Below are 141,981 nucleotides of genomic sequence, written 5' to 3'. Positions count from 1 at the left end.
ACAATATTAATGTCATGGCTCTCTTGCGTCAAAAGTTATTACCGAAAAACATGCTTCGTAAAAATGTCTTTTTTTAGTTTCGCCCTCTGGAGGCTAAACCGTTGACCTGAGGTCAAATCTGAAAACAATAACCAGAAAGGTCTGTAAAAGTGCTATCGAATGCGCTTTTCCGCGGCGCTGTAGCTCTATTGGTTCCCGAGGTAGCTCTTGGCAGTTTCCAAAATTACTGAAATGGACTAACTTTGAACTTTGATGACCTCTGGCGAGCTGACCTTTGACCTGATCTAAAAACTTCCAAGTGTTTCCGTCATTATTTTTGACGCTCTTTCGATTGCTGCTTACCGCGTGTCGCTACTTAGACGGGGGGAGCGTTTTCACGCCCCCCCCCCCCCCCCAGCACGACACAAAAAACGCAGGGCATCAGCACGGCGCGGATTAACCCTCGCCCGTAAACGGCGATCTGCCACCTTCGCCCATGCAGGGGGGGGGGGTTGGTGCGACCCCCCCCCTTGGCGTTTGAAAACGGAGCGTCGTAGAGCTTAGCGGAAAAAACCAACGGATTGCTCTCAACGAGATCTCGCGATTGGTGGTATATTTTTTGGTCCTAGGTCAACATTTGACCTACTTTTGACCGGTCAAAGGTCAAATTTTCGGAAAAATAGACTTTTTTCAACTTTCCGCGGCGATTGCGGCAAAAACGGTGGGAGATATCGACTTGAAATCTTCACTATCGTGTTCCTTGATCAATTCTCTATCGTTTGGTATGTATTTCGTTTCCCTAGCTCTAAAAATGGCGCGTTGGGAGCGCCGGAAGTCGGCAAGGTCACAGTCGGCGGCAGAAATTCGAAAAATCAAAAATTAAATTTTTGAAATCTGATTGTATTTTTGGATTTGGGAGGTCCATTTGCTCCCTATAGAAGCTAATATTGCTGCATATTCTCATTGAGGTGACAAGAATTAGCAAAATAGTGGTTCGGGCGCTTTTCAAAAATAGTACCGGACGCTGTTCCTCTTGTGACGTCATAGCTCCGTGACCTGACCTGACCCGGTCAAGTTTCTTATACCATATGATAGCCAATACTTGCCCCAACATGCATGGGAAGTTTCATCACGATCCATCAACCGATATCCGTACCACCGGCAGGAAACCTCGGGCGTTGGCACTCAGTTTGTGAAAATCCGGCCGGAGACTGTTCCCTTTGTGACGTCATAACTCCGTGACCTGACATGACCCGGTCAATTTTTTTTTATCAAAAGATGCGCAAGGTTTGCCCCATAAGGTACCCAAAATTTGGCGGCGCTGCGCGCCGCCGTTTTTGCACTATTTCCGAAAAACCTCAGGGGGGGTTGCACCAACCCCCCCCCCCCTACATGGGCGAGGGTTAACGTCTTTTGTATACGCAATGGCATAACGTAGTAGCGGGTGCTTGGAAACAGGGGTGCGGAGCCGGAGCCGTCAAAGAGGGGGGCGATTCCGGCTCTTTTTTAAGAGGAAAAAATGATTGACATAATTAATTGCAATTAATAACATAGGAACCTAATAATTAATTGACCTAGTTAGTAGTTCGGTTTGACAGTACAAGGCAGTAAGGAAAACATGTGGTACGTCATGGGCCATCACGTGAATGAAAAAAGCTGAATACGTGTCCCCAGTGTCCCACAGTACGCAATCAAACTCCTGTCTGCTCCTCCCTCCCCACGTCTACTGTATCCCCAGAACCTGAGGACCGGTCATCAGGTGACGGTAATTGTTTTGAAGCCAGTGCAGTGGACTGCGAGCATTTCTTTCCCAGAAAGATACCTATACATAACATTCCGCCACGTGCTTATATACCCTGTTCGCTGATTATATGTGCTGTTGAGAAAATAGCCTTGTTATGCAAATACAGAAGCAGTGGCGTATTTAGGGGGGGCCATGGGGGCCATGCCCCCCCCCTTCCGCCCAGCCGCCCAGATGGCGCCCCAATTAGCGCCGACCAGGCTGATGCCGTTTTACAGAGGGAACATGAATTAAAGAGTGACGTGAAGGCACGGATCGAACTTAAATATCTCTTTGGGGGTGCCTGGACACCCGAATGTTCTCCAGGACACCCCAACTAGGACCTGAGCCCCCAATTATGAAGGGCGCCCCTCCGGAAACCAGAATATTCCGAACCCCCAGGGTCGATGGCGCCCCTGAAGAGCCGCTGGCACCCAGCTGACCGGAACAGTCGCCCCTTTAAAGGTTGATGGCGCCCCTCTAGAGAACCCGGCGCCCCTCTGAAGTTCACAGCTGCCCCAATCGGCCCCATTCAAGATCGATGGCGCCCCTGAAACCACTGGCTCCCCTCTAAGGCACCCGCGTTCTTCTCAAGATCACAATCGCCCTATCCAAGATCAATAGCGCCCTCAAGAGCCACTAGCGCCCCCCCCCCCTTGAGGCTGAAGTTATTCCGATTGAGACTAAAGTCGCCATTAAAGCCCAACGGCGCCCCTCCAGAGCGTCCGGCACGCTTCTGAAGATCACAGTCGTCCTCATCCGAGGTCGCTGGCGCCCCTCGAAAGTCATTGGCGCCCATCTAAACGGAGATTACAGCTGCCTCATCTTAAGATCGATGGCAACCCTCTGAAACCAATGGCACCCTTCTTAGAGTACCCGGCGCCCCTCTGAAAATCATATTCGCCTCATCCGAGACAACGCCCCTTGACACTGCAGTCGCCCCACCCAAGCTCAAAGCGCCCCTCCAGAGCGTGCGGCGCCCTGCTGAAGGCAACAGTGGCCCCATCCATGCCCAATGATGCATTCAACACAGTCTAAAGATCACAGTCGCCCCATCAATCAGAAATCGCTGGCGCCCCTCAAGAGCCACTGGCGCCCACCTGAACCGGGACTTCAGTCGGCCCATCCTAGATCAATGGCGACCCTATGAAACCACTGGCGCCCCTCTGAAAATCCCAGTCGGACCATCCGAGATCAATGGCGCCCCGCCCCATTCAAGATCGAGAGCGCCCCCCCCCCTCTCCTGAAACCACTGACGCTAGGTAATTATTTGACAATGGGGCTTTTTCATCGACACCAAGGGCCTTTTTCAAGATGCAGCAGCCAGGCGGCGCCAAGCTGGGCTAGGATGTGTCAAGCGTTTCTTATAAGGCAGCCTCGTTAGTGCCACCCCTCGTTGCGATACCGCCCCTCAATTTGCGACGCCGCCCCTTCACCGTACAATGCCACTCCTCAATGCAAGTGGTACCCCTGAGGCGCAGTGCCGCCCATTATTGCGATGCCGCCCCCGCCTAGCAGTGCGGTACCGCCCCCAGCGTATGCGTTTTTTTTTTAATTGAACCTGCTGGGGGTGTTTGAACACCCACTTCTAACTCAGCTTGTGGGCCACGTCGAAACACGCAGTAGGCGGCGTTCGAAAGAGCGTCAAAAACTATAATAAAACTACTTAGGTCATTGTTAAGGTTAGGTCGAACTGGTCGAAGGTCAGGTCACCAGAGACAACCAAAAATCAAATTTCGCCGATTTTGGCATTTTTCGGCAAAGCGGCGCATAAGTCAGGATTCAGAAAGAGATTGAGCTACAGCGCCGCAGCAAAGTGCAATCGATACCTCTTTGTATGCTCTCTCTTATTAATTATCTCAGATTTGACGTAAGGTAGGTAAACGTTTTAGCCGTAAAATATATGTATTCGCGGGGGACGTTTACCTGTAATACTTTTTGGTTCAGACCTGCACGAGATTAGTTTAACCGACATCGTGTTCCATTTTTTCGAGACTAGTCAAATGAACTAGAATTTGACATTAAAGGGCATTTTGAGAATTTGACCTAAGGTGAAGGTCATCACCTAGCCGGGAAAGGTCATATTACATATTAGTCGATCCGTATTGTCGAGAAGGAAAATAATTATATAAGGCGTTTCATTGCTCTACCATATCTCTATCAAAAGTTATTGTCCAAAACCTACTGGAGACCTTTCATGACCTGAGATGACCTCAGTAACATAAAAGTGGTCACATCACGAGTTAAATTTTCCGATTAAATGTGTCATACATACCTGTATCCCGATATCTGAGGGTGTTTTCGTTCAGAAAAGGAGAGCATTTCAATTTTCTTAACCCTCGCCCGCACATGCCATTTTCCCATCCTAGAACGCACATGGGGGGGGGGGCAGGCATCGGTAAAATCCTTTTTGAAAGGATTGCATTCCCAATCCACATTCCCAGTGCCGAAGTGGATTGCATTCCTACCCGCAATCCCCTTTTTTTCACTCCGATTGTGATCAAATCCGCAATCCTTTTTTTGCAATCCTGTTGTATTATTATGTGCACTAGTGGATCTGGGGGAGGGAGGGGGGCATAGGGCCGTGCCTCCATCCCCAAATCACCCATTTCTAGTACCTAGTCTTGCGAGTAATTCCTATCTAAGGCACAGGTATTTTATGGGAAATATTTTTTGCCTCAAACACCCCCACATTTAAACCTCTACCCAACCCCCAACCAGTGTTTTATATTTTTAAAACTCGCCCTCAAATACGTAATTTTGCCCTTCCTATGTAGTTCATCAGCGTATATTATTTTGAGCGTTTAAATTAAAAGCGTTTAAATTATTTCAAGTTTCGATGTAAAGCCCTTCATAGCAAAGTACATTAAGCCGATGAAGCCGATCTCATAATTTTCAATCGCAACAAACCATTTCAAAGCACTAATCAAACACAATCCGGATTGGATTGCAAAAATTGGAAGTATGATGCAATCCAATCCGCAATCAAATCCTGTTTTTTGGAATGGATTTCAAATCCAGGTGCAATCCACCACAAAGGAATGCAATTAGGATTTTGCAATCCTGCAATCACAATCCTACCGATGCCTGGGGGGGGGGGCGTGGTTGCCACCCCCGCGCCATTTAGTTCCTGTTGAAGATAGAGCTTAGCAGTAAGACCAAAAAGATTCTTTGGGAAGAGACGAATCCAATGAAACCCAGTTTTACCTTCTCAGGTCAGTCATTGACCTTCCAGGTCAGGTCAAACTAAAAAATGTTGCTGTTTTGGGTCACCGTTGGATATCAAGTGCGCTGCTTATGAAATACCGATGACGATGCTGTTTTCTGGTGCCAAGCCAGCTAGAACCTCTTTGTCACACCATCCGACCAGAATTTTGCTGCTGAGGTCATTTCAGGTCAAGTTAGGTCAAGGTCAATTATATGTGTTTGTATGTCTGTGTGTCTGTGTGTATACTGATGTGTGCACCGACTGTTTTTGGGTCCATATCACATGAAACCATGATCTGAGAAGCTTTTACCAAAAATGCAGTCAAAAAACTTCACAAAAAGTAAATTCAGCTGGCCTAAAACGCAATTATCTTAGATGACCTAGGTTGACCTTGACCCTGACCTTGACCCCTGTACATCGTCGAACAACATGTTCCATGATAGGTGGGAGGTAAGACTGGCAAAAAAGGCCGAAATCAGGGTGTCAAAAGCTCATTAGGCCCATGGCAAACGCAAGATGTTGAGAATTGGCCATTTGGGTCATGACATGACCTGAAAAACAAGGTCATATCTCTGAAACCTAAAATCACAGAAACTTGAAATTTTCAGTGGACATCAAGAAAGGATAGACGAGCAGCTATACGAAAAATCAGCCTTCTAGCTCTAAAAATGTTAAGTGCAGAGCAGAAAGACTGCCTGGGGGGGTGGCAATCCTCCCCCCCATGTGCGGGCGAGGGTTAAGCTGCGCCGTGCTGGGGGGGGGGGGGGGGTGCGTTTTTACGCCCCTTCCCTTAGGTTTTTCGCAAATATTTCAAAAACGGCGTCGTCAAACGCCATCGTTTTTGGTACACATGTTTATACATCTTTTCCACACAAGTTGAGAAAATTTCAGACCCGGCTCGTTCAAGACCAGGTCACCAGGTCACGTCAAGTGACCTTACCTCAGAAAAAGTTTAAAGACTCGCGATAGCTACACCGACTGAACGATCACTTTTGAAACTTTCAGAGATTGATGAGGATAACAATATGTAGGTATAACATGTTTATCTTGGACTTTTGATATCTGTGACCTAAGGTCAGGTCCAGGGTTGTGCTTGACTCATAAGTCGAGTCAGAAATTTGACTCAACTCTGACTCAAATGAGTCAGATTTGAGTCGAGTCGGATAAAATGCTGAGCTGTTGAGTTGAGTCAGAGTTGAGTCGGACAAAAATATTAAGGTGTTGAGTTGAGTCAGAGTTGAGTCAGTAAAATAACTTTTGACATTTGTATTGTATTGTATTGACAAAGGCAGACAACTCCACATGGGCGTGGCTATTCTGTGTCTCTAGTCACAGAGAGTTAAAAAGAAAACATACATCAGGGTAAAATGGGAATAAAATTTACCGTCAGAAATCACACATCCACGCACACACCAGGCACTCAATGCACACGTCATACGCAATCAGATCACCGACAATAACAGCCTCACGGAACCCCATCAGAAGTGCGCCTTTACTGCTTTCTTAAAACTGTCCGGGTCGAGATCTAAAAGGGCAGCGGGCAGCTGGTTTAAGAGCGCGGTCGCTTGGTGTGAAAAGGCCCGCTGCCCAGCCGCAGTGCGCGAAACCGGTGGCCGTAGGCGACGGTCATTCCGGGTGGTGCGGTCACCACTGGCCCGCGACCCCGCGTTCGTGGCGAACAGTGAGGCGAGGACGGTCGGTTCACCGCGCACAATCGCACCGCGCGCGACAGTCACCGCTGCGACCCGGTACATGTCACTGGCCGATTTGAGGCGCAGGTCATCCCGCGCGCGAGATACGTGGTCGTGCTTTTTGAGGCCGGTAATAACTCTTGTAGCGAAGTTGATAATTTTGAGAAGTCTGGCACAGTTATCGGCAGAACAGTTTCCGTAAACAGATATGCAGTATCTCACGCGCGAGATGACCAACCCCTCAACAATAGTTTTCAGTACGTGCTGCGGGAGGAAATGTCTCAGGTGGCGGAGACCAATCAGGAGGCCGGTACAGTGGCGAACCACGTCACTGACGTGTGCGTCCCAACTCAAGTGACGGTCAAACAGCACGCCAAGGTTTTTGACTGTCCGGCTCTCCCGAACAGTCCCACCACCGACCCGTACGCTGACAGGGGGGAGGTTACGGGTGTTCTGACGGGTGCCGAGGAGAAGGATTTCAGTTTTGGACGCGTTGAGTTTTAAGCCATGGGCATGGAACCAAGCAGACAAGGTGGAAAGGGTAGATTCCATGCGTTGGATGAGGTCAGGAAGATTGGCTTTGACATCGGACAACAGGATTTGGGTGTCGTCAGCGTACTGAGTCACATGGGCGTCCGGTGCGTGCAGGCTGAGGTCGTTGGAGAAGATGGTGAATAGGAGAGGACCAAGGACGGATCCCTGGAACACTCCCGTGGTGATAGGAAGGGGATTTGAGACCACTCTGTTGCCGGAAGGAGAGCAGATGGAGACTGACTGGGAATGACCATGGAGATACGAAGAAAACCAGGATGTGTCGATGTTATATTGCTGAAGTTTGCTAAGGAGCAGAGAGTGTGGAATAGCGTCAAAACATTTGCTCAGATCCAAGAGGCACAGGAGGGAAAGGTGGCTACGGTCCATGTTGGAGAAAATACTGTTAGTAACAGAGAGCAGAGCGGTCTCGGTTGAATGGTGGGGACGGAAACCGTGTTGGGATGAGGATAGGAGATGATTGTCGGACATATAGGCATACAGCTGTCGCTGCACCACACGTTCGACAATCTTGGCTATGACGGGAACTATGGATATAGGACGGTAATTGGAGGGCAAGGAAGGGTCGCCGGACTTGAAAATAGGATGCACCAGGGAGTGTTTCCATGAATCAGGGATTTCACATCTGGTAAGGCACGAGTTAATGATGTGGAGAAGGACAGGGCCGATGGCGTCAAAACATAGGATTAGGATACGGATACAAATTCCGTCAGGCCCACAAACACCGGAACGCTTCATGGAGAACATTACCTCCCGCAGGCCGGCCAGCGTGGTGCCGCGCACGCGGAAGCCGCAGGCGCCCACACGCGGCAGGCGACACGGGACAGCGGGCGGGGGCCCCAGGCTGGCCAGCTCATCAGCAATCCGAGCACCGACACCAACAAAGTACGCATTAACCTCGTCGGGAGTAGCGGCAGGAAGACTAGGGGCACTGCTACGCTTTCCGGCGATTATAGGGCGGATCACACGGTACAGTGAGCTGCTGCCATGCTCACGGAGCCTAGCTTCAATGTCCGCTCTACAATCTTGCCGGATCGCCGACCTGACCCTCCTATCAAGTTCGCGAAAGGTCGGCGATCTCCCCTCGCGGCGCAGTACACCCCTCCGCTGGGACATGAGATCGAGAGTCGCCGCGGTGACAGCCGGCGCTTCAGGGTTCCGGATGGTAGCGATTTTAGTCGGGGCATGTCTATCTAAAACGGATAGCAAACGATCAGTAAAGAAGGACCACATGAAAGAAACTGGATAGCTGCTAAAAACGCACGACCAGTCCACACTGTACAAATCGCTAAGCAATGCATCTCGCTGGATACGTTTGAGCGGCCTAAAACGCAGACGGGATGGTTTTTTAACACGTTTCGGTAAAGATAAAAGCAAGCGAACGACATAATGAGGGCTAAAAGAGCATTTTGACACCGCTAGACGACGGATGATGTGTTCAGAGTTGCAAATAACTACATCTAAAAGTGAACCGGTGTAAAAGGTGGGCTGCATCACATGCTGATATAAATCAAAAGACTGCAACATTTCACGGAGTCGGTCCCGGCCAGGGTTTGTACCTGTGTCTAACAGGTTGCAGTTTAGGTCACCCATGATAAGAATCGGCCCGGAGTGTTGGAGCACTACACGCTGGTACTGCAGCTCCAGCTCGCCAATGTCCGCCTGGAGTGCCGCGGCCGTTCTCCGCGGCGGCCGGTAGACGGCGGCGAGCGTGAAGGGCGGGCCGGCCGACGGCTTCACTCGCAGCCACAGGGACTCCAGCAGACAGCTGGTGCAGTCAGCTGGCGGCTGGGGGATGACAGCGGCCTGGTAGCTGTCGCGGGCCAGGATGGCCACTCCACCGTAGCCGGCGTCCCCGGGCCGGTCGGCGCGGTGCAGCGTGTATCCCGGGAAGGTGACGAGTCGGGTCGCAGTGGCGGATCTAAGCCAGGTCTCGGTGAGTAAAAAGAAGTCATGGTCGAAACGATTCAGCTGGTCATGTTGGAGTGATGCGATCTTCGGTAAAAGGGACTGGATGTTGAGCATCCCAATCATCAAGGTCCGTTTGCGGCCGTCGGCTGAGGAGCGTCGCCACGCCTGTCCTCCCCTACACCCCCGGCGCCGGGCGCTGGCACCGCGCCTGCCACGATGTGTAGGGCGCGCGGTCGGCGGCCGCGCAGGGTCAGGGTCAGGTCTTCCATGGCCCCTCGGGGCCGCCGGAGCAGGGGTGTGGTCGGACCGATCGGCGTGTCGACAGCATCGACGGCCAGCGAAACGGCGGCTCTCATCAGGCGACGGAGGTGCGTGGCTTCCGTCGTTCCCGGCGGGTGTCGCGGCGGTCACCAGGAGAAAGGTTAGTGCTAGGAACACTAAACACCTTGCAAGGTCACGGTGCATCTTGCCAGATCACGATCGTAGTGATCACACTGATATTCAGTTCGCACAGCGTCACTCGTTCACGACTCGCAATTTAGTTGAGTCAAAAACATTTAGGAACATGAGTAATCTGACTCAACTTTCTAGAAACATTATATAGTATAAGTTTTTCATTCTCCCCCCGCTTAACAACTTAGGCCTGGCCCTGCTGCCGGATTTTTTCACCCCCCCCCCGCTCAACAACTTTTTTATCTGAGTCAATTTTGAGTCAACACACTTCACTCAACAAAAAATTTGAGTCAAGTTTGAGTCAACTCATATTTTCATTGAGCCGCTTGAGTCATGAGTCGAGTCAAGGGAAAAAATCAGCTCCTTGTTTGAGTCAGAGTTGAGTCAGGGCATTCTGAAGTTGAATGATGAGTCGAGTCGGCAAATTTTTTTGAGTCGAGCACAACCCTGGCTCAGGTCAATTTTGCGACCTCTCCATTACAAGTCAATGGGAGAAACTATGAAATGCGCCTTTTTTGGACGAATGCTGTTCAATGCCCTCTCAAACATCGGTTCATAGGTAAACAAAACACAATGAATAGGAAAAATGCACCTGTGAGTTCTGACTCTTCTGTATGCTCCTGAGGTCATCTCAGGCCATGAACGGTCACCAGTAGTTTTTTGGCTATAACTTTTGATAAAAATATGCTAGAGCGGTGAAACTACGTCAGATGTGTTCAGCTCGACGATACGGATCGACTGATATGCAGCATGACCCTTTCCGGTCAGGTCATGGCCTTGACCTGAGGTCAAATTTTTAAAATGACATTTCAATGTCAACGTATAGTTCTTTCGACGCGTCTCGACGAGAGGAACACGATGCTGGCAAAACAAATCTCGTCACTGTCTTGAGGCAAAAGGTATCGCAGAAAACGTTTTTCTTAAAAACAGATATTTTTGGAGTTTTGCCATCTGGAGGCTAAACCGTGGACCCGAGGTCAATTCTGAGGGCAATTATCAGGAAGGTCTGTAAAATGGCTATCAAATGTGCTTTTCCTCGGCGCTGTAGCTCTATTGATTCCCGATTTATCCGTTGGCAGTTTCCAAAATTGTTTAAATGGACTAAATTTGACCTTTGATGACCTCTGGCGACCTGACCTTTGACCTGACCTGAAAACTAAACAAAGTGTTTCCGTCATTATTTTGACGGTCTTTCGATTGCCGCTTACTGCGTGTCGCTACGTGGCCCAGGAGCCAGGTTAGAGTGGGTCGCGTGAAAACGCCCGCCACAGGTCATTTTGGATCAGTTAGTGAACCTGTATAATTTTTTGCAAAGAATAAAAAGTGTGTTCATCGATCAATGTAGGTATGTTTTACCGTTTCGAATTCGCATGGATGCGTTTTTTTTTTTTAGAAAAAAATGTCCGTAGCCTGAGCTCGTTTCCTATATCGTGCTAAATATTCATCAAGATCAAGGTTTTTTTGAAAAAACAACACTGGGCTGCAAATTGCATTAATTGGATTTTATGACAAATCAGCGAAACCTAGTTTGTATACTCGTATTTTACAGCACCTAGTAAATCATGCATGAACATGACGTTACATTTTAGACTGACGCCCCTGTCGCGAGCTGACAATGGCGCCCCTCTCAAGGGAAAAAGTCGCCCCCTCGAGCACCATGCCCCCCCCCCTTTCGCTGATTTCTGGCTACGCCGCTGTACAGAAGCAGCATGTACCAATCAAATTGCTTTTTTCTTCCACCCGTATTTAATTGATCGCATAGGGAATGTACTGAGTCGGAGCCGGAGCCGGAGCCGGAGCCGCCAGGACATTTCAACCGGAGCCGTAGCTGATTTTTTCTCCGGAGCCGGAGCTGGAGCCGGAGCCGTCTGCAATTTCTACGGCTCCGCATCCATGCATGGAAAGCCTAAGAGCCCTAAGACTTTGGTATCAACACGGCGCAGATTAACGTCTTTTGTACTATATGCAATGGCATAACGTAAGTACCGAAAGCGAGTGCTTGGAATTGGGGAGCATTCATTCTGGCCAGGGTTCATAATGTCCAGGGTACGTTATGCCCAGTGTCGAAATGGCCAATGTCTTAAATGGGCCAGAGTTCACAATGTCCAGGGATTGCATGGTTCAAATGCGGCCAACTGGCTGCAGATAGGGTATATTCAAAGAGGCCAGGGTTCATAATGTCCAGGGCACGATGTGTCCAGTGTTCGAAATGGCCAGGGTTCATAATGTCCAGGGCACGATGTGTCCAGTGTTCAAAATGGCCAGAGTTCATAATGTCCAGGGCACGATGTGTCCAGTGTTCAAAATGGCCAGTGCCTTGAATAGGCCAGAGTTCATAGTGTCCAGGGATTACATAGTCACTGAAAGTGACGTCATTATGTAAAAAAAAACACGGAACCAGCTCAATGCAAAGCAGTGCAGTGCCGAAGGCAATGCCTTAGGAGAGATTACAGGCAATAGTAAATCAAATATTTTTAGGTTAAGTGGTTATGTATCTGGCTTCAGGCCGAAGGCCTGAAGCCTGATGCATAACCACTTAACCTAAAAATATTTGATTTACTATTGCTTGCAATCTATTCATGCGAGAAACTTTTTCCTTATCCCCGGTAGGCAAACATCATTACCTTAGGTTAGGTTAGGTTAGGTTAGGTTAGGTTAGGTTAGGATAGGTTAGGTTTGGTTGGGTTGGGTGGACTATGTAATCCCTGGACAGTGGACACTATGAACTCTGGCCCATTCAAGGCACTGGCCATTTTGAACACTGGACATATCGTGCCCTGGACATTATGAACCCTGGCCATTTCGAACACTGGACACATCGTGCCCTGGACATTATGAACCCTAGCCATTTCGAGCACTGGACACATCGTGCCCTGGACATTATGAACCCTGGTCTCTTTGAATTTACCCTATCTGCAGCCAGTTGGCCACATTTGGACCATGTAATCCCTGGACAATATGAACACTGGCCAATTCAAGGCACTGGCCATTTCGAGCACTGGACACATCATGCCCTGGACATTATGAACCCTGGCCTAAATAATACGCACCCTTGGAAAGCCTCAAGACATTGGTATTACGCTGCTTTTAGCTCCCGTTTGATTTTACCTGTCCGCTATTTCTGGGGTCAATTGGGACGGACATATCTATTGTTGACAATGGCATACGTCCCTGTTCATAATGTCGGTGACTTTGAAGACACTTGTAAGTTATAAGTGATCTAAATTCGATAAGCATGGGATGTCACTGATTGACCCACGGGTAACAGAATCAACAAACGCATATGTCCTGTCAAATGAGCCCTCTCCCTCACGGTATACCGTGGCGTATAGTGTATACGATCGCCGGCCTGGGGGCCGCCAGTCACAGTGGGCTCAATCAAAGGACGACGCCGGCCCGCGGCCGTGCCCGGCTCGGCTCAGCGGTATGGTGTTAGTGCCGACCGTCCGACCGCCCGACCGCCGACCGTCCGACCCCCCGACCGCCCGACCGCCCGACCGCAGCGGCGGCGGCGGCACTGCGCAGGCGCACATCGACCGCCGAGTGGATGACACGCCCGGCCGGCCCTGTGGCGCGCCAGTTGCCGAGAGTTGTTCAATGGGTGGGTCTCGCCGCGCTCGATAGCCACCGCACCTTTGTGACATTTTGCGGAGGACTGGTGGCATTTGTGCGTCGCTTCTAGCACCGTCCAGCACAACTTGACCAAGATGGGTCGCCTGACAGGCTGCTGCGGCTGTTTCGACCTGCGCGACGGGTCGCGGGCTATCGGCATCACGCTGCTCGTGCTGGGCAGCCTGGGCCTGGTCAGCGAGGTGGCCGGCACCATACAGCTCTCCCAGCAGGAGAACGCGCAGATGAACTCGTCGGTCATTGTGCAGATCGTGTTCCAGTTCGTGTTCTGCATCCTGCACCTGGTGATGAATGCGCTGCTGGTTCACGGCGTCAACAACAGCCGGCGCGGAATGCTGCTGGCCTGGCTCATCTACACGGGCATCGTCACCGGTCTGCAGAGCATCGGCGTGGCCATCGGCTTCATCGCGGCGTGTGTGACGGGCGTCTGGTGGCTGATCCTGCTCGTGGTCGCCGTGGCCGGCCTGATCGCCGTCTTCTGGTACTGGTTCGTCGTGGTGCTGCACTACTACCAGGAGATGCAGGAGAAGAACGGCTTCGTCTACGGCAAGCAGGCCAACGACGCGCTGTGAGGTGGAGTTGATCTGTGAAGGTGTTGATCTGTGACGCGCTGATGATTTGTGTGTAAAATGTGCACCGCGGCCTGTCTGTGTAAAATGTGTATGCGCGACGCTGTGACTGCTGGGAAGAGACTTTTAAGGATGACCTCAACTGGGTGTGTTCGGAAGTGTCCTTGCTGACCTGCTGTCGACATCACTAAGGCACTTCGCGTCATGTGTCCCCGTAACAGGTCGTGCAGGAAGTGTCAACTCACAACGCGGAAGGGAAGAAGACAATGAGAACGTTGTGCCTTGGCACTTAAAAGCTTCATTCTTTTGTAACCTTCTTCTTCGATCTTCGATTCTTCGAGCTTCTTCGATCAGCCATGCTGGATCTATTACTCCACCATGGGTCGACGTGTATTAAATAGAGGCGTGGGTAATGACTGGGATATTGGCCTGGGGTCATGAGTTGACTCTTGCCGAGGACGTCAGAACATTTGTGGCCTACCGCGGGATGTAAGATCTGCTATTTTGTAATAAATGCTCTGATGTAACGATTCGAATGTGAAACTCTGATACCAAGGTACGTACTGACAGATCTGCGTGATCATGGATATAATCTAAAAACCACGCCGACCGAATGAACGACCCTGGAAATTAATTAGCACCAGATATAGATGACCAGTAAACCATACCTTTTTCCGAGTCTGCGCTTGCTCAACTGATCGCTGTTAGCTTTTAGGTCGTTATGTCCGGTGAAAAGCCCTTTGAAATGTTCCAACTGGCTTTCCAAAAAAACGACATTTCATGCAAATTAATACCATCGCCATTACCTAACACTAATCACTTGAAACGCGCAAGATCGCTGCGAGCACGCTCATTCGGTGGATCAACAGACAACTGGCGCATGCATGCGGCACACGCACCTCTGCGCGGAGCGTTTAGGAATGTGTCGCCCTCCCCCATTCCACAGCCCACAAAACACGGCCTGGTCCACCACGCCTGGGAATTCCAGCCGCCAGCTCAGTCCACCACGGCTCGGCCCGGTGAGGCCGACTTCCCCCCGCCCCGCCGGACTGCAACTGCGCAGTGGCCCCTCCCCACTGCCGGCGCCGCCTGCTTGGCACGCCGCGCCCGGCCGGACCGGCACCGTCAAAATAAACCCCTCCTCACCGCCATGCCGTGCCTAGGTGTATATACATATGTATACGGAGCGACAGTAGCGGCCTCGGCTGAGCCATCGGCTCTATGCAGCGAGGGACAGTAGAGGCAGGCGACGCCGCGGGCCGGGGGGGGGGAGGTAAAACACCTCAAAACATGCGGTTTTATTGGGACGATAGCATACGTAATAGTAATTTTTTCCATATTATCCGTTTATACCCCGAACTTGCGGTAGTTCACGAGCCATAGGTAAGCCATAGAGCTCTATATGGTCGCGGCTTTACAGCCCCAGAATGTCCACCGCGCCGTTCAGCACGCCATCATCGATCAGGCCCCGCCCGCGTGACGTGACCGAATCCTCAGCACCAAAACAAAGGTTTCGTTCTTTGTTAAAAGAAACAAAACGGTCTGCGGCCCATCGGTGTTATTTGTTGGACAAACAGACCAACACCATCACACTTGCAATCGCATACACACGCGAACATCAGTACCAATTTATAAGTTATAACCAGATATGCCTCCGGAGTCCGGACCATGGGTTTCGTGGTGCGACAATGCAGCACCTCTAGTCGAGGTCTGGTAAGAGCGCGGTGCACTGGGCCGTTTGGGTCCGGGCCGGGGGCCAGGGGCGGCGGCGGCGGCGGCGGCGGCGGCGGCCCAGCCGCGGCGCCGCGCCGGGCCGGGACGGGGGGAGGGGGAGGGGGGATGGCGCGTTTCGGACGTGACGTCACCGGTCCGGGGCCCGGCGCAGCTGCAGCTGGCACGGAGCCGGGCCGTGCCGACCGGAGCGGCGTGCTGGAACAGGCCGGCCCAGCGCCCGGCTGCAGGCTGGCCGTTCCAAGTAGGTACCGGCGGCGGCTGAGATACAGCGGCCGATACAGATGGGAGGTGTTTGCAGGGTTTTAGGTAGAAATCACCCCCCCCCCCTCTGCGCACAGGCGTTTTAGCTTACGTATTCGAAACAGATCGTTCAGTACTAGTACACGTGTACCTATACACATAAATCAAAATTAGCTACGCAAGACGTAGGACGATAAGGGTTCACCTGAAAAAATCTTCCTATCTGCAATCCCTCAGAAATCTCAGAATGCGTCTTTATGTCATTCAGGCGCTGCTGCAGTTTCGCAGGGATGATGGGGACAAGCAAATTCCGAAGAATGTGTGACGTCACATGTTTTGTCGCTCTCCCTCGTGGTCTGTCTCACAGGGGAGCCCCCGGGAGCACGCTGCAGGGCCGCTCCTCTCCAGGCGGTCGGTGCCGCGTGGTGACGTGCGAGTTGCGACAGCCACGCGAACAACTGACAAGCCGCCAGACGACGGCGAGTCTGTTTGTATAATTATATACACCGCGGGTGAATCCAAGATTCTCACAGATAGATCAACGCATTCACCGCCGCGCCGCCGCCAGGACGATGGAGAAACCCACCACGGCGTAACGCGATACATGTCAGGTGTGCTGTTGAGATTGTCGTGCACACAATATGCATTGTGCATGCAGTGGCAGTGGGATGGGGTGACCGGGCTGGTTGTTATTGGGTAGAGTGGCCCCTGTCCTGGGAACAGCGCCTGGTGAACGGGCTGGGGAGGGGAGGAGGGGATTCCCGGTAAAGGACCGGACGGGACGCCGGACACAAAGGGTGGCTCGCTGCGGCCCTCCTGGCGTCCCCTGTCCCCATTTACGGCTCCGGGCCGCCCCTCTGTGACAGGACTAGTGGTGTCAGTTTCAGAAAATGTATGTCCAATGTCCGTCCAATTTCCAATGCTTACGTCGATTGTCCGTCCAAAAATGTCCAAGCCAGCCATTTGTCCAAAGGTGTCCGAAACCTACGCAATAGTTTACACTCAACACTGTTATTAATTTGTTTTAAATGTACTATTACCAGCTTTAATGTGTTAGTCATCTCAAAAGCTGAGCTTTCTATTCGCCAATCAGTATTAAACACGATTGCTTTATAAAAATGCTGAGGTGTAGCAAGTGATTGTCCAAAGTTGTCCAACGCCTGCCGTCATTGTCCAACCGAATTCCGAATTGGACATTGGACAAAATCGGAATTCCGAAGATACAAGTTCCGATTGACACCACTAGACAGGACCCATCTCGGATGTAGGATATGCAGGTACCTGAGGCGCGGGGGAGACCCCAGACGCGCTCACAAACAGGGGTCTGAATTCTGAAATATCACTAAAGCCTCCCAGGTATCCCGGGAAAACCCAGAAAGTGGCATACCAGAGGTGGAATTGTCAAGGCAGTGAGGATCCTCTGTTCCCCTGCTATAGGCCTATGAAGAAATGTTGAGCTACCATGCATTTTGTACCTTTTGTACAGCCTAAATGCGACACCCCCCCCCCTCCCAAACCTTATGCGAGAGGAAGAACACTGGCTCCATTCTGATCCAATTCTGAGCCAGCGCTGCTGCAGCTTCTCCAAAGTCCAATAATGCTGCCTTATCCAACTGCAAAAAGCTAGTGGTAAGGCAACCGAGATCAAATTTAAAACATGACGATGTTTTGCAAGCTATGTGAAAAGATGTTTAGTTGGCATTGCTGGACGTAAGCTTCTAAAAGAACAGTTGCTGCAGTGAAAATAAAACTTCTCGGGGCCGTCTGCCACATGAATATGGTACCTTTTAATTCACGATCACAAAGCCGTGCTTCTCTTTATCGTCTTGTTACCTTCTCATCAGTGACTCGTGTAAAGTTACCTTCGACCAAGACCGAATGCATCGACAAGCACAGCCCGACAGGAGCTCGATAAGACCGAATGCTAATAGCTATAAAAAAATTAAAAATTTCTTTCTGAATCAGGGTTACTTTTACAGGAAAAGTCGAGAGGGGGAATAAAGTTCGGGGCAAGGGCGGATCCAGGGGCATCTGAAAGGGGGGCCCAATGCCATTAGGTTTTTGTTAGGATGGCGCCTGCAGAACCTTACCTTCCCCCAAATCCTACTCTCTCCCCGGATTCTGGCCACTTTACATATATTGTTAGGTTGCCAAAAAAAAAAAATAGCTAAAAAATATACGTAGGTACCTACCTTGGCGGTAAGGGGCCGGGGAGGTCCCAACTTGACTGCGCCCTTGTAAATGTCAATCAGTAGTATCAACCTATTACCCTGGTCAAACATCAAGTAACGCCTTTCTAAATAGAGAGAGGTTAAAGGAAATAGTTCACTTTCACGAAATTATTTTTTTTTGCAATGGATTTGTGATTTTTTATGTTCAAAATGATCAGCAAAGAAAATAAAACCTTTTTACAACAAAAGATTACTTTCTATATTTTTGATATAGGAAGAACTTTTCAGTTTCTGTACAGTGGCGGCGGAATAGGGGGTGCAGGGGGTGCAGCTGCACCCCCATCGAAAACCAAGGGGGTGCAAACATATCTTTTTGCACCTCCAAAATCCGTACAAGGGGCCCGTCGCACCATCCAGTACATTTTCTCCTGAAAACCAGTGATCGGGATTCGGGAAACGAACACTGATGTGGAATCATCCGGGATGTCCAATTATGGTCAGGAGCGCCCCATGCTAGTCTTTGGGGCCCCACACCGGGTAGAAGTGTCCCGAGCGGCGCGTTTGGTGTCCCCATGCGGCATCTGAGGGCCCCACGACGGCCTCAGAGGGCCCTTTTATGACGATCTCTGAGGGCTTCCACGACGACCTCTGTCCCCTGGGGCCCTCATGGCGACCGCTGAGGGTCCCACAGAGACTCCAGAGCCCCAAGGAGACTCCAGGGGCCACGCTGGCCTCTGAGGGCCCCTATGGTGGCCTCTGAAGGCCATTACGATGATCTCTGAGGGCTCTCACGACGACCTCTATCCCCTGGGGCCCTATAACGGCCACTAAGGGCGCTCATGAGTCATGACGACCGCTGAGGGTCCCACAGGACTCCAGGGACCCGCTGGCCTCTGAGGGCCTCTATGACGGTCTCTGAGGGCCCTCGTGACGGCCCTAGACCCAATTCAAGTCTGAGGGCCCATTTGGCTTCAGACGGCCCAGCGACGGCCTCTGAGGACCCCAACACAACCAGGCTGCAGGGGCTATGCCGGCATCTGAGGGCCCTGCAACGGTCTATTGAGGGCCCTAACGATGGCCTCTAGCTGTCTTACCAAGGCCTTTGAGAGCCCTGCTAAGGTATCTGAGGGCCCACGAAGACCCTCACTATGGCCAAGGACCCTCATGACGACCTCTGATGATCCTCCCGAAGGCTTCTAAGGGCCCTCACAAGGACCCCAGGACGGTTCTGAGGACCCCAGGACGGTCCCTGAGGGGCTGAGGGCCCTGGCGACGACCTCTCGGGGCCCTCACGATGGTCTCTAAGACCCAACGCAAGCTCCAAAGTCCCACGCTGGCGTCTGAGGGCCCCACGACGGCCTCTGAGGGCCTCGACGCAGGCAGGCTCCAGGGGCCATGCTGACCTCTGAGGGCCCTCTTGACGGCTTCTAGGGCCTAACGAAGGCTTCAAGGGCCAACGCTGGCCTCTGAAGAACCCTACGACAGGCTCAGAGGGTCTCAACTCAACGCAGGCAGGTGCCAGGAGACATGCTGGCCTCTGAGGGCCCCGCAGAGTTCAGATTCAGAGGACCCAACGACCTTTGTGGACCTTACGAAATACGAAGGTCTCCGAGAGCTCACGCAGGCTCTTGGAATTCCACACTGATTCTCAGGCCCCATCACATGTCGGGTTGTTGAGGCACTTTATGTGCTCTTGGTGCCCCGTCGCCGGCCTCTGAGAGTCTCAATGTCGGTGTAGGGCCATGGACCCTACACGGCTTTTATGTCCCTACATCGACTCTTGGGACTCGTGACCAATGAAATGTGGATCTAAGCGGCTTCTAAGAATCCCCATGCTGGTTCTGGTAGCCGCCAGCCGAATATTTGGGCTTACACGCGAGCTCCTGGGACTCCGTGCATACCCCAGGGGTCTACCTGCCTCTAAGACCCCACACATGCTTTTTGGGCTCAAACGCTTGCCCCTGAAGGCCCCACGGAGACCCCTTTCCTCTATTCAGTCCTCCATACCGGCTCTTCAGGATTAACATCGGCTCCTGTGGCCTCCATCCCTGCTTTGGAGGGCCTCCATACAGGCTTTTTTGGGGTCCGATGCCGGTTTCTGAGAGCCCTCAAAAGACTTTCGAGCCTATACTGCCTTCTGAAACCTTTCAGCAACTTTCAAGGGACCGACCCTGATCGGAGGGCTCATTCAGTCTGGGGAGTCATGTAGGTCTCTGGAGGAGTCTCTATGTGGTCGGTTTCCAAGGGGCTTCTAAACACGGTCTTCTTAGAACGGTCTCGTAGGGCCCTCAATGGTCCACTGCGGATCCAGCAAAGTGGTTTGAGACGCTGCAGGTGGTGGCTAGACTAACAGATTGGCCGATAAAAAACTAGCTGCATTTGCTTCTTTATGCTTTCATTATTTGAGATAGGTATGTACACTGCAAATTGCAATTTCAAACCTTTTACAGAACTTGTGTGTATGGGGATAGTTTTCCAAAATCTTTGTTTTTCATAAATCAATAATTATCACTCAAAAAAAAAAAATGAGGGGGGCCCAAAACTTCCAGAGGGGCCCCTTGAGAAAACTTTGCACCCCCATCCAAAATTACCTTCCGCCGCCACTGTTTCTGTAAGGCACACGCGATCCAGTATGAAAAGAGCATGGGTCCCGAAAATTCTTCAGAAACTAAAAAGTTATCGCGGCCACCGGCATTTGGGCGATCTGCTCGTGCTTTTGTTACTGGAGCGCCTCACTGGAGCGAATTTCTCTAGAGTTCTCGTAGATAATTTATCTAGTTTCTGAAGAATTTTCGGGACCCATGCTCGTTTCATACTGGATGCGAATATATGCAAGGCACACATCCTCAACGCAAGACACATTTTTCGGGACGAGAAATAGAATATCTTTGCCTAGGGTGATCGTTGGGCTGTAAAAGCTCCTGATTTATGCTCGTCTCAGCCCAAGCTACGGAACTGCTATTCCAGTTCAAAACCCATGTTAACCCTCGCATGTGTAGGGGGGGGGGGTCGGATGGACCCCCCCCCCCATGGTTTTTCGCGAATAACTCGCGTAAAAAGCGGCCGATTGCGACGAAACTTTCAGTACCCTCACATTGATCAATTTTACACCTACCCTGAAAATTTCATGACCCTGACCCAAATGACCTTTGACCTGTGACCTCTTTTCCGAGACCATGTTTGGCCGGAATCGCGATTCTGCGTATGTCGGCTCGCATTAGCCGCGCGTTTGCAAGCTTTTCGTGGTTTCAAACGTTCAAACATGTAATTTGATGTTACTCCCGTGGGTGTCAAGGTCACCTGAAGGTCAGGTCAGGTCATTGACCTTTGGTGACCTCGGGTGACCTCGGTTCACTTTTTCGAGTTTTACATGTTTCTAGGCTAGTTTTTGGAGCTGAATGCGAATTTAGCAACCATTTGAACATTTACAAAGTAGTTTTGGTGACTTCGTAACATGTTACGAAGCTGTCAGAGGCGGTTGACACGTACTACGAATACCCGTCACGACGCCTACTGGTTGACCTGACCTGACCTGACCCGACCTGGTCTAAATGCTTCAAGACATCATCTGTGATCAAAACTAACACGATATTCGTGATCAGCACCCCGAAAAACCCCTTAGCAGCCACTCTTTACGACTTTCTAACAGGTCCCGATTTTCCCGACTTTGGGGTCATTGACCTGACCTGGAAGGTCAACCAATGACCTAGGACCTTAAAATTGGGTATCATCGGCTTCCTCTCGTCACGGGCAACACGCTCGTTTTTTCCGCGAAGCTCTAGCTCGATCAGGGGCCAAACGGCAAGGGGGGGGTCCAACCGACCCCCCCCCCCTACACATTAGAAGCTGGCAAACGCCGCACACATGCGAGGGTTAAAATGTGAACTATTTCCTTTAACACGTGACTATTTTTGCTAGGTCAAGACCGATTGAAGGACCCTGGTTCGAAGGAAGGCCCTTGGTTCGGAGAGGTCATGACCCCCGTCCCCCGCCGGTTTCTACGCCGACGCCTGTAGCGATATGTCAGTGATTGCGAAGAGACGGAAGAGACAAGACAAGAGACGGTCCCACCGATCATCCGATCGGTATCGGGTCAAATCTGGAGTTCCCGCTGCACTGAACGTAAAATGGTTGGATGGAACCTCAAATTGAAAATTATCTAAGCGCCAGCAACGTTGCTTGATGACTAGAGTCTGATCAACGATGATTACGGAGCGAGCGAAGCGAGCGGAGTCTCATTACGGAGCGAGCGAAGCGAGCGTAGTCTTTCCTTAGATTAACGGAAATTTCTGAGTATGAGCGGCCGGCCGGCCGTGGTCACGCTTTTGCGAGGCTTATATCTCAGCAACCACTTGACCGATTTACACGCGGAAATTTTTGTAGGGTAGCTTCATTCCTTCTACCAAGTATTGGACTATTCCCGATGCATGTGGGTGACCCCTTATGCACGTGCCACGTGCAAAACGAAGAGGTGTCACTTTTGTAATTGTTGCAATATCTCGGTAACTACTTGGCCGATTGCGCTGAAATTTGGCATAAAGGTAGGCACCCACTAGGCACTGCATATCCATGTGCCAGAATTGGGGCGCTGCTGCACGTGCGCACGTGCAGGGGTCGTTTCCAGATCTCGAGAACGGCTCGACCGATTGCGCTCAAATTTGGTACACAGTTAGGGACCGGTTAGTAGGGTGCCGTGCACAAGTCAGTTGGGACCTACTCTGCACGTGCGCACGTGCAGGGTGCCGCTTCCAGATCTCGAGAACGGCTGGGCCGATTGTGCCCAAATTTGGCACATCGCTAGAGCCCGGTTAGTAGGGTGCCGTGCACAAGTCAGTTGGAGGTACCCCTCGCAATTTCGCACGTGCAAGGCCCACCCTGTCGCTCGCTCCGTTAGTCGCCCCAAAAGGCGTTATACTGGTACTGAATTAAGGGAAAATCCTGAGTATGAGCGGCCGGCCGGCCGGCCGGCCGGCCGTGGGGACGCTCTTCAAAAGCTAATATCTTAGGAACGGGACATCCGATTGACAAGCGGTCTTCTTTACTGAATGTCACTTGGACGTAAAAGTTCTGTGGTGTGATGGCCACCATGCGTTCTTGCCAACCACCGCACGTGGCGCGTGGTAAAGTTGGACATTTTTTAAGAACCCCCAAAATTGCAACCTCAATAACGGCACAACGGTTGGGCCGATTGCATTGAAACTCGGTACACAGTTAGGTCTCCATCAGATAATTCATCTGCATGTGTTAAGGTTGGGGTGCTACAGCACGTGCGCACGTGCAGGGGGCGCTCCCAGATCTCGAGAACGGCTGGGCCGATTGCGCTCAAATTTGGTACACGGTTGGGGACCAGTTAGTAGGGTGTCGTGCAAAAGTCAGTTTGGACCCCGCTTGCACGTGCGCACGTGCAGTGTGCCGCTTCCAGATCTCGAGAACGGCTAGGCAGATTGCGCTGAAATTTGGCACATCGCTAAAGACCGGTTAGTAGGGTGCAGTGCACAAGTTCGTTGGAGGTACCCCCTCGCAATTTCGCACGTGCAAGGCCCATCCTCTCGCTCGCTCCGTTGGTCGCCCAAAAGGCGTTTTACTGGTTATAGAATCGGAGTAGCGAATTGATTGAAAATGGGCTCAAAAATAAATTTAAAGGGGGAAATTCCCCCTTCCCTCCCTAGCCGTTCACGCACAATTTGAAAGGGGGAGCGGAATTTTCGAAGGGGGGAAATTCACCTTTTCCCCCCTTTCAAAGTTATCCTGTTCTGAGTCCATAGTAACTGGCGTAAGTAGCTTGTTATGTTGGCATTTATTTTAACGTTCAAAAATATGCGTTACAAGCAAGCTGCCATTAGTGCCGACTGTGTGAAAGGTCACGATGTCGACATGCGGGCGAATGCCCTGTCAGTCTGTGCGACGCAGGTCCGCAGGTCCTTGAGGTCACGCGGGTAGTGTGCGGGCCTGTTTAGACTCGGCGTCACATGGCAGTGCAGATTTGTTTGACCTCTGGGTGCAGAGTAGGGTGTGTCACTAATCGCAATGCAAGGTGCTCCATCGATTTTATTGTGCCCCACTCATGTGGAAAGGGCGTGGCATTGTTAATTTCCCGCAAATTTTAACCCCCAGGCGGCGCCGAGCGAGAGAAGTTTACCCTATCTCACAACATAGGCGACCCTAGCGCCCCTGGCGGCTGTTTGCGAAACTAACAGGCCGCTGACTGTATGGGCTTATCCCTGCTCTCTGTAAGCGCGTCTAGGGACAAATAATAGTATGGGCAGATTGCAGAGAGTGCAAGCTAATGACGAATACCTATAATGAATACAATATATTGTCACAGGGGCCCAGGAACATTCTTCAAGTTGGGGTGCAAGCCCAAAATACCTGACATGACGCATATGAAATAGTAGCGTAGTCAGGGGGTCCCAGGAGGCACGTGCCCTCTATCCCCCCCCTATCGCATTCAGAGGACCCCTCGGGTCGGAGGGGCTCTGTGACACCAGTTTACCGCTCAGGGTCTATGCTGGCCATATTTCGATTCAGAAAGAATAGGGCTCGTAACAGCACCTCGTGAGTCCAAAGAAGCCTCACTAAATTGTCCATGAGGGTTACACGCCGGCTTCTGAAGGCTACTGGCGGCCTCTGAGGGCCCTTTACCGGCCTCTTATGGCCGCTAGCGTGCCTCTGGGAGTCCTTGCCGGCCCAAGAGGGGCCATATCTGGGGCCTTACGCCAACCTGTAATCAGTAATGGCCTCACACCAATGTCTCTGACGGCCCCATTACGACGACTGTGAGACTGAGGGCCCTCACTGGTGCTTCTGAGAGCCCACCCGGCCATAAAGGGCCCTGCGGCACCAACTGACCTCTGAGGGTCCACGCTGACTATATTTCAACTGAGAAACACCTCACAGGTCTCGTAAGAGCACCTCATGAATCCCTAAGTAGCCACACTAAGACCTCCGTCAGGGTCTACGCCGGCTTCTGAGGATCCCATAACGGAGACCGTGAGGGCCCTCAGCAGGGCCTCTGAGGGTTCACAACCAGCACCTCTGAGAGCCCCACACCAGTGGTTCTAAGGGCCCATAAGGACACCACTGAGGGTCCCCCAAGCCAGTGCCACACCATTTATGCAACCCTATATTGGTGGCTCTGAGGTACCCACACCTGCGCCTGTGAGGGTTCGGCAAAAGCATATCTGACGGCCACCTACCTGCAACTCTGAGGGCCCTACACCGGAGACTGAGGGCCGCACTGGCGTCTCAGAGTACCTTGTCGGTATCTAAGGACCCCACAGGGCTTCTGAAAATGCTGCCGGCCTCTGTGGGCCCCTTGCCGGTCTGAGGTCCCCCTCCCCGGTCGTTGAGGGCCCCCTGCCGACTTTTAAAGGGTTCGCACTAGCAGCTCTAAGGGCCACACACCCACATGTAACGGACCCACACCAGTGTCTCTGAGGGTCCACAACGGCGTCTGTATTCTGTGAGGACCCTCACCGGCGCTTATGAGGGATTCACACTAGCACCTCTGAGGGGCCACACGGGCGTCTGTGAGGACCCCACACCAGTGCCTCTAAAGGCCCCTAATTGGAGGCTCTGAAGGCCCTGCATCGGTGATACTGAGGGTCCTACCAAAGGCACAACACAAGCCATTAGTCTCCTTCTGAGTCCCACACGCCGCCCTCCCACCATAGGCGGCGGAACGGGGAGGGCACCGGGGCACCGTGCCCCCTCTGATTTGGCCATTTTAACATTAGCCCTATGGGCGTTGCATGGAAAGAATGGGACCAAAAGTCGGCAGTGTCCCCCCCCCCTCCACTTAATTGAAGGTGTTCCGCCGCTACTGCCTCCCACCGGAGCGAGTAAACCTGTATCAATCAACGAATTTACCACCGTTGTACGTCATAATGTTCTCATCACGCCAAATCAAATACCATCCGGAACCAAAATGGTCCAGTATAAAATCTGACCTACCAAAGTTATGATCAAGTTCAGATAAAATCAAAGTGGAATGACAATAGCAGGTGTTCTTAAATCGATGCCGAATCAGCAGAAACCATTCACATGCAAGAGAAATACCTTGTGCTGATGTTTATATAAAAACAGACATGTAGGTCCATAAAAGGGAGCAGAGATCCTTCATCGTTGCATCAATGTTGAGGGGGCGGCGCCCACTCGGCTCTCAAGTTGGAGGGGGGGGGGGGGGGGGTAAGCGCCCCCACTGCCCCCCCCTGTTCCCCGGGGTCTATGCAGTGAACGACGCTACCACCCCCCAAAAAAAACATGTGACACCTAATAGCAGGCCCTATAAACATGCGCTCGTACGTATCCCGTCAGACCAGGACGGGGATCGGGGGTGCAATATGCAATATATGCAATATACATTAACACAGAACTATTTCGTGCTTTAAGATGCATAACATCACATTTTCACCAACATTCTGAGTGCCAGACAAGCCAACAGCAAGGCGTAATTTCGGTAAAATGCATTTAATGATGATCGTAAGCTCACAAAGCATAGCGAGCGTGTTAGTTCAAAACATTGCCGCTAGGGGCGCTGAGGTCGCTAATGCTGAGAGATAGGCCAAAGTGTCGGCGGTCGGCGCCGCATGGGTGTTAATATTTGGGGGAAATAAAAAATGTCACACGGTTTCTACGTGTCTGGGGCACGATAAAATCAGTGGAGCACCATGTTTTGCGAAAAAAGTGCCCAAAATGACACACCCTAGTGCAGAGCCGCGGGCCATATTTAGCCCTGCAGCCCTGTGGGACGCTCGTCGCTGATGAGCTGACGCGGGACGGCTAACCGCTGATGTGCTCCGCCATCCGGGCAGTTGGGCGGTCGGCGGGTGGCGCCGAGCTGAGGTCACCAGCCACCCGATGAACCCGCGGCCATTCGCGACCAATGGTCCTGATCTGTGATCACGCTACATCAAAGAATGGTGCAGCCTTGGCCGTAATAGAACCACAGTAGGTGTGTTGCGCATATAGGAAAGTCCATTCATTGACGCCAAGTACGCAACTTAAGTTCAAGTATCAGTTTACGGGTAGGAATGAGCACAGAAATTTAGACTACCTTACTTGCAAGAAATGCACTTTGCAAGACACTAGAAAAGTCACTTGATAGAATCACCGAATCACCGATCGGTTCGCCACTCGGTCCTTCTAGCGGAGCTGCAGGCGTTCCAGCATTTCGGCCGCTGCATTGCATGCATGCATCGTCACACTTTCGCGACCAGTGAGATCCTGCTACAGACAATCAAGAGTCATGGCTCACAGACGAAACCTGTTGCATTCGCTGCAGCCCAGTCACAGATAAGAGCGACACTTTAGAAATTAACTCTAGTGACGATGAAAGCTAAGATCAAACGATGCCACGATAGCCGCGGGCTATCTGAGAATCACAACATGCCTGGTGACGTCACCTCCACGAATTATGACGTCAACCACAAGCTGCCCTTCCGCGGCGTTCCTGGAGCCGCAACAGCCGCCCCCTGGCGGAGGGTACGGCAAGGTGGTGCAACTGCAACCCGAGCGGCGAGAGAGCAGCGCCTCCGGGACCGGTTATGACGTCAGAGGTGGTCTGCGGGGTCGGGGAGTCCCCGCAGTGCGAGACTCTCCATAAACAGGCTGCGTGCCGTGCAGGTGAATCAGGTGAATAGCCGGTCAGCAGTTCTACGCAGTTATAGCGGAAGGTCGTATCTGCGACGTCGGAACATATGCCCGAACATTAGAGAAGTACCTACCTAAGTACCTACCTTACTGCGCCACGCACATACCTGATTCCAACATAACTTTACTGATATTCCTGATAAGTAGCCTGATTCCTAGAATGAGCAGAAGTAGCAAAATTCGACGCATATGTGCTCCTCCTTTCCGTCGTTTCCATCCATCCTCGGGATTGTCAAATCCTTCTCCTCCACACCTCAACACCTCATCCGCGCTGGGCGGTCAGGGTCACCTTCATCCCACAAGGGTAGCTCCATGGCCCACTCCATATGCCCACTATGCCCACATTAGCGTCGTAATGCCCAGTGCCCACTTGTTTGTGGTTGTCGGGTGAAACGAAAAAAAAAAAATATAATGAGCACCGAGCACTGAGCGTGAGCACGCGCCACGCCGTGGTCGGAAAACGATTTGAGAACATTCCTCGGAGCTTCTCTGTGAAGCCCGGTGCTCGTTCTCAAAGGTTTCGGAAACAGCAATGTTCGATCTCATGCTAAACCTTGTTTTAGACAAACTCTCTTGAAGCCGGACAAACTGCTAGCGGGGCTGGGTGGCCTGTCCATGTGATGGACTTAGTCCTGGCCGAGCACCGACCAAACCAATGTCTCCCTCTAATTCCTATCATGGCTTTGCAATGGTCTCGTCAGACCGAAAGGGTTTAACCCGAGTCCCGAGGAAACAAATAATTTAAGAACATGTGATCCCTTGTTCGGTACTGAACACTCAACACACACACTACGCACTTACATACGCCTCTTCCTACATTCTTCCACAATTTTTTGATTTACACAATTAACACAATTTCAGTTGAGCATGGATAATCCTTTTTCAGCATACTTATACTGATAGGTACCTTTGATTGTTTCTGGCTGTGCCTTGCACAACCCTAGTCATATGTCGTCTACTGCAGACTGCTGCAGGCTCCAGATCGGACGCATTGTGGGTTTTGGTATAGATGGTCTCTCCCAGTGAAGATATCGAGTGAATCAGAGACCGTCAGGGGCGCCGAGCTTCCTAAGCTCGTACAGTTGGTGGGGCGACTACCCCACCAACTTGGTCTTCCCCCCCCCCCCCCCCCCCAATAAGCATTTTGCCCCACTAACTTAAGCTGATTTCTAAGACTTTGTTGCTTTGCAAATTAATCTTTTTCGCATTGAAGAGTTTTGGAATGTCTGTTTAATGCAAAATATTATATCTTTAATGATAGGAATTAATTCAGTGTGGCGTTGTATTCAACTTCATAATCGGACGTTGTGGGTTTGACGACTTTTTTGCCCCACCAACCTCCCTGGAAAAGCTCAACCCATGGACCGTTCAAACAGTCAGCCAGCCCGGAGAAGCATGCTCCTGTTGACCCGGCCCTCTCCCCGATTACCTATGGGTGGGGTGACGGTGACCTGAGGCAGCTGACCGTCAGCTCGGAGCAGGGAGGTGTTAGAACGATGGGTGGTGCCCCGCCCCGGGTATTGAGAGCATAGGAAGGACAGATGGCGTTTGAGAGAGAAGACGAGTCCCCGATAATGACTTCCGAAGGCTCCCATGCCAGGTAAGACCCCGCACGATGGGCCTGAGTACCACCTCACCTGAGCGACCTCTATTCGACGCTGGCACACCTGTACCTGCTGATCGCAGCGTGTTAGACTGTAGATGGCAGTACAGTCGTGTACAGGTTGATGGTCCCCTACTCTTTATCCACCGGGTTCCTATGGCTCAGCATTGACAGCAGCCGCCTGGTACCGGTAGGCTGTGCCGCATGACCCGAGAGTGAAGCGGCACAGTCTACCCACGCCGTTTGACATCGGCTCGGGTCGCCGGGTGGAGCATTTTGTAGACCAGCTGTCGCGTCAGACCAGCGCGGGGGGGAGGGGCTAGTCTCGGTGGTTGGCGTGGGCTGGCGAGTGGTGTGGGGCGTGTTGGTGGACCATGGGGGCTGGGCGTGTGTGTGTGGTCACTTGCTGCATTGCACATTTTGCGTCGCTTAACAATTGCATTCCTGTTTTTGCGAAGCACAATGCACGGAAGACCCAGCGAATATAATTTACTTGTGCATTGTGCAAAACGTGATTTGGCACGGCATCGAGGCAACCATAGGTCTTGTGCCACATATATGCATGATATTTAGGCAATACGCTTATGAAAATGGTAGATTGATCGGATTGATCCTGGATGTCAATTCGTATGCTAAATGTCGACATGTATTAAATGAACGGATGAATGAATCAATCAATCAATCGCCAATCGACATAAAGATATAAAACCGTATAAATGGCTCGCAACCACTAAAATCAAACCAGATCCTAACTCGCAAAAGTAGCCGGAGCCCCGATGAGGCTCGAACCGGGACTCCACGTTGAAAGTTTTGCCAATGATCCATCACCATTCCACCAAGCTAGAGCGACCGGCACCCGAAACCACAAAAACATTCATTAACTTTGCTGCCGACCTCCCGGCCCCGCCGCCCGCCCGGCCAGACTTTGCCCCGGCCGTGGCCACCATCCGGTGTAGCTCAGCGTAGGAATGCTAGACTGTCAAACTGACCGGTAGTGAGAGGCCCGGTTCGAGACGCTTCGCGTACTGGATGTTTAATTCTGTGTCCGAGGCAATGCGATTAGTCCACTTTTCAGAAAGATTATTTGGTGACAGGTCTGTTTTCTTTCTTTGCTACAGTTCATGAGGAGACCGTATGGACCCTTACCTGTCCTTCCGCACCCCACTTGGGAGATGGGTGTTTGAACCCCCCTGGGTTTTGTGAATATCTCTAAAGCGAATTTTTGGAAGGTGGATTACGATCGGTTCTATGCGACAAGTGACCACACACCCAGCCCCAGGTCCGCTCACTCCCTCCCCACATCACCCCCGCCCCACACCACACTCCAGCCCGCCTCATCCACCGAGCCGAGCCAAATAGACAGGCCTGACCCTTACCCCCTCCCCCTCCCCCCCCAGCCGGTGTAACGCAGCGTCCGGTCAAATCGCTCTACCAGGCGACCCGAGCCGGTGTCATACAGTGTGGGTAGGCTGTGCCGCTTCACTCTCGGGTCATGCGGCACAGCCTACCGGTACCAGGCGGCTGCTGCCAATGCTGAGCCATAGGAACCCGGTGGATAAAGAGTAGGGGACCATCAACCTGTACACGACTGTACCAGGTGCAATGGGGTCAACGTAGCACTCGGCATAGCGAATGAATGCCGAATACAATAGTTACAGTAGCTGTAGTTACAATAGCTCGCTAGACATTATGGGCATTTTGTGCATAATTAAAAGTTTAGCAGTGTCAAAATGCTGAAATGTGTTGAAAATTGTTCAGAGTCAGAGACAATGTCCATATGGCTAGTGGTTTTAATATTCTGAAGCTGAACGAAGCTGTCCCGGCAGCAAAAGCTTTTGTTATGCTCCCTTTTACGTGTTCGCAGACTAGCAACAACAGCAAAAACAATGGTGTTCGGAAATCAGGGTATACATGCCTGAAAGTAAATAGCACCCATATTCCATGAGAATATGCCACGCGGTATAAGGACTCGAGGTAGGGAATAGGGATAGGCACGGATAGCGGTTTTGTGTTAGATACTTACATTTAAATGTTAACTGATAGGGAGTACATGCCTACGTACACAATAAACATACAGGACACCCGGAGTGCCTAAATACGACGTAGGAGCTACTTAGAAATTAGGAAATCACTTCCACTCGGCCCACACCATCGCGAGGTGCAGGACACTAAAGAGCCTGACCTCACCCGTGATTAAAGTAGCCGAGTGGTCTAATTTCAGCGGCCACATATCAGCTCGGACGATACGGCTCGGTCATCAGAAGTCGAGCCCAATCACCCCACCCCCTCACTGGGGAGGGGACGGGGTCGTGCCACTCAGGGGTGCGGGAGGGGAGGGTTCACGGGACGGCGTGCCAGTCGGGGAGGGTCACGGCCCGAGTGACCTCGGACCGGGCCCAGGCGACTGACTACGACCGAACATGTGGCAGACAGCGGGGGGGGGGGACGGAGGACAACCCACCGGACAGAGGGACCATAAGAAAAACCAAAATAAAGTTTATGATAGACCAGGATTGTCCTGTCCTACTCAGTATTGAAAAAATATCCTGTGGACCGGAAGACCAGCTGATATACCGGGGACCATCTGACTGACAGGACAGGGAACCAGTCGTCTGACTACGCAGAACTACACGCATGCCCTGATGCGTAGTTTGTCGAGCGGGCGTATAAGCTGCGGTGGACGCTGTCCCTGTCCACCGTGCCAACGTTTTGCAATAACCACAAACTACCCTCTACAGATGGGCTCGGACTGAGAGCCAAAAGATGTCGAACCATGTCCGATCGTCGTCCAATCGAATCCATAAAAATCGCCAGACGTCCAATCAGCGTCCAATGGAGGACAGGTGAGACTAGTTGGATCCCACACACTGCGTGCATGGTGGCTATTTTAGCGGCCGCCGAGCTGTGTGCCAAGGTTTCTAGTCAACAGCACGGGCCATGCAGGTTACTTCGCGACAATCGATAGGGAGCCTTGAGCCTGGGTCAGCGACTCTGTCCCGGGGTCAACGACCGACGAATGCCGGCTAGACGGACATATCGACACTGCATGACTGATCAGACGGGTGGCGTGTGCCTCGCGGTAAGCAGTAGGTATAAGTCGTGTTCCATAAGCACTAAGCACTAAGCGGTACATACATACGTCCTCGTATGTATGTACTTACCTACATCCGTGCTAGAAAGCGCTGAACTTTTCTTGAGAAATAAGATAACGGCCCCGCTAAGAATAAAATAACATAAAAAATGAAATAAAATAAAATATTAATAGGTAAAATAAAATTTTAAAAATCAGTAACTGGTAAAGATATCACACAAAGAGCATATCAAACGAAGAACTCCAAAAAAAAAATTGGTATGCAACGTCGATACGTCGATTGCGCACTATCTATATCTGATTGACTTCATTACCGTGTGAGGCCAGCACCACCCACGCTCTCGAACCATCCAACCGTGGGCGTCAGGTCACCTCTGCGGGCGTCACAACATTCATTTAATTCCGCCAATGACTGGCCTTCACACTACAGACTGGCGGGACTGGAGCGGCTGTTCAAAACACCCCACCGACCCGTGTCCGCCCCCAGCGGCCAACGTTTGGCGATCGACTCGTTACGGGCGGGTTCGACCAGTCGCATTGATCGGATTCTAAACGTGCGACACATTAGGACTGAGTGGGCCGTGGCGAGTCGAAGCGGATCTGAGAGTCATCAGTTAGTTCACTAGACTCTGTCTCGCTGCAAGGGTTAGGCTTGATTTGAATGTAAACGTAAATACGTATTTCACAAACATGCGAAAATTCAAATTGTGCTCAGAAATCAGAAGTAAATGCTTAGCGTTAAAATGGAGCTAGTCTTTTCCTGAATTTTAACCAGATGAAGCCCATTTAATTTAAATCAACTAGAAAATCAGGTGGTTAAAATGACTCAGTGGTTTGCTTTCGTTCATTTAGCGAAGAACTTATAGCAGAGTAGACGGAAAGGGGCGAGGCGCGAGCCACATTGAAAATCTCAGCATCTTCAAATTACACGAGGAAATGAGCACTAAAAGACACGTATATAAACGGTCAGGAAGCCATCGCCATGATTTCCGGGGGCGTCTTGACGACGATAGCCAGTGGTCAGACTGAAGGAATAGATACATGTAATATGACACGGGCTTAATGCGTGGAACAGAACACGCAGTGACCACTGATCGTGGCATCCAGTAGGTACAGATTGCAGAACACGGCAGCGATTTGCGATATCAAATTCAGGAAAAATGTCTGCGCAATGTCACAATGAAATGCGATATAATATGGCAGACGGTGCTGTCCGTCCTTTACGCTCTTCCGATGATTTATTGGTCAAGACAGATGAAAAGTAATAAATACACCCTCTAATGAGCTTGCTTTGCTTTTAATTCGCGTGCGAGGGAGTCAAATAAAATGGAATGGATGTGCACTGTGCAGTTAACGCACGGGTGAAAGTCCATCAGCTTTATACGGAGTTCGAAGCTGAGTTGTCAGAAATTTATTTGGAAATAGTTGCAGCTGAACGATTTTCGATATACAGGGTGATTTTTTTTTACTTGACAAAAAGTAATGAGGTTTAACGGCGCTAAAATGCAAATATATATTGTAAAATTATATACCAGCATGACGAGCATTCTGGGACATTTTGATTTCATGCAGATACGATGTGAAGGAACGTCCATCGTGTATTTTACTTGTGCTTGAAGTTACCCCCTCTCTCATCAACACGAATCAGCCCGCCTGAGCACGTGTTGAACAGCACCATGGACTCCCATGCTCATTAGGCGGACTGAAAAGGCTCCTATCACCCATTTTCAGCTCTGCCAGATATTTCCAATGTTTTCTTGTTATATCTGCCATACCTAGGTCCAAAAACTAGAAGTCTACATAGAAAGGGCAGGTCGAGGATTTTGCTACTGGCGGCCCTGGTGGTGTCTGATTCGCTGTTTTTGTTTCTCCCTGAAGACTGATTCTTCAGAGGCTGCAGATACGCCAGATGGACCGTTTGAAGGTTATTCATGACTACAAGCTTGTTCGTGCATTATTTAACGTCTTTCTGAGGCATCTCCTTGATGATCGTATGCTTCGAACTGCCTCAATGCTTCAAAATCATCGTTTTGTGTCGTTCCTTACTGAACGGCGGTGGACCATGCGTGCCCGATTGGTGGGACATTTTCAGGCTCCATTGGGGCCGAGGCCTTCGGTTAAAAGGGATTAATCATGACACCATGCAAAATGTCCCAGATTTATCTATCACGTGCATTGCTTTTTTGCACAAGATTTTTCGATTTAGGGACCACCATTGACGTTTACTTTTTAACAGTTAAAAAAAATCACCCTGTAATATCGAAACGTAATAAAGCGTAAGATGCGTCAATGCCCTGTTGGCTGCCATAGGCGGCGGACGAGGGGGGGGGGGCACCGGGGCACCGTGCCCCCTTGATTTTGCCATTTTAACATTTGCCCTATGGGCGTTGCACGGAAAGAATGGAACCAAAAGTCGGCAGTGCCCCCCCCCCCCTTAAGAAGGTGTTCCGCCGCTACTGTTGGCTGCTGGATGGGGCATGTAGGTTATTTTCAGATGAGATAAACGACAGTGCATGAAAGGAGAATGAACATCCGTGACCCGAACAAATTAGGTAGGTATCTGTTGGTGATTGCTCCCCACCCCTTCTTCCCCACTGGGGCCGCCACGCAAGTCCATCATGCATGCAGTATGGCCCTATAGTTATTTTGCTAGTCTAAGTCTAGTGTAGCAGCACCGATCAGACCGATTAAAATTCAATTCCATAGAACATCAACATTCGAACCGGCCGAACGTTCGGATCTCATTCACTCAGGCATATAATTGGTGAGTGGAACATCAGATGATAAGGTACATTCGATTTCGAAACTATTGCACGTCGCTCGCATGAACGTGCAATGCGTTATTATACCAGATCACGGGAAAAGCGGGAAGAACCACCAACTTGAAGACCAATAAATTGAAATTGAGTAATCCACGAGAAAGAGCGCACGGCTATCCCAGCTCTAAATAGACAGACTTATTGTGGAAAACAAAATACCTTTTACCTACCACAGCGTATTACAATTAACGATAACAGCAATAGGTACTACAGCAGCATGCTTATTATCAAATATTGACCATGGATTGATCAATGTTCACACCAACACCAGCCCTTTTCTCCCATGCTTGAAAAAAAAAACAAATCCGGGAAATATATTTCCCATTACCATTCATGCATGAATATTGTAATACAAGACTGACCTTTGCTCGGCTCCTTCGACGAAGCATCGCAGCGGCCTCGGGCCTTCGGGCAAATCGGCTTCATAATCACTACACAAACACTAGCACCAGACACCAACACCAGCACCAACACCGGCACAACACTCTCACTTTGGTTTATCACAAGCTAAAACACTTTAACAACAATCACACCGCACTTCACACGCGGCCAAGGCCGTATAAGAGCGCGGCCGCCCACGCACAGTGCAGGACGCAAGCAGGACGAATTTGAAAAGCGCCGCGGGGCAGGGAGCGACCGCATGACAACAGCCAATCAGCGCGCAGAAAGAAACCCGCCCGGCGGCTCAGGCGAGTGGAGTGCGTGCAATTTCTGCTTCGAGACGGGACGGGCGGGCTAAGGAGGGGGGGGGGTCCAAGGGGAGGGGCGGGTGGCCTATTCAACTTGGCTACGTCCCTGGGGGATGCCGATATTGAATCACATATTTCATAACAATGATCACGGTGCAGCACCTACCTGTGTGTGTATAAAATTATGCATTCCTCAGAGTTAATTAGCGATTTAATTAATAGACTCGTTGCTGGAGCTGGGCCAGTGGCGGTCGCAGGGGGGGGGGCCATCAGGGCCATGGCCCCCCCCCAAAGGCAAATCAGGGGGGGCCATCATATCATTTGGCCCCCCCCAAACAACCGATGGGCCCCCATGGCCGTAAGGGGCCCTGGCCCGTATTCGATTGTCACGAGGCTCGAGAAACCCACGCCAGCCATGAACAGCTCCCATACCAGTCTTTGAGGGTCCTACACTGACCTCTGAGGGCCCTTCAGTGGCGGTCAAGCGTCCACATTGACCGCTGAGGACCCACATTGACCTCTGAGGGCCCTCCACTTGCCTTTGAGGGCCCCTAAACCGGCCTCAGGGGCCCAACCGGCCTCTGGTGGTCTCATTTCTGTCTCTCGAGGCCCAAGACTAACCTTTAAGTGTCTCTGAGGGCCCCGCACTGGATTCTGAAGACCCGATGTCGGCCTCTGAGAGCCCGCATAGGCCTCTGGGGCCCATCTTGGCCGTTGAGGGCCCTCCGCTGGTCTCTGGGGTCCAACGCCGGCCCATGCCGGCCTTTTAGGGCCCCACACTGACCTCTAAGGGCCCCATGCTGGTCTGTAAGTACCCACATTAGCCTCTAAGGGCCCCCCCGCACTGGATTCTGAAGACCCAATGCCGGCCGGTCAGGGCCCGCATCGGCGTCTGAGGGCCCATCTTGGCCTTTGAGGGCCCTCCGCTGGCCTCTGGGGTCCAACGCCGGCCCATACCGGTCTTTTAGGGCCCCACATTGACCTGAGGCCCCCATGCTGGCCTGTAAGGACACACATTAGCCTCTATGGGCCCCGCACTGGATTCTGAAGACCCGATGCCGGCCTCTAAGGGTTCGCATCGGACTCTGAGGGCCCATCTTGGCCTTTGAGGGCCCTCTGCTGGCCTCTGGGGTCCAACGCCGGCCAATGCCAGTCTTTTAGGGTCCCATTCTGACCTTTGAGGGCCCCATGCTGGCCTGTAAAGGCCCACATTAGCCTCTGAGGGCCCCCCGCACTGGAATCTGAAGACCCGATGCCGGCCTCTAAGGGTCAGCATCGGCTTCTGAGGGCCCATATTGGCCTTTGAGGGCCTTCTGTTGGCCTCTGGAGTCCAACGCCGGCCCATGCCGATCTTTTAGGGCCCCACACTGACTTCTGAGGGCCCGTACTGTCCTGTAAGGACCCACCTTAGCCTCTGAGGGCCCCGCACGAGCTTCTGAAGACCTGATGCCGGCCTCTAAGGGCCCGCATCGGCCTCTGAGGGCCCATCTTGGCCTTCGAGGGCCCTCTACTGGCCTCTGGGGTCCAACGCCGGCCCATGTCGGTCTTTTATGGCCCACGCTAACCTCTGAGGGCTCCATGCTGGCCTGTAAAGACCCACATTAGATTAGCCTCTGAGTGCCCAATTCGGTCTCTGATGGTCTCAAACTGCCCTTTGGAGGCCCTGTACTGGTCTCTAAGGGCCTAACTGGCCCCTAAGAGCCCAAACCAGCCTCTAAAGGTCCCACACCGGCCTCTGATGGTCCCATTTCTGTCTCTGGGACCCAAACTGACCCTTATGTGCCTCTGAGGGCCCCGTACTGGCTTATGAAGGATTGATGCCGGTTTCTGAGGACCCGTAACGGTCTTTAAGTGCCTCATACCGACACCTGAGGCCCCACACTAGCCTCTGAGGGGGCCCAAAACTGGCCTATGAGGTCTCTACACCGGCCACTGATGGCCCTATTATGTTCTCTGGGGGCTCAAGCCTTACCTTTGGACGTCACGCACTTGCCTCTGAAGGCCCACATCAGCCTCTGGGGCCCTACCTGGGGCCTTTGAGGCCCTTCGCTGACCCTTGGATCCAACGCCGGCCTCTGGAGGTCTGACACCGTACTATAAGGGCCCCATTGCAGCCTCTAGGCGATAGGTATCGCTGAAGCGCTATCGATGGGCCGAAGTAAGTGTAGGAACCATGGGTGCAGTGGGCGCAGTTGCACCAACAATAATTCATGTCCGTGAAGTTGGCGACGTCGCCAGCGACTTTTCCAGCGACGAGCACCGATTTTAGCCAAAACCTCGTCCAAGGTCAATTGGACCATGAGGATCACGAAAATCGAACCCATTCACCCCTAAACCTTGACCTTCAAGGTCAAATTCAAGGTCAAAGGACGGGGAACTGAAAAAGTGCCACTAAATATTGTCCGATTTTCAAAATTTTGGCACCAAAATGTAGCGCGTGCAAAGTTCTAGCCGCACATCGAAAACCATTTTCATCAAGGTCAAACTTCAAGGTCAAATTCAAGGTCAAAGGACGGGGAACTGAAAAAGTGCCACTAAATATTGTCCGATTTTCAAAATTTTGGCACCAAAATGTAGCACGTGCAAAGTTCTAGCCGCACATCGAAAACCATTTTCATCAAGGTCAAACTTCAAGGTCAAATTCAAGGTCAAAGGACGGGGAACTGAAAAAGTGCCACTAGATATTGTCCGATCTTCAAAATTTTGGAACCAAAATGTAGCGCGTGCAAAGTTCTAGCCGCACATCGAAAACCATTTTCATCAAGGTCAAACTTCAAGGTCAAATTCAAGGTCAAAGGACGGGGAACTGAAAAAGTGCCACTAAATATTGTCCGATCTTCAAAATTTTGGCACCAAAATGTAGCGCGTGCAAAGTTCTAGCCGCACATCGAAAACCATTTTCATCAAGGTCAAACTCCAAGGTCAAATTCAAGGTCAAAGGACGGGGAACTGAAAAAGTGCCACTAAATATTGTCCGATTTTCAAAATTTTGGCACCAAAATGTAGCGCGTGCAAAGTTCTAGCCGCACATCGAAAACCATTTTCTTCAAGGTCAAACTTCAAGGTCAAATTCAAGGTCAAAGGACGGGGAACTGAAAAGTGCCACTAAATATTGTCCGATATTCAAAATTTTGGCACCAAAATGTAGCGCGTGCAAAGTTCTAGCCGCACATCGAAAACCATTTTCATCAAGGTCAAACTTCAAGGTCAAATTCAAGGTCAAAGGACGGGGAACTGAAAAAGTGCCACTAAATATTGTCCGATCTTCAAAATTTTGGCACCAAAATGTCGCGCGTGCAAAGTTCTAGCCGCACATCAAAAACCATTTTCATCAAGGTCAAACTTCAAGGTCAAATTCAAGGTCAAAGAACGGGGAACTTTAAAAATGCTACGTCACCAGCGACTTTTCCAGCGACGAGCACCGATTTTAGCCAAAACCTCGTTCAAGGTCAATTGGACCATAAGGATCACGAAAATCGAACCCATTCACCCCTTAACCTTGACCTTCAAGGTCAAATTCAAGGTCAAAGGACGGGGAACTGAAAAAGTGCCACTAAATATTGTCCGATTTTCAAAATTTTGGCACCAAAATGTAGCGCGTGCAAAGTTCTAGCCGCACATCGAAAACCATTTTCATCAAGGTCAAACTTCAAGGTCAAATTCAAGGTCAAAGGACGGGGAACTGAAAAAGTGCCACTAAATATTGTCTGATTTTCAAAATTTTGGCACCAAAATGTAGCACGTGCAAAGTTCTAGCCGCACATCGAAAACCATTTTCATCAAGGTCAAACTTCAAGGTCAAATTCAAGGTCAAAGGACGGGGAACTTAAAAAGTGCCACTAGATATTGTCCGATCTTCAAAATTTTGGCACCAAAATGTAGCGCGTGCAAAGTTCTAGCCGCACATCGAAAACCATTTTCATCAAGGTCAAACTTCAAGGTCAAATTCAAGGTCAAAGGACGGGGAACTGAAAAAGTGCCACTAAATATTGTCCGATTTTCAAAATTTTGGCACCAAAATGTAGCGCGTGCAAAGTTCTAGCCGCACATCGAAAACCATTTTCATCAAGGTCAAACTTCAAGGTCAAATTCAAGGTCAAAGAACGGGGAACTTTAAAAATGCTACGTCACCAGCGACTTTTCCAGCGACGAGCACTGATTTTAGCCAAAACCTCGTTCAAGGTCAATTGGATCATGAGGATCACGAAAATCGAACCCATTCACCCCTAAACCTTGAACTTCAAGGTCAAATTCAAGGTCAAAGGACGGGGAACTGAAAAAGTGCCACTAAATATTGTCCGATTTTCAAAATTTTGGCACCAAAATGTAGCGCGTGCAAAGTTCTAGCCGCACATCGAAAACCATTTTCATCAAGGTCAAACTTCAAGGTCAAATTCAAGGTCAAAGGACGGGGAACTGAAAAAGTGCCACTAAATATTGTCCGATTTTCAAAATTTTGGCACCAAAATGTAGCACGTGCAAAGTTCTAGCCGCACATCGAAAACCATTTTCATCAAGGTCAAACTTCAAGGTCAAATTCAAGGTCAAAGGACGGGGAACTTAAAAAGTGCCACTAGATATTGTCCGATCTTCAAAATTTTGGCACCAAAATGTAGCGCGTGCAAAGTTCTAGCCGCACATCGAAAACCATTTTCATCAAGGTCAAACTTCAAGGTCAAATTCAAGGTCAAAGGACGGGGAACTGAAAAAGTGCCACTAAATATTGTCCGATCTTCAAAATTTTGGCACCAAAATGTCGCGCGTGCAAAGTTCTAGCCGCACATCGAAAACCATTTTCATCAAGGTCAAACTTCAAGGTCAAATTCAAGGTCAAAGAACGGGGAACTTTAAAAATGCTACATTACCAGCGACTTTTCCAGCGACGAGCACCGATTTTAGCCAAAACCTCGTTCAAGGTCAATTGGACCATGAGGATCACGAAAATCGAACCCATTCACCCCTAAACCTTGACCTTCAAGGTCAAATTCAAGGTCAAAGGACGGGGAACTGAAAAAGTGCCACTAAATATTGTCCGATTTTCAAAATTTTGGCACCAAAATGTAGCGCGTGCAAAGTTCTAGCCGCACATCGAAAACCATTTTCATCAAGGTCAAATTTCAAGGTCAAATTCAAGGTCAAAGGACGGGGAACTGAAAAAGTGCCACTAGATATTGTCCGATCTTCAAAATTTTGGCACCAAAATGTAGCACGTGCAAAGTTCTAGCCGCACATCGAAAACCATTTTCATCAAGGTCAAACTTCAAGGTCAAATTCAAGGTCAAAGGACGGGGAACTGAAAAAGTGCCACTAGATATTGTCCGATCTTCAAAATTTTGGCACCAAAATGTAGCACGTGCAAAGTTCTAGCCGTACATCGAAAACCATTTTCATCAAGGTCAAACTTCAAGGTCAAATTCAAGGTCAAAGAACGGGGAACTTTAAAAATGCTACGTCACCAGCGACTTTTCCAGCGACGAGCACCGATTTTAGCCAAAACCTCGTCCGAGGTCCATTGGACCATGAGGATCACGAAAATCGAACCCATTCACCCCTAAACCTTTACCTTCAAGGTCAAATTCAAGGTCAAAGAACGGGGAACTGAAAAAGTGCCACTAAATATTGTCCGATTTTCAAAATTTTGGCACCAAAATGTAGCGCGTGCAAAGTTCTAGCCGCACATCGAAAACCATTTTCATCAAGGTCAAATTTCAAGGTCAAATTCAAGGTCAAAGGACGGGGAACTGAAAAAGTGCCACTAAATATTGTCCGATTTTCAAAATTTTGGCACCAAAATGTAGCGCGTGCAAAGTTCTAGCCGCACATCGAAAACCATTTTCATCAAGGTCAAACTTCAAGGTCAAATTAAAGGTCAAAGAACGGGGAACTTTAAAAATGCTAAGTCACCAGCGACTTTTCCAGCGACGAGCACCGATTTTAGCCAAAACCTCGTCCAAGGTCAATTGGACCATGAGGATCACGAAAATCGAACCCATTCACCCCTAAACCTTGACCTTCAAGGTCAAATTCAAGGTCAAAGGACGGGGAACTGAAAAAGTGTCACTAAATATTGTCTGATCTTAAAAATTTTGGCACCAAAATGTAGCGCGTGCAAAGTTCTAGCCGCACATCGAAAACCATTTTCATCAAGGTCAAACTTCAAGGTCAAATTCAAGGTCAAAAGACGGGGAACTGAAAAAGTGCCACTAAATATTGTCAGATTTTCAAAATTTTGGCACCAAAATGTAGCGCGTGCAAAGTTCTAGCCGCACATCCAAAACCATTTTTATCAAGGTCAAACTTCAAGGTCAAATTCAAGGTCAAAGGACGGGGAACTGAAAAAGTGTTACTAAATATTGTCCGATTTTCAAAATTTTGGCACCAAAATGTAGCACGTGCAAAGTTCTAGCCGCACATCGAAAATCATTTTCATCGAGGTCAAACTTCAAGGTCAAATTCAAGGTCAAAGAACGGGGAACTTTAAAAATGCTACGTTTTTTCAGTTCCCCGTCCTTTGACCTTGAATTTGACCTTGAAGTTTGACCTTGATGAAAATGGTTTTCGATGTGCGGCTAGAACTTTGCACGCGCTACATTTTGGTGCCAAAATTTTGAAAATCGGACAATATTTAGTGGCACTTTTTCAGTTCCCCGTCCTTTGACCTTGAATTTGACCTTGAAGTTTGACCTTGATGAAAATGGTTTTCGATGTGCGGCTAGAACTTTGCACGCGCTACATTTTTGTGCCAAAATTTTGAAGATCTGACAATATCTAGTGGCACTTTTTCAGTTCCCCGTCCTTTGACCTTGAATTTGACCTTGAAGTTTGACCTTGATGAAAATGGTTTTCGATGTGCGGCTAGAACGTTGCACGCGCTACATTTTGGTGCCAAAATTTTGAAAATCGGACAATATTTCGCGGCACTTTTTCAGTTCCCCGTCCTTTGACCTTGAATTTGACCTTGAAGGTCAAGGTTTAGGGGTGAATGGGTTCGATTTTCGTGATCCTCATGGTCCAATTGACCTTGGACGAGGTTGTGGCTAAAATCGGTGCTCGTCGCTGGAAAAGTCGCTGGTGACGTAGCATTTTTAAAGTTCCCCGTTCTTTGACCTTGAATTTGACCTTGAAGTTTGACCTTGATGAAAATGGTTTTCGATGTGCGGCTAGAACTTTGCACGCGCTACATTTTGATGCCAAAATTTTGAAGATCGGACAATATCTAGTGGCACTTTTTCAGTTCCCCGTCCTTTGACCTTGAATTTGACCTTGAAGTTTGATCTTAATGAAAATGGTTTTCGATGTGCGGCTAGAACTTTGCACGCGCTACATTTTGGTGCCAATATTTTGAAAATCGGACAATATTTAGTGGCACTTTTTCAGTTCCACGTCCTTTGACCTTGAATTTGACCTCGAATTTTGACCTTGATGAAAATGGTTTTCGATGTGCGGCTAGAACTTTGCACGCGCTACGTTTTGAGTCCAAAATTTTGAAAATCGGACAATATTTAGTGGCACTTTTTCAGTTCCCCGTCCTTTGACCTTGAATTTGACCTTGAAGGTCAAGGTTTAGGGGTGAATGGGTTCGATTTTCGTGATCCTCATGGTCCAATTGACCTTGGACGAGGTTTTGGCTAAAATCGGTGCTCGTCGCTGGAAAAGTCGCTGGTGACGTAGCATTTTTAAAGTTCCCCGTTCTTTGACCTTGAATTTGACCTTGAAGTTTGACCTGGATGAAAATGGTTTTCGATGTGCGGCTAGAACTTTGCACGCGCTACATTTTGGTGCCAAAATTTTGAAGATCGGACAATATTTAGTGGCACTTTTTCAGTTCCCCGTCCTTTGACCTTGAATTTGACCTTTAAGTTTGACCTTGATGAAAATGGTTTTCGATGTGCGGCTAGAACTTTGCACGCGCTACATTTTGGTGCCAAAATTTTGAAGATCGGACAATATTTAGTGGCACTTTTTCAGTTCCCCGTCCTTTGACCTTGAATTTGACCTTGAAGTTTGACCTTGATGAAAATGGTTTTCGATGTGCCGCTAGAACTTTGCACGCGCTACATTTTGGTGCCAAAATTTTGGAGATCGGACAATATCTAGTGGCACTTTTTCAGTTCCCCGTCCTTTGACCTTGAATTTGACCTTGAAGTTTGACCTTGATGAAAATGGTTTTCGATGTGCGGCTAGAACTTTGCACGCGCTACATTTTGGTGCCAAAATTTTGAAAATCGGACAACATTTAATGGCACTTTTTCAGTTCCCCGTCCTTTGACCTTGAATTTGACCTTGAAGGTCAAGGTTTAGGGGTGAATGGGTTCGATTTTCGTGATCCTCATGGTCCAATTGACCTTGGACGAGGTTTTGGCTAAAATCGGTGCTCGTCGCTGGAAAAGTCGCTGGTGACGTAGCATTTTTAAAGTTCCCCGTTCTTTGACCTTGAATTTGACCTTGAAGTTTGACCTTGATGAAAATGATTTTCGATGTGCGGCTAGAACTTTGCACGCGCTACATTTTGGTGCCAAAATTTTGAAGATCGGACAATATTTAGTGGCACTTTTTCAGTTCCCCGTCCTTTGACCTTGAATTTGACCTTGAAGGTCAAGGTTTAGGGGTGAATGGGTTCGATTTTCGTGATCCTCATGGTCCAATTGACCTTGGACGAGGTTTTGGCTAAAATCGGTGCTCGTCGCTGGAAAAGTCGCTGGTGACGTAGCATTTTTAAAGTTCCCCGTTCTTTGACCTTGAATTTGACCTTGAAGTTTGACCTTGATGAAAATGGTTTTCGATGTGCGGCTAGAACTTTGCACGCGCTACATTTTGGTGCCAAAATTTTGGAGATCGGACAATATCTAGTGGCACTTTTTCAGTTCCCCGTCCTTTGACCTTGAATTTGACCTTGAAGTTTGACCTTGATGAAAATGGTTTTCGATGTGCGGCTAGAACTTTGCACGCGCTACATTTTGGTGCCAATATTTTGAAAATCGGACAATATTTAGTGGCACTTTTTCAGTTCCCCGTCCTTTGACCTTGAATTTGACCTTGAATTTTGACCTTGATGAAAATGGTTTTCGATGTGCGGCTAGAACTTTGCACGCGCTACATTTTGGTCCCAAAATTTTGAAAATCGGACAATATTTAGTGGCACTTTTTCAGTTCCCTGTCCTTTGACCTTGAATTTGACCTTGAAGGTCAAGGTTTAGGGGTGAATGGGTTCGATTTTCGTGATCCTCATGGTCCAATTGACCTTGGACGAGGTTTTGGCTAAAATCGGTGCTCGTCGCTGGAAAAGTCGCTGGTGACTTAGCATTTTTAAAGTTCCCCGTTCTTTGACCTTGAATTTGACCTTGAAGTTTGACCTTGATGAAAATGGTTTTCGATGTGCGGCTAGAACTTTGCACGCGCTACATTTTGGCGCCAAAATTTTGAAGATCGGACAATATTTAGTGGCACTTTTTCAGTTCCCCGTCCTTTGACCTTGAATTTGACCTTGGAGTTTGACCTTGATGAAAATGGTTTTCGATGTGCGGCTAGAACTTTGCACGCGCTACATTTTGGTGCCAAAATTTTGAAGATCGGACAATATTTAGTGGCACTTTTTCAGTTCCCCGTCCTTTGACCTTGAATTTGACCTTGAAGTTTGACCTTGATGAAAATGGTTTTCGATGTGCGGCTAGAACTTTGCACGCGCTACATTTTGGTGCCAAAATTTTGAAGATCGGACAATATCTAGTGGCACTTTTTCAGTTCCCCGTCCTTTGACCTTGAATTTGACCTTGAAGTTTGACCTTGATGAAAATGGTTTTCGATGTGCGGCTAGAACTTTGCACGCGCTACATTTTGGTGCCAAAATTTTGAAAATTGGACAATATTTAGTGGCACTTTTTCAGTTCCCCGTCCTTTGACCTTGAATTTGACCTTGAAGTTTGACCTTGATGAAAATGGTTTTCGATGTGCGGCTAGAACTTTGCACGCGCTACATTTTGGTGCCAAAATTTTGAAGATCGGACAATATCTAGTGGCACTTTTTCAGTTCCCCGTCCTTTGACCTTGAATTTGACCTTGAAGTTTGACCTTGATGAAAATGGTTTTCGATGTGCGGCTAGAACTTTGCACGCGCTACATTTTGGTGCCAAAATTTTGAAAATCGGACAATATTTAATGGCACTTTTTCAGTTCCCCGTCCTTTGACCTTGAATTTGACCTTGAAGGTCAAGGTTTAGGGGTATATGGGTTCGTTTTTCGTGATCCTCATGGTCCAATTGACCTTGGACGAGGTTTTGGCTAAAATCGGTGCTCGTCGCTGGAAAAGTCGCTGGCGACGTCGCCAACTTCACGGACATCAATAATTCTGCATAGGGTGCAGACAATGTATTCTGCATCCACAACAATCTGGAACAAACCCCCTTTTCTCAGCAACACTACTTTCCATGCAGCACGACAAATTTAGGATATTTTGCCCACTATCCATCTTTCGAAGCATTTGCTACTGTAATGGTCTTCAAAACTTACATTTGTGCTCAAGTACCTAAGAAACAAAAATGAAACGGAACACGTGTGATTGAACAGTGAACAGATACCGATGACCCACTGTCAAAAGTTTTAGCACGATGATCTCAGAAAATGGCAAAGTTAGCCGTCTTTACTTTTTCGGTAGTCCATTCACATTTGCGTGAGTTATTGGCATTATCAATGCTTTAAAATGCACTTATCGGTACCTTTTCGACATGGAACATCCTCAAAGCTCGCAACGAGCCTCCGCTCGAGTGCCGCTCCCTACCCCCCCCCCCCCCCCGCTTCACCGGCCATGGCCTGGATTTCTGCACCCGTGCACTACGCCCGTGGGCCCCTTTAAGCTAGCACTGGGCCCCCCGGGTCAGCGCAGGGGCCCCTTTGCCAAGTTGGCCCCTCCCCAAACTCCAAGTCTGCGACCGCCCCTGAGCTGGGCCATGGATGGATGCCACAAGGGAGCTCCGTGGCCGAATGTTACGCATGAGGCAATCCGAATGACTAAAGACGGTCGTGACTTTGGTATGCCGAGGCTGATCGATCGCGTAAATATCGCACACATTCCAGCTGGAAGCACCGGCCGGCCGGACAGGGGCCTGGTGGTCCCCCTAGGGGCTAGTTGTGTCGGCCGGCTGACGTGACTTCCAGGAACCCGAATGGAACATGCCCCACAAGCCATTTACGTAACTACAACACCGGCCCATGCACCCGCCCGTGTTGTACGTAAGTACATGCATCGAACCAGACGCTGTGGCGTCACGGACCGTCCTTGGCACGCTGCATACGAGTGCATTCCGTGTCCAGGGGCACCGGTCGTGGGAACACGGGCGCACACCATCCGCCGATCACCCCGGGCCGGGCCCGGCCGATCGCCCTGGCACCGGCCACGGGGTACCGCCGGCACCCGAGTCACTTGAAGGATCGCGTCGAATCGATCGTCGTTGGTGACGATGCCGACGGCGGCGGCGGCGGCGGCGGCACGGTCCGGTCAGGCGCGTCGGTGACGGCGGCCGCGATGGGTGTGTGTGCCAGCAGCCCGTCGGCGGGTGCCGTGCTCAGCCCCGGGTCACCGGCCGGGTCGGACAGCAGTGACAGCGCCGCCACGCAGAGGGACTTCGAGAATGGTGAGAGACGGGATGGCGGGGTGGGGTGAGGGAAAGGGTCATGGGGGGAAGCCAGGAAAGGATGTGTCATGGGATTGAAATAAGGAAAGTCCCACATGCCATATGAGGATGGGGGAGTGAGTGAGCGGGCAGGGGCTGGTCAACAGGTCAAATAGGGTGTAAGAACGGATGAGAGGGATCATGAGACCCATGAGACGAGCCAAAGGTAGAAGGGATAGATAGGAATTAGGAACTGGTGAATGAACAGGAAAGAATGTTGACTGTAGTTGTGAACTTGAAGGGAAGTAAACGAGACTGTTACCTGATACCTATAGAACGAAACGGGTCTGGCATAAGGTTGTCACATCTGCGACATTTTTTTTTTCGTTGTAATTTGTGCGTCCATACTCCATGCCATGACAAAATTCAAGTGAGAAATGCACTTCTCATCTGGTGCGAGGGAATAGAAAGAAGAGGTTGATTATTTCGCAAAACAGAGTATTGTCGTTGTTGCGATTGTACGGTGATATGTTATTCGATTTTATTTAACCTCGCCAGCCGAGGGGGTGGGGGGTGGGGTGCCGTCCCCATATATTTTTTTCGCGATAGCTCCGAACACGCTGGCCATAGAGAGCTGAAACTTGCCATACATGACCTTTGATTCAAGCCGGATCTTTTGACACCAACCGCATTTTCGGGCCAGGTCAGGTCACTGACCTATGACGTGAAAAAAGAACCTCTGCACGGTTTTCAGATGTCGCAACTTCGCAACGCCGTCACTGCCAGAGGAGCTTTCACAGGGAAATGAAACTTGCAGGATCTAATATCCATTACGAATCTCATAACTTGTATATCTCAGATTTTTCCTAAAGGTCATATGAGCCCAGCCAGCCTTCCCAAATGGGGCCCATATGGGCTGAAAGTGGGGCATCTGGGCTTAAGTGGGCATGGGCTACATGTGGGCTATTATCTGGGCTAAATCTGGGTCCCATATGGGCTGAGCCCCAGCAAACATGCCCACATGGGTCCCATATGGGGTGAACATGGGCCAAATGGGCCCACGTGGGACATGGGCTACAGATGGGCTACCCACATGGGCCCCATATGGGATAAAAATGGGCCAGGTGGGCCAAACGCATGTGGGCTGGAGATGGGCATCCCATGTGGGTCCCATATGGGGTGAACATGGGCCAGATGGGCCCACGTGGGACATGGGCTACAGATGGGCAACCCATATGGGCCCCATATGGGATAAAAATGGGCCAGGTGGGCCAAACGCATGTGGGCTGGAGATGGGCATCCCATGTGGGTCCCATATGGGGTAAACATGGGCCAGATGGGCCCAGTGGGACATGGGCTACAGATGGGCTACCCATATGGGCCCCATGTGAGATAAAAATGGGCCAGGTGGGCCAAACGCATGTGGGCTGGAGATGGGCATCCCATGTGGGTCCCATATGGGGTGAACATGGGCCAGATGGGCCCACGTGGGACATGGGCTACAGATGGGCTACCCATATGGGCCCCATATGGGATAAAAATGGGCCAGGTGGGCCAAACACATGTGGGCTGGAGATGGGCATCCCATGTGGGTCCCATATGGGGTGAACATGGGCCAGATGGGCCCACGTGGGACATGGGCTACAGATGGGCTACCCATATGGGCCCCATATGGGATAAAAATGGGCCAGGTGGGCCAAACGCATGTGGGCTGGAGATGGGCATCCCATGTGGATCCCATATGGGGTAAACATGGGCCAGATGGGCCCACGTGGGACATGGGCTACAGATGGGCTACCCACATGGGCCCCATATGGGATAAAAATGGGCCAGGTGGGCCAAACGCATGTGGGCTGGAGATGGGCATCCCATGTGGGTCCCATATGGGGTGAACATGGGCCAGATGGGCCCACGTGGGACATGGGCTACAGATGGGCTACCCATATGGGCCCCATATGGGATAAAAATGGGTCAGGTGGGCCAAACGCATGTGGGCTGGAGATGGGCATCCAATGTGGGTCCCATATGGGGTAAACATGGGCCAGATGGGCCCAGTGGGACATGGGCTACAGATGGGCTACCCATATGGGCCCCATGTGAGATAAAAATGGGCCAGATGGGCCAAACGCATGTGGGCTGGAGATGGGTATCCCATGTGGGTCCCAGATGGGCCCACGTGGGACATGGGCTACAGATGGGCTACCCATATGGGCCCCATAAGGGATAAAAATGAGCCAGGTGGGCCAAACGCATGTGGGCTGGAGATGGGCCTCTCATGTGATATGGGCCCCATATGAGATAAAAATGGGCCAGGTGGGCCAAACGCATGTGGGCTGGAGATGGGCATCCCATGTGGGTCCCAGATGGGCCCACGTGGGACATGGGCTACAGATGGGCTATCCATATGGCCCCATATGGGATAAAACTGGGCAAGGTGGGCCAAACGCATGTGGGCTGGAGATGGGCATCCCATGTGGGTCCCATATGGGGTGAACATAGGCCAGATGGGCTCACGTGGGACATGGGATACAGATGGGCTACCCATATGGGCCCCATATGGGATAAAAATGGGCCAGGTGGGCCAAATGCATGTGGGCTGGAGATGGGCATCCCATGTGGGTCCCATATGGGGTAAACATGGGCCAGATGGGCCCAGTGGGACATGGGCTACAGATGGGCTACCCATATGGGCCCCATATGGGATAAAAATGGGCCAGGTGGGCCAATCGCATGTGGGCTGGAGATGGATATCCCATGTGGGTCCCATATGGGGTAAACATGGGCCAGATGGGCTCACGTGGGACATGGGCTACAGATGGGCTACCCATATGGGCCCCATATGGGAAAAATGGGTCAGGTGGGCCAAACGCATGTGGGCTGGAGATGGGCATCCCATGTGGGTCCCATATGGATCACCCATGTAGGCCCCATTTAAGTTACTCCAAGAGCATAAAAGCAAAAAAGGTGACTGTTGTTCATGTGAATTTTGGACTCCAAGTACATCAAGTTCATACATGATGCCATATGGGCTCAATGTAGGCTGACCCATATGGGTCCCATGTGGGGGCCGCGTGGGTCTCATATGGGGCCTACGTGGGCTTGCCCATACGGGTCCCATGTGTCACCCACTGCTATTCCCATCAGGGGCCCATATGGAAGAGGTGGGGGGGGCCATGTGGGCCCCATATGGGAACCATGTGGGCATGTTTGCTGAGACATGAACATTTCCTTTACTACAAAATGTTGGTATCTGACCCGACACCTATCTGGGCTGGATGCGGGCAGCATGTGGGCAAACTGGACATCAACAAGCTGGGCACACCCAGCCGGGGCCCACATGGGGCCCGGCCACCCACATGGACAAAATTTACTACAAAACTTTGTTAACTGACCCGACACCTAGGTATCTGGGCTGGATGCGGGCAGCATGTGGGCAAACTGGACACCAACACGCTGGGCACACCTAGCCGGGGCCCACATGGGGCCCAGCCGCCCACATGGGCAAAATTTACTACAAAACTTTGTTAACTGACCCGACACCTATCTGGGCTGGATGCGGGCAGCATGTGGGCAGACTGGGCACCAACAAGCTGGGCACACCCATCCGGGGCCCACATGGGCAAAAGTTACTACAAAACTAATTGTTAACTGACCCGACACCTACACCATATATAAACATTTCCTTTATTACAAAATTTTGTTAACTGACCCGGCACCTATCTGGGCTGGATGCGGGCAGCATGTGGGCATACTGGGCACCAACAAGCTGGGCACACCCATCCGGGGCCCACATGTGGCCCAAATGGGCAAACTTTACTACACTTCGTTAACTGACCCGACACCTATCTGGGCTGGATGCGGGCAGCATGTGGGCAGACTGGGCACCAACAAGCTGGGCACACCCATCCGGGGCCCACATGGGGCCCAAATGGGCAAACCTTACTACAAAACTTTGTTAACTGACCCGACACCTATCTGGGCTGGATGCGGGCAGCATGTGGGCAGACTGGGCACCAACAAACTGGGCACACCCATCCGGGGCCCACGTGGGGCCCAAATGGGCAAACCCCAGCCAGCATGCCCATGTGGGCCCCACATGGGCAGTTGATGGGCATGGTGGGCTAGGTGGGCCATGGGCTAGAGATGGGCAAATATGTGGGCTGCATGTGGGCCCCACATGGGCTGCCCACATATTTTTTGGCAGGCATAATGCTTGATAATGAGATTGCTTGCACATGTACGAGGGCATATCCAGGAATTTTGGTGAACACAGGCATTCACGCGGTGTTCCTGTATGGTGGGCTTAACATGGGCACTGCGTGGGCAGCCCATGTAGTGGGGTGTAGGTGGGCTGGATGTGGGCAGCCCATTATTTATTTTTTCACTGTCCAATGTGTATGATATTACAAGAAAAAAGAACTCGCTGTTTAGTCTCATGCCTCCAAAATACACTTCGACGTCGTGAGGAAGTCGCATAGTTGATGTTTGTGAGACCAGCTACGGCTGATATTGGACAGTCAATGTTGTGATTGTGTCGTATGATTGTGTCGCCTGAGCCCGCCCCTGCGCGGGCGACCCGCCGGCGGAGCTCGGCCCACCGGACGGGGCCTGGGGCCGCCTCTGCACCGCCCGGGGCGGTGACCGGCCGACCGGCTGGCGGGGCTGCGGCGTCTGGGCGGGCCAGTTGGCGTTGAGACTCTGAGTGGTGTGCGTGTCCAATAAAGCCTTAATTCGGGCGGAACCGACACATGGCGCGGTCGGTATTAGCTCGAACCCGCCCATAGTGAGTACAAAGTGCGATGAACGAAAGTGAAAGGAAGCAGGAATGCGTAGCCGTGGCGGCCGCGCCGCAACCACGACCGCGTTCGAGTCTCTTCGGAGAGGCGCGCCCGCAGCGACGCCAGCTGTATCGCTAGTTGGTCGAGTTGGAGTCGCAGCTGTGACATCAGGACGTAGTCGTCCCATCTCTCCTTCCAGAGGTAGAAGGCGTCACTGCGGTCGGTGGAGATGTCCAGTCGGTCAGGCCGGATCGGCTGCAGGCTCGTCATACCACAGCGATTACGAAGGACTGTTCTAGAAGCCCTCCACGCCAGCCACCTGGGGAAGGAGAAGACAAAGGCCCGCGCAAGACAGATCGTCTACTAGCCCGGGATCTACCGGGATGTGGAAAATGTCACCCGCTGCTGTACCAGCTGCCAGAGAGATCTACCCGCTCAGCAGCAAGAGACCATGATGAGGAGACCGCCAGCGGAAAGGCCGTTCGAACTACACATCGACTTTGCCGATCACGCCGGCAGGAAGTACCTCGTGGCAGTGGACAGATACTCCGGGTGGCTGTTTGTCGCCGACCTCGGTGTAAGCGCCCCCGCTTACACCGGTCCGAAGGACGATAGCAGGCGTCATGACGAGCGCACTCGCTACGCGACTAAGCGTAAATGGACGGCACGGGAAAAGGGCTTTCGGCGGTACCCGGCTTTTTGATGTCGTGTTCAGTAAGTAATGGTTTTATCTCTTTATTTAATTGCCCAACTCCCTTGGACACCTGATAGCGGATGTCAGAATAACAGCAGCACTCCCATTCATATGTTATTTCAGGTGTCGTCAATTACTGTCCGATTAGCGAATTTCAAGCAGCCGACTTATAAAGCGCTAATGTCCTTTGTGTCCATCATAATCGGACCTTGTATGTTTATTCTGCATCAGATTATTTCCTGCAAAAAAAAATATTTAAAGATCATTTCTCAATTATTCAAGTCAAATCAGATGATGTTACTTTTAATGCAGGTAATACAGAATCATGGTAGAACACAGCACGGGCAATACACAATTCGCTTATGTGTCTGCACATTTTACATTGCTGGTGCTTATTTTACAGGAGCCGTGCGGCGGAACGGGCTTACCCAGGACACCAACAACGGCCAGCTGGAGGTGGCGCCACGAAAGTGGTTTACGGGTGCCAGGAACCGCGACGGAGGCCGCCAGGAGAGGAGACCAGCTGGAGTTTTAGCGGAGGAGCAGATGAGAGAAGAAGTCTAGAGATGAGCAGAAGAGAGCAGAGAGTTTAAACAGCATTTTTGTGTTTATCGATAATATAAATATTGATCACTGGCAGTTTGTTTTGTTGCGGTGGCGAACGTTCAGCAATGATCAGGGGGAGTGATTGAAATAGCAGACATCGATTATATTATAATCATATTGAAATTAATTGTAGGTTCTGGTGGGAACTAAGATGGGCTTTGGTGAATATTTATTGATTAATACAAACGATGCTAGGGAGGTGTGAGCCAGCATGGGGCCCACCTAGGGCCCACATCTGCTGGCCCACGTGGACCCCATATGGTACCCACCTTGAGCCCATGTGGGCCTGCCCAGGTGGGCCACATATGGTACCCATCTTGAGCCCATGTGGGCCAGCCCAGGTGGGCCCCATATGGTACCCACCTTGAGCCCACGTGGGCCAGCCCAGGTGGGCCCCACCATTTACCCAGGGACAAATTTATGTGGGCCCCACATGGGCTGCCCACATGGGTCCCACCAAGTGGCCCACCTGGGCCCCATGTGGGGCCAAGGTAATAATGTTGGCTGGGTATGGGTCCCAGCTGGGTCCCATTTCGAACCCACATGGGCTCCAGGTGGGATTTTTCGCTTATACCCATTTGGGTCCCGGCTGGGAAAGCCCATATGGGACCCGGCTGGGCCCCATATGGGTCCCATGTCGAACCCACATGGGCCCCATGTGGGATTTTTCGCTTATACCCATGTGGGTCCCGGCTGGGAAAGCCCATGTGGGACCCATATGTGCCCCGGCTGGGCCCCAATTGGGTCCCATTTCGAACCCACATGGGCCCCATGTGGGATTTTTCGTTTATATCCATGTGGGTCCCGGCTGGGAAAGCCCATGTGGGACCCATATGTGCCCCGGCTGGGCCCCATATGGGTCCCATTTCGAACCCGCATGAGCCCCATGTGGGATTTTTCGCTTATACTCATGTGGGTCCCGGCTGGGAAAGCCCATGTGGGACCCATATGTGCCCCGGCTGGGCCCCATATGGGTCCCATTTCGAACCCACATGGGCCCCATGTGGGATTTTTCAATTATACCCATGTGGGTCCCGGCTAAGAAAGCCCATGTGGGACCCATATGTGCCCCGGCTGGGCCCCATATGGGTCCCATTTCGAACCCACATGGGCCCCATGTGGGATTCTTCAATTATACCCATGTGGGTCCCGGCTGGGAAAGCCCATGTGGGACCCATATGTGCCCCGGCTGGGCCCCATATGGGGCCCATCTGGGCTGCCCATATGGGACCCAGTTGGACGCCCATGACAAACACATCTGGGCCCCAAGTGGGCAGCCCAGATGGGCCCCAGTTTGCTGCCCACTTGGGGCCCATATGGGCCCCATTTGGGAAGGCTGGCTGGGAGGTCAGGTATAAGTCAATGGGGAAAAATGAAAACTGCTATTCTGGCGCCGGGAACGATCTCCAACTATCTCAAGCACATAGAATCATGATTTGATGCACTCCTTGCAAGGTTACATGCGCCAGTTTTGCAATGTGAACCTTGCGTGACGTCATTTATGACGTCATTAGGGTCATATTAGTTTTTCGTCAATAACTCCCGATCAAATTTAGCTAGCGAGTTGGGAAAGCCACCAATGAACTCAGGAAGACCTGCCGAATCGAATGATATGCGACATGACCTACTTTGACCAATTTCGTGACCTGGGGGCGCTGACCTGACCGTAACCTGAGGTTAACACCCGAAGTTGACCTCACCCAAACAAAAAGTATATCATGCTGCCAAAATCGCAGTTCTGTGGCCATGTTTTGCGAAGTTATTTACCAAGACGGAACCGTACCTTGGGACCTTGGAGCACTTGATCTGTCCTGACCTCAGAGGCTACCGGTGACCTAGGACCTTTAAATCGGGTATCGATCTCTGCGTCTCGTAACGGCGCACACGCTCCTTTTTTCCGCGACGCGCTAGCTCCACCAGGGGCGAGGGGGGTCGTACCCCCCCCCCCCCAGGCCGGCGCGTATGTAGAAAACCAATAGGTCCGGGCCGGCGAGGGTTAAAACATTGTAACTAATGTTTTCTCACCGAAAAAAAATACATATATTCTAACCACCGTTCGGGATAAGAGCGAACCTAAGACGATATCTAAAATACAATAAGTTTCGTTTTATACACAGAGGCCTAGCTGTGAGGTGCCAACTGCCAGGTTGCCCTAGACAGGTGTAGCAGATAGGCGAGCACTATAAGAAAAATATCGCAGCACCTTTTTTAGCCGGCAACAGCATGAATATGCCATGCCATTGCAGGTCAAATGGAACCAGTCCCATTCCTCTTTCCATCTCCGTAAAGTGTCACAGCATTAGCAAGAACTCCGAATGATGATTCATTTTTAGTGACTAAATGTAATGAATCGATGAAATGCGTCACATAAATGCGGAGCTCCCGTCCTATCGCTCATAACATCAAAATTGGCTTCAGTCGCATTGCAGGACTGGACCGCATAATGCATGTGTGATCTACCCACGATTAGCTATTCTCCCGGAATCTGATTTCGATCTAAATGCAAATCGAGGTCATTTGTTCCGCATGTTTCCCACGGGGACCTTGTTATGGCGGTAAGCCGAAAGGTGTCCTCCGCAGACCAAACGCTGCTTAGCACACATTGTGAGTGTGCTATTCGTCACAGTATAAGTAGGGCCACAAACGCCCAGATTATCACATGGCGTGCCACATGGCAGTCCCCATGACTTACGATTGTTGTGTCAACAAATAGGTAAAACGATCTGCCCTTTAGTCATGTAATCAGCAAGCACCTATAACTGGGCACTACCTGTCTGCACATATCTACCTACTGATCATTAAATATCTGAGCATTATGTTGCGTCGAAAAAAAAGCGAGATGCGAGAAGAGCACAGAGTGGGAAAGATAGTGAAGAATGTGGACCGTGGTGCATTTCGTGGTGCATAAGCGAACATTTCTAATGTAGGTAAACATCAATTGCGGCGTAGGAGAAATATTTGGAAGACGTAAGCACATCAATGGAAGGCGTAAGCTCTCGCCTCAATGATACAAAACGTTTAAAACGCCAGCTGCTGAGGTCTTTGACGTCAGTAACCGGCTTACAGTGTAAATACCGCCCACATTGTGTCGTGATGCCATTTTTCCTACACTGTATTACGTGTAATTCCCGCTACCGTCTGCCAGAAGCGACATGTAAATAGTGGACGTCGAGTAAACATCACAGCAGCGGCCAAATGGTAATCCAATAATCGCTGTCCCAGTGTACGGAACTGCTGCACTAAAGGTCATCCTGTGGTCAGATCAATGGTCGGTGCCGTGGTCCGGGGTTCGGCCAGACGGACAAGGCCCGTTTCCTTGCGCCAGCGACAGGAACAATTCCCATGTTGGACTCGAAGACGGTAACCATAACAAACAAAATACACAAAAAATAAATGAACTTTTAGCAGCAGTTCCTCGGTTCAAGCTAGCTTATCACTGGTGTCCGCCGCTGCTGACTGAACATCGGTTACCGGAGGTCGGAGCGACGTTACCCCTATCCCCGGGTAACCATAGCTGAGGCGGCACAGCTGAGGCGGAAATCCAGCCGGGGGTGTCTCAATGGGGGGGGGGGGGGATGTCCACCCCGGCGGCGAGATAGACGGAAACCGGGACATATGGTCTGGCGAGCTCGTGACCAGTGCAGCAATTTCCACAACGTCCCGGGCGTGTTGTAAGAGGGAAAAGTCTGTGACACGACATAGGGGATGGCGTTAGGGCAATGGTGCTGTCGACATAATGGCAGGCGCCTGCAAAGCTGATGGGCACGTTGATGCGTTCTTGTAATTGTGGTATCAGGAAAATTATTTGTATTTAGGTCTGAGCGGTTTCAACAGATCCGCTATTGAAACGGAATACTGCGCAAAACTGTGAAGTGCACTGTGTAAAATCCCTCCCCGTTCCGACAGGGATCGACAACTCGTCTCTGGAGATCCCGGCGGACGGCGGCTCGCCCTCGCACGTCCCCGCCGGCCGGAGGGTGTCGTTCTCGCTACCGGAGCAGGCCGGGACGTCGGGACCGCTGCAGGACTCGCCATCCGGGGAGGATTCAGTCAGCCAGCTGGAGGCCAAGGCCGCCTCCTCTGCGCACCTCAGCCCGGCTGACGGTGGTGTAGGTGGAGGCGAGGGTGGTGAAAGTGCACCTGGTGATGGTAACGGAGATGGTGGAAATGTGAATGGTAACGGTGAGGGCAACACGGGAGACGAAGGTAACGGCGATGGTAACACCCAGCCTAACGGTAACGGTAACGGAGACGCCGCTAATAACGCTGAGGGACAAGAAGCAACGGAATCTCCGCCGTCGAACGAAGGAGCCACTGACGAAGCAGCTCAAGAGAAGCCGACGGAGAACAGCGAGCAAGGAGCCGGAGAAGCGGCAGGCGACGTACCAGCGAACGCCGAAGCGTCCGGGGCAGCGGACGGAGAACAAGCGCAAGAGACATCTGGCGGCGGAGATGCTCCACCAGAAGCGGCAGATCAGCCGACAGATAGCGCTGCAGCCGACACGGGTGGCGATGGTCCTAGCTCGGCCGATGGCGACCAGGGATAAAAGGAAACTATCGCACCTCTCAAAAATCATATCAGATTAGCCAACACCAATACGGGAGCATCAGCTAATCGCTCGGGTTCCGTCAAGTGCCGTATGGTAATGAAAAGCTTTGAAACTGTTACGGTATGCGGTCGAGCACATCCGTCCAATCGTGTGCAAATGTTGTATCTTTTGGATGAACGTTATCGACTTTCAGATATTCTATTTCACGCAAAATGCTGCAAAGGAAACTGCGTGGTCCGGTAAGCGTATGCCTTGGCCGCCGTCAACTATGACCATTGCCTATATACGATAATTTTCGGATAGATATCAAGTGTCCATGTGAACGCACGTGCAATCGAAATCAATACATCGATCGTAATATTTACGAATACAAGACCGCGTTTCATTTCTACACTCATTAGAAATTGATAAACAGAAAACAGACAAGGCACTATGATTCACACATTTATGTATTCATTGCATTGTCCAAACCTCAGCACTTAAAAAACGGCTCCCTCAAATTTACAAAATGTGAAATGATCTCACACGCCAATGAGTAACACCACAGTTACGTCCCGACCGACCTCTGAGACCTCTCACGTCTGCTGACCTGCCTCCCACGGATCAGCTCGGGTCAGGTCAGGTCACCGGGCCGGCGAGGTCATACCGTCAGCCACGAGAAGTCCATGTTGAGCAGGTTGTCCAGCCTTGTCTCCAGCTCGGCAGGGGAGATTTCCTCCTCCTCCTCCTCCCCCTCCTCGTCGTCGTCGTCGTCGTCGTCGTCGTCGTCGGCGGCGGCGGCGGTGGCGGCGGCGGTACTGTCGTCCTTCTCCCCAGAGTCCGAGTCGCCTCCCTGTCCCTCCGGCTGGGGAGTCTCTGTCATCTCCACGTCGTCACTGGCAGACAAAACGTTAAAAAGGTGTTAGGAACAGGCTGGTGAACATGGGCAGACAGGAGACACAGAAACGAACCCAAAACTAACGGAACAACGGCACTGGCAGACACAGAGAGGCGCGTTAGTATTAAACGGGGCGAACAGGGCGCGGGCAGCCACACGGGCGGATGCAGGCGGACGGATCTGTAGACTTAACAGGCGATTGAAGGGTGTTGTATAGCTGAGCGCGCAAAATACGCTTCGTTATCAGAAGCTGTTCCGATAGTCGCATTTTATGCAAATGAATAGACACATCGATAATCGAAGACAAGACTCGCTACATAGATGCTACACATGCCGGACCCTATCACTTCGCCACGCTTTCTCTCTCCTCTCTCTCTCTCTCTCTCTCTCTCTCTCTCTCTCTCTCTCTCTCTCTCTCTCTCTCTCTCTCTCTCTCTCTCTCTCTCTCTCTCTCTCTCTCTCTCTCTCTCTCTCTCTCTCTCTCTCTCTCTCTCTCTCTCTCTCGAGTCTCTCCTCTATTTCCCTTTCTCTGGCACCCTTACCTGACACGTGGGGGGAGCAGCCCCAGGAGGAACGGCAGACATATCCGCGTCAGAGGCGGCATGGTGTGACTAGGCCCCTCGAGCAGCTGAAACACAGCAGACGTCACAGGTCGGGTCAGGTCAGGCTGTCATGAAATGGGCGCTACAATGATGGACTTTCTCTCAAGTATGGCAATGACAAAGATGTAGAATGCTCCTATACGTAAGTCCACGTAGTTCATAAAAAATACACCGAACTCAGCAACTACCTACAAAGGCCTTTCAAATCATCATTTTGTTGTTCGTAACAGACTAAGGTAATTATTCTGACCGGTGGAAGAGCAAATCCTCAGCATCGATAACTAACGATTTTAATCAAAACAAGCCTAGCCAATAATCTCTCCGTCCATGCACGCCAGTCAGTGTCCTCTTCCTTCCGACACAATCCCCCAACTCAAGCCCCTCTCCCTGTCTGTCACTGACCTCCAGGCTTTTCTGCAGTCCGGGCGTGACCTCCGACTGGTCAACAGTCTCGGCAGAGGTCACTGCCGATCGGCGCTGTTCGGCCACCAGCGCTCCGAACGGCGTGGGCCGCACCTGGCCACCGATGACGTCAGCCGAGGGGGCCGAGCCGGCCGCGCCGCCGGCCGCCTCCGGCACGTCGAGCGTGTGCAGCGCCTGGGGAGAGCCGGCGGGGGTAGTGAAATGTACACTTTGAGTGCACAGCTGCGAGGAAACACAAAACAGCCAGACTATTTCTGTCCTAAATATCAGCTCACAGGTCGACTAACAAATCAAATCACTACATGACACGACGAACTGGCCTGTGTGTGTAAATATTTTTTGTTGATTGATCCCCTGTCTATAAAGACTGCCCTAACTGAGCGCTGACCGGGCAATTGTAATCCAACCGATGTGTTCCGAAGCCTAGCACCGATATACCTCTAACCAGATAGCGCATCACGATCCGTGAGCTCTTGGGTTAGTTATCCCGGCTCTGTTTCCCACCAGTCCCCTCACCTGCTGGTCATTGAGGAAGAAGAGCTGCGAGGCGCGCTGCCACTCGGGTAGGTCGGGTCGGGGCCGCTGGTGGGGCACAAAGCAGGCGGCTGACACGGGCCGCCCCAGCGCCGCCTGGTGGACGGGACGCGTACTACTCGGACGGAACACAAACACTGCGGGCATAACGGGGAGAGGAGCGTTAATGCGACTTACAGTGGCTCACAGGCTACAGCAAAGACAAATACCTAAAAGAGAGCGTGAAAATTCACCAGACACATGGTTAGTTAGGATAATTATGAACATGAGTGATCTGAAGAAAAGAAGCGACGAAAGTGATAGAGAAGCCCGAGAAGGAGCCGGACTACAGTTCCACCACAAGTCCCCATCACCCACGAGAGTGCCCGTTCGAACACTCTTCAAAGGTCTGCCATCTGTAGATTGTCAACACAACATTGCCTACCCTATTGCACCAATACTTAGCCTCCTATCATTCCACACGCAACCCCTCACCTTTATTTGAGGCGCTGAAGGCGGCCATATACTCTGACAGCGGATCGGCCACCAGTGACGTCACGTGCACGTCAATTCTGGCCGTCAGTGTGAGCGACTGAAGGCTCCACACGCGGAGTCCGGAGTCAGTGCGACTGACCAGCAGGTGCGAGCACTCGCCGCGGCCGAACACCACCTGCCTGAGAGGGGGGGGGGGGAGGTTATACGGGGATGTGGCAGGGAGGGAAGTCACTAGCGGGTGTGGCAGAAAGAACTTATCAGGGGTTGGGAGTCGGGATGCATGATACATTTGTTTACAAATTAGGAATAGTTTTTCCTGTAACAAGCTATATTTATGTGAATTGGAAAGCTTAAAGCATGTGAATTGGCCCCACCATGAGCTTATGCAAATCGATTTGAATTCAGCCATCCTCGTTTTTCTTTACAACACATATTGACTACTCGCTCCATGTTACCTTCTCCCACACCAACTGCCTTGACCTAACGTCCTATCAGATAACTGACGTCCCCCATCACAACCAAGTGACGTCAGTACCCCCCCACTACACCTACCTGACGTCCCCATCACCCACCTGACGTCAGTACGTCCCATCACCCACCTGACGTCTCCGCGCACGGTCACATTGCTCAGCGTGTGCTGCAGCGTGTTGGTGGTCGGCGCCCACACGGTCACCGAGGCGGCGAACCCCACGGCCAGCCGCTCCCCGTCGGCGGAGAAGGCGGCACAGCCGGCCGGCAGCCGGTGGTGGGAGCCCACCGCGTCACAGCTCCAGCACCGCTTCGCGCCTGGGGGGGGGGGGGGATGAGTGGGGTGAGAGAGGTATAGCTAGCGGACACTCATGCTGATGGCTGGTATGCGTCCTAATGCCTACAGCCAAAGCAATGATTGCTTGACAGTCGCTGGGGTCTAAGCGTTTTAAATACATGGAAAATGAAAGCAATTTAACTCCCCATGCACAAATTAGGCAAATACTGCTATACTGTGTATCAGTTGGGCTAGTCAAGCTGACAGCAAAGCCATGGTAGTCGTTCTTTGCAGTCCTATTTTCACATCAGTAGCAGCCAACGCCCGCTTACCATAGATATCCGAGTCATCGACCAGACTCCAGTACTTGATGGCGCCGTCAGTTCCGGTGGTGACCGCCAGGGGCGCTGCCTTCGCGGCCTCCCCGGGCTGAAACTCCAGTGCTGTGACGGAGCTCTCGTGAGGGTCCTCCACGCAGGTGTTCAGCACGAAACTGACGGTGGACGGGCGGGACCGGGTCAGATCAGAAACGAAGGCATCAGATGTTCGGCAGAAGGGCGACTACCGAGAGATCTTTAGTAAGCAAGGATAAGTTCATGTGCATTTTCTATCGATAAACGACAGATGTAACGCAATTAACGGAAGGATCTTGAAAAGTAGCATTCCTCAAAAGTTGCGTACATCAAAGAAGACTCACAATCTACTATTGTCCACGTTAAAAGCTATATCAGCCATAGGTAACTTAACTCACTCTTCACAGCACACACATCTTGTCACCAAATATACAATGTACTCTCCCGACTCCTCTTCATAAGTCAGGAAGTCAATTAAATCCTGTTGGTTTTAGTCTAACTATTACCTCTGTTTGGTGTCGTCAAACTCCCAGATTTTGAGCCTCCTCTCTGCGGTGGACTGGCCGTCGTCCCGCTCCTCCAGGGTGGCCATCCACGCGCCGTCTGACGTCACAGCCACCCGGGTGACGTCACAGGTGACGGGCGCCCCGGTCCGCTCCCGGGTCAGGTAATTGGTCTGAACCACGTCCAACTGTAAGGGGGGGGATGGGGGAGGGTCAGACAGCGTTCGGGACTCGGATCATGGCGGGAAGTATTAGACAGACACCTGACTTGTGAGCCCTAACCTAGACTAAAGGTCCGTAAAAAAGTGAAAGTGGCAATTCTATGAAAAATTACATTTTCATCGATTTTGCGCAACTGATAAGATACACTTACGCTATAAAGCTCCCTGCTGTCTCTCCCGTCCCCGGTCCCACTCACACTATACACTAACACGTCCTACCCGTCTCTCCATTATTCTAATTCCACTCACGCTGCAGAGGTCCATCCTCTCTCCCAGCGTCCCAAGTCCATCTCACGTTGTAGAGGCCCCTCCTATGTCTTTCACTTTCAGTACCCATCTCACTCACACTGAGGATTCCTCCTGTGTCTCTCAGTACCCGTCTCACTCACACAGAGGAGCTCCCGCCTATCTCTCCCTATATTATCTCTAGTTCCACTCACACTGTACAGCTCCTCCTGTCCCCGTTCCACTCACACTGTACAGCTCCTCCTGTCCCCGTTCCACTCACGCTATACAGGTCCCTCCTGGTGTGCGGACAGAAGAGCTGTAGGTGGCCCACGGCTCCGTTCAGCAGCAGAGCTCCAGAGCGGGGCTCCAACACCAGACCGGTGGACGGAGCGCCGCCCGCGCCCCAGGTCAGGCCGTGGATCACCCGGGACACCTGGCGCTGAGGCGTCACCAGACGCAACACTGGGGAGGGGGGGGGGCGAGGGATCAGCTCGGAGAGGGCGAAACAGTTTCAAACGAACTACTCATCAAGCATTCGTGAAGTAACATTGGACCAGAACGCAGGTGAGCTTGGTGAGCAAAAAGAAAAAATACCGCAAAAAATAGCCAGACTTCATTTCGGTCATGTGACGGCCATTTCGGTTCGTAGGGTCACTACATCCAGCCTGATGAAATAATAATAATAAAGTTTTTTTTTTAAAGATCACCCCGTGCCGCGCGCTCACCGTTGTCGCTGTGTGACGTCACTACCAGCTGATTGTCGGGCGACACGGTCACGTGACGTATGGCCATACCCAGGCGCGGCACGAACGATGGTTTCTCGTCGTGGGTCTGCCAGAAGACCAGCACGCACTCACCGCCGCCGGAGACCAGGTATGTGCCTGTGGAGGGAGGGAAAACGTCAGTTGGAAGCATGAAAGATCGTCGGGGATAGAAGACAGAGGCTCAAGGGGCGCCATGTGAGGAAAACTATTATACCAAGAACATCGCCGAGCGAAGGGAAGATCGCTGGTGTGTGTGCGGTAAAGTGGAAAAAGGGCAAAACACCCCAATGAGAAGTATGTAATAAATAATCAGACAAAATAAAAAAGATGCAATTATACACCAAAACATAAATTTCTATTTTTCACTCCGAATTCAGTCCGACCTGCCGTGCCAGACTGAATTCATTTTCTGTACGGTGTATTAACGATTGGAACGGGCTTCCAGCAGAAATTGTACATTCGCCCTCAGTCAACGTCTTTAAGAACAGGCTGGATGCGCACTGGGAGCCGATCTGGTACTCCACTCCTGTAACAGACTGAGTACTAAGTGAAGTTATGGAAATCGGCGAGAACGGGCCCTACAGGACATCGTGCCTCTTGCCCCGATAACACGAAGATGAAGATGAAGATGAAGAGATCTAACCAATTGTGATATCTTCTGCTTCCTAGGTGCTACATATGCCTGCTCTGCACCAGTCCAAACACTCTTTCACCACTCAGCCGTTCCCTCCCATCCAACACCAACACACACTCACCCTCCGGCGAGAATCCGACGCTGGGCACGGGCAGGGTGTGCCAGTGGAGCACGGAGCGGACGGGCGGCTGGTCTCCGGCCAGCAGCCGGCGCCAGAGCAGCAGGCGGCCGCTGGCGTCACCGGCCGCCACCGTCGCCTCGCTCGGGTGACACGCCACGCACGTGAACGGACGGTCGGCGTCCGTGCGGAGACTGAGGGAGGAGGAGGGAGAGGTGAGAACGGGGCGGCGTTACACGAGATCATGTCAACTCACTGCTCCACATTCGACGGACTATTCACAAGCTAACTCACAAGGACATTCTCACACATCCTACCCCACCTGCTGTATTTCTGTTTGGCGGCCGAATCTTTATTCCAGAGGTTTCTGACGAGCAGCTCGTTGCGTTTGACGACGGCGGCCACCAGTCGGCCCTGCCAGCCGCAGTCCACCTCCCAGCGGCCGCCGGCGCCGCGGCGCACCTCCCGCAGCACCGGCCGCGCCGGCCGGCCCTCCTTCTTGGTCGACTGACGCAGCAGGTCGGCCAGCGGCTCCTCAGTACCCGGCCGGCGGACCAGCAGCAGCGGCTTCGACCAGCCGGCCGGCCGCACCAGGCCCGCCACCGTGCTGCCCTCTGTCAGCAGATGGGAGAGGCTCCACTTCTGCAGCCCACCGCCAGGGGCGCCAGTCAGTCAGGTGTCAGGAGGAAATGCAATCTGATATATTAACATTTCCTGAGTGTTTCTCTGTTGTGCTCTGTGCTCTGTTGAAAGTGGAAATATGTGAATGAAGCAGCTGGCAGCAACATAGTGCCGGCAGTGATTGCTGATCAGAAATGTGTGATGAGCAACCCTTGAACATGTATTTCTTCTTCTTTGTGGGTTAGGGCGCGCAGCCGTCAGGCCCTAGCGTCCAACTGAATATGTATTTAATTCCACTCCCTTCTTTGGTAAAAAATGAGCTACCAGTGTTCACAATTCAAAGCCAAACACCCACCTTGAGGGAGGTGGCCAGGACAAAGTCCCACAGGATCATGGAGCCAGAAGCATCAGCTGTTATTAGCTGCCTGGGATTGGATGGCTCTGGTGAAAGGGCCACAATGGGGTGCGCCCCCTCCAGACTGCCGGCCAACTCTCCCGTGGCCACATTGTAGGCATGCACCACTCCATCATTGATGACAAACAGGAACCTGGAATATGCATGTCAATTCCAATCAGTCTGATGGATATATACTTAATCAGAAGGCATAATACAATCAAAAACAAGGATAAATGAAAGATACAAGCAAGATTATACAAGAGCGCATCCTGATCCACTTTAAGCCCTGGCCTAGGCACACAAGGACAAACTGATGACAGAACAGGACTGATGTGACTACACATTTACTTGTGTGCACTCTTATGTTAATCAGGATAAATAGTAAAAACAACATGAATAATTAATACCTACAGTCTTGAATAAATTTCATTCGGAGAACTCAAAATGCCTTTTCTTCATTCAAATTGAGAAAAATTCAGGTTAATATCTATGAAAAAATCAAATATTGAAATAGGATAAAATACTGAGCAAAAAGTAGCATGACCAGTCATAAAATGAGCACTTACTTAGAATCAGCACAAAATGATGGCTTATCATCCACAATGCTTCCTCCAGCTACCTTTACTTCTTCCAGCTCTTTAACCCGCTCAGTTATGTCATCTTTCACGGTACTTGTACTTTCAGCCGTGTCAGAAGTCTTCATGGTCATAGTACAAATGTTTCAGATCAGAACAATAATATTCAATAAAAATATCAAAACAACATTCCGACCCCTGACCCACACCAACAACTCCCCGCGTGCTCCGCGTACAGTGCACGTACGTCGCTCGTGCGCAGTTTATGAAACATTTTCTAGGGACTTTTGTTTAGTACGCGTTCGTAATAAGATATTTCAGATATTTTTCATCTCTTTTGAGTTTTGAGTTTCGCGTTTAATTAAATGAAAATATGTATAATGAAATAGTCAAACATTCATAATTTAGGCACAAATGTTAAAATTTTCACATATTGAAGCGATGCAACTAAGAGTATTGACATAAGCTTCAGAGGAAATATCATAAAAATATGATCTATGGGGAAAATATGGGAAAAGTTCTCTATATACAATGGAAAATATAATGGAAGCCAGCCAAGCCAAAGAAGTGATTTTGGGGTGGGACTAAATGCTTACTTCGAAATCTAAGCTACGTTGCGGCATTGGCGGTTATGTGCGGCGTGTATGCCGCATGATTAGTAAGAGGCGACCACTAAATTAAAGACTCAAACGCTCCGACCGGTTCTCAATGAATAACACTGCATACCAAAAATGCCAACCGCTCTCGTCATAAGATATTCAGCTTTAAATAACTAGGTTATCTACATCATCATTTTGAACCAAATTAATACTTTCAACTTAACTCACTCATTCCTTCCTTTGTTGTCTCTAAACAGTCGTTCGATTGTCTGGAAATCGTATGCTAAATCCCGTACCTGTATGCGACTGGTGCATATAAAGGCCGATAAAAGAATTTGAATAGGCTCTGGCATGCGATTTCCTGGCTACCCAAAAAAGTCTGTTTCAGTCTTGCTATCAAAACATGACCTCGCCCGCACAGGGGGGGGGGGGGGGGTTGATGCAACCCCCCTAAGGTTTTTCGCGAATAACTCGCTTAAAAAGCGGCTGATCGCGACGAAACTTTCAGTACCCTCGCATTGATCAATTTAACACCCATCCTGAAAATTTCATGACCCTGACCCAAATGACCTTTGACCTGTGACCTACTTTTCGAGACCATGTTTGGCCGGAACCGCGATTCAGCGTATGTCGGCTCGCATTAGCAGCGCGTTTGCAGTCTTTTCGTGGTTTCAAGCGTTCAAACATGTGATATGATGTTGCCCCCATGCATTAGGGTGGGTGTCAAGGTCACCTGAAGGTCAGGTCAGGTCATTGACCTTTGGTGACCTCGGTTCACTTTTTCGAGTTTGACATGTTTCTAGGTCAGTTTTTTCGAGCTGAATTCGAATTAAGCAACCACATGAACGTTTACAAAGTAGTTTTGGTGCCTTCGTAACATGTTACGAGGCTGTCAGAGGCGGTTGACACCTACTACAAATACCTGGCAGGACCTCTACTGGTTGACCTGACCTGACCTAACCCGACCTGGCCTAAATGAATGAAGACATCATCTGCGATCAAAACTAGCATGATGTTCGTGATCAGCACCCCGAAAAACCCCATAGCAGCCACACTACGACGTTCTAACAGGTCCCAATTTTCCCGCCTTTTGGGTCATTGACCTGACCTGGAAGGTCAACCGATAACCTAGGACCTTAAAATTGGGTATCATCGGCTTTCTCTCGTCACGGGCAACACGCTCGTTTTTTCCGCGAAGCTCTAGCTTGATCAGGAGCGAAACGGCAAGGGGTTATACCTTATACGCTCGCGGCTGAGTATTAATTTGGTTCAAAACAATGATGTAGATAAGTTAGTTATTTAAATCTAAATATCCTATGACGAGAGCGATGGACATTTTTGGTATGCAGTGTTATCCATTGAAAACAGGTCGAAGCTATTGAATTTTTAATTTAGTGGTCGCCGCTTACTAATCATGCGGCATACACGCCGCACATAACCGCCAATGCCGCAACGCAGCTTAGATTTCGAAGTAAGCATTTAGTCTCACCCGTGATTTTGGCCAGAGTTCTAGGTGACAGGCAAATGACGTCATCTAGGTAAATCCTCTGATTATCTCTTCTGAAGCTGATCATAATTAAATTCAAACAGCGCTTGATCGAATATCCATGCAATTTATTTATTCACTGCAACGCATATCTTCTTTTCCCATTTGATTTCCTATTTGATTTCATGACCTTGAGGGCCCTAGTAGCGTAAACATTGGATTGTCCAATCACAGTGCGCCAAATCCTCGTAGAGTTTGTGTGAAGAACGATTCGTCGGATTCGTCGTTCCTTGGCCGAGTTTCGTCATAGGCGCTGGGCCGTCGGGATAGAGTTTGTGTTGGGCTGTTATTTATTTTCGAACATTTTTGTTCGGGTTTCGGTGACGGTGTCCTGTCGGCTTTCGGTGGCAAACAGGTTCGTCAATACTTTGTCCGTTTACTAAGGTATCAGCTCTTTGTCCTGCTTCAGGTGTCTTGTCACTTGGTTACACATTACACAAATCAAAATACATTCAGATTATATATCTATTCCTGTGCTTTGTATGTGTCATGACATTTACCTTTGTTATGCTACTAACTGAAGTTAGGCTAGCTGCAATTATGCCCATTGGAAATGCATACATTAGGTAGGTTGCATTTCAATTATTAAATTACCGGTAACGGTAGCGCTGGCTTACACCTTCTCCGCCGGCGCCAAGGTTGAAACTAATCAAGGTCACGTTTATTGATGTCCGTGAAGTTAGCGTCAGCAACAGCAACGAATACAGCTTCGGATTCAGAATCACTTCAAAAACTCATATCAGGTCAATTGGGGGACGGGGAGCAAGAATATGACCTTTATTTAGCCCTAGCTCATACCCCTTACCCTTTAATTGACCCTTAAAGGAAGGGGCGCATCAAAAGTGCCTCAAGGGTTCGTCTGATCGCCAAAATAAGGGCGGTAATCGATTTCTTGGGTCAATATCTAGCCGCGCCCTTGGGTTCCAGATGTGTGCATCTTACCCCTTACCCCTTTATCGGCCCTTAAAGGAAGGGGCGCGTCAAAAGTGCCTCAAGGGTTCGTCTGATCGCCAAAATAAGGGCGGCAATCGATTCCTCGGGTGAATATCTAGCCGCAGCCTTGGGTTCCAGATGTGTGCACCCTACCCCTTACCCCTTTATCGGCCCTTAAAGGAAGGGGCGGGTCAAAAGTGCCTCAAGGGTTCGTCTGATCGCCAAAATAAGGGCGGCAATCGATTTCTTGGGTGAATATCTAGCCGCAGCGTCGGGTTCCAGATGTGTGCATCTTACCCCTTACCTCTTAATCGGCCCTTAAAGGAAGGGGCGCGTCAAAAGTGCCTCAAGGATTCGTCTGATCGCCAAAATAAGGGCGGCAATCGATTCCTCGGGTCAATATCTAGCCGCAGCCTCGGGTTCCAGATGTGTGCATCCTATCCCTTACCCCTTAATCAGCCCTTAAAGGAAGGGGCGCGTCAAAAGTGCCTCAAGCGTTTGTCTGATCGCCAAAATAAGGGTCGCAATCGATTCCTCGGGTCAATATCTATCCGCAGCCTCGGGTTCAAGATGTGTGCATCTTACCCCTTACCCCTTTATCGGCCTTTTTGAACCTGAGGCTGCGGCTAGATATTGACCCGATGAATCGATTGCGACACTTATTTCGGCGATCAGACGAACCCTTGAGGCACTTTTGACGCGTCCCTTCCTTTAAGGGCCGATTAAGGGGTAAGATGCACACATCTGGAACCCGAGGCTGCGGCTAGATATTGACCCGAGGAATCGATTGCCGCCCTTATTTTGGCGATCAGACGAACCCTTGAGGCACTTTTGACGCGCCCCTTCCTTTAAGGGCCGATTAAGGGGTAAGAGGTAAGATGCACACATCTGGAACCCGAGGCTGCGGGTAGATATTGACCCGAGGAATCGAGTGCCGCCCTTATTTTGGCGATCAGACGAACTCTTGAGGCACTTTTGACGCGCCCCTTCTTTTAAGGGCCGATTAAGGGGTAAGGGTAAGATGCACACACCTGGATCGCGAGGCTGCGGCTAGATATTGACCCGAGGAATCGATTGCCGCCCTTATTTTGGCGACCAGACGAACCCTTGAGGTACTTTTGACGCGCCCCTTCTTTTAAGGGCCGATTAAGGGGTAAGGGGTAAGATGCACACATCTGGAACCCGAGGCTGCGGCTAGATATTGACCCGATGAATCGATTGCGACACTTATTTTGGCGATCAGACGAACCCTTGAGGTACTTTTACCGCGCCCCTTGCCTTAAGGGCCGATTAAGGGGTAAGGGGTAAGATGCACACATCTGGAACCCGAGGCTGCGGATAGATATTCACCCGAGGAATCGATTGCCGCCCTTATTTTGGCGATCAGACGAACCCTTGAGGCACTTTTGACACGCCCCTTCCTTTAATGGCCGATTAAGGGGTAAGGGGTAAGATGCACACATCTGGAACCCGAGGCTGCGGCTAGATATTGACCCTAGGAATCGATTGCCGCCCTTTTTTTGGCGATCAGACGAACCCTTGAGACACTTTTGACACGCCCCTTCCTTTAAGGGCCGATTAAGGGGTAAGGGGTAAGATGCACACATCTGGAACCTGAGGCTGCGGCTGTATATTGACCCGAGGAATCGATTGCCGCCCTTATTTTGGCGATCATACGAACCCTTGAGGCACTTTTGACGCGCCCCTTCCTTTAAGGGCCGATTAAGGGGTAAGGGGTAAGATGCACACATCTGGAACCCGAGGCTGCGGGTAGATATTGACCCGATGAATCGATTGCCGCCCTTATTTTGGCGATCAGACGAACTCTTGAGGCACTTTTGACGCGCCCCTTCTTTTAAGGGCCGATTAAGGGGTAAGGGGTAAGATGCACACATCTGGAACCCGAGGCTGCGGCTAGATATTGACATTGACCCGAGGAATCGATTACCGCCCTTATTTTGGCGATGAGACGAACCCTTGAGGCACTTTTGACGCGCCCCTTCCTTTAAGGGCCGATTAAAGGGTAAGGGGTAAGAGCTAGGGCTAAATAAAGGTCATATTCTTGCTCCCCGTCCCCCAATTGACCTGATATGAGTTTTTGAAGCGATTCTGAATCCGACGCTGCATTCGTTGCTGTTGCTGACGCTAACTTCACGGACATCAATAAACGTGACCTTGATTAGTTTCAACCTTGGCGCCGGCGGAGAAGGTGTAAGCCAGCGCTACCGTTACCAATTACCTGCTCGTCAGCATCCATGTTCATTCTTTTTTTGCCTTGAAACCTACAAAGTGACATAAAATGATGTTTTCAGTTCACAGCAGTCAGCCATGCTGGATACACCAGACATCACTGTTTTGATCAAGGCTCCAAACCAGAAGCACGACGACCATCCTGTGCAGTGCCGAGGGACTTGGACAGTGCAGCAGCTCAAAGGACATTTGGCTGAAAACTACCCCACAAAACCAGTAAGTGCTAGGTTCCCTGAAAGTTTTACTGTATTTATTGAATTCAACATACAACATACATGTAACATGTGGTCAAAAACTAGGGTAAAATCAACAGAAACAGCCTAAGGCCATGCGGGGCAAGGCAATCCCAACTTGACTTTGGGTTATGGATCTGCAAGATCTTGACAACTTTAACTGTGGCCAGGAACTGCCATTTCTGACCTAGGTACTCTGACTCTGCAGCCCTGCTTGCGAGTCAGCATAGTGCCTCACAAAATCCAGGATTCTGTGTATGGCAGTGTGTTGGTATTGTTTATCTAACGATATGTTTGTGCCGGCAGACGCTCCGGGAGCAGCGTCTGATCTACTCGGGCCAGCTGCTGACTGACGACAGCCGGCTGGGGGACGTCCTGCGCCGCCATGACGACGACTCCACCGTCCACACCGTACACCTGGTGTGCGCGCCGCCGGCCGAACCCGCCCCCTCACACGCCGGGGGCGGCCTCCGACACAGGCGCCAGCAGCAGCAGCAGGCGGCGCCGCAGCCCCAGCCTCAACAGCCGCCACAGCCGCAGGTCAGTCTCGGCGCACAGCCTCTGGCCGGCGGTGGTCCAGAGTCAGTATCGTGGCTCCCGGTGTGTGTCCAGTGTGTGTTCGTTATCGCTTCCGGTGTTGGGTCCGCGGTAATACCCCCATGACCTTCCGTGGATCCTTCCATCCAGAGAGCGATGTGTGTGACGTCGAAATCATCGGTCTTGCTCGATTCCGTAGCTAGCTAACGCAAAATTGGAGTGTTTCGCTTCGAACTAAACAACCTACAACCAAACTCAATTTTTAATCGTACGCGACATGCCTAGTGCCTACCGATTTTTATTTTATCGTAAGCCTGGCACCGCCAGTCGGCAGAGACATAATCTGTTTCTGCCGCGGCCGGTTCCCAAGGCGCCGGACTAACCCAGCTGATATTTCTCACGGGCCTATGTTATCTTCGTGCTGTGACGTGCATTCGTGCGTAGTGAGTGGGCTGATGCATGAGAAAATGACGAAATATGACGGAGCGGCGTGCCGCGGATGCGCCGATCGCTGGCTGTCATGGGCTCGATGTAACGAGCGCCACAAGCGGCTATTTGACTAATTATAGCCAACACTTGTTGACATTTGCAGCCAGTCTAAATAGCATAGGGGTCCCTCCGGCTTTTAGTACGCAAATCTGATTTGCAATTACGGGAAACTCGCGGAGATTTTCGCTTATATTTAGCGACCTTGGAGCAGCAATGTAGTTATTGCTACGCATATGACTATCTTCTAGGCGTACGGTATCAATGTGTATCAGTTTCAGTGCGGTATCAGATCAGTGCGCCGATAACTTTCGAGTCAATTACGGGGCGAATTTCTACTCGACTCTGTCTCGGTTTCTGCGCTAACAAAGCGCATCGCAGACTAATGCTGGTTGCTATGGCCGGGGCACTGTATGTGCCGAGGAAGGGGGAGGGGTGGGTAGGTCAGGTGTTTGAATAGCGGCCAGTCACGATAAGTGGTCACGGTATGTGACTGCTGGAGCTAGTGAAACTGGGGCGAGAGTGTTCGGTACACAAATCGGCTTCGCTTTCTAACCCCGCTACAAGCTGAAACGGGGATGGTTTCCCTATCGTTATCTGCACTGATTCGGTCGGTTTGGACATCTGGTAGCGACTATTTGTGGAGTTTCTACTTTTGCATCGTGATTTCCGCGATGAAGTAGGATAACTCCGAATAAAGGGCGTGAGACTCTGTATCAGGTAATTGTTTGTTATAACAACGATAGCTACTGCCTTGATCCATCTGATCATTCGGGGATCATACTCATATCGCACGTATTATTTCATTTTCATTCTGCACCTTTTGGCATAGACTTTTGTCAGAAAGTGCATATAGCACTGCGTTATACCGTGCGTATAGCTTTAATCGCTCCGCTACCTACCACCATTCTATCCCCATCACAAGTCATCTCCCCTCCATATTTAGTTGTTCGCGAACACTCGCTAACCTCCCATCCCCACACAGTGCAGTAGTGAGTTCTAATCCACCGTATCCAACCAACCGCAGCTACTGGACCGTTCCCGTACGGCTGAACCCACTCACTTTTAATGCCACGGTGACCCAGATTGGTGCTGGCGGGGCGCCGGCCTCCCGTGACCGGCCCAGTCCCGATTTCCCCGGGCTATCTCCGAGAGAGAGGTGGAGAAGAGGAGAATGGGGTTCAGGGGCTTCGACGGGGGCGTGACGGTTATGTTGCTACCTGCAGCTGTTCAAGAGCATGTTTCGAGGCTAGGTTCTCGTGTGATGCGGTCTCTAAAGTGGATATTTGTGATCATGTCCATGCGATTTTCCCGATAATGTCCTGTTTTGTGCAACTGCGCAGTTAGTATCCAGCTGTGTGTTGACATTTGCTAGGCTCTGCAGCTGTTGTGGTCGTCTGGCCTTATCAGCTGTGCACCGCTGGCCGAATGCCTCTCCCGTCATGACATGGTGCGCAGGCCGCGGCCGTGGCCTACCGTCAGCCGTCACGGCCGGGCCGCGCTGCCCTCCGTCCGTGTCCGCTGACCTTGCCTGCTGGCCGGGTTCACGGCGCGCTGCGTCATACCCTCCCCTCCCCCTCCCCTGCCCCCGGCGGAGCGACCCGTTTCGTCACAGCTGATTGTTTCCCACCGCGCCCGCCAGGCGGCTCTAGCTCCCGGCCCGACTCAGAGCTGACTGTTTACCGTCGTCTCCGCCAGGTGGCAGCGGCGGCGGCGCCGCCGGCCGGCGCGCTGCCGCACCAGTACGACCTGGGCCAGTGGGCGCAGCAGCTGCACGGCGGCCACCACCAGCTGCTGGCCATGCAGCACATGTACTCGCAGTACTGGGCCCAGTACGCCCAGATGATGCAGTACGGACCAGGCTCGATGCCGCTCATCTGGCCCCAGCCGACTCCGGTACCGGCCGCCGGGTCGGGACACCTCCCGGCCGCCGCCGCCGCCGCCCACACCCCGCCGCCCGCCGCCCCCGCCCCCGCCCCGGCGGCCGCCCAGCAGCCGCCGCCCGCCCCCGCGCCGGCCGCCAACAACAATCAGAACGTTCGGCTCAATGCGCAGGGTGAGTTGACCGAATGACCTTATTGTGCGGAGATTATGACCGCTTGGTAGAACCCGACCCCAATCAAAATGTAATTCTTGATGAGGTTCCCAGAATAGCAGGCCAATCTTCTGTAACGGCGTTAAGTACGTACTGTGTTATTCGCAAATGCTTACTTTTTGCTGCCGAAAGGCCTTGTTTTATTTTTTATTCCTCGCTACCGTCAAACGATGTCTGCCGGCTTTCCGCGCCCACCTATCGACAGTCCCTGAACTTCAAGTTCCCGTTGTGTCCGCCAGGTGGTGTGATGGAGGAGGAGGAGGACGCCGGCGGCCAGTGGGACTGGCTCGACTGGCTGCACGGCCTGGCCCGCCTCTCCGTGCTCTTCTTGGCCGTCTACTTCTACGCCTCTGTCTCCCGGCTAGTGCTCGTGCTCGGCTTCGGATTCCTGGCCTATCTGTGAGTAAAGAGTGGGGAAGGGTGGTATGGGGGAGGGGAGGGGATAAGTTGGAGGATGAGGAGAGAGGGTGGGGGTCCTGGCCCGTCTGTGATGATCGGGCGAACGGCGGTTTCGTCGAGGAAAACAGCATCTGCCATCTTTGTATGGATTTCGTTAAGTTGATCGTTTGGCCTCCGAAACACAATATGACCTCCGTTATGCGTAAGTGCCATGACTTTTATTAGCCGCGTCATGGCGAAAAAAGACATTTCTCAGTAATGTCCACTCCATGCCCATCTGCTGGCTGGTAATTCCTCACGGTGTAATTTCTCCACCCAATATGCTGGACATCTATTTAGCTGGGCTTAACTTGTTACAGACCACACTTCCATAAAGCCAAGTAATAAACCATTTAGCTACGGGGCACGACCTTTAACGGGGTGCTCATGACACCAAACGGAAACGGTACGGTACATTTGTACCGCCTGGGAGTCGCGGTCACGTACCGACTTACAGCACTTCTGAGTGAGTTATTTCTCCATGAAAGGCCAGTCGTCAGCGGCGGTGTGCGACTCGCCGGTCCGCTGAGACTGGCAGAAACCTGAGTCGGACGAGCTGTCTACAGAAATTACCCGCCGCTCTGAAATGTTGGCCTTTAAATGTCAGTCAGGTTTGTAGTTCATATTGAGAAGGTTTCCGTCACTGAAAATCACTGAACGAATATGCTTCATGGTTTCCCGGAACGACCTCTGTTTCGACATTGTTTCATCATTTTATGAGTTTCGAGAAGTTGAAAATTGTCGGATGGAAGTGCAGTTACGTAAGTAGTTAGTAAGTACCGTGCTCATTGATATTATAGGACCATTTCAGGCAAGTCCAATATCTCGAAGAGAAAATTGCTGCTCAAAGTTAACTAGTACATGTCGTAATGAACGAATAATATGTTGGTGCTTAATTAATGACTTAAGAACTGACGGTTACAAAGGTAGGACAAAATGGTAACAGCAATGCGTACTGCGTGGTTATTCCATAGCAAAGTCCACATCCTTTTTACCCAGAAGCTTCCACGATGTGAACATTGGCCCCGATTTACCCGTCTTCATTGACATCAAACAGCTGTATAATTGTCCGCCCACACATCCCGCTCTTCTGCCAACACAGTCCGTTCAATCATCACGACAAGCCGCCCCGCCCGCCTCTCGAGCCGTCTATCTCGTCCTCATGACGAATCAATAAGCTCCCACGGAGCACGCGAGCGCATCCCTTCTTATCGTATATTTACGTTTGTCTCATTACGCCGTACCGAGACGATCGATCGACTACTGTCTTGATGTCCCGACACCGACCAGGATATGATACCGAGCAGGGACGGCTTCTGGTGAGACCATACACCCGCAGATCATGTTGTGACTGCATGTAATCGGTAGTGTGGTCGGTATCTTGTGTCGACGGGTCTCTCTCTCTCTCTCTCTCTCTCTCTCTCTCTCTCTCTCTCTCTCTCTCTCTCTCTCTCTCTCTCTCTCTCTCTCTCTCTCTCTCTCTCTCTCTCTCTCTCTCTCTTTCCGTCTGTCTCCCTTTTCCTTCCACCATTCCCTCTTGGACTGAGGGTGCGCACCTATCTTTGTGCGCAGTATCCCTCTCTCATTGGCGTCCCCACGGCCCCCCGGTCTTCGTTCTCCATTCATTTGCCGGCCGCCGGCGGTCCCTGCGGCCGTCTCGGCCGGTCACCTCGGAGCCGCTCGGCGCTGCGCGGCACGGCGCGCGCGATGATTGCTCGCCGGGCGGGGGCGGGGGTGGGGGCGGTCGTTCTGGACACTAACTGCGCGCTGTGTGGGGGTGGCGGATGGTGGACGGGTATCGACCTGGGGACCGACCGACCGGCCGTCCGCCGCGGCGGTGATACACTCCCCCGGGCTGGGTAAGGGTGGGAACAGGGAGAACAGGACACCGTGGTATACACCAGATCCAGCCGCTGCAAACATAATGAGAAGGACAATAATTCGGGGGATTGCGATCATACTATCCTGCTCCCGTAAATAGTCCGTTGATTGGCATGAGCGTCTGTGTAACATTATCGTCATCATTAACGGTGTCACAAAAGTAGTCCAGGGTGACTGCGTCGGTGTCATATTCCACTGAATTACCAAAGTTATGCTCCTGCTGCTAATTTGCAAGAGACTCTTCGTTAGGGCTTTTGTTGTTAGTATTCGAAGTTTGGTGAGATATGAGCTCAGGCTGAGCTATATGCGTCACAGTGGTTGTCTCACACGATACCTTACCTGCCTAATTGCATGTTATGGAGGTGGGGTAGGGGTAGTAATCAGCAAGATTGGACGGCGTTCTTCTGTGTCTTGGGTCCGTGTTGCGCCACTCGCACCCTGTATAGCACCGGTGACTGAATAGCCCAGTGACCAGTAGCTGTTGACCTTTCAGCTCCGGGGTCAACCGTGCTTGCCAAGCGATTATCCCCTGCGGCGGGCATATAGACACTAGTACCTACATCCTCGTCTGTTTGTCCCTGCGCCGACTGACGGCAGTTTGGGGCTGCCTCTATGAGCTGCCGTCGGACACGGTCCGTCTATTTTTGGCTCCTGCAGCGCTGTGTATCACCCCGCCCTTCCCTCGCTCGCCTCCCACGCACGGCACACGTCAGCCGGTCGGCTGGCGCGCGGCGATCACACTCGAGGGAGCGCCTGAACGGCTCGAACGAACGCCATCCCATTACAGTCGGCTCGGTGGACGGGAAAATCGACCGCCGGTGTGTGCGGGGGATGCGGGAATGGGCGCCCGGAATGGGCGGAATGGATGCGGGAATGGGCGGAATGGGCGGAGTGGATGCGAGAATGGGTGTCGGGGTGGGCGGCGCTGTTTTTAGTGTTTGTGAGATGGTGTTTGGATGCTGAAAGACGCGCTAGAAGCCTGTTTGTGGTAGTTGAGAGTTGGCTGTTGTATTCTGGTAAAATGCGTGTACCTATAGTATTGATGAGATTTACAAAAAAAAAACTTGGCTGTTGTTTCGTGGTAGGGTACAACCACGGCTAGCCTTTTGAGTGGGTGATGCAATTATTAGCTACGCCTTCCCCTATGTGTTGATCACAGTCGTACCTGTTTTGTCTCCAAATAGCTTTGTTGTGTCCACTAGTCCTGCATTTTTTATCGCCGCTAGCTCGGTATTATTTGTGTCGAGTCCACTGACGTCTATCCGTTCCCCGGCGGTGGCCGGCCAATGGTGCTGTTTTTTACTGCGATGTGACGCCGGCTGACCCGCCAGAGTGCGTGAGCTGCGTGCGTGTCGCCCCTCCCTCCCCTCCCGTCCCCTCCCGTCACGTTCTAGTCCGCTCGACAACGGTGGTGATTCGGCGACCCGCCCACACAGTCAACTGTCCGGGGCTTACCCCTGCTGTCGGCAAGGCCTCAGATCCGTCAGACGGCAGAGTGACTCCGCTGCGGTCTTATCGCCTGTGTGGGTGGAAATGGAATTCGCTCTGAGCGCCGTATAATGCTGCAGACTTAAGCGTCATAGCTTTAGCACCATCATCATCATTGATGGAAATCGTGGCGTGCCGAGCTCCGCTTCTGGTGCTGACGCGGTATGCGTGCCGTTTTCCGATTGAATTCCAATCGCGGGGAGATGGTTATACTCTCAACTCATCAGCGTCGCAGTGCGATAACCGCTGCTGTTCTGAACGATGTTTTTTTTTTCTTCTCAAACGGTCAGCCGTATGCTGTTATCACTCAACTTCAGCTGTTTAGTCGGCTAAAGTCAGCCCTTTAGCTGACTGCGCTAGGTAGTTCACCTCCAAGCACAGGCAGTCAGCGTACCATGATCCAAGCGTGACAACAGAAGTGCCGATGACCAACACAGTCCGGGCGCCCCTACAAAGTACTGTAAAAACATAATTATCAAACACTGGAAAAGCGGATAGTGCATCGTTTAAACCCGGTACTTTCAGCCGCACACACCCGCTGACCGCCGTGCTCTCTCCTCAGGTACAACCAGGGCTACTTCCAGCCGGCCCGGGTCGCCCCACCACCCGCTCCGGCTCCGGCTCCTGCTGCGGCTCCGGCTCCAGCTCCGGCTCCGGCTCCGGCGGCTCAGCCTGGAGGAGAGGACGGTGGGGACGCCGCTCAGCCTCCCCAGCGGGAGGACGGGCAGGAGGAACGACGGGAGGACCGCCGGGAGGACGGAGAGCTCCGTGTCAGCGAGGAGCTGCGACGGGTGAGGAATGGGGGACGGCAGAGTGGGACGGTGGATGTTCTAACCTGTACTGTCCCTCCCTGCCCTGCTCGCCGTGCCTGCCCTGCTCGTCATCGGTCATTCCCGCCCTGGATGGTGGATGGGTGGGGGCGAGTTTTGGAGTACGAGCTGGGATATTTTGGGTGCGGCAGTTCAGTAGTGTATAATGGAAGTTCAGGATCGTGAAAAGTTGAACATTCTCATGTTGTGACCTTAATAGATTCAAATGCGTTTGTTCGCTGAACTGCTGATGTTGATCTAAAGTCTTTTCATGATGGGAACATAACTTTGTATATTTATGGTACCGATAGTGCTTTTCCGGGTCATCTCATACAGGCTGCATCTCTGGGCTAATGTATCTTCAGTCGCTGTGAAACATACAGCCGCGTTCCTGGAACCCCTCAGGCATTAACGTCTTTCGAGTTTGAGATGCATCGATGCCCATTTCAATAGGGGCCTCTGTTCCATATATAAAGCCTGATATTGAAACGAGAAATCTTCCTCGGACATTAGCCTGGTAATTAATTCCGGTGAGTCTGTCTCGAGGAGCTCTATTCCCGGGCGGGGTCTGACCTTCGCCCGGTGACCTCCGACCGCTCCCGGCTGTCCGAGACGTTATGTTATACGACCGGAGGTTGGGACACCGCCGACGGGACGTGACATGACCTCCAAAGACACCGCTTACCGCCCTTCCTGGAGGCAGAACGTTGATCGGACGTGACACTCGGATCTTGCTGAAGGAGTTGTCAAGTCAAATACCGCCTGCCCCATCCAAACAACTCCGCTAATTCAACGCTGATGTGATTGTGTAACAATCACATTGTTTTACCCGTCACTGGAGATTTTCCTGCACTGTTTTTATCTGGTACTAGCACTGGATAAAATGGATGGTCGACCAAAAACTTGCACTGTCCTTCCCCGTCCTTCTTTGCCCTCTCCTTAGTCCTTTCCTGTCTAATCATTCCCTGTCTGCCTTACCCTGCCCTGCCTTGCTCCTCTCCCACTCATTCCATGCCCTTCCCTGCCTCTGCCCTGCCCTGATGTATGTGCCCTGTTCCCCTAGGTGATGGAGCAGATGGGCGTGGAGCCGCCGCAGCTGGAGAACCGGCCGCACCCCTTCACACTGGCCTGGACCTTCTTCATATCATTCTTCGCCTCACTGATACCAGACCGGATCGAACAGTGACGCCGCCCCCTGTACTCCCACCTACACTGAGTGTAAATTCGCTGTACGCGCCCGTAGCATAGCTCTGACACTAGGTTAGCGAACGCAACATAATTGTTTATTACGGCAAGGCGTTGTCCTGATATTTAACGTGGACAAACCGCTCCTGGCCCACCCCGGAGAGCGGTTGGGTAGTCCGATGGGTGTGTAAAATCTCCCGGCGGTAGTCTACCACCGGTAGTCGGTATCATGAGTTCTATTTTTGTGCCAGATGATTTTAGTTGCTCGTCTGTTGCGGCGGCGACGGAAGGTTTGTGTGATAGCTAGTCGGAGATCGTCCGGACGGGCCGGGTCGGCCCGGAAATGGTCCGCGGCAGGTGGTGCTTTCTGAGAGAGAGAGAGAAACTTGCCGACAGCGCGGGGGGAAACGGACGAGACTTTCGGAGCGAGTCGGCTCGTCAGGGCGGCGTGTGGGCTGCTTTAGGGAGCGGCGGAAACCCCGACTTACGCCGTGCCGTTACTGCTTGGGGAAATAGTTGCGGGCGTGTTGCTATTTAATAATCTAGATAAACTATATGTTCTATTACGATATCAGCTGACGACGACGTTCCGAGAAGATTTTGACCGTGTGCCGTGCTCTTAGAAAATATCAGCCGGGAATATCACAGTTGTCTTTTAGGGTTCTGTGCCCCTGGGTGTGTCCATTTTGAACGGCGAATGTTTCTCCATCCCTCTTTCCTCTTCCTCTGGCCAGTGTTCCACCTCTCCCCGGCTGCCCTCTCCCGGACCGGTATCTGTCTGTCTGTCTGTCTGTGTGTGTGTCTGGGGATGCGGCCGCCGCCTCGCCGGCCGCCCGCCGTCTGTAGTTGGGCGTCTCCCTGCGGACGGCAGCGCGGCTCGGCGGGGCAGGCCCACCAGCGCACTTCTGGCTGTTCAATACACACGACTCAACACCACTGTCGTGGAAAATCAGTGTTTCTCTTGCCTTTCAACGAACTGAGTAGAGTCTGCTGAAACGACGCCTTTTGTGACGAAATACGCGATAGCGTGATAGTGCTTGTTCAGTAGTGTCGACCAGAGATAATCCTATACGACGCTGCTGAGGTTGGCGTCCGATTATGGTCGACTTTCGCCGTGTGGCCTCTATCCTGCGTCAACGGACGTTTTGTGGACGTGTCATTTATCGATGTCGCCTGTCAGTTTAGAATCGCTGGTGCGGACTTTTGGAAATGAGGTTAATCCGCGGTGAGCCTGATGTCGACCATGCCGTGCGTTGGAAGAGGCGGCAAGATGTCTACAACCGTTGTGCTGTGGGGTAGCGAAATGTGCCGAGTGGGGCAGGGACCAAGTTCAATGTGGTATATCAGTGTAGTTTATGTGGGTTATGTAAGCGGGCGATGAGTAGGGCTAGGCGTATTGTGGCTGGTGGGTGCGTGTGTACACACTGTTACTGCGGTATTGGTACTTGTAGCAGGACCAGTGGCAGTACTCTATAAAAACGCCGCTGATGGGGCGCTAATGGCTGTGTCGTATGACGCTATTGAGTCGCTGGCGCTGCAATCCGAGCCCCGAGGGATGGTCAGAAACTTTAACATTTCCATCATCGCATACCGCGAACACGTATCGCGTTTTTTCGTTACCTACCGGACTGGCCTCGCCCACTAATTAAATCTCAGTTTATTCTTTGTCAAATGCCGCACCCAGAGTCAAAGTGAAACACCTCTATCACTGGGTTTGCTTGCAAGCTCCTCATGAGGTTCGTGCTATGGTTGTGAGCCTAACGTCCGTGGTTCGAAACAGCGCCCTGGTGGAGAAGCTATCTTGATGGGATCTGTCCAACCTTACCGGCCGTGGGCGTTTCTGCATTGACAGTGATGACGTCATTATCGAAAGTATTTCAGAAACGTGATAGACGCTCTCAGTGGGGCTCTTTTATACAGGCTTATCGGCGACAGCCACTAAATCACAGCGGGCGAGGAAAACTTCAAATGCTGGTACACTGAAAAGTCTGAGAAAATATGAAGAAGACATATGGACAAGAGGGTGAAATGAGCTCTGTTGAACGCCGGCGTTTTATCACATTTCTTTACATTTTTTTTCTGTGACCAAAACGTGAGCGGCTAAACGACTCTCCATTTAGTTCTACACGTCCCAGTTTAAATCAAATCTGACAATAGAGATCCGGTAGACGGTACCACAGACAGCGCTGCTCATTTTGGTTTTGTAGAATGAATGCTGCGTGCGAACGGGTAAAGAAACGGATAAACCCGTGCACGAGACTTGATACATCCGAGCATAATCTGATGACGAACCGACTCTGAATCTACGAGAGGTCGTGTCCTATTCGGTTCTGCTACCAGGCGGATGCAGCTCCCTTTCAGAAGATTGGCGAAGAAGATTAAACGAAACATGTGGTCTCCTTGGCTACAGGAGCGTCGGTCGGCTCGTAAACCGGCGTGCTGCCCGTAACTCGTCACGTGGCGGGTTTGTGACCGTATTAACTCCCCCAGGGAGACGTTCTGAGCGGCGCGGGTCGGATCGGCCGACCCCGGAATCATAACACGCAGCAAAGGTCGCCGCTTCTGATTTTATGCCTCATCGCCTCCACCTTGGGTGACTCGTGCCGTGCTGGTGGCGCAATCTTTTTTTACATCGTCTGTAGCATGGCGGATATATTACGAGATATTGATGTTCAATTTGTTGTCCGCAAACGGACGATTTTTTCACTTGGTTTCGTTCAGTAAGGTAGGTAAAGTTTGCGTATCCTACATCGTTGGGCCTATCATCAATGTCCCTTTTACGAATAAATGCTTTTTCAAATTTATTTTGATAGCGGTCATGGGCTAGTCGAATTCATTTCTCAACAATACCCGTCGCTGGCTGACCCCCGCTAATGCCCGCCGCCCGGAATGGCCAGGCGCACTGCTGTGCGGTACAGCCTACATTCAGGCGTAACTGCTACTGCTATCTATGAGGAACTTCACACACCTCGCGGTGCAGCCTACATTCAGGCGCTAACCACTGCTGCCATCTATCGACAGATGTATGAAGCCGTGCTCTTCACTGTTGTGGAGCGGAAAGGGCTGGATAAAGATGTGTGGAATGGATCCTCATTCCAATAAAACGGGAAAGGAAATACAATGACTTGCGCAAGGTGCTATGCTCCAGCATATACAATTTCGCACCGCTATGTGTGGTAAAAACACATATGTTTCCTTAAATATGCATTGCGTCTCATCTTATCGTCTCATCGTTTGTGAGATGATAGGTATCCCACAATTCATTTTCAAATTGTGCAAATCTAAAAAATTGGAATGAGAGTTTTAACGAGACCAAGCTTTTCCGAAAAGCATCTTGTCTGCACTCAGTTGTGATTGCGAAATTATCGTTCCTAAATGTCAACGCACCACAAGAACTGCCAATAAACACGTGTTGTGTGCAGAGACGATGGGAAAACTGCATTCTGGCCATCGAGCGTGTAGATAATTGCCACAAGTTCCTGGCAGCCAGAATACAACGAATGAACGAACTCGGCACGTCTGCCATCTCCAGTATCGATTCTCTCCCCACTCGAAGCCATTCTCGCACAAATCCTGGGCCGTCGACCGGCTGCCGTCAAATCAAAGTCGCCAATCGGGGGCTTAGAGACGACACACACCGTCTGGTGGCCGCGTGCTGAGCCGATCGAGCCACTCTCAGAGGTCACAGGTCACCGGCCGGCGACTCACGCCGTGCCGGTACTCGTCAGTGAGGAGAGCTCTGCTGGGTGCTGACGACCTCTGATTTAGTATTTTTATAATATTTTTATGTGACATTCTAGGTGCACTTGCAAAATATAAATATGTTCGTAGAACTATCGGAAACGTCGAGCCATCTATCAACTTTAGAGCATGATCACACATATAAAAATGCATCATTATCTGATTCTGACAATATTGGGGAGGATATTCATTAGGTGAGCATGTGCAAAAATCATCCTCATTTCTCTTTGCTCAGCAGCGGCGATAAGTGCAAAGGCAATCCACCTGAAAATCCATTATACGATCCTCAATGAAAGCGGTGAAGTCTGCCGCCTGACTGAAGTTCTCGGACCGGGCTGCTATTTCTGACCACGAGCTGTGCCATCTGCTGTCGTTACACAGAGCTGAAGGGTGGCTCTCAGCCTCCAACTCTGCTCCCGTGTCCACGGCAGGTGTCCGAAAATACACGTCCAGAGGACAGCTGCGCAGTGAGGGACCTTTTATAAATACCCACCGACCTGTCATTCCGCACACATAATAATGCCATGTAGCGTGTTACAAATGGGCTATTAACTTTTTCAGAACCCTAGTCTTTTATGTGATTGGTTTCATTTGGTCTAAAGTTACCGTACAGCGCAAGAAAATATGCGTAAAAAATAAATTGGTTTTAGATGTCATATGCAACGTGTTTCTACATTCATTACGGTTAAACAAATGTGGTTTGTACGAAGTTTCCTTGCACCTATTTGTGATCTAGTGTAAACCGAAGTTTTGCCATAATTACTCATTACCTGAATGAGTGTTATGAACCAATGTCGAAAATCATTAAGTAGTCACTTATATACAAAAATGGTATGAATATTGGTATACAAGTAACTAAAGTGTATTGCAGTTCATTCATATGTTTCATTTTCACCGATTGATTTCAGATTGAAGCTAAGGAAATCGACGAGAATGGGCCCAACGGGACATTGTGCCTCCCGTCCCGATAACGTAAAGATGAAGATGAAAATGTTTAGATATAGGAAAGCTCGTAGTGATATTCCAATATTTAAAGTTATCCAGTTAAGTCTGTCCACGGTTCAGGAATGCACACAGCGACTCATCAGGACATCAGTTCAGCTGAACAGTGTGGTCGGTGGTCGATGGTCGGTCGATGAGTATCGTTCGACCAGCTGCTTTGAACTGACCCAAGGTCGCACCAGACTGAACCACGGACTGCACCTGCCCAAAGCGCCGGTCGGCCCTCGGTCCTCGAGTCGAGAATAACCAGCGACGGTACTAAACTCTGAACTCCACGAACCGGATAACGGCCGTATATTTGTATCGCCACCATGTCATGACACCTAATTTTGACATTGATCACAGTGGATAATCAGAGCGTTGTATCCCTCAGCTGACCACAAATGTCAATCCACACACGTGACCGTTCGGATGACGTTTTCTTTCGGATAACATTTCCGGATCCATCTTCATTTCCAGCGGGGATATTCCCCCGCTAAATGGTCCTCCGCTCACCATAGATACTACATTTTTCATTACCATGAGATGGAGATCAGGGGCAAGAGCCAGCGACAACACACTCTACAAAATAGTGCGGCTTTATCTGATCTGCTCGCTCCTTTGTCTATGGTCGGCGCGGTTTTCATAGATCACTATATCTCAGCGCGACCAGAAATACTTTCTCAATCAGCCATGACCTTTTTCTTATCGCGTTGGATTTCTGGACAGATCGGTCAGCAATTCTCGTACTCTCGTCCGCCAATACGCTATCTCCATCCCACCCATCTTTTTGTTTTCTATCACTTTTATGTCTTTATTTCTTCGACGGTGTGTTTGCCTGAGATATTCATATCGTTTTTTTATATGAAGATTTCACCTTATGGGTGGCAAGCGACCCACAACACACGCGCTAACCCTTGCAGCCATAACACTTGCCTTTACACGCAAAATAGACACATTCTGTGATTCACTTTAATATCTCGACAGCTTTTGAGCCGGATATGAAAGCATTCTCTCAGTCTTAGCATTTCTCATAACTCCTTCACCCACTGCTTTCATATACTAGCCTCTGTCGTTGGAATACTAAGCACTCAGTCCGGCCTGCGATGCTTCCTTTCGGGAGACATCCCAGTACGAGACACACCCTTTCATTCACCCGTGTTTTCCGTTAGTGTTCGCCAGTCCCGGTGACGTCACTCTGGACTCTGGTGACGTCATAGCGCGGCGGTGCGTCCGGCTGGATGCTGATGAGCTGAGCGGTGGCCGGTACCGTGGCCTCTGTGGGGCTGGGAGGCGCGGCCTGAGAGCGGTACAGAGACCGCTGGTCACCGCCGCCCTCCCGGGCAGCCAGGGCGTTTGATTTCACCTGCACGAAGGAGGGAGATTGTTACAAAGAATAGAAGGAATACGGGATGGAAGACACAGTAAGTTTATAATAAGGCATAAGGCTTATAATAAGGCAGAAAGGTAAGTTTATTAGTTAAGAACTCAAGAGGCCGCTAAGCGCTCTGTAAGCTGGAGCTAGTCGCGACAGTATGCCAGAAACACACGAGAATTTCGGTGCCAATTAGTGGCAGTTGGAATGTGGGCTGCTCAAGGGAAATTAAAGCCATTTATCTCAGATTAGTCTGACCAAGTTGGATTAACTTTCACTTGAGTTCTCTTCGGAAGATGGGAAACTGAAATGAGCCAGGGCTAAGAAATGCGAAAACTTTAATTGGCTACAGTAAAAAGCAAATTTGATACGGGTAAGGAATCCCAAGAGCAGATTGATCGACTCGCCAAAATGAGCTTTGAACACTGACAGGTATCATTTGTAGCATCAGAGAGATGGACCTTATAAATGCATCATTCACGCTCCGGCAACATTGAAAATTAAACTGACAACTGACACTACTTCAGCCTGCCGGACTATCGTGGCGAGGAGATCAGGCGATAGGCGGTGAATTCAAACAGATCAAGATTACTGCCCACAGATCTATGACCACTGACCGCTGACAAACCATTGACCTACCTGCAGCATCAGGCAGACGGAGACCAGGGTGCCGGTGGCGCCCATGCAGGCGGCGGTCAGCGCGGCCAGCTCGGCAGCCGTGACGTCCGAGGCAGCCGTCAGCAGCGCCAGCGGCGGCGGCAGCAGCACCAGCAGCAGCAGGAACGAGCCGGCCGAGGCCAGCAGCAGCAGCGAGAGAATCAGCAGCGGCCGGACGCAGCCGGCCGGCCGGCAGCAGGCGCGCCGCCGGCGCCGGCCGCCCTCCGCCGGCCCCGGCCAGGACGACTGGTCGCACTGGTCCTCCTGCGACACACGAACGCCGGTATTAAATAACATAGTTTCTTTTTTAACGTTTTCAATCAAATAAGAATCTGTGATCTGTAAAATCTATGCATCAAACGATTCACAGATGACATAATCACACTTAGTTGGACCACAAATAATTATCATTGAGGTGTAACCTTCCCTCATGGCTACGAGTGATATTAAATCTCTTAAAATTGTATTGTTTATTGCAATTTCTTGGCATTACGAGTACTCAGGATGTATAGCCGTTCCGGTCCTTTGCTGTTAGAACAGCTTGTGAAGATGTTATAAAGCACTTGGTCATTTCGACTAGTTAGATGGCCGGAATACTCTCCGACTGTCAGGAACTCAGCCCGACTGTTCGATTCCCCTCTCGCCTCCGGCTTTGTGTCCAAATCAGGTCTAACCAAAAGACATTGGATTTGGTTCCTCACGTCTTATTGCCACGATACGTCAAACAAACAGACAAACAAAACTGTGCAATGCAATGACTCGATATGACAATGTGACTCGAATGCGACATGAGCGCAGACGCTACCCGAAAATTGCCTCCTTGAAACCACGGTGAGGCCATGGGTACGAGTTAATTGCCGCCAACATGTAAATAAAATTCCGGTAGCCAAAAGAGGATCATGTTAGAGGCAGGACTGCAATCCCACCTCTAAAGATTTTGGCTGTTCGGCGCAATTTAGTTGGTGGGCTTCGAACAGGACAGTAGTCCCATTCTCAACAGCGTGCAACAATTACGCCGAACACGTTGCCGCGGAGCGAGCTGACAAAGCCGGCACATCAGTCCGACTCCGAGAGCCACACCACACGGACAACGTTCCGGTCCCGCCCCAATCTCCTGCCAGAATGCGCCGCCGCCGCGGCACCGGCCCCACATCGACCGCCGGTCACATGATCTACGGGTCACCAATCAGCGACCGCGCCGCGCGGCGCGGCCGAGCGCCCGCCGGGTAGACTGCGCCGCAGCGCTGCTCGCTGCAGCAGCGGCGGCCAGCCGGACGGCCCGGCGGCCGTAAAGATGTAACAAATACTAACATTTCTCCCCACCAAAATGTGGGAACTCTAAAGTTAACACATTTTCAACAAAAACGCGCACACATTTACAACCAGGCACACTTCACTTCACTGGCCGCACGCGAACTTGGTTGCGGCTGTCGTTGCGGGTTTCGTTATTCCTCCCGCAGCTGACCATGGGTCCCTGGACCGGAGGCCAGCGTCGTCGGCTGCGTCCTCTTCTTCTTTCTCTTCCATAGGCGTGGGAACGCTGGGAAGTGAGGCGGTGCTGCCGGTGGTGCAGGCGCCCTCCAGCTCCGGCTCCACCTCCGTCTTGGGCCGTCGCTCCTCCAGCGGCTCCGAAGACGTCGTCTCTTCGGAGACGGCTGCCGACAGTCTCCCAGCATCGGCGTTGACGGGCACCGTCGGGGCCGCCGGGGCGCTACAGCACTCCATTGGCTCCGGTCCACCCCGCCCACCGCAGTTGATGGGGCGATCTCCCCATGGAGAGACGAGGAGGGTTTTGGACCCAGACTCCGGGCCACAGCCCAGGAGTTGTGTTCGCCCGGCGACAGCCCGGCTCCACCCTCGCCATTTTGCTCTGGGTCATCATTTGACCCCTTGACAGAGAGAGTCATCTCCCCGTCTTTATTTGTCACCGTGTTATGTTGTTCACCGCTCAGGCGAGTCTTTCCTGCATTGAGCAGCTCTGGCTGCGAGGTTCGCGCCTTTGCGGAACCATGATCGGATGATGAGTATTCATCCGTCGTCAATGTCATCGTCATTTCACTGGAACAGCCCACTGGCTCGTTCCAGTGTGACTCAGGCAGCATTCCATCCACTTCCATGGCGGCCTCATTCTGGCCGACCCTGGTCTCAGCCAGACTCCTCACCTGTCTCAGCTGACGACAGTGGGAATTCTGGTGACCGGGCTGATTCAGCGAATCATCACATAAGTACCCGTGCAGTGCGTAGCCAAAGACCGTCTCTATGGCCCGCAGACCCTCTCCGATCTCAATCTGCCTCCACAACACGACACGATACAAATAATCGATGCCGATTAGGAGATCCACCTCCCCACCGTCAAAATCGTCGGCCATCAAATCCGGCAGTCCGGAAGGCCCAGTGGGTGGTGAGGTGGCTGGGAGGGGTGAGCATAAGGTCTCCGTGCTCCACATCTTTAACGTCACGGGATCGCCACCGAACCGACTTCGGAGCGTCACTTCAATTTGTTCGTAAGGTCTGGCTGCTTCCGTCCGTTCCTGGAAGCCGGAACAGGCAAACATGCCCGTACCTGTTACAGGGAGCCCCAGCTCCTTGGCCAGAGAGTCTCTGACATAGGAGGCATCTGAACATCCATCAATGAGGAGGCGTGCCTTTCGCTTGCCTTCCGGTCCCTCGACATCAACCAATGCCGTCAGGAAAAACGTTTCTTTTCCAGAGATGCCTGTGGCATTGTAACATTTGTGGCTCTTTGAACCTGAGTCACCAGCTTCGGCATCGGACTGACCACCCTCAGTTGTGGCCTCCACAGGTAGAAAGGTGGAGCCTCGGGCGACAGCCCGGGCCTCTCTTCACCGATCTCCTCATGTGGGGCAGCATTCGCAAAGTGAAGCAGCGAGTGGTGCTTTCTGCCGCAGATGGCACACGAGTCGCCACGACAGACTCCGGCCACATGACCTGTCCCGAGGCACTGATAGCAGGCTTTGGAAGCCCTGGCGCTCTTCCATCGGGCCTCCACTGAGAGCTCCTGGGACTCAGCGCACTGGTCCAGCCGGTGGGAACCGCGCCCGCAGCATCCGCACACAGGCGCACCGGGCTCTTTCCCTGGGCTCGCCATGCTTTGGGCGTGCAGACTCCTGAAAGCAGACGGCGCCGAGATCGGAGTGTCGGATGAACCGGCACTAGCCTTGCCTCCCCTGGCCGACTCTCGGATTCGCATCTCATGTTGCAGGAATTCCAGAAACTCGGAGAAGTCGCTGCTCTCTCGTCTGGCCCACTCGAGACGCCAGCTTTCTGGGATTTTATCTCTCACGACCGGCAGCATCAGACTGGAGAAACTGTCAGAACTGACTCCCAGGGTCCTCAGCGCGCGAGTATGCGCCATCAAATGATCTATGAGAGACCTTATCGCCGTCAGGTCATTTTGTGGGACCGACGGCATGCTCAACATGTCTCTCATTAAGGTCTCTCGGACCAGGTCATCACGCTTGAAGCGCTCTTTGAGAGCCGAGACAGCTTCAGCGTACCCGCCACCTGAGACGGGTATGCCCTCAACGCATCTCAGAGCCACTCCAGCCAAGTGCGATTTAAGCACCACAAATCTCTGGATATCCGCGAAGCCAGGATTGTTGTGGGCCGAGATTTCAAATAGTTCCCAGAACTCAGACCATTTCATGATGTCCCCGTGAAAAGTAGGAATTTTCACGGAGATGAAAGACTTAAAATCAGCGTTTCCCGACACAGTCGGTGGCTCAGCCCTTTCTTTGGCTTCCTCAGCTTTCTCAAGGCGGGTGAGTAGGCGAGAGCCCAGAAACACCTCATCTTCCATGGTCTGCATGTGACTAGAATCATCTGCCTGCCCTAGCTTGTCGAGCTCAGCCTGAGTGCTGTGCAGCTCGCTCTGCACCTTCTGAACATGGTGGAGCTTGAGGGCAAGTAGGTCTGGGTCCAAGTGTTTACGATCACATTCTCGGTAAATTCGAAGCTCATTGCACAGTTTCGTGGCCTTTGAACGAAGTTTTGTTCTCGTACTCAAAAGATCATCCATGATGTGACACTGACAGGCTTCAAAATTCAACTTAAATTCAAATATAAAGCGGACTGTATGTAAAACAAATTATAGCAAAGCATCTAACCGGACATTAATCCGATCAGGCGGAAAAAGCCTCAATTTCACGAGAGGAGAATTACAGCGAAGTAGGAATCGAAAGTCAGTCCAATCGCCAAGACGGTAGTCCCAACGAAGGCCAGCCCAATCGCCAGGACAGAAGTCCCAACGAAAGCCAGTCCAATCGCCAAGACGGAAGTCCCAACGAAAGAAAAGACGATCCGGCCCCGGTGGACTTATGTCAGGAACTCAGCCCGACTGTTCGATTCCCCTCTCGCCTCCGGCTTTGTGTCCAAATCAGGTCTAACCAAAAGACATTGGATTTGGTTCCTCACGTCTTATTGCCACGATACGTCAAACAAACAGACAAACAAAACTGTGCAATGCAATGACTCGATATGACAATGTGACTCGAATGCGACATGAGCGCAGACGCTACCCGAAAATTGCCTCCTTGAAACCACGGTGAGGCCATGGGTACGAGTTAATTGCCGCCAACATGTAAATAAAATTCCGGTAGCCAAAAGAGGATCATGTTAGAGGCAGGACTGCAATTCCACCTCTAAAGATTTTGGCTGTTCGGCGCAATTTAGTTGGTGGGCTTCGAACAGGACAGTAGTCCCATTCTCAACAGCGTGCAACAATTACGCCGAACACGTTGCCGCGGAGCGAGCTGACAAAGCCGGCACATCAGTCCGAATCCGAGAGCCACACCACACGGACAACGTTCCGGTCCCGCCCGAATCTCCTGCCAGAATGCGCCGCCGCCGCGGCACCGGCCCCACATCGACCGCCGGTCACATGATCTACGGGTCACCAATCAGCGACCGCGCCGCGCGGCGCGGCCGAGCGCCCGCCGGGTAGACTGCGCCGCAGCGCTGCTCGCTGCAGCAGCGGCGGCCAGCCGGACGGCCCGGCGGCCGTAAAGATGTAACAAATACTAACACCGACAATTGGCTGCACTCAGTCCATTGCCGCACAGCAAGGGCACAGACGGTCTTATAGCGGGCATCGCCGAGGAAAACATTATTCTGAGAGATCGTAATAAGATTTCCACGACATATGACCAGCCGCAAGATGAAAGGTGTCGGCCACTGCTGTATCGTGTACCTATTGTTTTCTGCTGTTCCAAGACCTTCAGATTGGTGATCCTTTGCAGTATTGGCAGTGCCTACTTCGATATTAAATGTGGAGGTCAAAGTATTCGCACAGCGCTAAAGCATCCTACAGTGAAAGACGTCAAAAGAGGAATTTCATGACCTCTAGTAACAACATCATGAACTAGTTTAACATGGCCCATGCAGCTATTGAAATGACCCGAGTGGTCCATTACCTCTGTTACTTTTGTGGAATGCTTGTAAGGTTATGACTTATCAAAAACCTCATACTATCCCCATCAAGAGGCGACTGGCTCCGCATACATAACTGTCGTGGCCACATCAAACGGGTGACATATTTATGCAAGCCCATCTCTATTGATCTACGGGTTCACAGAAGCATATAGCCTTACATATGGCATTCAGCAAAAAGCACTTCAATCTGATCTCAGTATCCCTCGGACCAGCCTGAGCGGGCACTCGATCCGACTGTGTTGGTGGCCACAAAGCCAGCTCTTGTCAGACTCCAAACATAACTCAATTACCACTACCACCTGCGCCCGAGTCCCGCGGGAGAACCGGCTCCCGACCAATCAGAGAACGGGATACCTCTTACGTCACAGGTACTACATCGATCAACGCGCCATTGTGGCCGAGCCGGACCTTGATATGCGCTAGAATGATGATAAATGTCGGCAGGTGTTTGGCAGTTATTCATACTTAGCTTCACTAAATTTATCCGTCATTAAATCAGCAGTTATTTTACGTCATTTGCCCACATGCGGGTACCAGCATGGGCGTCAAACCAGCGATCGTGTCAACTTATATCTCGATATGATAATCTTCTTTTTGCTCGAAGAAGAATAAATCGTTTAAAATATATCTTAAAACTATAAAAAAACGATCAAGATAGCGAAAATGAATAATAATTGTAAATGAGGATCATCAAAGTAAAATATTACCTTCTATTGGCACATGAAACTACCTAATTTATAGAAAGAATTAACTACCGAGCTTTTTGAGACTAGCGCATTAACGGCTCATTTAGGTATCTATATCTACGCTATGCTCACTACGGTCAATTCATTAAGAAATTTGCCTCAGACATTGCCGTAGCCAATCCACTGATGCGTTGGACAATACAAACAACATCTATAAAAGTTGTGTTCCCGTCCGTGCGTATAAATAGCCCTTATTGCCAGCATCACGGTGACTGGCCAGCATCACAATCATTTGGCATCGATCAATCAAACTGATTTATCTTCAGCCCCTCTGACCCGATCGGGAAAATACGTGGTCTGTAGAAACATAAACAAACAAAGCAATGTATGTAGTGATGCATGGAATGGATAAATAAGTGGCCCGTATCGCACGGCATAGCACGCCATACCCGTATTAGTGGAACGGTGTCGCATGCAACCCTGTCCTGCCACATGATTGGCTTCTTTGTGAGATAGTACTTTTTAGACTGAAAGCTGTGGACCCTAGCGAAATGCATAAGAACGTGGCGCCCTTACATTGTGATGTGATGACAAAACGTCCCGAATAAAGCTCCCTCCCCTCCCAATTGTACACGTACGTACCTCATATTCATAGAGGTCGAAGTCCACGCTCTCTGGGCCATCGTAAAACTGATGTAGGTAACTTTTGACGCCAAACTCGCAGTTGCCGTTGATTTCGCGTTCCTTCCAGGTAGGTGGCGGCTCTTTGGACTTGAGCTGGGTCATCTGGCCCGCTGGCGAGGGGCCGGCGCCGACCCCACCCTGCCGGAAGAGAGCGCGGGTCAGTGAGGAGAGCTAGAAGTTCCGTGGTACCGACAGCACATTTGTAATCTCGGAATCAGTGTGCAGAGATGTGGTTTTGACTTTCACTATCGAGTCTGATTCGTCATCCCAAGCTAGAGAACAGACTTTCGAAGCACATTAGAGGGAGACCTTAGATGACAGCGCAGTTTGTAGATTGCAGTGCATAAAGGAGACTTGTTTGCTGAAAGCCATGGTATAAGTCTCAGGAAAGCCAGGCCAACAAAGAGCAGGCCAGCTAGTTCAAGGGTAAGGGGAAGGGCTGTACTCCGACGGCAGTCGACGCAATGTCACCGCTGAAGGTCAAAACCCATTTGGAAATTAGTGGAATCGGACCGCGGCACATGCTCTGTGACGGCGGAATGCTCGGGCCACCAGGTGAACTGGTGCGTTCGTCAGCCGTCTGACTCCAAATAAGCTCATTACTGAGCTCCCGGTCCGCCCAATCTGTCTCTAGAGCGGACCTTCTGCGTCTTTTCCGCTGAGCTGGCACTCCAAGCGTCCCCCGCGCGGATTATACCCCCGGAGAGGCTCGGTCAAAGGTCGGGGGGCTCAGCCAGCCCCCGCCCGATGTCCGGGGCACTCGGTCGGAAATTCTCCAGCTAACTAAGGCGGCAACCAACGACCGACCGGCGGCCCGTATTTCGCGGTGGTAGCAGTGCTAATTATTGAAGTTCGGCCCCAAGCTTTCGGCGTGAACTTCAGAGCTTTCCGACACCTGCTCCTGAGACACATGGGACTTACGACTTTTGGCAGTTTGCTCTCCGTGCAATCTTGAAAAGGCGTTCCCTCCAGCCATATCGTTCGGCTGAACTAAAGGGACAATCGGTAAGAAATGTACAGAGAATGTGTTCGTTTATCTACAAATCTTAATTTTTTATAATTACTAAAATTTCATGTTTAAGCTGAACTGCCAGGTCAGATTGGCTTGCTAAGCAAGTCTCCCTGTGCAGTGTGCACCCATCGATTCATAATTTCATACCCACTTTGGCTAATTAAGAGCCAGACCATCGATTTAAAAGTCGCAAGAACATTTTGCCTGGAGCGACGACACCTGTAGCCTTTCTCGCTACAAGCTGATAAACCACTGATTGCCATGTCAGGTAATAAAATCCACTCCAAAACATGGCAAGGGACAGCGAAAAGTTATAGCATGCGAGATTGAGGTCACCGTCAGCTCTACGACTATTAGTTCTTAACTCCTGGGTCGTACTCACTGTCACAAGTCATCCCAAGGTCACGCATTGACAGTTATTAGACAGGATAGGTCCAAACTTTGGCCGGCGAATATCGCTGTCTGATACTAGATGACACGAGCTTTTGTTGAGGTGGTTAGCCACCGTTCAACCAAAGTCAGATGCCATAGATTACTGAAGTAATTAAAGCTCCTCATGTTCAAATTTGGTTTCAAAAAATCTTCCAGTGATCCGAGGGCACGTATCTCCGGCACTTACATCGAGTCGGGTAGTCGATGGTCACTGTCTATAGCTCTTCTGACATTTAACCTGGAATCAAGAGCCTGGGCTGAGCTCTAGCTGGCATATGTGCTGAGCTCTATCCGTCCATTCAAACATTCGAGCTAAATTTGTAGAAAAAATGCGTATCACCTGGCATATGCACAAACACAGCTTATCAGCCTCTCTGCATGGATGCAGAGGTAATTACTCTCGGTTTATACCGGCAACGTAAGCGTCTTAAACCCGCAGCGGTTTAAGACCAGCGTACTCGAACGGAGAAAGAACGCACAATTGTGGAGCTTTTATTATTATACACATGTCTTGTCAATTATCCAAACAGACACCTTTGCAAGCTCATTATCAGTTCCCTTAGCGGAAGTACAGACGCTACGGCAGCGTTGCATGCTGATTGCCGAGCTCTTCTAATGCACTTCCGCGTTGCACTCTTCAAAGGTCAAGCCTGCGGCTGCGGAATAACTTCCAACAAGCCGGAACGACTGAGTGGGCCAGGTAGGACAGGGTGGTGCCGAGGGCCTGCCTCTGACAGAGAGCGGACATTGCGCCACGTTTTCCCGACAGTTCCCTCGACTAAAGTCACTTCAGAGGCAAGGCACTGCGGTCCGGGGTGTCATGATGCCCAAGCAAGCGTCATGAGAGCTAGTATAAACCATAGGGAAGTGGGGTGGGAAGTGAGGCTACCCTGACGTGCGACAAGGAGCTGGGCGGGGATGGTTCAAAACCCATCGGTCGCCGGGGGTCGCGCTGGGCCTCTGATCATCCCGTGATGGAAGATCGATGGCGATCAAAAGGGAAATATGCATGGGAAGAGCCGGACCCATGTGCGGTAGATGACGTGAAATTGACATCATTTGGGCATCATGTGGTGTGACATGCTGCATGAAAAGTGGTGCATTAGAAGAAAAAGTCCTCATTTTCGGCATCAGAGACGATAAGGAGACGTGTTAAGGACCTGAATGCAGTACATTGGAAATGGTTACGTCGTAACACCTAGGCAGGCTCGCGTGATGACAGCCTAAATTGTGTTTTTTTTTTTAAATAGAGTATACGGAAATCCTTAACAATGTGCTGTATAAGAGCCCTAGTATGTCACTTTAATGGGTACCTAAAGTTTTTGTATTGTGCACTGTCTAGTGTCTTTGCTCTTCAGTCGAGCGAGAACTTAAAAACAAAACAAAAAACAAATAGCACTCATACCACTGCCAAAACTATGAATTAATAGTAATTTAGTGAATACTGAACAACACCTCTTAACCCGCGCCCTGGTGGGGTCTGTTTATAACGCGACCTGGTGGGGGGGGGGGGGGCTATTTTTTGCCCCCCCTCGTATCTCCGAAACTACTGGACGGATCCGCAAAATTCAAACGGCGTTCGAAAGGCCTGTCAAATTTGTCGAAGGAAACCAAATTTCATTGACCTCGGGGTCACCGATGACGTCACAGGTCAGGTCAAAGATGAAATGTTTCACCGTTCACGGGTCTTCTAGGGAATGCGCTATAACACCGAGGAAAACGCATTTTGTCGAGAATCAGCGGTAGGGCGTCAGTTGCCTAGTAGATATGTTGCTATTAGAGGTCACTGGCAATACCAGGTCAGGTCACAGGTCAGGTCACCAAGGGTCACAGGTCAGGTCACATGAGCCCAGCTTTACTAAGGTTGTGTGATACATGTTTTATGGCCAATTTTTCATTTCCAACTCAATGTTGTTGGTTATAAGACTATCAGGTACGGCTTAGGTCACTTTCTGGTGAAGTTCAAGTCGAGGTCAGGTCAAGGTCAGGCCAAAAAGGTCAAATTTTAAAGTTGATAGTTTTGCATAAAATGGGTATTGATTCGATGCAGCTCGTCACGGGGAGTCTAATGGTGGTCTTTGTTTTGCGCTACGGGGTCTAGAATGGTTAAAAATTGAGTTTGAAAATTTGACGTCATCAATTTTGAACAGTTTGTTCGCTATAACTTCGCCAAAAAAAAAGAGGTATCAATCTCAAATTTGGTATGTGGATGGAAAGCGGTAAGGACTATCACATATATTCCGGTTTTTGCGAAATTCAAAAAACTTTTTGGATTTTTCGATTATTATTTCCAAAAAAATCTATTTTTTGATTTTGGGGGGTCAAAATCCAAAAATTTCAAAAATCCGAGATAGCAGTTTTATAGCCCTGTCCAATCTACAGCTTTTATGTCTTTATCATTTTTCTGTATTTGCAAAGCTATAGGCCTGACAGCTCTTCCCACGAAACCCTTTTTTGGGTCGAAAACGGCAGAACATGACGTCACTCTGACGTCATTTCCGACCAACCTATCATAGCCTTTGGAAAAATTTTTGGTCACAATGTGTAAAATTGATGTCCGGGAGGGTACTGAAAGTTTGGTGACGATCGGCGCAGCGGTTCTGGAGATATATCGAAAAGTCTGGAGGGGGGGGGCAAAAATAGCCCCCCCCACCAGGTCGCGGGTTAAATGTCAACCTTGAGTGCGCAGCGTTAATAGGCTTTACTTTGATCGTGCTAACGAGAGGGCACGTTTCCTTATGCCGTTGGTAAATGTTCTGCCTGCTCAACTTTAGAGACGTCCAGCGTTACTTCAGCTATATTCTGAATTCAGTGATTGCAAACAGTTACAGAAACTCCCGGGCTCTGGTGAGTCTGTCTTTGTGAAGTGATGTAGTTACTTAGACATTCACGACATTCTGCACCTTAATTACTCCGACAAAGTGCTTCAAATGAATGTTCGCGCCAATTAGCAAACCTTTGAAAAGGTCAAAACTGTATAATCTACATTCCTATGCCAACCCTTATTTGCATGGGACCAGGGACAACATAAAATTCTAGAGTTGCAACATGCATTGCGGCTTAATAAAATATCAAGTAAAACATTAGCAAAGAAGTCGTGACCTGCATTGATTACCGAGACCAGTGACTAGGCTGTAACTGGTCTGCATTTGTTTACATGGGTCAGCCGTTGACCAAGTCAACAGATTACAGCTTTCTGAAACACTGAAAGTTGCCAAGTTGTCAACACAACTTCTTATCACCAAACTAATATTCGGTGCAATAAAAACAAAGGTGATCTTATAAACAGAGTGCGTCGCGAGCCGGGCTGCGTTCCAAGAAGAGAGCGTCTGTGACCGCCTCGAGTCTCTCCGACCCCGCCTGCCGTGCCCAGCTCACCTTCAGCGAGTTCGCGAGGTCATGTCGCCGGCCGGGGCCGCGCTCAGGTCAGGTCAGGTCAGGTCGCCGAGACAGTCTGCCGGGAGCGCCGTGCCTCCGTCCGTCCTCCGTCCGCCGCCGACGAATCAATACTAAAACGGCGGCGCGTCGAGCGAGCATCGGTCGGGGCGGCGTGGGCGGCCAGCGGCTGCGGCTCCGCCCCCTCGACCCCCTACCCGGCGGGGGGGGGGGAGGGCGTACCACGGGGAGTAGTCGGCCGCCGCTGATGGCGGCAGTTTTGGACACAGTAACATCAGGGGTGAGGAACAGAGCGAGGGCAAAATGAGAGAGACTGAGCTTGATGGCATCTTAGGTACTCCAGACACTGGTGGCAGGGGTGGAGAAATATGCCGAGTTGGGGTTGCACGGGCGCAGCAAATTCGCCGCCGCCCTGGCGGTGACCTTGACCTCCGCCGTCTGGTGCGGCTCCAAAGCCAAGCCGGCGCACTGCCGGCGTGGAATTGGGAAGACTCGTGCTACCCCAACTGGCATTTGTCCACCCCTGACTGGTGGAACAATGATGTTCCTTGGGCCGGGATAGCCTTTGGCTTGTTTCCACGGGACTGGGGAGTCTGGTTGCCATCATCAGGATTCAGATACCTGCCCAATTGCCCATCTATGGGAGAGAGAAACACTCCACTATCTATTTATTGCATAGCAGTCTACAAGTAGGTATGTAAATGGAGGCTTTGCGGTAGGAATGTAATTGCGGGGCACTTTTCTTCCAGGCTTCGTATTTCGTAAGCTAAAAATTTTCCCGTTCCTCTTTTCATCCCTCCCTGGGCCTCGTTTCATAAAGCTCTGCCGTAACTTACACCTTTCCGTAATTCACACCCTTTCAAACTACGGAGCGCAAATAAAGCCGTTTCACAAAGCCACAACTGGAATTGTTTACTCGTGTGACGCTCGTGTGACGTCACAGGTTTACGTAAAATCCCCGGATGACTCTACCTAGTATATAGGGCCTTGATTGTTTACACCTCCGTAACTAAGCACATTTGAGTAGTTACCGTAATTTATCAAGCGTCCTACAAATTACAATTTTATGTCAACACTAATTTTTTTACGAGAAATTATAAAACAATTATGTTGAATTTAAATCTTAAAAATTATTTATGAAAAAACAAAATTGATATTGATGACCATCCTTTACTAAAACAACATATTAAAAACAGCAGAAAGCCAGCTAAGCAGAAGTGCCTAACTACGAAAGTGGCGCGGCGCGGCGAATAAACAAAATTCCGATAGTGGCCACAAAAAGCGACTGGTACAGAAGATTTGCAGTTTCTTTTTCTCATTTTGGCTGTTCTTTCTTCCTCACCGGGCTCAACATTATAAAATATATTAAAAACTAGCTTTGAATCTTCACATTAATTCAAAATCACGCAACATTTTTGTGCGTAGTTTACACCACTGATATCAAGAGCTTGATAAAATATTTGGCGTTAATTACGTCGTTTTATGAAACCCAAATGGCATCAATTGGTCCGGAATCGAGCATTTGCCGTAAATGAAGCTCCGTACTTTCGATGGCGTGAATTACTCCGGTCTCCGGCTTTATGAAACCGAATTGGCATCAAATACGCCAAATCTGGCATAATTGACGGAACGCCGTAAGTAATTCCTTTTATGAAACGAGGCCCTGGTCTTCAGCGCCACGGCCACGATCGCAAACGCATCCTTTGCATGGCGACCGGCGCACCGCCTCAGGCGACACACACCAAGCCGGTCACCGGCGCAAAGTGACACCGCTCTCGACCAATCAGCGTTCAGCTCAGCTGACAGACGCGACGGCCGGCCGCGTTGTACTTACACAAAATTGAAATGAAATACGCATGGCTGAAGGTGTTGGGCGGTTAATGAGTGATTAGTGATTGGCGATGTGATAATTGAGTGACAATTATCCGAGCGGTGCGGTGGTGATTTTATTGTGATGATAGTGGAGTGATGAGTGTGCGGATGTCTTGCGAGCGTGGAGAAGTGTTGAAGCTACAAGTGCGAACTTGAACTGTCTGCGACTTGCACTGATGTGGAGGGCCGGACAGACGACTCCTCAGGAGGAGGCCTTCCATCGGAGAGACTGAGACGACTTCGAGATTTCATAGCGGTGATGTACCGATCCGGCCTCGGCCGATGACTTGCGATATGTTTTTGTATGACGTATTTGATTGTCAACAATGAATAGGCCAAGCAAGACGGGTTGGGTCGGCAGGGAGCCCGGTTCCCCAACAATCGAAAAGTCACAAATCTCAAGTCAGAGCTGCCAGTGGGCAGTGGAAGAGCTTTTGCCCACCCATCCCTCTTCCTGTCTCTCTTTCCCTCTCTCTGTCTCTGCCTCTGGCCCTGCCGTCTCAGTCTGCCTCTCCCTCTGCTTCGGCCTCTGCCTCTGTCCCCCTCTCCCTCCGCTTCCCGTTCCCTCTACTCTCTCTGCTCTGTTTCTACGTATCCACCGGCACCCGTGGCCGTATGCATTCTCTCCGGTCATGCCGGAGGGTTGAGGGAATGCTCAGCTTAGGAGCAGCCCTCACCGGTTGGCTTGGTGTGGTGAACACTCACCACTGACAACCACCTCGGAACGGGAAAGGATGATCGGTCAAAGATGATCGGTCAAGCGTCGCAATATTCTGAGGATGAAAGAGGGCGGATGCCCCTCCCCCCGCTTGTGATACGGTTCTTGACTTACCCTTCATTTGCCAATTAATTTGTAAATATATAAATGCAATAAGTTGCCTGGTTTGTTGGTGTCATCATCACATTATTTCTTTCAATTTCAATGGTCATTTAATATGTTATCCCTCGCTAGGCTCGTTTAGCTACATTCTAATCGCTATATCATTGGGCACCGGTCAGCCCCTTCAAATAATTTTTCATTAGTTGATCCATGAGATGTTTATTTCCTCGTACATTTATTGAGAGCGTGGGACGTTTCGAGTTTCACATTTGAAAAGGAAACTGAGGAGGAAAAATAAATTATTGAGGAAATTAGAATCCCTTGCATTCAGGGCACTACTCGCAACGGTGAGTGGACCGCCAACCATCTACACCGACCATTTGCCGACCAGTTACAGTAGTCATGCCGACCAATATTTTTCATTTTGGCTTCTTTCAAGTGCCAGTCTTATGCGCGACATTTTCCAAAGCTAGCTTTCAAAAGGCAATGCTCTACCATTTTCTGGACAAAAGCTGGCTCATTACACGGTGACTCCCGGAAGTCATTAAATCGGTCTTCCTGTTTTATTGGTTGGGGGCGGCGCTCGGCGGGCCACAGTGTGGCGCTCATAACCTCATCTGCCGTGCGGCGCGGTCGTCAGAGACGCGGCGGCGGGACCGGCGCGCTGCCCCCGCGGGCACCTGTTCATCTAGCGACGGGCCGGCCGCGACGCCCACACGGCCGTCAGGCGATCGATCTAGGCCGCGCCGCGCCGCGAGCCGGCCGGTCAGAGGTTGACGCTCCTGGGCCGGCCCGCGCGCGATGAGGGCACCAGCCGCGTGTTGCCTTGCGCCCGGAGTGGTGTCTCCAGGTGTCCCCCGGGGTGGCACTCTCTCTGCCGCCCGCCCGCCGTCACTGGTGTGACGTTTCACACTGTGACGGCTGTGACGGAGCTTGCGTGACGGGAGGACGCAGCTGCGAGCCGTCTCGATAGACAGGTGACACTCGCGCAGCGCGTGTCTCTCCCAGCTCCCAGCTAATGTTATTTGTCCGGAGCAACATGGCTTCCGTAGGGGTCACTCCACGGAGTCTGCTATGCTCGACGCTGTCCAATTCATAATATCGGAAACTGACAAGGGGAAAGTGGTGTCAAATATTGCGGCCGATATCTCCAAAGCCTTTGACAGCGTCGAGCATGGCAGACTCATGGATAAACTAGGTTGGCACGGTGTGGATGGGCACTGGTTTTCCGACTGGCTTGACGGTAGGCGTCAGATAGTAAAAGGGGGGTCACACCCCCTTCCTGTCACCCATGGCGTGGTACAGGGGAGCACTTTGGGAGCAATCTTGTTCTCGTTATTCACTAATGATGTCGCTTCCCATGTCGTTTGCGATAAAATTGTAATGTATGCCGATGACTCGCAATTTCTCAACAGTTTCAACAAAAACGATATGAATAGTCATAAACACAAAGTGGAGGATATGCTCTCCATCGTTCAGAACTGGTATGACCAAAACGGACTTAAAATTAATCCGGCGAAAACCGAAATGATACTTTTTGGCATGCCAAAACAAGGCATTGGTGGCGACATTATGGTGAACTTTGCTGGTGCGCAGGTGCGGCCAGCAATCAAGATGAAAGTGTTAGGCGTCACATTGGACCCCGAGCTGAAGTGGGAGGACCATGTCTCGATGGTGATCCGGAGATCATACGCAACTTTGGCAGGGCTGGCGAAATTTTCCCATTCTTTACCCACCGCAGTAAAAAAGTTCATTGTTGAGGCTCTGGTCTTCCCACATATAGCGTATTGCCTTACTGTTTGGGGTGGGTGCAGGGATGTCCAGCGGAAACGAGTCCAGAAGGTGCTGAATCATGCTGCCCAAATCACTACCTCATCACGGCGCAACGTGCACGTCACACCGTTGTTCGCTGAGCTTAATTGGCAAAATTTAGACAAACTTATTGTGGAAAAGGATATTCTCACGATTCATAAGATTCTAAAAGACGGAACTTATTCCGCAAATCTAAAAACTCTTGTCGAGTCCCGCGCAGACATATCAGCACGCAGCACCCGGGCCGTTGAAGCTGGGCAGCTCCAGCTACCCAAGGTGCGCACTGAACGTGCCCGGCGCTTCTTTACCTACCGCGCCGTGGCTAGCTGGAATGGAGCGCCACCAGCTGTCCGGGAGGCGCCGACCGTTAGGCAGTGCAGGAAGAATATCAGAGAGAATGCGTTAGTGTGATAGCTTGTGCAATGTTTATATCTTAGGTGTCATAGTTCGTTCGCCTTTTAGGTCGTTTAGTACCGCTCCATTTACTGTCATCTTTTACATATATTTCATGTACCTATTGGATGGTGATTTAGCTTACCTCAACATTTTATAGATGCTGTTATCGTGGTATTTTAATATTCTTATCGTGTTCTTGTATTTTACTTTTCTTTTTGTCTTTTTATCTATGCCCGAGATGTGAGATGATTTTCATGTATACTGACACTACAACGTAAAAGCCACTACGTGGATGTTGTAACGAGCCTAAATAAATAAATAAATAAATACGAAAGCTCGCGGCTTGGAGCAATGCAGTCCGACTGGTCGCGTTGGTGACTGATGCGGTCAAAAGTCTTTTACTGAGTTTTGTATTACAATTATCGTCCGAGATTTATGCCTATCAAGTTACAAATCTTTACGTCCTTGCCAGTTGAGAAACGACGGTTAATACCCTCCTCGTTGTTTTCCGAGAACTGAGAAGCCGCCCTACATCCACATGGGAACATCTGTACGCGAAGAGCGATCAGCCGGTATGCCCATATGTAGCGTGAACTGACCCGTATGTGGCGTGAACTGGCCTTTTCACCCATGGCGGGTCCCATTTCGATCAGTGCGCACCGTTCCGCTGAAATGCGTCTGCCCTGGGTGTCGGTGATGAGGCGCATACCACGGGAAAACTGTCCGACATATTTACATACAGGTCCGTCTGATCTCCTGCTGGGTCGACCGTCACATGACCTAATGCCGATAGATGTAGGACGATCTGGATCCGCATATGGATCTCCTTAGAGATCAGGGATGTAGATAAACAGGGCCAGGTATGTGCCGCTAATTTTAGATCACTGGTCCGTCTCTTAACTTAGGAATATCACTCATTTAAATCGATTAACGAGTCAGTTGAGTCGAAGCTGCTGAATACCTATGATGGCTGTGGACTTTTGGTAACGGTAAAGTTAACGATCTGCCCCAAATGGTTTTTTATCAGATTCTTTTAATCTTTTTATCCTTTTCTGTTTATCAAGTCAAGTGTTGGGGTTGCCCACCGATGCTTCTGAGCCACGCGCTACGATACGATGAGCCAAGGATCTTTCAATTCTGCCCGCGTCACTCGACTTGACAGTGAGGTGTCGCCGCTCGCGTTTTTACTAGCATCATCTTAGCGAATCACGCACTCTTGCTTTGGGCGTCCCACATCCACACTGTTGTGATGCGAATATTGAGCGACAATAGCGGTTCTGTATGTTGCCGAGTCGGAGAGGGGACACCTATTTGTGCGGGGCTCACTCGACGGCCGGTGTGTCTGCAGGAAGGTTCGGCAGCGTGCTCTCACCATGAAGCTCTTTAGCGTTATTGTGCTCCTGTGTTTAAGCGTCAGTGTTACGGAAGGTGTGGCGTTCAACTTTCTGCCGTATTACATGACCTTCTTTGAAATCATGCCAATCCTGGAGAAGTGGGAGGTGAGTAAGATATGTTTTATAAGGTGAGTGCTATGTATTTGCACATGCTGATATGTGATATGCTTCTACAAATAGTTACCACTTGTAAAGCGCTAGGCAGTCATGTCTTAGCCAAGGTGCCCATTTCAATTTATCATGGTCTATTGTAATGCATCAAAGCGACATGATGCATCAATATGGCAGATAAATTCGATCGTTGTGAGTTTTATATAGTCGTAAAAACGATGCACAGCAAAGGACGCCATCCAGGTGTTCTCATCTCAAGCTTGACATTCGCGGCACGGGCCCTAACGTTCGTTACTAAGCGCCGCAGCAGATTTGCAATGAGTACTATCAAATCTTATGGGAAAAGCTGCATTACAGCACTTCGTTTCTGATAGGATGGCTTATGAAAGAGCTCCTTTTGTGCGTTGGATAGATTGTTTACAGTGACTGCCACCGTCGAGCAGACTATAACTGAGTGTTATCATCACAAGCATAGTCACTTTTTGCTCGCTCGCAAGAACCGCCATGGGTACGAATAAATAAATACGATGATAGATGTGTATAGGCATCATGCATCGCATATGTTGTGCAATGTGCATTTTTAACTAGCGTTGTACCGATGTACGGTACCACCAGCGTGACAGTGTATGCGGGCATGTTTTTGGCCCTCAGCCTGAGAAGCACTTCCAGCATTTTTCATTGGGTCTTATTTACGAATTCCGAGTATCAGAATGTATATAGCTGCCCTGCGGATAACATTCGATGATCTGTGAGTGTGTGTTTTTATTAGCTGTTTTTATTTCGGCCTGTGACCCGTCAGATCATTTGTCACTATAATATGACCTCTTTTTCATTATTTGATGACCTATGTGACCGTCCATTAGACCTGACCAAAAAGTAACTGTCCAAAGGAGCGTTTCAAATAACGACATGATTCCAGTAAGCGTCACCAAAACGCCTTAATCGCCAACTGAGTAGCGTCATTATACCTCCATGACGCCTCTGGCACATCTTCCTTCGGTAACAACTCTGTAATGCTCTTGACATCGGAGGACATTCTTATCTGCCAGTTGGAGAAGGCGTGTTTTCGAATGTGTCCGGCGAGGTGAAAACAAATTTTAAACACAGATGAGAAACGGATGAGCTCGTAGAGCGTTCTAACGGTACTGGCGTGGTTTGGAACTGCGGGACGTCGCTGTTATCTAACTGGCTCCAAGTAGGTCGTAACCTTAAGTTTATCAGTGTGCTCGGCCTGGTAACAAGAGATGCTCTCGTTTTTTTATGGAAGCTCGAATGTGGAATAGAAATCAATCGATAAATGATGGAGCCATGGTGGAGACAGAATGAAGAAGTTGTTTTTGTCCTTAGCATAATTAGGTTAGCATCTGCTGGTTAGTGATTTTCCGTTCACAGAGTGATATACATAGGTGGCTGTGATGATTTTGGGTTAAAATAAGCAGGAAAACGCTTCTTTATCGCTTATTCCGTCGCTTGCTCCTCATGAAATTACAACTCTCCACTGGACAGTTGAATGGCTATGAAGGCAAGCAGTATTACATTTCATCCTGTAAAAGAATGCAGATGCGTTTGACTGGATCATATAGATGAACAGTTTTGTATGCATTTTCCATTTCGGATGACTAAAAATATGGCTCCACGCCCCTAAATTTTGATCATCACACTCGCAATGTTAGCACTGTATGGGGCTTACGTCAGGCAGAATAGCAAATTGGAAGCGCTGCACCAGTCACATTCAGGCTCCATCTGCTCAGAAAAACAGGCCACGGTGTTTCCCTGGCAGCTGTAAGGCCACTATTTAAAGCCTTTTAATCACCCCAACCTGGCCGCTATTTAATTATGTTTCCTCAGCAGGCGCGCCAAATTGCATCCCATTCAGTCTCGGTTTCCGGCACTCCTCTCTGGGAATACCCTTGGTCGGGGTGGGCGCCCGGCGTCCGACTGGGCCTAAACAGCATCGATAACAGCACAGACATGTTCCTGGAGTAGATGAGCTGGCCCCGGGGCACCCCTACGGGTCGTCAGTCGACAGTAAACGGTCGGAGGCGGTGCGGCCCTCTGACCGGTCTCGCCACTCGCCATCCCGCCGCCCTCCCGTCGCCCCTCGGCCGAGAGCTAGTGCCATGCGCGCCCCACTGGTGCTGGTGTTGGTGCTTCTGGCAGTGATTGGACATCATGTCACCCACGCCGGTCTCCTGTATATGAACATTAACCGGTATCTGACTCAACTGCGCAGCGTCCGTGCTCTGTTCGAAGACTGGGAGGTAAGGACGGATCGGCAGCCTTAGCAGTTTTTCAAAATTGATTACTGATTGTGCTTTTAGGCATGTGCGCAATTTGCTTTTATGACCTAACTTTGATTCTAGGGAGACATCCCGCTTTGTAAAACGGGTTTGTACCGTGTTGATGGGATTAGGCCCTAGTAAGACATGAGACTAATGGCTTACGTCATATTGGCTTTAGGATATGGCTTTATCATGCAGTGGAATATGACTGTTACGTAACATCAACATTGCTGGTTTATTTGCTTCTTATATAATGTGTGATGTTTTTAAGTACGGTACATATGGTTTGCAGTGACATTTTGTTGTTTAAATTGCTTGCAGCTACTGTATAAGCATCACTTCCCGACATGCGTTAGTATTTCCGCCTCGATATGCCGACTACCTATAGGTCCGGGAACATTGCTTAATTTTACCTATACCAAGATATTGCTCTTCACGATAAGGGTAGGTTCTATAAGGTGCCTTCTGACATCTTATTATATCCGATAAACACAAATATTTGACAACTGCTCTCGCTGTAATAATTCCGCTGATACGGCTGTCGTGTATAAAACAAAGCGGTAAAACACATCATTTTAATCATCTTTTGTCGCCGTCTTCACGCACAAGATTTTGGGATGCATGATTGTTAGCTAAAACTCTGTCGCATTGCACCTCATCCGACATAATCACGTTAAGTGACGGATGATACCACAGGTGATGTTGGTAAATGAGATATCTAGATATAACATAACACGGGACAAGGCTTAGCTTCTGAGCTTTTTTTTTGCAAACTCCCATGGGTGTGTCCAATATCCATTCTCACTAGGCCTTGCTTCTCGTGACCCTTGCCATTTATGTATATTTTTGTGCCGAAACTAGCACCAACTGCGCTTGAGGAACATAAACATTTCTAATAAAGTATTATAATAAATTTGTTGCTTTTTCTAAAAGTCTTTTAGCAGCTGCAGTATCAACTCTTGCGTTTTATGGAGGAAGAACGGCACCATTATTTACATAACATTCATAGGCCCACGACTTATAAAAAAAGGAGGAAGAGCACACGTTTAGTGTAGTGCGGACTATCTTCACCTTTTGCATTCACACATCTTCTCACGAAATGCCCTCACACGCATTGCAAATGAGGTAATTGGTATTTATTAACCCGCGCCCTGGTGGGGGGGCTATTTTTTGCCCCCTCCCCCTCCAGACTTTTCGATGTATCTCCAGAACCGCTGCACCGATCGTCACCAAACATGCAGTACCCTCCCGGGCATCAATTTTACACATTGTGACCAATAAATTTTCTAAAGGCTATGATAGGTTGGCCGCAAAAAACGTCAGAGTGACGTCATGTTCTGCCATTTTCGACCCAAAAGAAGGTTTCGCGGGAAGAGCTGTCAGGCCTATAGCTTTGAAGATACAGAAAAACGTTAAAACACGTTAAAGGTGTAGAATTACTATGGCTGCTAAACTGGTATCTGGAAATTTGGAAGCTTTTGGATTTTGACTCCTAAATATCAAAAACATATTTTTTTATAATTGTCGAAAAATCCCAAAAGATTTTCGATTTTAGAAACAACCGAAATATATGTAATAGCCCCTATTAACTTCTATTCACATACCAAATTTTAGATCGATATCTCTTTTTTGGCCAAGTTATAGCGGAGAAACTGTTCAAAATGGATGACGTCAAATTTTCAAACTCAATTTTTAGCAATTCTAGACCACGTCGCGCAAATAATATCACCATTAGACTCGCTGTGAATGTTACGTTGCATCGAGAGTAAAATTAAGTTCATGTGCTGACCCTTGGTGACCTGACCTGTGGCCTGGCCTGGTATTATCAGTGACCTCTAATCTAGCAATACATGTACCTACTAGGCAACTGACGCCCTATCGCTAATTTTCGATAAAATGCGTTTTACTCCATGTTATAACTTATAGCACATTTCCTAGAAGCCCCGTGAACGGTAAAACATTTTATCTTTGACCTGACCTGTGATGTCATCGGTGACCCCGGGGTCAATGGAATTGGATTTCTCTCATCAAATTTGACAGGGCTATCGAACGCCGTTTGAATTTTACGGATCCCTCCAGTAGTTTCGGAGATACGTGGGGGGGGGGGGGGCAAAAATAGCCCATTCCACCAGGTCACGTTATAAACAGACCTCACCAGAGCGCGGGTTTAGTCGTACGATCCATGAAAGAATTGTATTGATGCCAAGGCCATGCAAGTTCATGCATGACAGGTTATAGAGGGTGACAGTTTAAATAATATGTGCAACAGTTATTTCATCAATTAAATTCAGTCACAATTTACTGCCACCCTGTCAGTCACTCTTTAGCTGTCCTGTGCCTCGGGATGATTGCTTGGGGCACAATGGGCGTCGGATTCATGCTCAGTTTCTACGAATAAACTTGACATGACCCAGCACGTGCCACGGTCATGCAAGTCTATTTCAGGTCACCTGAAGTCAACTTCGAGATTGACTTTTTCCCAAAAGTGCAAAAGTGCACCATTCGACGCGTCTTACAAATATAGATGTATCTTATCTTTTTTCTCTGGAGCCGTTTCTCTGGACGTTATTTGGCGAAAACCGATTTATGAATCACCACACGCTGAAATATAAGACGGTTGTGTGTAGATCGTTCTCCGTGCCTTTGATCTCTTTTCTGTACGAGCCTGTGAATGAAATGGCACCCGGAACAGTGTTTGTAATTCTGCGATTACACGTATTGTTTGGTGTGATTATGTTATCGGGGCTGGGATATGCCTTGTTATCTAACACCGTTGGTTCATCACAATTCACAAGCCGAAAGACACCCGTCATCCAAACTAGACCATCACTCTCAGATCCATCTGCCTTACGTCCGTCGCTGTCACTGGGCGGATGTTCCGATCATCTCGTTTTGGGGCACACGCCAAGCCAATAGATCGTTCGTGTCGAAGCACGGCCTTTCCACGGCTGTTTCTCCTAATTTTCTGGCCAATCCGTCGACTCCAGCTGGGCGCGGGCCGCTCAGGGTGATGATTTCCGGGTCAGTGGGTCACATAGCGGTACATGAAGAGATAAGCCAGTTTGGTCACGGGTCGGACCCGTGGCGCGGACTGACCGATCCCCGATCTCTGGCACCTCCGGCCGGGAGAGACGAATCGGTGATTTATTAGGATCGATTATGTAAGGCGATACGATAAATCTGACGGAAAAAGAAAACGTCCTGATTATACATGTGTCAGGAAAGAGACGCGCAGGTGCTTTTGTATAAAGCGGAGTTCTGGATGGCTGGAGGGTGCCATTTCTGCTGATTCCTGGAAAAGTTTGTCCTATTTACGGACACGACACCATCCAATTGGAACCAGTAGCGGCGGAAAGCCTTCAATTAAGGGGGGGGGGGGGGGGGCACTGCCGACTTTTGGTCCCATTCTGTCCATGCAACGCCCATAGGGCTAATGTTAAAATGGCAAAAGGGGGGGGGGGGGGGCACGGTGCCCCGTTGCCCCACCCCCGTTCCTCCGCCTATGATTAGAACTGATTCCATGTGGTGAAGGGTGTGCTTTTTTCGTCCTAATGACGTCCTGAATGCCTCTTTTGATATCGTTAACACGGTGTAGCTTCTACCGCGATTAGCTATAAAAAAACTAAAACGAGCTGAATGAAGAGAAGGAGTTCTGGACGAGCTGGACGTGACTAGAATGAAACGATATTAACTTTAACGTCACGTAGTAGAAAAAATGACCCGGTTAACTCAATAGGTGTGCTGAATTGTTTATATATTGTGATTTTTTTCTAGAGGAATCCTTTTAGTATGATAAGCCTCATGTTGTTCGTACTTTGAAGTCAGATTAAAAAATGTCTCAAAGAAACACAGCAAATGTAACAAAACAACGTCAGACGGAAAGAGTGATAAGTCTGTTAGTCATAAGACACAGCCGACTATGTCTGCTAATGGTTATGAGGCACGAGTCGTCCGCTTTTATTAGAGGCTATCTTGTTTATGGTTTTACTGAGTTCACCCGATAATGTCGCTTCCCTAAACGACATTCACTACTTTGGAAAGGTTGAGGACTGTAATACATACTTAGGCCTTAGCCATAACCTACACTCCACCCAAGCTTTCGACAAGCGCTTGAACAGCACCCCTGTCGGCAGTGAAGTCGGTGCTCGTGTCCAGCATACCCCGCCGAGCCTCCCCGCACCGTCTCCAACTCTCTGACCCCCCCCCCCCCCTATCGGCAGTATGCCGTACCGGTCGGCACGGCCTTTTTCCTCACGGCCATCACCGCCGCCCAGTACGGCTTTCTGCCCGTGAGGAACCGTCACATCGCCGACGGCGTCGAAGCCATCAACCGGCACCTGCGGGCACTCTCGTGGCCGTCGAAGCGGTACCGGCAGCCGCGGGCGGCGCTGGCCTCTCCGCTGCCGGTCGCCCTGCAGGTGCTGGTCACGGTGAGACACAGACGGGCTGCCGCCGCCCGGGGAGAGGATGCCAGGCACTCATCAGACTGCAGACCGGTCGATGTTCTACCGATCGCTGTCAGGAGATCGGCGGAGCGATTTGCAGGGTGGATTTATGGTCGGTTGTGCTGTTGCTATTGGGGTATAACGGACCACCGATCGTTAAGTTTGTCCTTAATAGCAAAGCGTTGCCTGGCTCGCTGACGGAGTGCACACGCTCTGACAGAAGCCTGGCGATTCGAGATAAAACCACGAAATCAGTGTATAAATCAGTGTTAAGTCAGTGCCAGTGTATAAATCGTACATAATCGATACCAATCGACCCGGTCATTGCCTTCTGACGTATGACACTCTCGGACTCCATCGCTCCACTGTCACTGACCCAACTGACGGGTGGTCCCCTGCGCCCTCTAACAGGCGTTCCGGCATCTGGAGGAGGGCCTGCTGCGACATGACCGGCCCCGAGCGGCACACGGTGTCCGCCGGAGGCTGTAGGTCGCGGAGGAACCGGCTCAGAGGGCGTCAGAGGGCGCACAGCTCGGCGAGCGAGTTAGAGAGTGGCATTTGACTTGTGCTAAACGGGAGTGTTTGGGTGCACTGCCAATTACCGAAATTAGTGTGCATAATAGGCAGCATCAACTTATGCTGTTTGGATGATAATGCTTGTTGTTTATTTTAAATGATCGTGATTATTACGTGACCGGTAATAATGCACGCTGTTGTTGGAATGTTTCCGGTTGGGTGGTAATAACTACTTTGTTTTAGGTATGCTAGTTCTGGACTGGAGGCATTGAATGCTGTTTTGTGTTATTGTTGCTGTACTCTGTTGTCTTTGTCTGACATTTATGCAGCCAAGATTAGGTACATAAACACTTCCTATTGCCTGTTGTTTGTTCAAACGCACGGTGATGAATGACGTACACTCCAGTAAACACACTCCGTTAAGAGTTAGAGTTGATTAGGTCTGGGGAGGTAGCTGACTAATTTATTTCCCTCATTCTTGCTACTGAACACATATAAGAGGTTATACCTATAACTAAAACTTTGTGGAAATAACAAAGACCGAATATGAATCCTCGTAGCATGCACTACTATTTACTTATTGTAGGGGATTTGTTTTGTTGATTGTTTTGTCGAGGCAAATAATGCATACGATCATCGACGGAAAATGACACCAACATCAGTCCCCCAGCCTGAAGCCTGCTCGTTTCGAGTAGTTTGTGCACTGTAGGTGACGGGACCTACCTCACGTCCCACCGCATAGATGTCGCTGGAGACCTTTCTCCTGCGCTCGTCTGTCGTCTCGGCAGTTTTACAGCAGATGCTTCTTAACATCACGCACCTGAGGTTTCCTGTAGCTCAGCACTTGTTACACACCTCACATCTCAGCACCTAGTCGTGTGGTACACTCATCGCACATTTCTGCATGCAGACGTCGGCAACCGCCGCCGAAATGACCTGCACGGTAAGGGCATTGCGTGCCGACCGGACTCGAGCACCTGTGCCGGCTGGTACGTCACAGCTCCGTCTCTGTCTAAAGAGCACCTGGATAAACTTATTGTGTGCACACCTGAGCTGTTTTCCGTTTTTAGATCGCAATATGCAGCGCAACACTCCAATTTCTCGGCTCCCCAAGCTAGACGGACGTCTGCAATGTCGTTGCTAGTACCTACAATTGACGAAGAAGAGAACTGTTTTCATTTACACCATTTATATTGTATATTACAGTACTTATTATATAACACCATGGAACAGCATTCAGGTTTCCAACCCACAGTTGCGCCACGTAGAGGACACGCTGACAAACCAGCGCCCAACAATAGTTCAAACGACGAATCATAAAGTGCAAAAGGCACAAAAACGATCGTGGCGCTTGTATCGGTTTTCTGTTGTGTATAAAAATATTGGGCATAAAATATCGCCCTTCGGTATTCCCTGGAAGGCATCAGTGATTCTCCTAGTTCCACTGTGCGTCTTGAGCTGTTTTCGACGGAACATTGCACATCACGATGCTGTCTAAAGAACATCATACCCAACAAGGTGGCTAAAAAAGGCGATCACGATCGAGGGTCCTGTATGGAATGAATGAGCGAATAGTACACATGATGGAAAGAATGTGGAAGCAGATTCCATTTCGTGAAAGTATAAATGGTCAATACCGACCCTCCCGCACTTAGCGAGTGCTAGGGTTTCGCTTACTCCAATTTCAACCGTCTTATTTAGGCGTAGTCTGCATTCACGCGGTAGAGATTCGAAACATTGTTCATGGGCTCTATATGAGTCCCTAAAATATTGATACAAGGCTGTTTAAAATACACTTCTAAAATGCAGCTAACATTCGCACTGGCTGCAATTCGCTATGACCGATGGGTGACCACAGCACACCAGCCGAGCGAGGTCGTTGCTCCACCAACTTCGGTGACCAACTGCACTAGATGGATCGCATCACGCCCTTAGATACCTAGGCCAGCAACCACGACCTAAGTCATTGAACCAGAATTACGTCACAGGGCTGGCAAAGTAGCACCTAGTTAGGGGCTCAAGCCACCGATCCAGCTCAAATTGCTCTACGGCACCCAGGGAGCCACTCTAGCTGGAAGTCTGGCCAACACATCCTCGCCTTTATAAGTTCTGTGTCATCACGTCCTTCCCTCATCCCCACCCATCACTCCTTCGTGATGGAGAGCGTCTTGCACCGCTTCCTCTCCAGCACCTCGATGGTGAGGTAGCCGATCATACCCAGCGTGAGCACCACCAGCAGGATGTAGATCTTGACGTCGACACACAACATGTCCGAGTAGATGAACGAGATAGCGAACCCGAGCGACTCCCAAAGACGGTAGTTACTGAACGCCGCCTCAGACGTGTGCGGGAAGATGACTCCATAGAAGGCGTTGATCTGGGTCTGCCAGACGGCGTCAGCAATTCCCCAGGCGGCCGCCAGCAGGAAGAAAACATGCGATTCGTCCGGCCGTGGCATCCAGTGGATGAAGGCGATGATGACACCGTAGTTGATGAGCGCGCCGAACACGAAGATCGGGACGCGGCCGATGCGTTTGATGACGAAGCCGAAGCTGAAGGAGCAGATGGCGTCGCACACGCCGTAGGTGATCATCACCAGGCCGACCCGGTGGATGCCCCACGCGCACGACACGTACGCCTGGCGGTATAGGAGGGAGGGGGAGGGGTTAGTGAGCGACATGTTGACTTGAATGTGATGGGGACGACAGACGAGCGAATATGACTAGCAAGCAGGCTTTCCGAAAGTTACCCACATAGAAATGACTTCATTGAGATCTTGATCAGCCATTTGAACGAATCGGTTTAGTGATGTGATGACCAACTGAAATTCGTTCACAGCCGGTGAAACAAAGAGTCAGTTTAGTGCTGTAATGACCAAATTAACTATGGATAAGTTTCTTAATGGACAGTTGAATGTACGAAATACCTAAAACTAAAATTTACAAAACCATCTTAGGACTCTCTCGCATGGATCTGCGGTCATCGCCTATGTGTGTGCCGAGCTCGGCCCTCACACCTACCTTGGTGAAGTCGGCGGTGATGAAGCCCTGCTCGAAGCCGGACCACAGCGTCAGCGGCACGATCAGGATCTGGTAGGGTTTCTTCAGGTGCACAAAGGTGGCCAGCAGCAGCTGCAGGGGGCTCTTCTCACCCTGGTTGTTGGTGCGCTCCTTCTCACCATATCTACGGAAGATAAACCGGTCGTTCATAAAAGTGGCGGTGCAATGGCAATTAGCAATGGAGGTTACTGTACTGTATTCCTATTTATAGACATTATCAGTTGACTCGCTTGCAGGAATGCTTGTAGGAAAAATGCACACATCAGCGCTTGCACAATGGTCATTTGAAGAGCAGGTGCTTCAATCACCATAGTTTATGCTGGGCGATATATTGTCATTACGCTGACATTTCATGCGATGCAGTTGCGCAGTTCAAAATATTTACGACACGAAAATACTTCATACCACAGTAGGTACGTGCTGTGAGTTGTGACAATACTTTGTAATTTACTTCTTTTACATCCCGGTATCCACTAGATAGTCTATTCAACGGCTGATGTCGTGGGGCTGGGGCTTTAAATATATGCACATTGCACATCCCAAGCCGTCTGCATGCTGGCATGTGCACTAGGCATTGTGAAGTCGTCTCGGGGATGTGTGTCAAGGCTGACTTCACAGACACCAGCCGTTAGCAGGAGCCACGGTGTGTTGTGCTACGTGCACTGCCCGTTATGGTCACTCATGTCGCATCACCTGGTCATGGCATATCGCCAAACCAGCCTATCGGATCGATATTAGCCCCAAAATTGTCCCACTGTTTTTCACCTGTCGAGACTGTCGACCAGTATCGAGATGAGCACACTGGAGAGCACGGCCAGCCCGAGGAAGATGCCGGCCAGGGTGTAGATGCGCACCTCGTCCGGCCGCTCCAGATTCGTGTTGTTCACCGCCGAGCCGCCGGCCGACTCCGCCTGTGGAATAGAAGGGGTGGGGGCATTGGTCACGTGACCTCACTGTCGAACCGCCGACAGACTCCGCCTGTGGAATAGGGGGGGGGGGCATTGGTCACGTGATATCACCGCCGAACCGCCGGCCGACTCCGCCTGTGGAATAGAGGGGAAGGGCATTATTGGTCACGTTAGCTTGCAATCTGTGATATCAACTGCAGACCAGAGGCATTCGATAATGAGGAAGGTTGAGGTAGCCCTGAATGCAATGCAGGCTGTTAGCATACCAGGATAATTTTGACAAAAAGATTTTCATTATGTTTTGATTTTTTAAAATACGTTTTTGGATATCAGATTTACAGGAATGGAGATAAAACGCGCAATAGGTATGCATCCTTTGTGATTTACTTTTTATGCTTGAATGAAAGCTTGAATGGAAACAAGCAAAGATTCATATAAGTATTTACCATTGATCTATACCACCTAGCCTGTAGCACGCTCTACACTGCAGGACATAAAGATCCTTCCTGTTGGACTTACGCCGGGGCAGTAGTTGATTCCGCAGATGGAGAGGCTCTCTTCGGACGGCGGCTCGACACCAGCACCCTGGCCGGGATTCAGCACTGAAATAAGCAGAGTCGTTGAACAATTGCCGTGCTTCCTCAGTTTCCAATGCTTCCTCCGCGCTACTTTTGTAACGATGGTAGGATTGCCTTTGGGTACCATTTATACGCGATAAGCATTGCACAATACACACGAGTGTGCTATCTGCGGACTGCGATACGTATTGCCGCTAGGTGCCATCAGAGCACAGAGTTCTTTTCCTTAGGATCTGCTCTTTGTTACAAATGACGGTACAGTTGCAAATGAAGGTAGGTACTAGGTAGTTATATATTTGGCATTTCAGTTTCAGCATGGGACTCGTTCTGGCTTATATAAGAGTTGAGTTAGAATTAATAATGGCTAAACGAGCTAAACATTCCCAACTTTGAAGCATGGGAAATGGGAACCCTTGTCACTTACCCATGGATGAGATGAGGTTCCCCCAGATCTGTGAGGACTGGAACAGCAGGAAGAAGATGCCGAAAAATTTGACGATGATGGGCTCGGAGGCATCTTCGATGATCTCTGCGTATATCTTACCAACCTGTCGGGAAACAGTTGTCGTGTGAGAGTCGAACGAGTTTTGATAATTGATTGCCAAAGTACCTAGTAAAACAATGAGAAGGTGCTTCCTAATCAACTCATCATTATTATGTTGCATAACTGGTCATTACAAACCTGTGTCAAGTAGGTACACTTGGCCGACCACATCGGCGCCGCTCCGAATCCGAGGATGATGGCCGCCGGTATCATGGTGTAAGACCGGGGGTAGAACTGAGCCAGCATGTACAGCGAGTAGCAGAACGTGCAGACCACCATGGCCCACTTGCAGGTCAGCTTCTTGATGACCAGGGAGGGCAGGAACATGCACGACACAATCAGCGCCACGTAGATCGTTGCCAGACTCTTGGTGCCGAGACCTGCGAACAAAAACATAAGAGGTCAGATAACGGGTTAAGTCAGATACGTTGACTTTAGTTATGTGCTTTGGCTGGATATGATTCGACTCCTCCGCTTGTCCGAATCCAAATAAATAATAACTTGTTAGGTCGCAAACGCGCAAGAACCAGGCTTGGTAAGCATAACATTTTAAGACCGTTTTATCGTTCTTGCCCAAGGTTCATGTTGTTCAGATTTACCCCAGTTGAGTGCCCTTGCCTCGACCAAGTTCAGATTTCTTACCCGTTCCTCCCCGTCAAAGTTCACTCACCGGCCTCAGAGTTGATGGAGCTCTGCAGGTTAGACATGCTCTGGAAGGCCGTGAACAGGCACATAAACGAAAACGAGATGGCCACAACATTTTTGATGATGCGCCACCGGTCGGCTCGGGTCAGGTGGCCGGCCCCGGGCGTCTGAGGACCCGATGAGCTCCTCTCTGGGTCAGAGGCGGTGACACTGGTGGTCGAGGAGCTGGCGGTGACCTCCTTGGACGGCAGGTCGCCGTTCTTCTCGCCGATGTAGGACGAGTTGTCGTACTGGAAGTCGTTGCCCTTCCCCATGGTGGCGGGATGAGGGTGTTCCGCCGGTTATAACTCTGGAAGAATTTAGAGAACGGAATTAGAGGTGATGCGCCACGAAACTGCACTTCTTATAACAACCATGTAAGTGAAGGTACTGGGAGCTAGGGGTAGGTCTTCATATAAATGTAGTTTTACTCGTGTCGTCATTATCTGAAGAGTTAAATTGGGATGGATTAGATAGAAGATAGCTGTAAATGGTCAATACGAGTATGCAATTACATCCATTGCATACTGTATAATTACGAGCTGATGATAATAAAGGCTTTTAAAGCCTTGACCACAAAGCTGATAATTTGATTGCTTGCTGGAACCGAAGCCATAACTGTGAACCAATGTAGCATTTGAAATTCATCACAAGTCATCCCTGACGGCCAAGGCTCCTGCTCAACTGCAACCCGACAATCACCATCCGCCCGACCGTAGCAGCTCACAGACGGCACGCACAGCAATCACACTGCAGGGCTGGGGACTATACATAGCTCAGCTGCGTCAAAGGACCTTCACATTCCGGTGGCGAGCGACTGGCAGTCACGTGACCGGACAGGGAGCGGGCTGGAGGGGGTGGGTGGGATGGGGGGAGGGGGTGACCTCTGTCATCGCGCGGGCGCTCATCCGAGGCACACTCCGGCAGTCTCGCTCATTTGTCTACGCCACGGAGTGGAAATTAGAACACCAATTTACGAGTCTGTCTCGTATGTGATGGAGCCTTGCAACTGCTACCATCGAGCTATGTGCTTTAGTTTTCTGTAAGAGAGCTAAGCTGGATGACGCAACAATAGGAACAGAACAATAGGAACAGGCCAACTCAGGATAATAAACCCAACAATTAGCGATTTTTTGTGCTGGCTACCAATAATTCCTTTCTTTGAAAGATATTGTTTATCTAATGAACGATAAAAACTTAACGATTTGAATATTCATCCAAATCGGATTGATTGCGCTCGGCCTTACCAGTTTTGCGTTTTGAAAATAAGTATGGCATTAGTCCACTCAATAATGAAAAGTTTAATTCCTAATTGAACCGTTTGTATTTATGGTAAAAACGTTATGGTATTATGGTCTTAATTGGCAGTGTTGTGAATTATTATTTGTTATTTTTTTTTTTGAAATAACTACTCGAAAACAATATTACCTATGTCTGATTGCGAGGACCAAACCTTTCCAGCCTCAGTGAAACCCTTACATTATACCGATCGGGAAGGCGATGTCACACTTCCATTGTGAGAGCCACGCGCTCTAGTCTACCAGATGTATCTATGTCACACGTGACCGCGCAAATACATCGTGAACCCACGGCGTTCCCGAGCTGGGCTCAAATACTGGCTGAGAAAATTGGGTACCACTGATACCGTTCGTCCGTCCATCTGTTTGTCCGACAGTCCAGTTCGTCCTGGGAGAATGCAACGGCAGCATGGAAACTAGCACCAACTCTAAATAACAGCCGCGTGGCGAGGTGCTTTTCGGTGAATCTCATCGCAAACTTTCGGTGCAGTTTGGAGGTTTGATGTGTAGTCTGGTTGGTTATTCCTGAGACCATCATCACACACGACGGACGACTGAGAGATCCAGTGAGAGCAAAATTAGTGTTCATCGGACATGAACATTGAGCACATACCGCGAAATGGAAAGTCCGCCAGACTGGTCACGCGAGTTTGAATCAGCTGTCGCCAGAGCCGGTTACTCATGTCCGACATGTTCTCTAGTGCCGTGGACGGCTGTAAGAGCGACTGTTCGTGACTGCCAACCCAACACATGTCAGTTAAATGACAACGCCTCTGGAGTCTCAGTCACAAATCACAAACTCACTCCGCCAAAACGGCTCTGCTATTTCGTGGCAGCGAGGATTTCTCTCGCACAGCTGGTACACAGTAAGTACACACATAAGCTTTGAATTCTGATTTTAATGTGTTGTAGCTTATTTTCAGTATCTAGCATAAATGTTCAAACACAACACACTTTCGTATAGCCGGACAAGGGCACCTACTTTGCTAAGCACGGTAACGCGGTACCCGAACCCCCCATTTGAGCGATTCTATTCTCTGTCGCAGACGCTCAGCATCCGATCTTGACGAGCATACCGCTGTCTCGCCGGACGGCGGATCGTTCAATAGCATAGACGGCGCATCGAGCTCAGTGCGTCACATTACATTATGCGCCGAGAACAATGCACTATTAACAGGTCATCTAACAGGGACTTTCCCTACCGAGATGAGGCCAACGGATTCGCTGTGTGCTCAAATTTGTGATTGGAGGTCGGTTATAGCTTTACCAGCAATGTTGATTTTGCAACAAGTCAAAACCGCTGTGCATTTTGCAACATTTCTACTGACTAACAATGTCTAATCGGCGACATAACTAACACTTGCCACCACAGAGTCACAAACTCGCAGGGTCACGAATCTAGCATTCGGGGAGGCGAAAACAAACCCTCTAGAGTACAATTGTGTCCTTACAACAGTGACCAAGCTCGTCCAAGCGTCAATGGACATTGGACAATGGGGGGGGGGGGGGGGTCGCATTCCATGGCACCAATGTGGTTTCCTGCAACTGCGCCTTCGGCCGAAACGCCGTGTCACGTAATGTTACGCCTTAGTATGTCAGCAACTAACACTAGCATTGACCGTCAGGGGATTGGCTGTGACTGTGACATCCAGTCAGCTTTGTCACCCTCATCAACACTTCATTTTCTGTTCGGAGACGTTATTCGTGTAATGTTTTGTTCGTCTGAATGGAATCTGTTCGGTCTGCCAGTACTTCACCTTCTGAAGGACAGATGCTCATGGCTCAACCATCTGATCAATAGACACACGAGGAGAGTGTCCGGCTGTGTCGTCTGGTCGCCTTGACACACTCCGATCGCATCCCCGCGCAACCTGACCTTTCACAGCAGTCCACCTCTCTCGGTCCGTCCCTCTCAGTCACTATCGACAAGACCCCATCTCTTCTTTTGCAAACACTAACGCTCCTCAAGATTCCTTCCGTCTATTCCGGCTCCCATCAGTAAATTTATGTTATTCTTTGCTCCTCATGATACTCTTAGATGTCCCACGCTCCTCTCGGCTCCTCAATGGTCCTTCCAGCACTCTCTCCAGCTCCGTTTGATCAGTGGCGGATCCAGGGGGGGGGGCAAAATGGGCATTTGCCCCCCCCAAACGGCATAATTTTAACATTACGCCTATGGACGATGCATGGAAAGAATCGATAAATTGTTATGGTTTGCCCCCCCCCCCAAAAAAAAAACTATGAGCTGGATCAGCCTCTGCTTTTGATCCTTCCGGCCCATCCTGACCTCTCCTGGCCCGCTGTCCACCGTTTTCCGTCTGGCCGTCTGGCCATCCGTCCGTCCGTCCGTCTCCGTCTGTCCGTCCGTCGACCTGTGCCCTCCGGGCGTCACTGACACACCGGTGACCTCCATAGGACCGCTATCATTACACCGAGCGGCGACCGACCCCAACCCTGCCGCACGGTGGCACAACACCCCGTCCCGCGCAGGGGGGCCATTTCGCAACGCACCCCGGGGCCGGTGCCGCGCGAGATAGGGCGCTAATATGAACGGAGAAAAACTTCGCCAGCGCGGGCTGTCGACCGGCCGGCCGCCGGCTAGTGAAAGTGCGCCATTGAGGGGCCCGCTCGGGCATTCAGACGTGCCGCCAGCGGCGGGGGCGGGGTCAATTCTCCTGTCCGAGGGAGCCCTCCGATGGAGTTAGGCCCGGGCAGCGCTTATCGAACAGCACTGCGGATCCGAAGGTTGGGACTTTAATTGTGAAAAACCGCCCGCCCGCCGCAAAACGCAAACACCGCAAAACGCGCAAAACGCACGCCGAAAGCGCCAACGCAAACTTCGCAAAAAAACAATCGCACGCCCGCCGAAAACCGCAGAAAAAACGCACAAAATGCCGCAAAAAAACGCGCGTCCGCCGCAAAACACAAACACCGCAAAAACGCAAACACCGCCGCCGCAAAAAAAACGCCCGCATCGCCCGCCGCCGACCGCGAAACGCCGCAAAAAACGGCCGCACGCCGCGAACCGCAAAACGCCGCAAAAACGGCCGCCCGCCGCAAACCACTAAACGCCGCAAAAAACGACCGCCCGCCGCTAACCGCAAATAACGGCCGGCCGCCGGCAACCGCAAAACGCCGTGAAAAACGGCCGCCCACCGCAAACCACAAAACGCCGCAAAAAACGGCCGCCCGCCGCAAACCGCAAAACGCCGCAAAAAACGGTCGCCCGCCGCAAACCGCCGCTAAAACGGCCGCCCGCCGCCAAACGCAAACAGCAAAAACACCCGCATCGCCCGCCCGCCCGCCGCCAAACACAAAAACCACAAAAAACGCAAACACTGCCGCAAAAAACGCCCGCAACGCACGCACGCCCGCCGCCAACCGCAAAACGCCGCAAAAAACGACCTCCCGCCGCCAAACGCAACCACCGCCAAAAACGCAAAAACGGCCGCCCGCCGTCAAACGCAAACACCGAAAAAAACGCAAACACCGCCGCAAAAAAACGCCCGCCGTAGGCAAAACGCAAACACTGACGCATTAAGACAAATATGGCGCCATGCGGCAAATGTGGTGCATTCATATCTGCCGTTTAAGCAGCCATCCCTTAATTACAGCGCATCATAATCGTCCAATGTTCGACAAGGTTACGCACATTCTGCGCTTTGCGGCAAAAATGGCGCTTTGAGACAAACGTGGCGCACTGCAACAAACATGGCGCATTCGTTCATGTCGCTTAACAATTCATCCACCCACCAAATTCTAGCCCAATCGGACTTCAACTTACAAAGTTATGTACATTTGAACATTTCACTATAAAATATCTCCGCAACGGAGGTGCCCAGATTTGCACGTGTGCCACGTGACCACTGGTGGTGCAAGCAGGACTTGTCCCCTCACTGATTGCACCATTTCAGTGTTCCTGGCTTGTGCTGTTTTCGTGCTATAAGGCCACAAGTCGGCAAACACACGATAATCTGGGAGGTACGCGACTCAAACACGTGGCCACGTGGCACGTGCCGGACCTTTGATAGCTTCACCGTTCACACCACGTGATGACCCATCGACGTGGCCATCAGCATATAAAAGATGACCCCGGCCGGTGTCACCGTCCCTGAACAGTGGACGGCTGAAGTCGAAAAATGGGAAAATTTAGGGAAATTTCACCTTTCGAATATATAATTTCCCCAGAATTTCGAATTTTTCATTTTACAAAAAATCCGAGATAGCAGTTTTTTAGCCCCCTTCATTCTGTGCCTATACCCGTTTTCAGATCGACCCTATCATAAAAACAGACGGCCTGACGGCTATTTCCCCCATTCCTTGCATTTCACAATGCTAATATATTTAAGCACCAAAATTGATCCCGTGCCACGGCACGTGCAATAGCACGTGCGCCACGTTACCACTAGTGCGACAAGCTGGACTCATCTGCTCACCGGCTGCGTTGATTTGGTGTCGGTAGGTGGAGTGGTTTCCACGCCATAGGACCCCAAGTTGGCCAATGTCGGATTTTCCCGGAGGTTACCCCATCAAACACGTTTGCACGTGGCACGTGCTTTTCAATCGCCCCATATCTGACCCATACCATGTGGTAGCCGACACCCCGGTGCACAACATATTGAAACTTTTTCAAAATCTAACGTGGAAATTTTTTGCAAAATCGATTTGAAAATAATTTTTCGAATTCGCCATAGGCTCAACATGGGGTAACTGTTTGTGACGATTACCCGAAATTTTGTCAATTATATTTTAAATAATTACCACCGTCAGTTGGGGTGCCAGCCCGAGATCCGACCCTAAAAATATCAGCAAATATAATTGACGAAATTTTTCGCAAATCAAATTTCCAATTTTCCCCCATGTTAACCCTATGGGAAAATGCACGTGCCGATTACCCCAAAACGGGTTAATTATATTTCAAGCGACCGATGCCAGCCGGTAGCTCCCCGATACGGGACCAAACGCTGAAAATGGCAAGCAATTCTACCGTGCCGTTTTCGCGGGGATCAAAATGTCCCAATTTCCGGCAGAAACGCAAATGTCCCCCTAGAGAGGTAGCTCAGGTTGGGATTTTCAATAGAAAATCACAATTCTAAAGAATAGTGATTGTTCTTAATTGAAAAGTCCCAACCTTCGGATAGGCCCGGGCAGCGCTTGTCGAACAGCACTGCGGATCCGAAGGTTGGGACTTTAATTGTGAAAAACCGCCCGCCCGCCGCCAAACGCAAACACCGCAAAACGCGCAAAACGCACGCCTAAAACGCCAACGCAAACTTCGCAAAAAAAAAAACAATCGCCCGCCCGCCGAAAACCGCAGAAAAAAACGCACAAAATGCCGCAAAAAACGCGCGTCCGCCGCAAAACGCAAACACCGAAAAAACGCAAACACCGCCGCCGCAAAAAAAAACGCCCGCATCACCCGCCGCCAACCGCGAAATGCCGCAAAAAAACGGCCGCACGCCGCGAACCGCAAAACGCCGCAAAAACGGCCACACGCCGCAAACCGCAAAACGCCGCAAAAAACGGCCGCCCGCCGCAAACCGCAAAACGCCGCAAAAAACGGCCGCCCGCCGCAAACCGCCACTAAAACGGCCGCCCGCCGCCAAACGCAAACAGCAAAAACACCCGCATCGCCTGCCCGCCCGCCGCCAAACACAAAAACCGCAAACACCGCCGCAAAAAACTTCGCAACGCACGCACGCCCGCCGCCAACCGCAAAACACCGCAAAAAACGGCCGCCCGCCGCCAAACACAAACACCGCCAAAAACGCAAAAACGGCCGCCCGCCGTCAAACGCAAACCCCGAAAAAACGCAAACACCGCCGCAAAAAACGCCCGCCGTAGGCAAAACGCTAACACTGACGCATTAAGACAAATATGGCGCCCTGCGGCATATGTGGTGCATTCATGTCTGCCGTGTAAGCAGCCATCCCTTAATTACAGCGCATCCTAATCGTCCAATGTTCGACAAAGTTGCGCAAATTCTGCGCTTTGCGGCAAAAATGGCGCTTTGAGACAAACGTGGCGCACTGCAACAAACATGGCGCATTCGTTCATGTCGCTTAACAATTCATCCACCCAACAAATTCTAGCCCAATCGGACTTAAACTGAAAAAGTTATGTACATTTGAATATTTCACATAAAATATCTCCGCAACGGAGGTGCCCAGATTTGCACGTGTAGTGATTGTTCTTAATTGAAAAGTCCCAACCTTCGGATACACGGCGTCACTGCGACTCTGAGGGGGTTGTCCGAGGTCCGGACGACGGAACTGCCACCTGACGGTGTGTGTTTTGTGACGCAGAGTTGGCAGAGCAAACATTGGAGAGTGGAAGGGTGGTGGTTTTGCCACCGGGAAAACACGAGAACATTTAAAGACGTAGAAGATAGATGACCTGCTGATGAGGTAGAGGTCGCTAGCACAATATAATTATCGTTCATTTTGGCAGCCGTAGCTTATCAAACAAACTTATCAAACAGCTTATTTATTTATTTATTTACATCGTGTGCTCGTCCCTGAAATCATGGCCTAGGCCATAGGGCTATTCTTGAGCACGAGTCAGAACACATTGAAAGCCAAGGTAAAAAAGCTCTTCATTTTCATATTTTGAATTATCTACCTGTAAACAATCATGGATAGCATTCGCGTCTTTTTTCTGTCGTCTGCCATCCCGTTTCGCCCAACCTTGAACCAGGCATTCCTCTGGTGTGTAACAGGCTGACCCCAATTGTGTCCATTGACTCTGGGTTTTCCAGCTGCCTCTGGCCCGGTCTGCTATGGTGCCATTAATGAGCTCCCTAATGGAGCCATCTGTGACCCAGTCTGCCCAGGTCAGTGTGACCTCACTCGTCTGGGCTCGGCCCGGTCTGACCTCGCCCAGGGCGCGGGTGAGACGCCACGGAGGGGCGACTGGACTCGGCAGCTGACAGACGGAGATGTGTGGAGGAAGAGCAGGCTGTCATGGCTGTGGGCCGGTACAAACGGCTGTAGCTAGGATTGCAAAACATTTCAACCGTGTAATCCTCCGCACGATTCTGTCTCGCCGCACGCAATGAATAACATCTGCTTCAAACGTCCTTTCGACCTCTATACGCAAAGCAAGCCTCTCAGCTTCTTTCCTCTCGTATCGGTCAGCACATGCTTTTTAGTTTTTACCACCTATCCACAACCTCGCACAACATACTCAGTCGTAAACACGCTAGCCTGCGCGGCCCTATGGAAAAGCCGGTCTCGCTGATCATAGCGAAAGCAAACCGGTTCCGAACCCTAGGAACCCGTGCGAGATTCAGCCGGCCGGCCGAGTCGAGCGGTCACCTAAATGCAGAGGTTGTGGGAGGCCCTTCCCGGCCTCTGCACAGCTGATCCGTCTTATCTGCGCATTATGATGCGCTATTCTTGGAGGGCAGGTGGATCTCGGTTTTCTAAACGAGGTTTTGGGCCGGGAATTTCCGGGTTTTGGTAGCGGCATATGGTCGTTGGGTGATTCATTTTAATTGGCATTTTGATTAAGTACCAAAACACGTTGCCTCTGTGCACTATGCAACTGCGCTTAGGATTTGCCGACCATTTGATTCTGCTGATTTCATTACGAATTTGATGTTGGCGTGACCTAAACACATCAACAAACATGGAAATTTCAGACTTTCACATCCCGGGCATTTCCTTTGGTCCACCTGATCGCTTGAGAAACGTTTCTGAAAAACCTCACCGCCATTTAAAGGGATTATCCCACCTTTAACATGGGGTTTGAGTTGAGATAGCCAAGTTTGCGGCGAGGTTCAGAAACCACTATCTATCTAGGTTGCAACCCCCGCGGCCTCTTGGTGTTGAAGAAATTCGTTCCCTTCATTTGAAAATGGGCCTTGTACAAGGCCCTATCTTCAACATGGAGCGACCGTTAGTGTGACGTCACCTCGTTTAGTCATTCTGATTTAAATGGGTTTTTTTCGTTGAAAAATTGCTTAAAACTTGGTCTGAACTTTGTTGTGGTGCCTACAGAGTAAAAAGAATCAGCTTTATGACAGTAATGTGGCCTGGGGAAGGAGGTAATTTTGGGCAGTGACGTCACATATTTGAAAGTTTGTGTTTGGAATATGGGAAGCCTAAGATGTTTAATGAAAAATAAATGCCAGAACCGTGTTCCTGGTCATCCAATCTATAAAGTCGGGCACAATTTAACTGGTTTTAACAACATTTTAGAAGGTGTGATAGTCCCTTAACAATAAACAAAGCCGCTGTTATAAACAGGGCATCCCACACAGCCGTGAGAGGGACGATTCACGGTTCACGGTACCGTCTGTACCCCGCTCCGCCCCGCCTCGCCCCTGTCACGCCCACCTCTCAGCCAAATGGTGCAGCTCGCCGCTCAGCGGCATCCAGTCGACCTCGAGGTGACCTTGACGTGACCTCACCCACCGTGGACGGTGGCTGGTGCACATAGCGGGACGCTTCGGAGGGCCGCCGCGGACCTATTGTGGCTCGGCTGATATATTATTACTGGCCCCGGGCTGCTTCATGCTAAAAGGGCATTTTTGTGCATTGTGCAGTTTAAATTTAGAGATGTGTGCGAGCACCTGCAAGGCAGCTTCTTTATTTAGAATGCACCATCGAAAAACTTGTTATAAATTGAGCCTAAATAATGTCCAGACTCTACATAGCTTATCTTACAATAGCTGTCAACCGCAAATAGAATCCAAGGGAGTCTGATAAAAATATGCACCATTCATAAACGACGATTGCGAATCGTTTCCGACAGACTGTTTAAACGGATCAGTATGGCAAGTTACTGATAGGTACTACAGCCCATTGTGAAGGCAAACCAGAAACACTACACACCGATGGTTCGTCTTTTGGGTCCTTGTGCCTCAGAAAGACCGTTTTACTTTAGCCTGCCTATCAAGTCCACAGGTCTTTCAGCATTTCTTTAGTCACGGCGGTCGCGGTCGCGGACTTGGCATTGTCCGGGTAGCGCCGCCTCTGTCCCCGTCACGAGCCAGACGAGACACACGTGACTACCCTTCCACAGAAAGAAACCGGCACCGCTGGCTTTTCAGCACGTCATCAGTATTCTGAGCCAGGCGCCGGGGTGGGTGCTAAGAATTCAAAGGAAGGTGTCTGGCAAAGCGGATCTATCGGTGTTGTGAGCAGGGGGAGGCACTCGCCTTGGCCGTATATGGGCCAGAATGTCTAACGATTTCCGCCATGTTGTGTATACCAAAGTCTTGAAAAGTTGATCACTGCTATCAAACTGCAAGCATGAAGCAGCAGCACTTTTGAGTAGTGTACCTCTCACTAAACTGCACCTCTGCTAACGTACATGCAATTTATATTTCTGGTACCTATACACAACATGGCGGAAATCGATAGACAAAAACAAGTCACCAATGCTCCTTCCAGTATATATTAGAGTTCAGTGGTTGTGAGTAGTTTTTTCCTCGAGCGTGCATCGCTGAAGGTCTTTGTGGCGAGGTGTGGTATAAGTAAGCGACCTGGGTCAAATCATTGGAAGGCGTTGGTAGGATGTCGCAAGATGACCCCGGCAGTAGTAAAAACAGCCGGGAGACTTCGTAGTACGCCTGACTCATCACAACACAAAACAAAAGGAGAAAGCGTGCCTATTTCTGGTCAGGTCGCCTACCCATCGGTTCTGCTCGACTGCATGCCCAACATGCACATGGCGTAGGTCTGTGTAACGCTGGGACACAGCGAGTCTGGCCGCAGCTCTCGTTTGTCGATGAAATATGGCTACCGTGCTTAGGTATTTGGGCCGAGTCTATGAAAGTCAACTCACGAATGGCAATAAGATGTTGGTCGACCAGACTTGTTTCTTCTTCAGACAGAAACAGATTAACTGAGGCCCGTGACCTGTAGGTCAGTGCCTCACTGCCTCACTGCCGTTTGTCCGGATCGGTGTTCACATATCTTGCAAGAGCTCGTTCTACTCAGCCGGTGTCCGCACCATGCAATCCTAACTTAACTCCAACTCAGATCCAAACTCAGCCCTGCTGCCGTGCCGCACAGGTGTTTCAGTCCCGATCGGCGCGTGTACGACCAAACGTGATCCAAACCGCTGCCCTCCGAGTTCGCAATAGAATATTTGCACGTGCTTCGGAATGCAACCCGCTCTCTCGGCTTCCATTATCTCGTACAGTAACTCTTTCTCGACCAAACGAGGGGCCACAACCATCACTCGTGTCCGTCTTCGCAACTGCGTTACAACACGGTGCTAGTTCTGCTTCAGTTGATGGCGCTGCTAGACCAACGCTGGGGTCATTGCACTGTTGTTATTAGCCCCCGGTGTTGCCTTCCGAGGCGTTGTGTGTGCTCGAGCACACAAGTGGCACGTGGCATGACATATCAATTAGGGGAAAGCGGGGCAAGATGGGGATGTTAAGCTTCATGCTCACGTGCTTGCCAAAAAATGGACAGCAGCCGAAGTTTGTTGCTTTCATGATGTAGTAAAGGTACTTGGGCATCTTTTCCCTTATGTAGTATTAGATGCATACTATTGTTTGAAACCCAAAAACTGATTTTTAAAAACATAGCTAGATCCCCATCTTACCCCACTACCAGGGGTAAGATGGGGATGGACATGGGGTAAGATGGGGATACATTGGTATTTTTTTAAGGTACAGTTTCATTTATTCAAGTGCATTGCGTACAAAAAGTGGACCTAGAGAACCTAACCCCGTCACGCGATGACCTGAAGGTCAGGTCAGGTCATTGAACTTTGATGACCTCGGTTCACTTATTCGAGTTGTACATGTTTGTAGGCCAGTTTTTGGAGCTGAATTCGAATTAAGCAACCATATGAACATTTACGAAGTAGTTTTGGTGCCTTCGTAACATGTTACAAAGCTGTCAGAAGCGGTTTACTACGAATACCCGGCAGGACCCCTACTGGTTGACCTGACCTGGCCTGACCCGACCTGGCCTAAATGCATGAAGACATCATCTGTGATCAAAACTAACATGATATTCGTGATCAACACCCCGAAAACCCCATAGCAGCCACACTTTACGACGTTCTAACAGGTCCCGATTTCCCGACTTTTGGGCCATTGACCTGGCCTGGAAGGTCAACCAATGACCAAGGACCTTAAAATTGGGTATCATCGACTTCCTCTCGTCACGGGCAACACGCTCATTTTTATACGCAAAGCTCTAGCTTGATCAGGGGCGAAACGGCAAAGGGGGTCCAACGGACCCCCCCCCCTTTACGTTCGCGGCTGGAAAAACACCAATACGGGCGAAGGTTAACATCCACCTTGCCGCTAAAGCGGTAGGTGGTAGGTAAATTAAACACCGTAGGTAAATTATCGGCGCTAGCGCGCCACACAACCAATCGGGAAACCACTCCAGGGACAATACAGTGGTGATTTGGTAATGAAAAGGACGGTTCAGGTAAATGAAGAGCCGTATTTGCTTCGCCATAATCCCACACACGCCCGTATGAGTGATTATCTAGTCAGAGCTTTTGCTTGCTGATTGTGAGGGGTAAGATGGGGATGTCCCCATCTTGCCTCAAAATGGAACTCCCCATCTTACCCCGGCACGTTCACAAAATGTTAAGGACGCCACACACACAAAATTGCACTATTTAGAATAAATAAAAACACACTGTTGACCACCATATAAATGCACCTTAGTATACAATCATCAAGAGATTACCTTCACTCACACTGAAAACCAGGAACTCGCTTTTCCAGACCCCGTAAATTCCGATCATAAACATACGTTTTCACATCCAAACCCATCAAAAATATTGCAGTGGTCACAGGGCCGCAATAATTTTGTTATTGTCGTTTCTGGTCTAAAGGAAGTAAATAACCCCAGTGATCCCGTTCAGTCGCCTCTGAAATTCTGTATTTCAGTACCTCCCCGTCATACCCCGCATCCCCGTCTTGCCCCGTCTTCCCCTATTTAGCTTTCAGAAGGGTCTCCCAAATTTGATGCGCCACCTCGCGCGAAAGTTAGACCCATAGCATTGTTTTGCTTTATGAACGATTTTGAAGGACATCAGTTCTTGTAAAAAGAATTGATTTTTCGTTTTAAAATGTGCCAAAGTTCTTAGTGGGTGCTTTGCACCGTGCACGTACCGAGTGTCTGCAGATAGCCTGCTGTACGAGATGAACACCGGGAGACGTTGACTGAGGGTCGCTAACCCCACCCGAGGCAGCTAGCACACAGTTCTGCACGGATGCACCAAACTCGAACCGAACCCGCTCTGCAACGCTATCTGGTTGGGAGCGGTATAAATGTATATAATTGGCGCGTGGATAAGTATAGGTCTTTTGTTAGAAAACCACACGAGTTGTCGGAGTGCCAGGGTCGGAAACAATTCGCGAATCGGGCTCGTGCCAGAGCACGAGCGAACAATCGCACACCATGCAGGAGCCGCTGTAATTGACCTCGAGAGACCAAACAGTCGCTTTTGTTCCGGTGCATTCCGCCTGGAATGCATTTTGTCTTTGCATTTTTCCTGAATTCACCATTCGAAGATTGCATGGCGGCATTGTCGTTGCGGTTATTATAACAAGAGGCTTTATCTAGAAACGATAGAAATGTTTTATGTGGCATTTCCTATAATCGCTGGTAAAAATAACGGAACAACTCTACTAAATATACACCTCATCCTGCAAATACCACATTGACTTAGATTAGCATTCCATCATATGCTACATTCTCACCTATTGTCACCATCTCCCAGTAATCACTATCAGTGACGTCAGTGTTAAGCTCCGATCGGAGTGGGATTTCCATCCTTCGTTTGCCATTCCGTCGCGCCTGCAGTCTGCAGTCAAGGCAGTCGGGTTCCCTAAGGTCTCTCGCACTGCCGACCACCCCAATGCGTCACAGGTGTACTTACACGGGGGCTGGAATTTCCGACCGTGCCGTCTGGCAGGGGACACCAAGGTAACTGAGCGGGGAGCAGACTGACGGGACCGATCCGCTGCATTGCAGACGTTACTGAGGGACCCGAGGACATGACAGCGAGGTACGCAGACCAACACGCTGGATGAACCGCATAGTATCACAAATCTGCCTAGGGATGGAGGATATATAGAGCCGCGGGTTGGGCGAACTGTTAATGCTGACACAGGCTGAGGATGGAGATAAAATTTGAGAAGGAGGAGAAAAGAGTGGGACAGAGATTTATGACTGAAGAAAGAGGCATAAGAGGAAGGAAAGCTTCACATTTTTCTTCACCGTGATCCTTAACATATTGTTTCAATTTTGGTCAAGACAATGGCGTCCGCTCGTCCCAGAATAGCATATCTCTAGTGTTATTAGTGCTCTTTGCATGCATTTCCGAGGATAGAAAACCAGTTTTACCGCGGGCCGACCTGCCCATAACCTGTTCTACCGCTTCAACACGCGGCTGAGCTGACGTCTGAGCGGCAGATCAGACCGGCTTGGTGGACATAGAGCTACGCACTTACACAGGGCTCATGGATTCTGCAGCGTGTTCAATTTGAGCGAAACACGTGCCATGGAGTTAGTGCGTACTCAGTAAAGGGTATCCTACAATGCGATGTCATTTGCGTGTATGCATACAGGACGGCATGGGGAACGTAACTTGCCTTGTTAATAGCTCGGTAAACCATGTAATTAGACGTACTCTTAAACGAGGCTAATGATCTGTATGTATGACATGCACGCTTTTCCGCTCAATTATAATGAGAGCTGTGCGTGCGTGTATGAATTGTCGGCCAGCGGCCACCATCTGGTATCTTCAGCTGTGTCATAGTGTGTCAATGGTGTCCAGAGTACGCCCCTCGACACAGTTACACCATGCGGCGGGTGACTTCAGAGATAGCACCGAAGTCTGATGGGCTCTGTGCCTTCCTGTGCCATTCACCCCCGTAAACATACCCCAGATTCGTGCACAATTACCCGCGTGCTACTCTCACTAAGACGGACCTCCATAGTGGCGAACGTCATCAGGACATCTCGGGTCATAACTCGTCTACGTTTAGCTAACGACATCCGTTACAGATGCCGTCATCCGATCCCGTCTCCCGTTTCTTATTTGCGGCACCGCCCCCATCGGAGGTAGCAACGGTCGACACCGACGCCCCTCAATTGCAGTTTATCGGCAGCTGGCTGACGCAAAATATACAGTACAGCCCGTGCGGCAGTCGGAAACCACAGCCGGCTGTTACTCACGCCTTGCGTCACGCAGAGCTGTCACGGGCGTCACGGGGCTGCACGGGACAGCCCGGGGTGTCACGGCGGGGGGGGGGGGGGGGGGGCGGCGGCGGGGGCGGCGGCGGACCAATGGCAGCCGTCCCAGCGGTACCGCCCTCCAGACACACTGTTTATCGTGTAGCGGTGCCCCGCGCGGATTGGCCCTCGGCCTGACCTTGACCATGAATGGGGCGGCCCGACGGTGCCTCAGAGGGTACGGGGTGTAAACAGAGCCGTGTCCGGTGACAGATGCCGTGTCGGTGCGGTGGGACGACACACCGCACCGGTCAGGTCAGGTCACATTGACCGGGGACCGTTACCGCGACTGTATGTGGGAGCGAGGGCAGCGAGCCGTCAAATATTTACAGAATGGTTGGGAGATGAACTGCAGAATGACTGAAGTGTGATATTCCTCCAACGACGAATCGGATGAATTGCCGGGAGAAAACCCAATTCCACATCTCACTGGTTATCTGGATACGTTAATTTTTTTTAGGAAGTGTGTGCAATGCAACCTTTTTCTTTGTTCATTGAGCGCCTTTGAGTGTCAACTTATGAAATTCCCCAAAAATGGGGCAATTTTTATCATTCTATATGTACCTTTAGATGACAGTTCCCGTCAGCCATATTGAGCGAAGTTGAAACAGCGGGAAATGGGAGATAGAAAATATGATGAATTTAATCAAGATTAGCATGGAAGTCTACCTTTGGTTTTATCAAGCCATAGATAACATGAACTACCTGGATTGGACACTCGTTTTTGGCGCCAAAAATAAGAGGCCACTTTGGCCTCTTATTTTTAAAGGCGGCCTGTAACACTTTTAAGAGGCTGATATCTCAGCAACCACTGGGCCGATTAGCCTGCGGTCTTTTTTGTTCGGTAGCCCCATCCCTTCTGCCCCATAATTGACTTCTCATGATGCGTCTAGGTGACTGCCGTAGCACGTGCCACGTGAAAAGTCAGGGGTGTTCACTGTTCAGGGTATTTTGCATAAGTAGCGCTTTTGCGAGACTTATATCTCAGCAACCACTTGACCGATGTACATGCGGTAATTTTTGTAGGGTAGCTTCATTCATTTTACCAAGTATTGGACTATTCCCGATGCATGTGGGTGACCCCTTATGCACGTGCCACGTGAATGCGAAGAAGTGTCAGTTTTGTAACAATTGCAATATCTCGGTAACTACTCGGCCGATTGCGCTGAAACTTGGCATACAAATACGCACCCACCGGGCAATGTATATCCATGTGCCAGAGATGGGGTGCTGCTGCACGTGCGCACGTGCAGGGCAGGGGTCGTTTCCAGATCTCGAGAACGGCTGGACCGATGGCGCTCAAATTTGGTACACGGTTAGGGACCAGTTAGAAGGGTGCCGTGCACAAGTCAGTTGGGACCCATATTGCACGTGCGCACGTGCAGGGTGCCGCTTCCAGATCTCGAGAACGGCTGGACCGATGGCGCTCAAATTTGGTACACGGTTAGGGACCAGTTAGAAGGGTGCCGTGCACAAGGCAGTTGGGACCCATATTGCACGTGCGCACGTGCAGGGTGCCGCTTCCAGATCTCGAGAACGGCTGGACCGATGGCGCTCAAATTTGGTACACGGTTAGGGACCAGTTAGTAGGGTGCCGTGCACAAGTCAGTTGGGACTCATATTGCACGTGCGCACGTGCAAGGTGCCGCTTCCACATCTCAAGAACGACTGGACCGATTGCACTCATATTTGGCACATCGCTATAGACCGGTTAGTAGGGTGCCGTGCACCGAGAAAGTTGTGGCTCTGCGCGTGCTCACGCGCGCACGTGCACACCCCTCCGTCATATCTCGGGAACGGACTGACCGATTGCAATGAAATTTGGTGTGTGGCTGTTTGTTGCTTTTGTTGTGTGACCATGATGCTGACCGTGTATGAATTTTTCTCAGTCGACGAAGGTAAAGTAATGCACGTGCGCACATGCACACCTTATTTATATTTCTTCGAAAATCACCAAATATAACTGGTTTCCACATACACGTTTTATCTTTCTCATTGGTATGTAATACCATGTTTTATCTTTCCGTTGTCATCCTTTTCGGCCCGTCGAAGATCACTGGCCTTAAAATGTTTTTCACATACGCCTGTTTGAGTAGCATCAAAATCTGTCCTGCCCAGTGCCTTCAGCCAGAGATCGCGAACGGTTTTGTTTCTGGGAAATCTGAATACACATTTTTTAAATGTCGTTCTCTCGCTCGTCTCACCTTCTTTATACAGCACGGCATCTCTCTTCTTGTTCTTATAACCCGACCGACAGTTAAGCGCAGCGCATTTAACTGTCATATTTACACTGCTCGCCGACAGACTTATCTGCTTACGCCTTACATTATAGAATGTAACTAATGGCATATAAAGAAACAATATTATTCATCGTACTGTCATGAAATAATAAAAAGCAGCCTCTTGCCTTTCGTGACTTTCAAAACGACTCTCAAAAATGCTTTAACAGCTGTTGAATGTCGCGTGCACTTCAATTTAAACATTCTTTCGTTTCTTGCCTAATTTGACAGCAAATAGCAAAATTGCAAATAAATTTACAAAATAGAAACGCATGTTTTGTGTAAAGGCCTGGCTACACTATGCGTTTTCTGCGTGCGTTTTTGCTGGTTGGCATGTAACCCCTCTGTGTGCCGCTGAGGTCATCTCAGGTCATGAACGGTCACCTTGCTATTCCCTGATGGCACGCCAAGTTTGATCCAAATCGGTTCGCCAGTTTTGTTAACTTTAAAATGGGGTGTGAACGCGCACACGTGCATATTCACGCCCTTCTGAGGCACACAGTCACGACACTTTGTTATCCTTCAATCGCACACCAGCTTTTTATTGAAGGCGGCGTGTCCCATTTTTAGCTGGAACTATGGGATGTGCACGTGCGCACGTGCATTACCTCACCTTCGTCGACTGAGAAAAACTCATACACGGTCAGCATCCAGCCACACACCAAATTTCATTGCAATCGGTCAGTCCGTTCCCGAGATATGACGGGGGGGGGGGTGTGCACGTGCGCGCGTGAGCACGCGCAGAGCCACAACTTTCTCGGTGCACGGCACCCTACTAACCGGTCTATAGCGATGTGCCAAATATGAGTGCAATCGGTCCAGTCGTTCTTGAGATGTGGAAGCGGCACCTTGCACGTGCGCACGTGCAATATGAGTCCCAACTGACTTGTGCACGGCACCCTACTAACTGGTCCCTAATCGTGTACCAAATTTGAGCGCCATCGGTCCAGCCGTTCTCGAGATCTGGAAACGGCACCCGGCACCCTGCACGGCACCCTGCACGTGAGAAGTCACGTGCAATATGGGTCCCAACTGCCTTGTGCACGGCACCCTTCTAACTGGTCCCTAACCGTGTACCAAATTTGAGCGCCATCGGTCCAGCCGTTCTCGAGATCTGGAAGCGGCACCCTGCACGTGCGCACGTGCAATATGGGTCCCAACTGCCTTGTGCACGGCACCCTTCTAACTGGTCCCTAACCGTGTACCAAATTTGAGCGCCATCGGTCCAGCCGTTCTCGAGATCTGGAAGCGGCACCCTGCACGTGCGCACGTGCAATATGGATCCCAACTGACTTGTGCACGGCACCCTTCTAACTGGTCCCTAACCGTGTACCAAATTTGAGCGCCATCGGTCCAGCCGTTCTCGAGATCTGGAAACGACCCCTGCCCTGCACGTGCACACGTGCAGCAGCACCCCATCTCTGGCACATGGATATACATTGCCCGGTGGGTGCGTATTTGTATGCCAAGTTTCAGCGCAATCGGCCGAGTAGTTACCGAGACATTGCAATTGTTACAAAACTGACACTTCTTCGTATTGCACGTGGCACGTGCATAAGGGGTCACCCACATGCATCGGGAATAGTCCAATACTTGGTAAAATGAATGAAGCTACCCTACAAAAATTACCGCATGTACATCGGTCAAGTGGTTGCTGAGATATAAGCCTCGCAAAAGCGCTACTTATGCAAAATACCCTGAACAGTGAACACCCCTGACTTTTCACGTGGCACGTGCTACGGCAGTCACCTAGACGCATCATGAGAAGTCAATTATGGGGCAGAAGGGATGGGGCTACCGAACAAAAAAGACCGCAGGCTAATCGGCCCAGTGGCTGCTGAGATATCAGCCTCTCAAAAGTGTTACAGGCCGCCGTTAAAAATAAGAGGCCAAAGTGGCCTCTTATTTTTGGCGCCAAAAACGAGTGTCCAATCCAGGTAGTTCATGTTATCTATGATCAAGCACATCTCGTATTTTTAGCCCATCGGAACAATGCCCGGTTTTTCAGGTCTCCTCTTCCGCGCGAAGCAAGTTACTCTGAACAGCTTTCAGATTTTATGAAGACAACTGAATCGAAAGTTCACTTCTTTACATTTGATCGAACTGTCCGCGTTTGATGCAAACTGCACGACTAACTTTACAGTTGTATGTATGCAAGTATTCAGAGTATCCCAATCCGTGATATTAAAGTTGCAGGATAAGTTTTTGATAATGTGCCGTCGCAACTAGTTCGATAATTATGTTAATGTTCGGATTACAGGATGATACTCACATGATAAACGTATGCACACTCGCTTCATAAAACTTCTTACAATCGAGTATATACCTAGTTGTGGTCTTATGGTGCATACCTATGCGGTATTAAGTTGCCAATGCATTCCCAGACATAACATAAATTGCAACATTCAACCGTGCGCGTGCATCCACATTCACAGTTCTGACGTAGGTATTGTCGGTTGTCACCATAACACGCACCGTTGACCCACCTGTGTTGTCGAATGTCGTTCCTCTGGCTCCGCTGCGACCACCTGTGTTGTCGCCGAGCCCAGTCAGCTGTCAGCTCCGAGCCCAGTCAGCTGTCAGCTCCGAGCTCCACCGGCCGCGCACCACGCAGCTCTGTCTGTGCGCGACTGCGGCCGTTCGGTCGGCTCGGCGGCGGCGCCGCGCCCGGGACGGCCGTGAAAGCACGTGCAGCCCCAGCCGGTGGACCTCGCCGGGGGCTGCGGGGAGGGGCGGGGGCCGAGGACCGGCCCCGACCCGACCCGCCGGGCTGGAGGCCCCACTGGGACAGGGCAGATGGGGAGACGGCTTTGTGGTGGGGGATGTGTGGCGAAATGCTTACGCGCAGTTGTGTTTTTGTTGTTGGATAAAACGGGGTATTCATCTGTTGGGTTCTCCAAGGGGGTCATCTGAGTCCGTACCGTGGCCTTGCTCTTTGTCGGGGAAGCGGTGACCAGCGAAATAGGAGCTTTATATCGCATGTTTTGAAATTCGTTTTTTTTTATGATTGACAGCAGTCTGAATGGCTCAATCTTGAAGCAATATCTTCATCTTGTTACGGGGTTCATTATTAGGATGCGTCTCACACGCAACCAAGAGTGAAAACTACAACATTGATATTCTAACAATTTAGCTGTTCAAATATTTTTGCTGTTTTGGAACCGACGTAAGATTGAGAGGTAGTATCCAGTAACCATATCGTGCGCGCCGCGCTCTGAGAAAGGCTCGAGCCAATAAATAACGGACGAGGAGGGATTAATGCATGTCCTCAAAACGAGGCAACGTAGCGACGTAGCGAACCCGGTATACCAGGGCCTCCTCTAAGGATTTTTCACTGGGTGGGCAAAATTTTCGCTACTCCCCTGCCCAAGGGTGGATCCAGCCACTGTTTTGGGGTTCAACCAATTTCATAACCTGTTACCGGGGGGGGGGGGGGGGGCGGGGGTGAGGCGAAATAAGCAGTGCCGTTATTGGAAATAAGATGATAGTTTGCAAAGTTAACGTTTGTCGTATGTTTTATGGTTAGCAATGCTCGAGCGATTCGTTCCAGAGTTACATGTACAGCCCTCTGCAAACTGCGTGGTAGGTAGGTATTCTTATTCGGTATTCTTGCTATTTTGACAATGCACCAGTTTTTGTGACCTTGTGACCTGACCTCGGGTCACTGGAACCTAAAACTCCAAGGCCAAGTGACAAACAGATGCTCCAAGTCGTGTCTTAAATTTGGTAGCGCTACGTGCTATAGAACTCACGCTATCAACGAAAAACTCTGGCATTCGGTTGCCGCTAAACTGTTAGTCCAATTTTCCCCTGACCTTGTACCGGGTTTGTGACCCGGTGACCTGACCTGAAAAGACTAGAGACTTGAACTTTTCAGGACAAGTGCCAAAAGGTTGCCCCAGAGGGTATGCGAAATTTGAGCGCCGCCGTTTTTACGTTATTTGTGAAAAACCTTAGGGGGGTGCATCAACCCCCCTCATCGGGCGAGGGCTAACTAACATAATACATTGTAGTAAAGGCTACCCGAACCGGTAATGATTCTTGCTTATTTGTTCAGCTCAGCCGTATTTAGAGATTTAGCTGGCTTTGTCCATGAATAACAATATCGGCAGGGGCGTAGCCAAGGGGGAGGGGCCACGGGGGCAATGGCCCCCCTCCCTTGAGCGCAAAACGCGCCATTGGAGAGCCCCTCAGGCCCCGGGATATTTTTTTCAAACACTGGATAAAACGTCTTTTACTCGGAAGAAAATTGATATCGAAGTTTCATTTCTCTGGCCTTCTGATGACCCAATGGGCCCCTGCACTCATCCGATGACCCCCGGTTTTCTGGGGCCCCTGGTCGCCTAGGGGGCCCCGGTCGCTTGAGGGCTAGTCGCCTGGGGGCCCCTGGTCGCCTGGGGGCCTGGTCGCCTGGCCCCTGCCCCCTGGTCGCCTGGAAGAACGTTTGTCACCTGCAGTGGCATAGCCAATGAGGGGGCCAAAGGGTCCATGCCCCCCCCCCTGGAAGCCAGGGGTCCTTATTCTATAGGGGCCCCTGGCTGACACAGTGGGCCCTTGGCGACGCAAAGGCCCCTGCGGCAGATCCTTTGACACAGCTGAGTAGTTATACTTTGGCCAAGAGAGCCCCAATTTTAGAGCCTTGGGGCCCTATTGAAACCAGGGGGCCAGTTGGATGGGATGGGTCCAACTTGGGTCCAACGGTGTGTAAACAGAATCAATGCGTTCCGACTGTTGGTCTGACCCTATATCGGTTTGAGGGAGCTCCGATCGGATCCACTGTCGATCTGAGGGGCCCCTATCGGTTTGAGGAAGCCCTCAAATGCCCTGAACGGGTCCTTAGTTTGTCTGAGAGAGCCCTCCGTCGGCATGACTGGGCCTCTGCAAGTGCAAGGAGGGCTTTTGTCGGTCTTAGTGGCCCTTAGGCGGCTTATATGACCCTCAGACGGCTTACGAGGCTCTCATGCGCTGTAGGGGCCTCTGACGGTCTGAAGAACCCTCATCCGACCTACGGGCCCTCAGACCGCCCTCAAAACCGACTGGCGACTCTATGAAGCTATTCGTGGGCCTATCTAACAGGGCCCATGGACTGCTTACCCCCTAAGTTCTAATATTTTTGTTAATAAATATTTTTTTCCTATTTATTTGGCCCCCCCCCAAAATATTGGATGCAACCAGATGGCTTTTTGAATTTTGAGGGGGTTATCTTGGGCCCCTGTGCGTTTGGCCCCCTCCTTGAGGAAATCCTGGCTACGCCCCTGAATATCGGGCAACCAGAAAACTTTTTTGACCTTCAAACAGCATCCAGTTTGCTTAAGACCAGAAAGGTAGTACCGGACGTCCGGCCGGACCAGAATTTTTGCATTTGCTTCTGGGTGGGCAAATCGACGCCACTGGGTGGGCAATTGTGGTGACTGGGTGGGCATTTGCCCACCCAGTGGGTATGTTAGAGGAGGCCCTGCGGTATACGGTACTCGGAAGGTGGCGTAAAGATCTATCAAATATAGGTAGGCCTAGCCTAGTATATTCTAATACATTTTCGTCTTATTTGACAATCCGGATTATCCAGCTCCGTAAGTAATAATTCACCGGACCATTAATATTACTCTCGGCACGGGAGTAGGGATCGGACTTTCCCGCCTAATTTGTCCGCTGACGTCACTAGTGGTGGCCACTGGCCAGCGGGTGTCCGATGACGTCACATGTTATGATATACATTGGTCGGAGGTTATGTTTATCACTATACCTAGGTGATGGGAGCCGCTGACGAGCTACCGTATATGCGACCT

The 141,981-nt window shown here is 50.5% G+C and overlaps 7 protein-coding genes and 1 long non-coding RNA gene across 12 annotated transcripts; 5 read left to right on the top strand and 3 right to left on the bottom strand.

The window, feature by feature from the left end:
• The first annotated feature begins 13,136 nt into the window (after positions 1 to 13,136).
• On the top strand, positions 13,137 to 14,301 carry LOC122385788. Its single transcript, XM_043374298.1, has one exon. The coding sequence runs from the start codon at positions 13,282 to 13,284 to the stop codon at positions 13,774 to 13,776; it is 495 nt and encodes a 164-aa protein (XP_043230233.1). The 5' UTR covers positions 13,137 to 13,281; the 3' UTR covers positions 13,777 to 14,301.
• A 32,801-nt stretch (positions 14,302 to 47,102) lies between these two features.
• On the top strand, positions 47,103 to 58,378 carry LOC122385771 (circumsporozoite protein-like). Its single transcript, XM_043374261.1, has 2 exons — positions 47,103 to 47,398; positions 57,362 to 58,378. Exons 1-2 carry the CDS (start codon positions 47,290 to 47,292, stop codon positions 58,000 to 58,002), a joined length of 750 nt encoding a protein of 249 aa, XP_043230196.1. The 5' UTR covers positions 47,103 to 47,289; the 3' UTR covers positions 58,003 to 58,378.
• On the top strand, positions 51,462 to 53,485 carry LOC122385772. Of its 2 annotated transcripts, XR_006257263.1 has the most exons (3): positions 51,463 to 52,292; positions 52,455 to 52,869; positions 53,253 to 53,485. It is a non-coding gene; the product is annotated as an uncharacterized LOC122385772 (long non-coding RNA). The 2 variants fall into 2 exon arrangements; XR_006257262.1 differs by having other exon boundaries at positions 51,462 to 52,869.
• A 58-nt stretch (positions 58,379 to 58,436) lies between the features above and the next one.
• On the bottom strand, positions 58,437 to 66,328 carry LOC122385770 (WD repeat-containing protein 75-like). Of its 2 annotated transcripts, XM_043374259.1 has the most exons (14): positions 66,066 to 66,328; positions 65,458 to 65,650; positions 64,804 to 65,123; positions 64,485 to 64,675; positions 63,691 to 63,846; positions 63,246 to 63,427; positions 62,520 to 62,704; positions 61,993 to 62,153; positions 61,515 to 61,701; positions 60,916 to 61,094; positions 60,424 to 60,578; positions 59,887 to 60,081; positions 59,425 to 59,510; positions 58,437 to 58,880 (listed from the first exon to the last, which is right to left on the bottom strand). In XM_043374259.1, exons 1-14 carry the CDS (start codon positions 66,206 to 66,208, stop codon positions 58,646 to 58,648), a joined length of 2,568 nt encoding a protein of 855 aa, XP_043230194.1. In that variant the 5' UTR covers positions 66,209 to 66,328; the 3' UTR covers positions 58,437 to 58,645. The 2 variants fall into 2 exon arrangements, with proteins under 2 accessions (XP_043230194.1, XP_043230195.1); XM_043374260.1 differs by lacking the exons at positions 58,437 to 58,880; positions 59,425 to 59,510 and having other exon boundaries at positions 59,899 to 60,079; positions 66,066 to 66,299.
• A 2,062-nt stretch (positions 66,329 to 68,390) lies between these two features.
• LOC122385786 (homocysteine-responsive endoplasmic reticulum-resident ubiquitin-like domain member 2 protein) lies at positions 68,391 to 81,226 on the top strand. Its single transcript, XM_043374296.1, has 7 exons — positions 68,391 to 68,574; positions 71,465 to 71,618; positions 71,942 to 72,175; positions 74,357 to 74,714; positions 74,993 to 75,152; positions 79,123 to 79,351; positions 80,433 to 81,226. The coding sequence occupies exons 2-7, from the start codon at positions 71,481 to 71,483 to the stop codon at positions 80,553 to 80,555; spliced, it is 1,242 nt and encodes a 413-aa protein (XP_043230231.1). The 5' UTR covers positions 68,391 to 68,574; positions 71,465 to 71,480; the 3' UTR covers positions 80,556 to 81,226.
• A 4,919-nt stretch (positions 81,227 to 86,145) lies between these two features.
• Positions 86,146 to 99,085, bottom strand: LOC122385763. 2 transcript variants are annotated; one of them, XM_043374249.1, is made up of 4 exons: positions 98,952 to 99,085; positions 94,088 to 94,267; positions 87,291 to 87,572; positions 86,146 to 86,642 (listed from the first exon to the last, which is right to left on the bottom strand). In XM_043374249.1, exons 2-4 carry the CDS (start codon positions 94,229 to 94,231, stop codon positions 86,445 to 86,447), a joined length of 624 nt encoding a protein of 207 aa, XP_043230184.1. In that variant the 5' UTR covers positions 94,232 to 94,267; positions 98,952 to 99,085; the 3' UTR covers positions 86,146 to 86,444. The 2 variants fall into 2 exon arrangements, with proteins under 2 accessions (XP_043230184.1, XP_043230185.1); XM_043374250.1 differs by having other exon boundaries at positions 94,088 to 94,253; positions 98,992 to 99,066.
• Positions 99,086 to 107,391: 8,306 nt separating this feature from the next.
• Positions 107,392 to 112,979, top strand: LOC122385782. The gene is made up of 3 exons (XM_043374281.1): positions 107,392 to 107,635; positions 111,877 to 112,086; positions 112,513 to 112,979. Exons 1-3 carry the CDS (start codon positions 107,495 to 107,497, stop codon positions 112,588 to 112,590), a joined length of 429 nt encoding a protein of 142 aa, XP_043230216.1. The 5' UTR covers positions 107,392 to 107,494; the 3' UTR covers positions 112,591 to 112,979.
• An 810-nt stretch (positions 112,980 to 113,789) lies between these two features.
• On the bottom strand, positions 113,790 to 138,844 carry LOC122385783 (UNC93-like protein). Of its 2 annotated transcripts, XM_043374283.1 has the most exons (9): positions 138,682 to 138,826; positions 118,377 to 118,700; positions 117,845 to 118,086; positions 117,587 to 117,710; positions 117,104 to 117,186; positions 116,706 to 116,719; positions 116,442 to 116,573; positions 115,638 to 115,800; positions 113,790 to 115,255 (listed from the first exon to the last, which is right to left on the bottom strand). In XM_043374283.1, exons 2-9 carry the CDS (start codon positions 118,663 to 118,665, stop codon positions 114,761 to 114,763), a joined length of 1,542 nt encoding a protein of 513 aa, XP_043230218.1. In that variant the 5' UTR covers positions 118,666 to 118,700; positions 138,682 to 138,826; the 3' UTR covers positions 113,790 to 114,760. The 2 variants fall into 2 exon arrangements, with proteins under 2 accessions (XP_043230218.1, XP_043230217.1); XM_043374282.1 differs by lacking the exon at positions 116,706 to 116,719 and having other exon boundaries at positions 116,442 to 116,587; positions 138,682 to 138,844.
• Between the last annotated feature and the right edge of the window lie 3,137 nt (positions 138,845 to 141,981).

The sequence above is a fragment of the Amphibalanus amphitrite genome, unplaced genomic scaffold, assembly GCF_019059575.1.
Source record: "Amphibalanus amphitrite isolate SeventyFive unplaced genomic scaffold, NRLGWU_Aamphi_draft 000230F_arrow, whole genome shotgun sequence".
NCBI lineage: Eukaryota > Metazoa > Arthropoda > Thecostraca > Balanomorpha > Balanidae > Amphibalanus > Amphibalanus amphitrite.
Note: the sequence above shows the minus strand (reverse complement) of the source record. Positions and strands in the feature narration are given on the sequence as shown.

What these genes read in the sequence shown, in the direction of transcription:
- LOC122385788 (XM_043374298.1), top strand. Translation starts at nt 13,282, where the DNA reads ATGGGTCGCCTGACAGGCTGCTGCGGCTGTTTCGACCTGCGCGACGGG.
- LOC122385771 (XM_043374261.1), top strand. Translation starts at nt 47,290, where the DNA reads ATGGGTGTGTGTGCCAGCAGCCCGTCGGCGGGTGCCGTGCTCAGCCCC. An exon ending in GCAGAGGGACTTCGAGAATG is followed by an intron (nt 47,399 to 57,361) that starts GTGAGAGACGGG and finishes CCGTTCCGACAG; the next exon opens with GGATCGACAACTCGTCTCTG.
- LOC122385770 (XM_043374259.1), bottom strand. Translation starts at nt 66,208, where the DNA reads ATGACCATGAAGACTTCTGACACGGCTGAAAGTACAAGTACCGTGAAA. An exon ending in GACTGCAGAAAAGCCTGGAG is followed by an intron (nt 59,511 to 59,886) that starts GTCAGTGACAGA and finishes GCTGTGTTTCAG; the next exon opens with CTGCTCGAGGGGCCTAGTCA. An exon ending in CTGCTCCCCCCACGTGTCAG is followed by an intron (nt 58,881 to 59,424) that starts GTAAGGGTGCCA and finishes TTTGTCTGCCAG; the next exon opens with TGACGACGTGGAGATGACAG.
- LOC122385786 (XM_043374296.1), top strand. Translation starts at nt 71,481, where the DNA reads ATGCTGGATACACCAGACATCACTGTTTTGATCAAGGCTCCAAACCAG. An exon ending in AACAGCCGCCACAGCCGCAG is followed by an intron (nt 72,176 to 74,356) that starts GTCAGTCTCGGC and finishes CGTCTCCGCCAG; the next exon opens with GTGGCAGCGGCGGCGGCGCC. An exon ending in CGTTCGGCTCAATGCGCAGG is followed by an intron (nt 74,715 to 74,992) that starts GTGAGTTGACCG and finishes TGTGTCCGCCAG; the next exon opens with GTGGTGTGATGGAGGAGGAG.
- LOC122385763 (XM_043374249.1), bottom strand. Translation starts at nt 94,231, where the DNA reads ATGACCCAGCTCAAGTCCAAAGAGCCGCCACCTACCTGGAAGGAACGC. An exon ending in TCGACCTCTATGAATATGAG is followed by an intron (nt 87,573 to 94,087) that starts GTACGTACGTGT and finishes CGTGTGTCGCAG; the next exon opens with GAGGACCAGTGCGACCAGTC. An exon ending in CCGTCTGCCTGATGCTGCAG is followed by an intron (nt 86,643 to 87,290) that starts GTAGGTCAATGG and finishes TCCTTCGTGCAG; the next exon opens with GTGAAATCAAACGCCCTGGC.
- LOC122385782 (XM_043374281.1), top strand. Translation starts at nt 107,495, where the DNA reads ATGCGCGCCCCACTGGTGCTGGTGTTGGTGCTTCTGGCAGTGATTGGA. An exon ending in CTCTGTTCGAAGACTGGGAG is followed by an intron (nt 107,636 to 111,876) that starts GTAAGGACGGAT and finishes CCCTATCGGCAG; the next exon opens with TATGCCGTACCGGTCGGCAC. An exon ending in CCCTGCAGGTGCTGGTCACG is followed by an intron (nt 112,087 to 112,512) that starts GTGAGACACAGA and finishes GCCCTCTAACAG; the next exon opens with GCGTTCCGGCATCTGGAGGA.
- LOC122385783 (XM_043374282.1), bottom strand. Translation starts at nt 118,665, where the DNA reads ATGGGGAAGGGCAACGACTTCCAGTACGACAACTCGTCCTACATCGGC. An exon ending in GAATCAACTACTGCCCCGGC is followed by an intron (nt 116,588 to 117,103) that starts GTAAGTCCAACA and finishes TCTATTCCACAG; the next exon opens with GCGGAGTCGGCCGGCGGCTC. An exon ending in CTGGTCGACAGTCTCGACAG is followed by an intron (nt 115,801 to 116,441) that starts GTGAAAAACAGT and finishes TATCTTCCGTAG; the next exon opens with ATATGGTGAGAAGGAGCGCA.